Source organism: Thamnophis elegans, chromosome 7 (genome assembly GCF_009769535.1).
Source record: "Thamnophis elegans isolate rThaEle1 chromosome 7, rThaEle1.pri, whole genome shotgun sequence".
Classification (NCBI taxonomy): domain Eukaryota; kingdom Metazoa; phylum Chordata; class Lepidosauria; order Squamata; family Colubridae; genus Thamnophis; species Thamnophis elegans.
The window spans coordinates 16984053-17093747 of record NC_045547.1 but is presented as its reverse complement, the minus strand read 5'-3'; the positions used below and the strand labels follow the sequence as shown (position 1 = coordinate 17093747).

Below are 109695 nucleotides of genomic sequence, written 5' to 3'. Positions count from 1 at the left end.
GAGTTAATAGAAAGCGGAGAATAGGAATAAATGTTTAGCTCTCACAGCAGAGGGATGCAAAACGAAGGGACCCCTCGGGAAATCTGTACTGGTGCTTTTATTAGGGATGAACAATAACACTTTGCAATCAGGAGTGAGCAATATCAAGTTATCCCAAAGCCCGCACACCCTTGTATCTGTAAACTACATGAATAGGTATTCAGTGCCAACCACAGTTCAGTCTAAGAGAGTATAAAGTAATAGACACTGAAGTTAGGAGGTGTCTAACTTTTCATCTATGTAGATGATGTGCTGGAGCAATGATGAAAATACTGACTTATTTTTCTTTACCATCTCTATTGCGAAAGGGAAATTCCATGCGGGCAATGACTCTTTTGTGAAAGGGAAATTTCATCCACATAAGCGTTTGTAAGCACTGTGTGCTTTTAAGAGCCGAGGTGGCGCAGTGGTTAGGGTGCAGTACTGCAGGCCACTTCAGCTGACTGTTATCTGCAGTTCAGTGGTTCTAATCTCACCGGCTTAAGGTTGACTCAGCCTTCCATCCTTCCGAGGTGGGTGAAATGAGGACCCAAACTGTGGGGGCAATATGCTGACTCTGTAAACTGCTTAGAGAGGGTTGAAAGCCCTATGAAGCGGTATATAAGTCTAACTGCTATTGCTAGCTATTGCTATTGCTATTGCTATTGTTAAAAGGCATTGTTAGAGACCCCACACACCCATTTTACAGTCTGTTTCTGTTGCTCCCCTCTGGGAGGAGGTTTCAAAGTATTTCTAGCAGGACTACCAGGTTCTGTAACAGTTTTGTTCCCTATGCCATCCAGCTGGTAAACTTACAAGATTTGATTTGTTTTTGCATGCACCAAACCGGCAGCAACCCATCCCTGGGGAGGACATAATCCTTCTAGCTTTTAAAGATGTAGTGGACCCTCCATCCCCTCCTCAAGAAGCCTTCTTTGATCCAATGATCCAAGTCTGTAACAGTCTTTTTAGGAAGATTGTTGAGGGTCCTAAAAAAAATGAATGCATTATCTTGACCTCTTTCCATTGATGACTGGGTTAATGTATTGAAATTGTACTGATCATCCTCATAGGCAGGAATAATGATACAACATTCATCCAAGATTTCTTTAATAGCAAAAGCACTTAGACTTATATATGTATCACCCCATAGTTTTACAGGACTTTCTGAGCAATTTACACTGTCAGCATATTGTCGCCAACAATCTGGGTCCTCATTTTACTGATCTTGGAAGGCTGAGTCAACTTTGAGCTCATCAGGATTGAGTTTGCCTGCAATACTGCATTCTAATCACTATATCATCAGGGCTTCTTTAAACTCTCAGTATCTTCTGATAATATCGATGATGATATCCTTCTGGACTGGTTTCAGTGTTTGCAAGTGGGAGGCATTGTGCTACAATGGATCTCCTTTTTCCTCCAGGGGCATTTCCAGCGGATACTGGAAGAGCTCTAGGCCAAAACCAATTTTTCAGAATCCATCAGAATTCTATTCTCTTCCTGCTCTTATTTAATATCTTTATGGGTGTTGCCATTTATTGGGAAAGACCAGAAATCATCAATATGCCAGTGGTATCCAAAAACACATCTCCACCCTAAGTCAGTCAAACAAGTTATTTCAAATTGTATCAAGTTCTTTGTTTTTAATACTCTGTGCACCACCCAGGATCACTGTCATGAGATGGACAGTTAAATAAATAAATAAATCAGAATGAATTGTTTTTTTTAATCTATTCTGTTATCTTATTATTCTATTGCGTTCTTTGGCTTTGAGTGTTTCTTGTGTTTTGTTTTTAGCTTTTGCTTTTCACCCTATTATCTAATTGTAAACACCTCCTACTGAGTCATTACCATATTTTTGGAGTATAAGACTCACCGGAATATAAGATGCACCAGAGGCAAATTTTTAAAAAGTAGGTAGGTAGATAGAGGGAGAGAGAGGGAGAGAAAGAGTGAGAAATACAGCATGTACGTAGGGAGAGAGAGTGTGACGGTAGGGAGGTAGGTAGGTGGATAGAGAGAGAAATAGAAAGAGAGAGAGAGAGAGAAATACAGTAGATAGGTAGAGAGAGGGAGAGAGTAGGTAGGTTGGTAGGTAGAGGGAGAAAGAGAGAGGGGGAGAGAGAAATACAGTAGATAGGTAGGGAGAGAGAGAGTAGGTAGGTTGGCAGGTAGAGGGAGAGAGAGAGAGAGAGAAATACAGTAGATAGGTAGGGAGAGGGAGAGAGTAGGTAGGTTGGTAGATGGAGAGAGAGAGAGAGAATTACAGTAGATAGGTAGGGGGAGAGAGAGAGTAGATAGGTAAGTAGGTAGATAGAGGGAGAGGGAGAAATACAGTAGGTAGGTAGGTAGAGGGAGAAAGATAGATGTTTCTAGGTGTATTGATCCATGTGCTGAAGAAAGAAATCACTGACAATCGCAGCACCTAAGACTTTGTTTCTGTTGGCACAGCACTTGATTAATGTAATTCTCATCAATCAGTTAAAGAGCTTTCCAAAAGGGAAAAAAAAGTTTTTGCACTCTGCAAACCTCCCAAAAATGGCCCATTTTTCGCAAAAATGGGCCCATTTTTTTTTCCAAACGAAAAAGGCATGAATAGCCAGGGGGATTGCAGAGTGCTCCTGGGGAATGGGGTGGGGCAAAAACGAGCAAAAATCAGCTCGTTTTTTTGCAAAAACAGGCCTGTTTTTTATCAGATAAATTGCATGCATAAACTTATGGAGGCTTATAGAGTGCTGCTCATTTCTGCCCTCCCCAGCCCCCAGGAGAACTCCGAAAAATATGGTAATAAATAAATATTTGCCTTGTGCTTGAAAAGGGCTTCTTGGTTGCTCCATCTGTTATCTAGTTGATCTGATCAGAACCAGGTGCTAATTTCTTTTCTAGGACAGCACATCTCCCAGCTTGGCTCAGGAGTGGGCTGCTACAGGTTCGCCCAGATTCAGCAGAACCTGTAGCTAACGTATGGCCAGTTTGGAGAATCTCCAGATCCCACCCCTGGATGGGCCTCCTGGATGCTCTGTAAGGCTAGAAATGGGCCCATTTCCGGCCTCCCGAGGGCCTCAGGAGCCCTAGGGAGGAAGTTTACACCCTCCCAAAGGCTTCAGGAAAGCCTCCAGAGCCTGGGAAAGGCAAAAATGCCTCCCCCTCCTGCCATGGTGCAGGAAGCCAACTAAGCCACTTCCACCATGGCCACACCCACCCAGCAACCAGGCAGAAAACCCATTGCTGACATTTTTGAAGCCCATCCCTGGCTTGGCCTATGGTATGATGCAATGTGGCAGACAGCATACTTAGCACAAGGAAGCCGTGACCCGTCAAAACCGTGCTCGACTAAACCGCATTGCTGACGTCATCAACAGGGCGACAACAGCCAGCGCGGAGAAAGAAGGGCGCTTTAAATAGCCCTTTGAAAGCAAGCCGATTCAACTTAAGGTAAGGGTTAGCTTTAGGGTTAGCTTTAGGGTTAGGTTAAGGGTTAGGGTTAGGGTTAGGGTTAGGGTTAGGGTTAGGGTTAGGGTTAGGGTTAGGGTTAGGGTTAGGGTTAGGGTTAGGGTTAGGGTTAGGGTTAGGGTTAGGGTTAGGGTTAGGGTTAGGGTTAGGGTTAGGGTTAGGGTTAGGTTAAGGGTTAGGGTTAGGTTTATGGTTTGGTTAAGGTTTAGGGTTAGGTTAAGGGTTAGGTTTAGGGTTAGGTTTAGGGTTAGGGTTAGAGTTAGGGTTAGGATTAGGTTTAGAGGGGTTAGGTTTAGGGTTTAATTTTAGGTTTAGGGTTTACAGCGTGCTTCTGTCTCCGCGCTGTTGTCGCCCTGTTGATGACATCAGCAACGCGGTTTAGTCGAGTGCAGTTTAGTCAAGCGCGGTTTTGTCAGTGAACCCAAGGAAGCAGCAACAGCAAATTGAAGATGCTCAGTTGCCTGGAGGAGCAACTCCTTCTGCTGAAAGCTACCCTAAACACATTAGGAATCTATGTGCCCTCCCCTCCTGCTGCTCAGCTTGCTTCGCCCATTATCTGCTTGGGAACCAGATGTTGCCTACAGGATTCCATTTTGTCCTTCCTGAAATGAAACCACTGACAGAATTTTAGAGCAGAGGGTCATCAGTATGCTGATGATACTTGGCTCTAGTGCTCCTTAGTATCCAATTTGTAGAAAGTAATCAATAACCTAGAATGTTGCCTACCACGCTTTGAATGAGAGAGAACAATCTGAAATTAAATCAAGACAAGTGAGAAGCGGTTATACAAATAGGAAAGTGCACTCAAAGGTTGAGTTTCACTTTGTTTTGGATGATGTTGCACTACCACAAAAATAGCAGGTTCAGAAGTCCCCGAGATGTTACTAAAATCACAGACCGCAGTTGTATCGAGGAACACTTTTACACGTATAGAGTTCAAGCCAGAATTACTTCTATTAGGCTATGATAAAGGGACAATATACTTAAAACTACACATCCTGACCCCACCAAGAATGGTGTACGCGCAACAGTGGAAGAGTGAAAACATCCCTTTAGAGAAGGAGATAGTAAGGAAGATTTCCGTCTGTGCAGAAATGGATAGACTAATGTTAAAAATAAAAGACAAAGGAGAGACAGAATATTATGACACATGGAACAGATTTTACCAATGGTTAGAAGCACAAGGCAGAAGTTGGAATACAGAAAAAATTAGTTAGGTAGACTTGGAAAGCTATTATTATATACATCAGTGTATTAGAATGAATGAATGAATGAATGAATGAATGAATGAATGAATGAATGAATGAATGAATGAATGAATGAATGAATGAATGAATGATGGTCAAAAATGCCTGTACAGCGCGAGCACTGTGTAAATAGTATATATGCTATTTGTTTTTCACTTTGGTTTTCATGGCAAATGAAATGCCAGGACAATCACATTGTATTCAATATACCAGCCGAGTTCCTTCCTGGGCCATATGGATTTGGCAGTTGTATGTTTGTTGCCTGGGCTTGCATATCACCTTGATTAATGCAACATATTCTACTTGGGGTACCCTTATACAGATTTGAGAAATTGCAGTTGGTCAAAAATTCAGCAGCTAGTCTACCATAGAACATAGAATTCTTTATTGGCCAAATGTGATTGGACACACAAGGGATTTGTCTTGGTGCATATGCTCGGTTCCACCACAAATGCGTGTAAGACAAAAGCGTGTGTGACTAAACCGCGGTGACAAAACCGCGCCATCAAAACCACGGAGACGAATGAGTGCTGAAGCGCGCCGACAACAGCACGCCGACGGAAGCGTGCTGTAACATAACCCTAAACCTAACCCTAAACCTAACCCTAAACCTAACCCTAAACCTAACCCTAAACCTAACCCTAAACCTAACCCTAAACCTAACCCTAAACCTTACCTTAACTTAAATCGCGCTTCTGTCGGCGCGCTGTTGTCGGTGTGCTGTTGTCGGCGCGCTGTTGTCGGCGTGCTTTTGACATCGCGGTTTTAGCACCGTGGTTTTGTCGGCGCGCTTTTGACGTTCGCGGTTATGTCGTGCCATGCATATGCTCTCAGTGTACATAAAAGAAAAGATACATTCGTCAAGAATCATAAAGGACAACACTTAATGATAATCATAGGGTACAAACATGCAATCAAATCATATTAGGAAACAATCAATATAAATTGATACAACCACAAAGTTACAGGGGGGAGAAGGGTGATAGGAACGATGAGAAGATTAATAGTAGTGCAAACTTAGTAAATAGTTTGACAGTGTCAAGGGAATTATTTGTTTAGCAGAGTGATGGCAGTCAGGGAAAATCTATTCTTGTGTCTAGTTGTTCTGGTGTGCATTGCTTTAAAGTGTCGTTTTGAGTGTAGGAGTTGAAAGAGTTTATGTCCAGGATGTGAGGGGTCTGTAAATATTTTTGTAGAACTGTTTTTTGTAGAATTTTGTAGAACTGTATCAGCAGCTCCTTGGGCAGTTTGAGCTTCCTGAATTGGCGTAGAAAGAACATTCTTTGTTGTGCTTTTTTGATGACGTTTTTGATGTTAGGTCTTGAGATATGGTAGAACCTAGAAATATCAATAGATATATGCAAAGAATATGTAGAGTTGATACTAAAATATTTGCACTGGTTGCCAATGACTTGCCCAAAACAATTCATTTTGTTGGCATTGATTCTTAACATTCTAAATAGCTTTGGGCTGGATTCTTGGAGATTGAAACATTATTTGTATAGTTATTAGGGAAGCAGATATTATTATTATTATTATTTGGTTAATCTTTGGTGAGATTCACAGCCTTTGGGGCTGGTTGGCAGCTCAACAGCTCGAGTCCTAACCAAGGACCTAGGAACTGTTATGGTAACATGGGAGGATATAAGCTGTTCCAAGTAGGGTGGTTTTTTGTAGAGTCAGAATGTTCAAGTCTGATAAATTTAGAATTTCCAAATAGCCAGGTAGCCCTTTAGGTCCTGCTCCAAGGGCTCCAATTATAATCTCAACAACACTTGATTTCTTTTTCCACAGTCGCTCAACTTCAATATGCAAGTCCCGGTACTTTGTGATTTTTTTCTTGCTGCTTATCATCAATTCGCGCATCACTAGGTATTGCAATGTCAATGAACCAAACTTTTTTCTTTTCAACTATTGTTATGTCAGGTGTGTTGTAGGCTAAGTGCCTGTCAGCCTGAATTCTGAAATCCCACAAGATCTTGACTTTTTTATTCTCTAGAACCTTCTCAACCTGATGTTCCCAGTGGTTTTTGCTCTACTCAAATCCAAACTCCTGGCACAATTTCCAGTGAATGATATTATTATTATACAATTGTATCACAGCGGCCAGTTGTTTCGCCAGATTTGGCATTGGTTACTAGTTGGGCCCCACCCAGGGGCCTAGGACGTTGTAACGTATTTTCGTAATATGCGTGCAGATCCAAGCAGTGCGGCTTTTTGCATTTGCTTGGATTATTATTATTATTATTATTATTATTATTATTATTATTATTATTGACTTGGTTTTTCAAACTAATAATATTACAAAATGTGTATGAGTGAGAGGGGAGAATCTTGAGAAGATGGAATGACAGTAATGGAATATGCGCAGAACCTCTCAGATTCAATTTTGATACTCCCAGGGAGGGGTGGAAACTGTAACGTCTGAAACCTGGAGATTTTCTGTCAGCCAGGGTAGACTTTGTGCTGCCTCTGAAATACCTTAGGACTCCATTTCCCAGAATTCTTCATAGTGCTGCTATCTGAAAATCCCATATTTGTAATCTGTACACTTCCTGAAGGCACCAGATTGATGGAGACTACATGAATAATAATGTATTAGATGGATTGAATGGGATGAATTCATAAATTTGCTTATATTCCTATTAACTCAGATCACATTTCTGGTAAACACATCAATTGTACGCTGCCAGCACATAAATGAAAGTCTGATGCTTCGTTCAGTTTCCTTTAAAATAGCCACAAATTATATTCACATTTGATATATTAAGTATGGCTTTAGTTACGTATTAGGCGCATACTTAGATACCACAAAATGAGGCCTGCGATATTTAATATTCTGCTACTGCATAGCAGTGTTTTTCAACTTGGCAACGTGTATGGACTTCTACTCCCAAAATTCCTCATTTGCATGTAATTTATTTATTTATTTGTTTATTATTACATTTGTACACTGCCCATCTTCACCTAAGTGCCTCTGTAAACTATGTAAAATGCCTCCAATTTCATTTCTGTCCTTGGCTATTTCTATCAGGCATGTCTATAAGACTAATCTCAGTAAATGGGATTTTTCTACGTTGCGTATTCCCAGGTTCTTTTTCTTTGTCAATAAATGGTAGTTCAAGCAATAGGAACAATAAACTGCTAGCTTAGCAGTTTCTTGATTCCACCTTTCCACTTCTATTCACTTCATGCCAACTGGCAATACTCCCTTTCTAGCTCTTTCTTCTCAAAACAGCCTAATGCGGTTTATTATCCTTCCCACACCTGATTTTGTGGTAATGCCTCTTTCTGAAAGTCCTATTAAGAAATGATCCAGGTAACTTCCTACTTTTGCTAGCGCAGAGGCAAAAAAGGGACGTATTGGGGCTTCCAGCTTTATTGTTATCCACTCAACTATCTTCAACTGATAAAGATTTTGTCAAGTGGTTTATAGTGAGTGAGAATATGTCTAACGAAGTATTGCCCTAATACCAGATACAGCTTTTGAATTCTCATTTGGGAGAATGTGGAGCGTCAGTAAAAGAAGACATTGTACATGTTCTATTCAATTGCCAATTATGTGCCTCAGCTGGGACTCAGTACTTACAGACACTGCTTGAGAGAACCACATAGTGGGACGCTAACCCAAAAAATTTTTTTTCAGGGCGCAAATATATATGTAGTCAATAGAGTTCATATATATGGCTCAGTGATGTGCGATGAGGTTTATGGCTGGTGAGGCACTGACACAGTGGTGGGTTTCAAATTTTTTTAGACTTGTGGACTTCAACTCCCAGAATTCCACAGCCAGGCATGCTCAATTCTGATTTAAAGTGACAGCATTTGTTTTTCTCCTTTGCGAAAAAGTTTCCTTCATTCTTTTTCTTCTCCCCCCGCTCCTTCCTCCCTCTCTTCCTCCCTCCCCTCTCTCTCAAACAGACACATGCACACAGAGAAGTTGGATTGGACTATCTCTCCTACCCCCTTCCCTCTCTCACTCTCTCTCTCTCAAACAAACACAAACACAGAAGTTGGATTGGAGCCAATCCGAGCCTTTGATTGCAGGCGGAGCCACGTTGCCTTTTCAAACTTGTAATCAGTGAAGCTGGGCTTATATAGTTTTATACAGCTGTGTGTGTGTGTGTTTGAAAAGGCAACGTGGTTCTGCCTGCAATCAAACTACACTTGGGGAAGGATCTACACTTGAGGATGAAGTTTGAATTCCTCCCACTCCCTCCGACCCACATGTACCTTTTCCAGCTGTTTCAGAGAGGATTTCGACTCTGCTCTTGCCTGTCATCGTGAAAAGAAAAAAAATGTAAAAGGAAAAAAGCAAGAGCTGAGATCAGGCTGAGTTAGTTGCTGCCAGAGTCACCGTGGATGACTCTGCTTAACTGTTTAAAAAAGCCTCTAAAAAAGCACCCTCTATAGGAAGAGGCAGGAAAACGACGTGCCACACCTACATCAGGAATTTTTAGGCTTTTAACCCTTGCTTAACTCTGCTCGAGTGATCATAAAATGCATAAAGTCAGACTAGATGAGGCACGTCATTCTCCTGCCTCCTCCTGTAGAGGGCGGTTTTTAAGAGGCTTTTTTAAACAGTTAAGCAGAATCATCCATGGTGACTCTGGTAGCAACTAGCTCAGCCTGACCTCAGCTCTTGCCTTTTTCCTTTTACATTTTTTTTTCTTTTCATGATGACAGTGGTGAGGCTCTGCCTCCCCTGCCTCCCCTGACTGCACGTCCCTGATATGGCTTCATATGACAGTAGTCAGGGCTGACCAATATAGAACATGTTTTTCGGACTACATTGGATTTCAAGATGATGAATTAACCTTAACACATACTGTCTTTGAACTTTTTTTATATACATTTTTTTATTTTGTTTTGATTCGAACCTCATCTTCCATTAAACAATATGTCAACTGGGTACAAATATTTTGTGCAAATACTTTATACAATAACAATTACAATTTACAGCCATATTTATTATTTTATCTTAATACTTAATACTAATATATACCATACCTAATGCTATAACAATCTTCTTTTTAACTTATTTAACTTTGTGAAAACATTTTCTCTATTTCACCCATCTGCTTTTTCCACTTTTCATATTTATTCTCTAACCATTGATAAAATAATTCCCATATGTTATAATAATCGGATTGTTCCTTTTCTTTAATTTCAAACTATCTTTGAACTTTAATATTCATTTTATTATCTATCTTTGGATTCTGTTTTATCGTATTCTACTTTATCTTTTTATCTTTACTTTATCTTACCCTACTGTAGTTTATTCTATTTAATCCCATTGTACTCTATCTTATTTCACTGTTATCTTACCTTACCCCCATTTTATTGTATTTTCTCATGGTTCGATATGGTCAATTGACTAATCAATAAAATATAATTGTACTGTCTTTAAAAATTTATTTTCATTTGTATGCATGATATTCTGGTCCATTGGTACATAATTGAGGAGCATCTATCCATTCATCATGTTGTCATGGGTGACAAATATCCAGTTTTGAAGGGCTGGCTGGAGAAAATTTGCTAGAAAAGAGAAAAGCTTTGCTGCTTTGTTCTCTTCTTTAAAAAGCTTCAGTGTTTGCTAGAAAGGAGTAAATTCAAGTATCAGAGGTTACGGTCAAAAAAAAAGTTGCTATGGAGGTTGGGTTTTCCTTGACAGTCAAAGCAGAAATGACCACAGAAAGTTAATCTATGAGGCTGTATTGTATTTTACAGAAAATACTATCTTCTGCAAGATAAACTTGATCCAGTTTCAGCATGGCATAGTGGCAACCTGGGTTCTACCACAAAACCGCGGACGACAAAATCGCGGTCGACGAAAGCGCGTATGTGACGTCATCACAGCGCGACGAAAAAGATCGAAAAAGATCGAAAAATGTAAAAATAAAGCTAAAACCTTCCCCTAACCCCCCCAAACCTAACCCTAATCCTAACCCTAAACCTAACCCTAAACCTAACCCTTAATGTAACGAAAAACCTAATGCTAACCCTTAACCTAACGCTAAACGTAACGCTAATGCTCTAACCCTAACCCTAACCCTTAACCTAACCCTAACCCTAACCCTTAACCTAACCCTTACCTTTATGTGAATCGGCTTGCTGTAATTTAATTTTTATTTCAATTTTTCGATCTTTTTCGTCGCGTTGTGATGACGTCACATACGCGATTTCGTCGACCACGCTTTTGTGGAACGCGCTTTTGACGGGTCACGGGCAACCTGACCCAAGACAGAGGATCCATTGCAGTGGTGGGATACGACTGGTACACCCCGGTACGGGTGTACCAGTGCCTGCTGGGAGCACCAGATACTGTTCCGGTATGGTGCTCCAGAGGGCCCGCCCACTCTCCTTACCACTATTTGAGCCGATCAGGGCTTTCGCGTACGGAGCATACGGTGCCTGCGCGATGCTCCACCAAGCAGCTGGAGCGTTGCGGGCAGTAAGTATGCATCTGCGAGCTGCGCGCATTCACGTGTTGGACACCGGGCCCCGTTGCAGTGTACTGGTTGCAACAGGATCCAGAATCCACCACTGATCCATTGTGAGGACATGTTCTCAAACAAGGGTTAGCAGGCTATCCTGATGGCATGGGGGCAGGGGTGAAATTCAGCAGGCTCAGAAGTGGGTTCCTACTGGTTTGGCTGAACCAGTAGCAACTTGACAGGCTGGGTTGCTGGAACCGGCAGAGACTCAGGCGTGCCATGCCCCCGAACCGGTTTTCTTGCTGCTATCTTGTTTTTGCCTTCTGCACATGCACAGAGCAATTTTTGTCATTAAAAAATGTCATATATCTCCAAATAACACATTTTGTAGCCTTATCTATGGAGATTCTCAGTCATCCAGGTCACAGTTGTCCCAAAATCAATCATGTTTCCAAGAGAGCTAGAGTTTCTTTGTTTTTACTTGAAGATATTTCGCTTCCTTAAATCCTTTCATTCTCCACCCTTCGGTCAGATGCTAAAAATCTTCTTGAATGAGAAGCAAAATGTCTTTAAGGAAAAACAAACTCCAGCTTCCTTTTGAAAAAGCACCGTTGGTAGCCTTCCTCCTACTGTTTTAGAAGGCATGTCTAAGATAACATTTTCTTGTATGTTGGTTTAATTAACGTGCATGTTTTTAGCAATAGCAATAGCAGTTAGACTTATATACCGCTTCATAGGGCTTTCAGCCCTCTCTAAGCGGTTTACAGAGTCAGCATATTGCCCCCAACAACAATCCGGGTCCTCATTTTACCCACCTCAGAAGGATGGAAGGCTGAGTCAACCCTGAGCCGGTGAGATTTGAACAGCCGAACTGCAGAACTGCAGTCAGCTGAAGTAGCCTGCAGTGCTGCATTTAACCACTGCGCCACCTCGGCTTTTGTTTATGATTTTCCACAATGTACATTTTTTCAATGTTTATGGGGTGTTTTTACTTGCACAAGAAATTTTGAAAAATGCAAATCCTGAAGGATACTTACAGTATACTGTATTTTTCGGATGATAAGACGCACCGGAGTATAAGATGCACCATGATTTTGAAGAGGCAATTTTTAAAAAAAAGTTTTTGCACTCTGCAGGATTCCCAAACCCTCTGCATGCCTCGTTTTTTGCAAAACAAAAAGGGGGGGGCATGCAGAGCTTCAGGAAGCTTGTTAGAGTGCTCCTGGGGGCTGGGGGGGGGGCAAAAAAGAGCAAAACAGCCCATTTTACACTCAGTTCTGCCCTCCCAAGCCCCAGGAGCACTCTGGAAGTCTCCTAAAGGCTATGCACGGCCATTTTTGCAAAGGGGGCAGGGTTTCGGGAGGAAAAATAATGCTGTATTCAGTGTATAAGACGCACCCAGATTTTCAGCCTCTTTTTTGAGGGGAAAAGATGTGTCTTATACTCTGTTGCCTTTTGGACTCCAGACGTGCTTCAAGGTGCTAGTCGTTACTTTTAAAGCCCTACATGGTATCGGACCTGGGTACTTGAGAGACCGCCTCCTGCCAATTACCTCCCTACGACCAATTAGATCCCACAGATTAGGCCTCCTCCAAATACCATCAGCTAGCCAATGTCGACTGTCGACCCCTCAGGGGAGGGCCTTCTCTGTGGCTGCTCTGGCCCTCTGGAACGATCTCCCCGTGGAGATTCGGACCCTCACCACCCTTCTGGCTTTCCGCAAAGCCGTCAAGACCTGGCTATTCCGGCAGGCCTGGGGCTGATGAGTTCCCAGCCCCACTTGAATTGCTGTGACTGTTGTGTTGTTTTTAATCTGTTTTGTGTATCTTGTTTTTTGTCTTGTTTGTTTTTTGTATTTCCCCCTTCCCCACTTGTTTGTTAGCCGCCCTGAGTCCCTTGGGAATAGGGCGGCATACAAGTATAATAAACATCTCAAACATCTCAACAAACATCCGAAAAATACGGTAGATCTTTGTTATGTAGAATAGACTGGCTCAAGCCTTAATGGCTCATTCACAAAGGTGGGGGCGGCTGGGTTTCTGCCTCTCTTGAGTTTCTACTTTTCTTTTAATGGAAATATTCTGCCTTTTTAATATTTCCCAAAATATTTCATTTCTCTAGGAGAGAGGTGGGTGCTAACTTCCTTCAATAGGTATGACCACAGTGGGGGTCAAAAAATAAAGATGGTGGCCATCCCTGTCCCTGCAATGCATCTTAAAAAGGAAAGGCTTTACTATCATAAAGGGGGTCATCCAGGGGTGAAATTCAGCAGGTTCTGGAGAACCAGTAGCGGAAATTTTGAGTAGTTCGGAGAACTAGTAAATAGCAATAGCAGTTAGACTTATATACCGCTTCATAGGGCTTTCAGCCCTCTCTAAGCGGTTTACAGAGTCAGCATATTGCCCCCAACAACAATCCGGGTCCTCATTTTACCCACCTCGGAAGGATGGAAGGCTGAGTCAACCCTGAGCCGGTGAGATTTGAACAGCCGAACTGCAGAACTGCAGTCAGCTGAAGTAGCCAGTGCTGCATTTAACCACTGCGCCACCTCGGCTCTAATGCCACCTCTGGCTGGGGTGGGAATGGAGATTTTGCAGTATCCTTCCCCTGCCACGCCCACCAAGCCACGCCCACAGAACCGGTAGTAAACAAAATTTGAATTTCACCACTGGGGTCATCCCCATTACATACTCCCTCCTCCATCTTGGATGCTCCCATTTGATGACTTCACAAGTGTGAAGACAAACACAAGCAAGCTATTTTTTTCCATAACAATTTCGAAGAAATATTGCAAGGGAACCGAAATCCCTTTAACTTGAGGGTAATTTGACACATTATTCAAGAAGCCGCTTCATTTACTACTAAGTACAAACAATAATCAAAGCATCAATTCTCCACGAACCCATTTGCTCAGGCTTAGAATAGACTTATCACAATTTTCTCTGCTTTTCATTTGTTCAATAAGAAACCCCTTTCTAAAAAGGAGGGTGGTGGGGGGGGGAGAAAAAGAATAAGGCTACGCCTGTGCAAAAGGAGATTGTTAAAACATTCACTTTCCCAAATTAAATGGTGTATGCTGAATGATTTGCTGTTGAAAGGCTGAGAGAAGAAAAGGATTCTAGCTGCCTCCAAGCCTCTTGGGCTCCTTATTTTTATTTTGTGTAATATTTTTACCTTGCCCTTTAGACAAAAGAACCCCCAGGATTCGATGAAAGTGCAATAACAAAGGAAAAAGCCCCCACAGACTCCTGGTTATATATATATATATTTTAAAAATGAAATAGGAAAAGAAAAATAGGAATGCAAGCACATTCAAAGAAACGCATGAAATATATTATGCCCTTGTAATGACCAGCTTGAAATGAAGCAGTTTGGGGGAAGGAGGAGGAACAAACTAATGAAGAGTTACTAAGTCGTGCCAAAAAGGCACAGACAGATGCAATAACTATAGACCTGGGCCATGAAACTCCTGGCCCATAGCCAGGACTGTCTTAATGCATGGGTCTGATGCTTGCCCGTGAGCCACTGGTGGGATTCAAATAATTTAACAACCGGTTCTCTGCCCTAATGACCAGCTGGGTGGGCAGGGCTCAGTGATCGTGTGACTGGGTGGGCGTGGCCAACTCAACATCACTCAAGTCAATGGGCACTTTGCCTTAGCTGTTACAATGTCATAAGGGTTAATTGGAGAGGCAGTTTCTGTAAGCAGGGCAATAAACATTAGGCTAGAAACAACACCAGAATGTTTCCTTCCTGCCTTCCTTACAGGATTAGCTTTGTAAAGTGGGAAAAAAGGAGATTTCTTCCAACAACCGGTTCTCTGAACTGCTTAGAAAGTTAACAACCGGTTCTCCCGAAAAGATGCGAACTTTCTGAATCCCACCACTGCCGTGGGTCCCATGAGCATAAGGTAGGAGTAGGTACTGCTGGTTTGTTCGTGGGTGCGCTGGGCATGCATGTGCAATGCAATGCAAATTGTTCTGCGCATGCGCAGAAGTGAAAAGCAAGATGGCAACGCCTATGGCGCCACCCGAAGAACAGTTTGGGAGTGTGGCAGGCCTGGGTCGCTACCAGTTTCAGCGATCCAGGCAGCCAAATCACTACCGATTTGGCTGAACTGGTAGGAACCCACCAGTGGCATAAGGGCCCCATACTAATTTGTGTATGTTCAATGCAACTTGTATCATATAAATACAGCAACATATTTATTGCATATTTATTTGTTGGAAGTGCCAATAAAATAAATAGATATTTAATTTCATCAACCATTTACATTCTTATTCCTGTGAGTACCAGGGGTGAGTTCCTGCCAGTTCTAACCTCTTCTACAGAAGAGGTTCCACAAATCTACAGTACCGTTTAGAACTGGTTCCAGCTCCCTCCCCCTCCCTGTCCGCACATCATCAAGATGAAGAGCGAGAGGAGGAATTCTGGGAGTTGAAGTCCACAAGTCTTAAAGCTGTCAAGTTTGAACACTCCTGGGGTTTTTTTTCTAAAGGGTTAGGAGTGTGAGGGTCTGGTAACTTGACAGCTTTAAGACTTGCGTGCTTCAAATGCCAAAGTTTCTGAGCCAACATTTTGGTTGCTAAGCAAGAGCATTGTTAAGTGAGTTTCACCACATTTTACAAGTTGGCCATGCCCACCCAGTCACATGACTGCCAAGCCACTCCCACAAAGCAGGCCACACCTACAGAAGAGGTTCTAAAAAAAATTGAAACCCACCACTAGTGAGTACTTGTCATAGGGCCCCCAGTATTCTGCTTTGCCCAGGTCCTATAATGCTGTTAAGACGTCTCTGCCATGGGTCTCATGCATCACATGCTGGCCACGCCCACACCCAGTTTAGCAAAGGGCTGGGGAAAGTCCTATTACATCAGGTGATGCTGCCATGATAATGTGAGTTGACATCCACACTATAGACCGTCTTCGACCTACGACCATTCATTTAGTGACTGTTTGAACTTACAACAGCACAGAAAAAAGTGACTCACGACCAGTTTTCACACTTGCAACCTGTGGTCATGTGATCAAAATTTTGGGTGCTTGTTTGGCCCTTGGAATGCACTTACAACGGTTGCAGTATCCCAGGATCATGTGTTCACTATTTGTAAACTTCCCAGTCACCTTGCAACAAGCAAAGTCAACGGAGGAAACCAAATTTGCTTAACAACCACGTGATTCACTTAACAACTGCAGCGATTTGCTTAATGGCTGTGGCCAAAAAAAAAGGTCATGAAATGAGGCAGTACAATTCACATAAGAACTGTCTCGCTTAGACGGGCTCCGTGGTGGTTATAAACAGTGGTGAAATCAACTTACTTTCATTACCGGTTCGCAAATGTGAGCACATGTGCCACCTCCTTGCATGCACAGGACATTCTGTGCATGCGCAGGACCTTCTGCGTATGGGCAGAGCATCAAATACGTGATGTGATGACATCCATGCAGAGTGGGCAGTGCCTCATTCCGCCACCTGAACCGGACAGAACCGGCTGAATTGCACCATTGGTTATAAACTTGTGATAATTCTCCAAACTTTTCTGTACCAGTGGTGGGATTCAGCCAGTTCGCACCTATTCGGGAGAACCGGTTGTTGGTAGAAATCTCCTTTTGTTTGTTTTTTTCACTTTACAGGGCTAATCCTGTAAAGAAGGCAGGAAGGAAACATTCTGGTGTTGTTTCTAGCCTAATCTTTATTACGCTGCTTACAGAAACTGCCTCTCCGGTTAACCCTTGTTACATTGCAACAGCTAAGGCTGTTGACCTGAGTGACGTTGAGTTGGCCACACCCACCCAGTCACATGACCACTAATCCCCGCCTACCCAGCTGGTCATCAGGGCAGAGAACCGGTTGTTAAATTATTTGAATCCCACCATTGTTCTGTACATACGTAAGTTGAAATTATTCTGCCTGGATATTTTTTTTTTCTGCTGCAGAAATAAGCACCAGATGCAAAGATATTGAAGAAACATTGAGTGTTTGCAAGAAGCTGATGCTGGGGCGTGGGGAAACTGCAATTTTCCCAATGTGCTTGCAATATGCATTCATTGTACAACTTCTCCAATAATCCATTTAAGCGTACCCTTGGATTTTTCTTTATTTATTTGTGACACCACTTTTATACTAAGATTTCTATTCAACTTATATTTATATTATATTATATTATATTATATTAAGATTTGAGGAGCCATGGTGGCGCAGTGGTTAGAATGCAGAATTGCAGGCTAATTCAACTCAATGCCAGGAGTTCGATCCTGACGGGCTCAAGGTGGACTCAGCCTTCCATCCTTCCGAGGTGGGTAAAATGAGGAACCACATTGTTGTGGGCAATAGGCTGACTCTGTAAACCGCTTAGAGAGGGCTGCAAAACACTGTGAAGCGGTATATAATTCTGTGCGCTATTGCTATTATAGTAAGATTTGAGCAGTGGTGGTGCAGTGGTTAGAATGTAGAATTGCAAGCTAATTCAGCTCACTGCTGGGAGTTCAAGTCTCACCGGCTCACAGTTGACTCAGTCTTCCGTTCTTCTGAGCTTGGTAAAATGAGGTCCCAGATTGTCAAGGGCAATATGCGAACGCTGCAAACCACTTAAAGAGGGCTGTAAAGCTCTGTGAAGTGATATCGAAGTCTAAGTGCTATTGCTCTGCATGATTTGTCAGAAAAGCATGGGAAAATGCATTGTTATACTTCTCCCTAGTTCATTGTTGTCCACGTTAACTGTCTGCATATCTTCGCTTATTTTTAACTCTCTTTAAACTAGCCAGGGATCTACTTCATGCAAATCATGGTGATGAAAGAAATGTCCTTCTGGGTTCGGCTCCAAGTGGGGAAAAAGACACAGGAGACATGGAGGCTGCTTGGAAAGATGGTTTATTGTTGGACAGGACCACATGGCTTGAGCCCTGAACAGAAAAGGTGATCACATGCTTCATTGTTGGTGGAGAAGAAGTGAAGGGCTGAAGGAGGGGCTTGCTAGGCTTTTTATAACCTGTTTAGTCCCACCTCTCTGTTTCCTGTTCCTGTGTAGGAAATGTATTCTGATTGGTTGTCAGACTCCCATGGGGCCATGCAGGGGCTACTCTCTAGGCTGTGTTTTGAATCCAGATTTGGTTGGGTTCTCAGATGCCATGTGGTCAGTTGGGAAAAGTTCCTTAATCCCTTCCCCCTGCAGCTGCAGTGAAGTCTTTATTATGTAAAATGGACTAGCTTGGCCTTCTTGGTGGCCCATTAACAGTGGGGATGGGCAGGAAGCTACAGGCAACTATTCTGTCTTTTAAAACATGTTTCTTTCTTTTCACAGAGAAATATTCTGCCTTTTCAATATTTCCTAGGATATTTCATTTTTCTGGGAGAGGGCTGGATGATAACTTCCCACAATGGAATATTGTTTAGCACTGTACGTGCATACATTAAAACTCACTCTGATCCTTAATAAATTGTATTGCTACTAAAGTGAACATCATTCCATGCACATGTATATGTGTCTATGGACACACACACACACACCAGGAGATTGGATGGAAAATAATTGTTGGGTGTCCCTATCATATATTCCAATGGTAGTGTTGGAAGAAATGTCCTTCTGGGTTCAGTCCCAGGTGGGGAAAAAGACGCTGAAAACATGGAGGCTGCTTGGAGAGATGGTTTAATGGTGGTCAGGATCACATGGCTTGATCTCCTGAACAGAAAAGGGGGATCACATGCTTCCAGATGTTGGGTGAAGAAGAAAAGAGAAAGAAGGGCTGAAAGTTCCTGGTTTTATGCCCTTTCTGGCCTTTGATCTTGAACTTGTGGTCTGATTGGTTGTCAGACTCCCATGGGGCCATGCAGGGGCAACTCTGTAGGCTGTAAGTCCACATTTGGTTGAGCATTGCTTCTTCCAAAGCGCCCTGTGGTGAGATGGGTAAAGGGTTTAATCCCATCATCCTGGAGCTGAATGGGGAGAGACCTTTGTTATGTAGAATAGACTGACCCAGGCTTTTTGAGTGACCCATTGACAAAGGTGGGGGCTATTAAGAGTGAGTCTGCTTCCTGCCTAAAAAAACATGTTTCTCCATTTCTGATCCATGGAAATATAATATTCTGCCTTTTCAATATTTCCCAGGATATTTCATTTTTTCTAGGAGAGGGATGGGTGCTAACTTCCTACATTAGGAACAAACATGCAGGGCTGGCATAAGTGACAACACCATTTCTTGCAAAATGTGTGTAATACTGATGAACTTTATCTACAGCATAGGTAGAGTAGCTTCTTATAAAGATTAGAAACACAGGAAAAAAATGCCACTTTTTAAGTAACTAAATTAAGATGCTGTACTTCCTGCATTTGTTTCTATCTTTTGATTTACGGGTCAGCACACAGCTGCCCAATTACAGCTTGTATCGCACTCATGGCATTCTGCATTGATTTTAAAGTGGGTAGATCAAGGTCAACTCCTGTCGACTTGATGAACACATCCTTGTAATTTTCTTGGCCACAGTCTGGTAGTTGTTGGCTAATGCTTACTTTTTAAAAAAATTCAGTTTCCCAGTTTTCCCTGCAGCCCTAAAATCAGAGAATCTGGTAGCACCTTTTCAAACACCTCATTTTATTAAAATTGCCAGCTGCAACTCATTTCATCAGATGCAGAGGCTAACCTGACATAGGATGAATGGAACAAATTTTGCACAAAAGAATTAATGGATGCAAGTTTGACATCAGGATATATTTTTTTTATAAAAAGGACTGTGGGAAGTTATCATCCAGCCCTCTCCCAGAAAAATGAAATATCCTAGGAAATATTGAAAAGGCAGAATATTTCTCTGGATCTGAAAAGAAACATGTTTTAAAAGACAGAATAGTTGCCTATAGCTTTCTGCCCATCCCCAGCTAATGGGCCATTAAGATGGCCAGGCTAGCCCACTTTACATAATAAAGACTTCTCCTCACTGCAGCTGTAGGGGGAAGGGATATTACTCAACTGACCACAAGGCATCTGAGAACTCATCACAGCCTAGAGAGTAGCCCCCTGCATGGCACCATGGGAGTCTGATAACCAATCAGAATACATTTCTTACACAGAAACAGGAAACAGAGAGGTGGGACTAAATAGGGTATAAAAAGCCTAGCAAGCGCCTTCCTCAGCCCTTCTCTCCTTCTCCACCAACATTGAAGCATGTGAGAACCTTTTCTGGTCAGGGCTCAAGCCATGTGGCCCTGTCCAACAATAAACCATCTTTCCAAGCAGCCTCCATGTCTCCAGTGTCTTTTTCCCCACTTGGAGTTGAACCCAGAAGGACATTTCTTTCAACAGGACAAAAAAACATTTGAGCAGTACAATCTCCCCTGAACACTCCATGACAGACTGTAACAGCACAATGGAGATCACACACATCACTGTCTCTAAGCCTTAGCAACTTGAAGGGGTGTGGACTTCAACTCCTGGCTGGGGAATTCTGGGAGTTGAAGTCCACACACCTTCAAGTTGCTAAAGTAGAGAAATATGACATAGATCAAAAGGTTTTGAATTATCTCAAGAGATCTCAACAAATGCAGTGCTTTTAAAAATACATTATCATTGTTCATTGTTAAGGTATTTGTAATCTGCCCCTCAAATATCCACACTCTCTTTTACTTCCACCTCATTGTGCGCTATCTAATAAAATGAAATTCAATGGTGAAAAAAGTAAGGGTCTACATTTAGGCAAGAAGAACGAAATGCACAGGTACAGTATAGGTGGTACCTTCCTCAATAGTAGTAACTGAGAGGGATCTTGGAGTCCTAGTGGACAACCATTTAAATAGGAGCCAGCAGTGTGCAGCAGCTGCCAAAAAAGCCAACACAGTTTTAGGCTGCATAAACAGAGGGATAGAATCAAGATCACGTGAAGTGTTAATACCACTTTATAATGCCTTGGTAAGGCCACACTTGGAATACTGCGTTCAGTTTTGGTCGCCACGATGTAGAAAAGATGTGGAGACTCTAGAAAGAATGCAGAGAAGAGCAATAAAAATGATTAGGGGACTGGAGGCTAAAACATATGAAGAGTGGTTGCAGGAACTGGGTATGTCTAGTTTAATGAAAAGAAGGATATGGGGAGATATGAGAGCAGTCTTCCAATATCTCAGGGCTTGCCACAAAGAAGAGGGAGTCAAACTATTCTCCAAAGCACCTGAGGGCAGGACAAGAAGCAATGGGTGGAAACTGGAGAGAAGCAACTTAGAACTAAGGAAAAATTTCCTGACAGTTAGAACAATTAATCAGTGGAACAACTTGCCTCCAGAACTGGATGTTTTTAAGAAGATATTGGATAACCATTTGTCTGAAGCGGTGTAGGGTTTCCTGCCTGAGCAAGGGGTTGGATTAGAAGACCTCCAAGGTCCCTTCCAACTCTGTTATTCTATTCTATTCATCCCAATTTAAAGCTTACCTCAGCTTATCTACTTGATGCATTTAATAAAGTGGGTTGCGGAGCACAAAAACATCTGCAATTTAATAAATGTGCTGGTGGAAAAGATACTACAAGATTCCCCCTGATTTTTATCCACATAGACTAGCACAAATCTCCTCCTACAGCCCTAGAATTTTCCGGAAGGTTTTTACTTGAGAGAAACTCTTTGTATGAAGTAAAACTGATCCCTTGGAGATTATAGTCCTTCCAGGTAGTATATTCCCTCTTTGCAAAGGCCATTTGAGTATGGTAGGTAGAGTACTAATTCCCTGCAGCTATATTTCAAGAAGATAAGAATAGATCAAGAATATTCTTGATCATTTTCTATACTGTGATAAGAAAAGTCTTCAGAATCGAAGCTGGAAAAATAGAAAAAGGAGATAGATACAGATACAGATTAACAGAGTTTGAAGGGACCTTGTAGGTCATCTAGTCCAACCCTCTGCAGGAGACACCACACCATTTCTAACAGATGGCAGTCTAGTCTCTTCTTGAAAGCTTCCACTGATGGAGCTCCCACAACTTCCAAGGGCAAGGGGTTCCATGGGTTGATTGCTCTCATTCTTGGGGGAAAAAATTCCTCTTTATTTCCAGGTTGAATCTTTCCTTGTTCAGTTTCCATCCATTATTTCTAGTCTGGCCTTCATGTGCTTTGGAAAATAGCTTGACCCCTTCCTCTCTGTGGCAGCCCCTCAAATATTGGAAGACTGCTATCATGTCTCCCCTGGTCCTTCTCTTCGCTAGACTAGCCATACCCAGTTCCTGGAACCGTTCATCGTATATTTTAGCCTCCAGTCCCCTAATCATCTTGGTTGCTCTTCTCTGCACTCTTTCTAGAATCTCAACATCTTTTTTTATAATGTGGTGATCAAAACTGATAGAACATATAGAATGGGATATAGGATTTATAGAATCCTATATCTGTAGGATATAGGATATATTCAATAGGTTGTAGGATTCAGTAGGAGGTAGGATTAAGCAATGGAATTAATTCACTTGAGCTCAACAGATACTATGGATTTTGGAGAGGTCATGCAGGCTGACCAGCACACTGAAGAGAAGACCACTGTTGGGAGTTGAACTGCCCCACAAGATTCATTGCTAGCTTCCGTTTCTACAAGTATAGATACTGGCATTGTATAATGCATTTAGAAGAGGTGCTTCACAATATGTGTTAGTGCAACCGAGCACTTCTCCTTAAATCATTACAGCAGATGCATAGCTGTGGGTATGCAAAGTGATACCTCCACTGGGATCCCCAGCAGGGAATGAAGGATGCATTCATACGCACGCACGCTTTCCAAGTAATGCCAGGATCAGTACTTTGTAGAAAGTGGGTTCCATGCGCTAGGACGCTTTGTAAAGCATCTCTCCCTCAACTGCTTTGCGCAGCCCTAATGATTTCTTTGATATCAAGGTGAAATATATCCAAGAAAATAGAAGAATTCGTAATTTTTGTCACCACGAAGCCATATGTCCCTACATACCACCCTTCCATCCGGGGAGTTGATTGACTCTATACGAAACACTCCAAATGAATTCTTATTATGTTAAAATGATGCTTTGAGGTAAGGGTCATAAGAATTATGTTTGCTATTCGGGGGCTATTTTGGACTCCGGGACATAAATCCTGCTGCTATGGAAGACTCTGCATACACAATGACTCCACTCCAAGTTCATCTAAATTGTTTTTGCCTATTGATCACTAGGAGAAACTAATGTACCAGGGACATCTTGTGGTGGAGAGAATCAACTTTCCAAATTCCTCTTCAACTACAAAACCAATTATTCATTTTCTGATGTCATTCTAAGATACTTTCTCTTCTAAGCTCTTTTCTGGCTCCAGAGGGATGTCGGGTTTCCTGTGGGCACTTCATAAGCCTGGATTAATGTTTAGTTGGTATTATTATTTATTCAAATTTGTGATACTCCCCCAACCACAATGGACTCTTGGCAGTGCAAATGCTCCATTCTGATTCTGTCTGATAATCATCTGCAAACGCCTGGTGCTGAATCTCAAAAAAAGCATCTGCTTCCCTGTTCCTCTTTTGGGATGAAGGAGACATGTTTTGGAGGACAGGACTGTTCTCCAAGACAACAGCTTGCTTTGAAAACAGCCAAATGGTTCAGGCTGACTAAGTGGCTGCCTCTTACCTCCTTCCCTTTGCGACTTTAGGGGGTTGCTTCACTCTGCCTTATAATGGCATCGGATCAGCCGTTCTTAATGAATTTGGTATTCTTTAAAGTGTCTCAGGTTGCTCATTCAAACAGATGACACCAGTAAGTAAGCTGAGACTGCAAATTCCTTCGTTTGAATTCAGTTAATTGTACGGGGTGGGGGTGGGGGAAGCAGGCCAATGACTCTGTTTCAAGGCACGCTTGGCAATTTGCGAGGCTCAGTTGCCCGTGCTAATCCCACTGTCCGCTGCATTTAGTGAAGATGAAGGTTCTAGGAGAAAACCAGAGATAGGAATGGATTATTAGCCCACCCCCCATGCCTTCCTTTGAAAAAAAAAACACCCCACAACCATATGCCATATTTTTCAGAGTATAAGATGCACCAAGATTTTGAAGAGGCAAATTTCAAAAAGTTTTTGCACTCTGCAGACCTCCCAAAAATGGGCCATTTTTCACGAAAATGGGTCCATTTTTGTCAAAAAAGGGGGGCATGCATAGCCTTTAGGAGGCTTATAGAGTGCTCCTGGAGGCTAGGGGAGCAAAAACAAGCAAAAACAAGCCAAAAAGGCCCATTTTTGTAAAAAAAAAAAAAAGGGGGGGGGGCATGCATAGCCTTTAGGAGATTTATAGAGTGCTCCTGGGGAGGAGGCAAAAACAAGCAAAAAAATGGCCCATTTCTCTCTCATTTCTGCCCTCCCCAGCCCCCAGGAGCACTCTGGAAGCCTCCTAAAGGCTATGCATGGCCATTTTTGCAAAGGGGGAAGGGTTTCGGGAGGCCAAAAATGCTGCATTCAGTGTATAAATGCACCCAGATTTTCAGCCTCTTTTTTGAGGGGGAAAAAGGTGTGTTTTATACTCTGAAAAGAGTTTAGAGTTTAGAGTTTTATTAGTATTTGTAGGCCGCCCTTTTCCCTGAGGGGACTCAGGGCGGCTCACATAAAACCGGGGAAGGGGGAATACAGACATCAAGATAGAAACATATAATAAAATAGTAGGCAACATACATTCATCATTCGGGAGGGGTAACTATCCTTATCCCCAGGCCTGACGGGCGAGCCAGTTCTTCAAGGCTATGCGGAAGGCCTGGACGGTGGAGAGGGTACGAATCTCCACGGGGAGCTCGTTCCAAAGGGTCGGGGCTACTGCTGTAGGATAGAAGTATGGTAGGATAGAATATTTAGCTTAGGATAGATAACTTGGTGCATACCAGTTGTTTTGGATTTCAGTTCCTATCAGCCTCAGCCAGTATGAATAGCAGCAAGAGATTATGGCCATTGTAGTCCAAGATCACTGAAGGCATTAAGGCTGTGATGGCGAACCCATGTCATACATGCTGGAACTGGCACGCAGAGGCATCTCTTTGGGCACGCCAGCCGTCACCCATTCCTCTTCCAGGTTCTGGAGCGCACATGCACGCTGGCCAGCTGTGTGGGAGCACCAGAAACCAGAAGAGCAACTCCCTGGCATGCAGGTACACATCGGGAAGCTGAGCTTCTGGTTTTTGGTGTGCGCATGCTTGCCAGCCAGCTGGTCTTCATGGAAACTGGAGGACCAGGTGACCGGCACACATGTGCATGCTGGAAACCAGAAGCTTAGCTGAGTGTGCCGGGAACTGCTCCTCCAGCTTCCGGTGCTCCCGCACTCACGTTTCGACACTGGTGGCACAGTGGTTAGAGTGCAGTACTGCAAGCTACTTCTGCTGATTGCCAGCTGCCTGGAATTTGGCAGTTCAAATCTCACCAGGCTCAAGGTTGACTCAGCATCCCATCCTTCCGAGGTGAGTAAAATGAGGATCCAGATTGTTGGGGGCAATAGGCTGACTTTAGCTTAGAGAGGGCTGTAAAGCACTGTGAAGCGGTATATAAGTTTAAGTGCTATTGCTATTGTAGTCTCTACTGCAGCTCTGGTAACTCCTGGTGGACTTTCATCTCAATCCTAATAAGACTGAACCTTGCTTAGCTTTCTTACCTCAGCCAAGGTCAACCAATACATTAAATATGTTAACCCTACATTAAAGCAAATCTAATTCATGCTGCTGTGCGATTGTTTATTTTTTTAAAACTAGGAATTACATAGGAGGAATTCATTGGGATTGGCACAGGAAAGTTTCCCATATTTGGAGAGTTTGGGAATTGGGGAGATCACCATTACATTTCTCCCCTGGTCATCCCTGGACTTCTTAGTGGTGGATTTCCAGAAGATTTGTTAAATAAACAAATATTCATGCTTCAGTTGCACCCTAAATAATAGATGGGGCTGTGATTTAAAATAAATGCCTATTTCCTACAGTTGAAAAGAGGTGATCAGGTCTGTAAAGCTGCATAATTATGGGTCTAAACACGAAGGTTTCACTTGGTCATTTGTAAACTTCTATTGATATGGAAGCATTAAGATGAAGGTAAAAGTTCCCCTCGCACATAAGTGCTAGTCATTGCCGACTCTAGGGGGCAGTGTTCATCTCCGTTTCAAAGCCAAAAAGCCATCATTGTCCAAAGACATCTCTGTGGTCATGTGGCCGGCATAACTAAATGCCGAAGGCGCACGGAACGCTGTTACCTTCCCACCAAAGGTTGTTCCTATTTTTCTACTTGCATTTTTACATACTTTCAAACTGCTAGGTTGGCAGAAGCTGGTGTAAGTAACGGGAGCTTACTCCGTTACATGGCACTAGGGATTCAAAACGCCAAACTGCCGACCTTTTTGATTGACAAGCTCAGCGTCTTAGCCGCTGAGCCACCAAGTCCCTCCTTGCTAATCCTTCCTAATGGAAGCATTACCCAATTGCTGTAGGTATTGTATCCTACAATTCCTCAACGCCTCCTGCTTGATCATATGACTCGGTTTCATCAATTCACATCTTGCCAACCCTCAAAAGAGATTGCTGCATAAGGGTTCCACCACAAAACCGCGTTCGACTAAAGGGCGCTCGACGAAACCGCGTAGCTGACGTCATCACAGCGCGACAACAGCGCGGAGAAAAAAGCACACTGTAAACGCTAAACCTAAAATTAACACCTAAACCTAACCCCCCTAAACCTAATCCTAAACCTAACCCTAAACCTAACCCTTAACCTAACCCTAAACCTAACCCTAAACCTAACCCTTAACCTAACGCTAAATCTAATCCTAACCCTTAACGTAACCCTAAACCTAACCCTAACCCTTAACCTAACCCTAACCCTAACCCTTAACCTAACCCTTAACCTAACCCTAACCCTAACCCTAACCCTAACCCTAACCCTTAACCTAACCCTAAACCTAACCCTAAACCTAACCCTTACCTTAACTTGAATCGGCCTGCTTTCAAAGCGCTATTTAAAGCGCCCTTCTTTCTCCGCGCTCGCTGTTGTCGCCCTGTTGATGACGTCAGCGACGCGGTTTCGTCGAGCGCACTTTAGTCGAGCGCGGTTTTGTCGTGCCACGCTGCATAAGGGCCAAATAATGAAGTCAATGAATAATGAAGTTCTGAATAACAAAAGATACGCATGCCAAGACTATGAAAATAACGATATTTTTTTTTAAACAACAACAAATGGGTTTTTTAAGAACTGTGGTGATTTTTCAGCAGCCCCAATGTTGGCTTTGAATATCTGAACAGGATTCTTTGGATTCTTCCATTCTGCGGAATATCAAGTAACTGCAGCTTATGAAATATTGCAGCATATGTGATGATACTACAGCAACCGTGATTTATGGAAGAGAGCACCACACACCAACTAGTGGATAATGAGATGCTGCACCAGATATAACATGGATTTCGGGAACTGTGCTAGGTAGATATGCAGCTCAGGTATACTTTAATAGTGAAATGAACTCACCGGATAGATTAACAAAGAAGCATGTTTATAGAGTACAGAATAACAGAGTTGGGAAGGGACCTTGGAGGTCTTCTAATCTAATGCCCAGTTTAAGCAGAAGAACCTATGTCATTCTGGACAAATGACTGCCCAATCTCTTCTTAAGAAGCTCCAGTGATGGAGCACCGTTACTGTGTTTCGTACTGATTTCATATGTGTTTTGTGCTTATTTCATGAGAGTTTTGCACTGATTAAAGTATTCTTCCAAAATGCATCAATATTCTCAAACTGAAAAATCATCTCCACTTAATCAGTGGAACAACCTGCCTCCAGACGCTGTGGGTGTTCCAACATGGGGGCTTTTAAGAAGAGATTGGACAACCATTTGTCTGAAATGGTATAGGGTTTCCTGCCTGAGCAGGGGGTTGGACTAGAAGACCTCAAAGGTCCTTTCCAACTCTGTTATTCTGTTATAGTTGTGAAAATATGAGTGTTTGCTCACATTTATCTCATCTTTTCCTCAATGGCTTTAGCCCCATTAAAAAAATGAAATAGTGTAGGACTGAAGCAGGACTGTGCTGTATATGGGAACAGATTTTTTTTAAGTTCTCCTATTCCACCATTGAGCCAGTGAAAATCCATCAGAAGTGGCCAGTGACAAGAGCAAGTTCCATCAGCCTTACGTATCATGTGGCCCTTAAAGAGTAAGAGTATTAATTAGAAATAATGCTGTACCAAGTTTGAAAGGGGCGTAGTGGCTCAGTGGCTAAGGGACTGAGTTTGTCGATCCAAAGGCCAGCAGTTCAGCGGTTTGAATCCCTAGTGTCACGTAATGGAGTGAACTCCCATTACTTGTCCCAGCTTCTGCCAACCTAGCAGTTCGAAAGCATGTAAAAATGCAAGTAGAAAAAATAGGGACCACTTTGGTGGGAAGGTAACACCTTCGGCATTTAGTCATGCCGGCCACATGACCACAGAGATGTCTTCGGACAGCGCTGGCTCTTTGGCTTTGAAACAGAGATGAGCACCACCCCCTAGAGTCGGGAACAACTAGAACATACGTGCGAGGGGAACCTTTACCTTTATACCAAGTTCAAAAACTAATGAAAGCAATAGAAAAATAGTTAGGTCTGGAGTTGAAGCAAGGACCCACTCCCTTTAAAAAAAACACACAGAGACACATAAGCAATAAATCATTGGAAGAAACATGGATTTTATGAATGGGCTGGAACATTCCCTTAACCTTATGCAAGAGGAATTCTGTGCTCCTGTTAAAAAGTTTCCATCACTGTATTCTGTCCTTCCTGTTCCACTCTTAGACGGATCCGTAGGAGTACATTGTGGTTTAAGTTGCCTCCTCTAAATATGCTGCTAAACAGAAGAAGCAGCATTGCACCCCAACTTCTGGGGAGAACCCTCTTTCTCTAGCAGCCTTCCCGGGTTCTTTCAAAGAGAGGGGAACACGGGGTGGCTGATTCCTCTCTTCTTGGTCACAGGCCAAGATTGTCCAACGGAGATTGAGGATTCCACTCCTAACAGCGAGAATCTAATTCTGTCATAGGGAAGAGATGATGGCCTGGACACATTCTCTGAGGCAAGTCTTCATCTGGACAGGCAAGCTGGTGGAACCTCTGGAAAGAGAGAGAGGGAGAGAGAGAGACCATATGAAGGGGTGGATGGAAATGTCTATGGAGATTCTGGTGGGAACATATAACAGTGATGGCGAGCCTTTTGGCACTGAGTGCCTAAACCAGAACACAAGTGCTTGCCGGAGCCCTGGAAACTTGAAGACCAGCCAGCCAGTGTGCATGTGTACATTGGCCACCTGGTTTTCTGGTTTCTGGTGCATGCATGCACACCAGTCAGCTGGTCTTCGAGTGCACCAGAGCACTGGAAACCCAAAGACCAGGTGGCCTGCATGTGTGACCAGGTGGAGAGGGCTCTGTGTGTCACCTTGCACTTGGCAAGAAGCAGCCTGCATTCACAACGGTTTCAGAGTCACGGTGGTGCAATGGTTAGATTGCAGTACTGCAGGCTCCTTCTGCTGACTGCTGGCTACCTGCAGTTCAAATCCCACCGGGCTCAAGGTGGACTCAGCCTTCCATCCTTCCGAGGTGGGTAAAATCAGGACCCAAATGGTTGGGGGCAATAGGCTGACTCTGTAAACTGCTTAGAGAGGGCTGTAAAGCACTATGAAGTTGTATATAAGTCTTAGTGCTAGTGCTATTCAGTGTCCTGGGGTCATTTCGATTGCCATTTACAAACTTCCTAGCTGATTTCTGACAAGTCAACGGGGGAAACTGAATTTGCTTAGCAACCTCATGATTCACTGCAGTCATTCACTGAACAATGATGGCCAAAAAAGGTCATCAAATTGGACCTTGCTTAGCTGCAGAAATTCTCATCCCAATTGTGGTTATAAGTTGAGGACTCAGGGTTTTGAATAGGAAAAGCAGCCACTGTTCCAGTGTCCTTCCCTGGATCATTAAACTGGGTTGAATTCAAACCAAACACTGGAATTCACCAGTTGCTCTTTCAGTTAATTATTTCCAGAAGGAATCCTACACTGAAACAGTGGAACTCCAATATATCACTTGGTGTTCATTTTGAACCAGAATAAATAGAGCTATACCATTTTGGGGGTCACTACTCTGGGACAATTTAATCTTGAATAAGATCACTGAACCTTGTTCTTTGAAAAGCAGCATTGCATTTTTTTTTTTAAAGCAGCATTTAAAAAAAAAACACGCCCTCTCCTGCATACATGTTGCAAATATTTCTTTTACAGTCGTTCTGAACTGGATACTCCTTTGTAATCAAAGGAAACCAGCTGCAAATGTCACAGAGGAAATAAGATATTTGACTGAAAGTCAATAAGCATAGGAGGGAGAAAGAAATGATGGGATACGGAGAAGCTAAGTTCTCAATGGTGATGTTGCTGAAGTATTATACAGCTAATAACAAACACCCACAAAGGCAATTTAGATTGTGCTGCCCTCAAGCCAACTCAAATCCAATAAAGTCGCTAGTTCTTGCCAGTAACAGAGCGATTCTTACAGAGGTGGGATTCACTTAGCTTTCCTAACAGTTTGCAAATGTGAGCGTCCTCGCGTTCTTTCTGCTCACACGCGACTGGTCTGCTCGTGCACACCACCTTCTGCGCATGCAGAGTGCTCCCGCAATAAGTCGGGGTCAGTGGGCAGAATCTCTCGCAGCTGCCACTACCGGTTTGCCCGAACCAGAGTGAACTGGCTCAATGCCACCTCTGGATTCTTAGCAAATTAGTGCAAGGGTCCCATTCATTGTTTTGGAATACGGCAACGCTACCTCTGGGGGCCGAGGCAGACTTGGCCTGGTTAGCCACTTTGCATCCCAGTTGCCGTCTGAGAAAACGCCAGTCTTACCTCTCTCAGGGATCCTTTAATGGTGGAGAGTTTGTAGACGATCCAGAGGGGGATGCAGATCATTGAAGAGAGGGCAAGCAGCCAGCCGACGGTGTCTCCCCACCACGGGTACACGTATTTCTTGTTGTATGTCAACGGGGTGTATTTAATCAAAGAAAAGAGAAAGGTTGCCTGGAAAGATTGAGCGAAGGAGGCGGGATTAGATAAGGCAGCGGTGGGATTTTAATTACTTTCCCTACCGCTTCGCTCACATGCATCACCTTCTGCACACTACGTCAGGGTGGGTGGGCGGAGCCTTCTGCAGCCGCCACAACCAGTTCTCCTGAACCGGAGAGAACCGGCTGAATACCATCTCTGGATCAGGGGTGTCAAACCCGCAGCATCATGTTGTTGTCATCATGTGATGTGTCATTACTGTGCGACACATCCAGCCTGCGGGCCGCAAATTTGTCATCCCTGCATTAGATGCCCCAATGTTTAATGAACCACTTTGATTATTATGTGCTGATCACAATAACGCCATCCCTGATTTCCACCTAGTGAATACAGATAGTCCTCTGCTGACGACAATAACTGGGACCAGGCTTTCTGTGACTGAGCAAGGTGGTTACTATTGAGTCACACTAATTTTGTGACCTTTTTTTGCCAGGGGGCGCAGGGGGCATGGGGGACACAGGGGGCAATGGGGGGGCATGTGCATGCATGGGGAAAAGCCGCATGCATGGGGGTGCATACATGGGAGTGCATACATGGGAGTACACACATGTGCAGGGGCGCATACGTGGGGCATGCATGCAATGCATTTGGGGAGGGGGTCAGGTGCACACTTTGGCCACTCAGTCCAGAAAAGATTAGTTATCACTGCCCTATACCATTTCAGACAGGTGAATTCTGAATGAATGTCCTATTTCTAATCATTATCGCCCATCTATACACAGATATCAGTCTTGATCTGCTGCATCCAGGCAGAAATCAGAATAAGTTTTCAAAGTTGGGAGACCCCTTTGAACATATGCTTCTTCTACTGTTGAAGGACTTAAGCACTTAATTGACTAAGTTAAAAAAAAACTTCGCTGATGGGATTTATACAAATTTTTAGTTTTATCTGTTCTCTTTGGATTGTTTCTATTTCCATTCCCACCATGACTCCCTCCCACTTCTTTGATGCTTGGCAGCAGGCACAAGCAATGGTCAAAGTCTCTTTTGTTCAAGAGTCCTTGGGCACCCTCTGGATTGGTCTCCAGATCGAGATGTCCCACCTACCAGGCAGACGGCTGGTGTTATGAATAACCAACAGTACTTAATAACAGGCCATGGCCGGTAGCCAATCATGTCTTCAATGTTATTGTAGAAACGATCAGCACCTGTGAAAAGGATAAAAGATAGTGAGACAGGCAGAAGAAGTCTGCTCTAACACCTATGGAACAGAGAAGAGAGCCAGGATCAATAAAATAAGAAGCACAGCAGACTAAACAGAAAGGTATGAGCTACGAAAATCCACTGAAGCAAAACAGCGATAAACAGGTTCTCAAGGTCAGTTAAATTAGTAATATAAAACTGTTTATTCCTTTTCCTATATTGGTTTATGATAGGCTCAAAGTACTTAAGGGTAAATTTGATTTTCTTTTCTCTTTGCTTCTGCTCCAGAAACTTTTTCCAAAAATTCCCTCAGGACTTGAAGAGCACGAGGAAAAATGAGGGAGGAATTGCTCCCTTATCATTCTGCTAATGAAAGCAATGGCACCTGTGTGAAACCAATATTGGATTCCATCCAGGGTCCCCCTGCCTACTGGTATCAAATATGAAACATGTATGAAGATAACTCTGGAGATTTCATCCAAACAGGAGGACTACCCTGTCTCCCCAAAAATAAGACCTCCCCAGATAATAAGCCCAATTGGGCTTTGAAGCGCATGTGCTAAAATAAGCCCTCCCCTGAAAATAAGCCCTCCATGAAAATATTTCAACGCAGCAGCCATGAGGTGACCACGCTCACTGCCTTCTGCACCTCAGAAATAATAAGACCTCCCTGAAAATAAGGCCAAGCACTTATTTCTGGGGTCAAAAGAAAATAAGACCCTGTATTATTTTTGGGGAAACACAGTAGCGAGCCACGTTGTTATGGACAAGTTCAGGGATAGTGTTCCAGCTCCAGAGATGTTCTAGACTAGTCTTTGACAGGTATCTTGACATCTCTCTCTCTCTCTCTATCTATGTGATTGCTAAGAGTTTGAGCCCAGCATGATGGCCCATAACCAATAAGATCCATTTCCTGTTGCAATTGTACTTACCATATACCCAGCCAATGCACAGAGTCTCAAAAATGGCAACGAAGAGCAGGCACATCCCACTGGCAGCATAGTAGTCAAAGAGCTGGAAGACATACATCCCACCCTAGAGAGGGGCAGATGCCCACACAGTGGGGATTGGGAAAGAGATGGAGGAGAGAGAGTTTAAAACTGTGATGACCAGATGAAAATATTTTTACACCGCTAAGTCCCCCAGCACTGAATGGAATTTTATATGCAGTATATCACAGAAGTGAGAACACCCACTCACATTTTGTAAATATTTAAGTATATCTTTTCATGTGACAACACTGAAGAAATGACTCTTGGCTACAGTGTAAAGTAGTGAGCATACAGCTTGTATAACAGTGTAAAATGTGCTGTCCCCTCAACATAATGCACAACCATTAATGTCTAAACTGCTGGCAACAAAAGTGAGTACACACTTCTGTGGTATACTGTATAATACTAGACAACACATGAACACTTGGGACATCCTTTCCAAGATACATCCATACCAGATTCCTCGGTGACTTCAACAATGACAGAACTTTTAATGTGCAGCCTTCACTGGAAAAAATGGGATACAGGGATGTGTCTGCCTTGAAAATAGGCTACGCTGACACAGTCAAACATCAGGACAGGAAATGTTTTTTTGACATTTCATACGTCATAAACTAGTGACAACTTTGATGTCACAAAATGCTTTATAAAATTCAGAAAAGTTTATAAAATTTGCCAAATTTCAATTCCATGAGCATCATGGGTCCCAGATGCTGGACACAATCTGTAACTTAGCCCCATTTGAGATACCTTGGATGAAAGGTTTCGCTCTCTGATGCAGCATATTTTATTTGTATTTATTTATTTCGTCAAGCATGTATTAGACAACATATATATGTATAAACATGATTTTAGATACATGAAATGCTTACGAATAAAAATAAACATTAGGACAAGGGCTGTAGGCATGTTGGTGTGCTTATGCACCCCGCTTAAAGACCTCTTAGGAATGGGGTGAAGTCGACAGTAGACAGTCTAAGGTTAAAGTTTTGGGGGTTTGGGGAAGAGACAATTGCTTTCGAGTGCATCTCTTTAGTTGGATACTATAGAAATGATCCCTGAAAGTGTAGTCTTATACTTATTGTCCATATTGCCCATGTCGGAACCAATCTTTCCTTCTCTCCCCCACCTCCTTCCCCACCATCCAGGCAGAACTGATGAAGCTTCTTGGATGAGAAGCAAAATGTTTTTTTTTTCCTTCCTCAAAGAAAAAGGAAAGAAAACAACATAGTCCAGTAGCCTTTTGAAAAAGCACCTTTGAGATAACCATGACCACCTGGATGACTGAGAATCTCTACAGACAAATGTTAATGTCCCAGTTAACGATTATGAGGATAAGAGCTTTAGCAGTATATAGACAACTTTGAGATTTCATTTCCAGAAATATCTATTCAGGAAATTATAATTCTCATTTCTTAATACATGTTCTGGTGCTTTCTAGACAATATTTTCCTAGACATCTTTTTCTCTTAAACTAGAATTACTTGCAGTGACTCAATAAGCTTTCAGTTCCTGCTTAGTTGCTACTGATAGAAAACATCAAGTGGGAGTGAATGAGCAGTCCTCTGTTTATATATATTATGCCAGGATTCTGAATATTTCCTCTCAGTTTAACTGGTATTTGGAGAGCCTGATAAATCAAAATATCTAAAGATAGCATGTTATTCATTTCTGGGATCAATAGAACCATCTGTCTTCCCCACCTCTGGGTGTTCTTCTCCCCTTTGTGATAGAAAGTTTCTGAAAACCAGCTTACACTGAGGCAGATCATTTTTTTTCAACCTCCATATCCTGCAAATGTCATGTGCGCACACACACACATACACACACACACACACACAGAGTACATATACAAGTCAGAGGTTTTATCTTAAACTTTGTCCCCACGTACATTCCAAAGACAAGTTTTCACAAGAATGACATCTTCATGCATTTTTAAGTTTCTTATTACCATAAGAAGAAGTGAAAATGGGATGTGAATGTGGATGGATAGGTGGATGATAGACAGACAGATGATAGATGATATAGATGATAGATAGATAGGTAGATAGGCAGGCAGGCAGATAGAGATAGATAGAGATAGACAGATAGACAGACAGACAGATAGATGATAGATGATATAGATGAGAGATGAGAGATAGATGAGAGATAGATAATAAATAGTCAGACAGACAGACAGACAGACAGAGATATACAGGCAGATAGGTAGGTAGAGATGATAGATAGATAGATAGATAGATAGATAGATAGATAGATAGATAGATAGATAGATAGAAAGATAGATAGATAGATAGATAGATAGATAGATAGATAGATAGATAGATAGATAGATAGATAGATAGATAGATAGATAGATAGATGATAGATAGATAGATGATAGATAGATATGAACGGACAGACAGACGGATGGACGGATGAATGGATGGATGGACAAAGTGAATTCTTGTGAACTGCATCTATAAAGCTACTTTATGTGACTGGCAAAATTGGTTCTGTGCTCCCTCTCACATTTTCATCCAAAGGAGACTAAATTGACTTCAACCATCAATAGGGAATGACATAAAAAGCAATTCCAGCTAAATCACGATGAACTGATATGTGGGATTCAAACTATTTCTCCTCTTTAGTTTTAGATTTCAGTATCGAAATTCTTCGTCTCTCACAGCAGAGCGGAAATGAATGCGCATAAGACTGTCAGATGGCAATTTAAGAATCTCTAGCCTTCCTTGGTACGGAAAAGTGAACAGGGAAGGCATTTTTCCTCCCTCTGCAACACAAGTCACACTGAAAGGTTATCAAATAAAGTTAAACAATGTGAAGTTCAGGACAGAGCAATTTTCATTGAAGCATTCTTAACCTGTGGAATCTCATCTGAGGTTGGGGCAATGACCACTAATAAGGAAGGCTATAAAAAGAAATTAGACAATGGAGACATAAACACTTTTTTTTTTGGAAACAGAGACAAAGTATTTCCGAATGGCAACTGCTACAGCAGTAAAGGCAAACTCGTTATCATGTTCACCCTTGTCTGGACTGCAACCCGGAAGAGAAACTGCCCAGGATGCATGCTTACGCCTGAAAAGTAACTTCCGGTTTCCGGCATGCATGTCCACATGATGATCAGCTGGCCAGCGCGCATGCTCATGCAGGAAACTGGAAGATCACCGTTTTCAGTTTCCGGAACTGGCGCACACACGAAGGCCAGCTGATTGTCATGTGCACCAGAAACACGGAAAAAGAACAGGTGACACTGTGTGCACCAGGCAACATGGCTCCATGTGCCACTTCAGTCCCACAAGCCATAGGTTCTCCAGCACGGTGCTTGAGAATAGGAGGGAGGGGAGAACACAGTTGCTATCACGTTATTTCCTCCCCCTCAAACCTAATTATGGTTTGTTCCAGTAAAGAAGCACAGTGCTGTACAAAAAAAAAGTGTTTACTGGCCAGATGCCCTTCCTGTTGCCAATGCAGAGTTCGCCACAGATCAGTGGTAGGTTCCTACCGGTTCAGACCGGTTCAGCTGAACTGGTAGTGGTTTGGTGGCCAGGGTTGCTGGAACTGGCAGCAACCCAGGCCTCCCATGCCCCCGAACCGGTTCTCCGGGTGGCGTCATAGGCGCCGCCATCTTGTTTTTCACTTCTGTGCATGCGCAGAACAATTTTTATTGCACTGCGCATGCACGCCTAGTGCACATCAAGCACGTGCGCCCAGCGTGCCCAGAAGCAAGCAGTAGTGCTTGCCAGAACCCACCCCTTCTGCAAATATATTCTCATCGTGTCCAGAGAGAGAAATATCTGCCTCTTCCTAGGATTGAACTCACAGCCTCCTGATTGTGAGCTGAGATCTCCTCCTCTAGGCCCCAACAGCACCCTGACCAAACCCTGTAATGCTCACCCTTAAAAAGACAGGCTAACATTGCTTGTCACATCCCTCAAATCTCCAGGAATCCTGCTGCCAATCCAGCAACAAACCATGAAGTTGCAAAGCTATGATTTCCTGCTGTTTGTTCAAAAAATAAACAAAAAGCGATGGGGGAGGAAGTTGTATGAAGAGGGTTAACCACACTTGAAAAGTGTGAAAAAGAAAAAAAAAATAACACTCTCAATCACCAAAGGCATGAAAACCCTGAGCCCACCAGTGGAAGAGCTGGCTGCTTAGAAAAATGGTGGTATTTGTGCTGTTTTCCTCCCTTTCTATTTGAGTCTTTTTTTTCCTCCAGCACAGGAGAGTTGTCTATAAAGAGTTGACTATAAAAGGTGCAACCTTGAAGCAGGTGTGGGAGGAGGTATGCATTTTGGAAGCTGTGCAGGCACCAGCAGAGAAAAAAACTGAATAAAGGAAGGCATTTTCCCTTCAAAGGAAGTAGATGCTCTAGAGGAAAGGAAGGATGGAGGCACAGCATCACAACCTGGAAAGATGCAACTCCTTTATCCACAAAAAAAAAGATCAAAAGAAATCAGAGAGAGAGAGAGAGAGAGAGAGAGGGCAGGAGGGAGGGAGAGGAATTAAGGCAGAAGAGGATTTCTAAGAAGAAAACATAGCTAGTGTAAAAAAGAAAATAAAAGCGTACAATGGTTATACTCAGAAGATGGGTTCCTACCAGTTCAGATCGGTAGTAACTTGGCGGTCTGGGTTGCTGGAAACTCGCAGTGACCCAGGCCTGCCGCACCCCCTGAACCGGTTCTCCTACAGCGGCGCAATCTTGATTTTCAGCTCTGTGCATGCACAGAACAACTTTTTTCCAGAAATTTTATGTGTAAATGCACACACACGTGGAGTGCACGTTTGGTGTGCGCACAAGCAAAGTGAGTGCACATGAGCAAAAAAATTTGCACACCGAACCAGCAGTAATGCTGGCAGCAACCCACCTCTGGTTCTACTGCAGAATAGAGGAAATAGTGTAATGGTGATTGATTGTATTATAATAGAATACAATAATTGTTATAGTAATAATAATTAGCGCAGTAATGTTGAAATAATAGCCATAGAATATAGGATGGAGACCAATGGAAAGTACTTGCATATATTTTTCACTTTAACGGGTATATATACACACACACATACACACACACATGTCTTTCGGAGTCTGGAACTTTTCTGCCTCTTCTGAATCTTGGTCAGTCTATCGGTTTCAAAAGAGAACCTGCCCCTTGCTGTGGCACAGCTATTTTATCATCGTGACAAAGCAACTTGAGCAGGGGTGGGCTTCAAAAACTTTAGCAAGAGTTTCTCTGCCAGGTTGCTTGGTGGGCGTGGCCGTGGCGGACATGGCCTAGTTGGCCTCCCGCACCACGGTGGGGGAGGGGGCCTTTTTTCCCTCCCTGATCTCTGGAAGCTTTCCTCAAGCCTCCGGGAGGACGAAAACACCCTCCCCAGGCTCCGGAGGCCAGAAATGGGTCTGTTTCCAACCTTCACGAAGTCCTAGTAGGTCCGTTTTTCGCCCTTCCTGAGCCTCCGTGCGTGCTCTGCACTTACCTGCATCCAAAACGGCCCATGTGGGGACTCCTAGGAGGGGAGGGGCAGGGAGGGCGGGGCCAGCCAGAAATGGGATTTGGGGGTTCTCCGAACTGCACAGAATTTTAGCTGAACTTGAGGCTGGGCTAGCTGAAGGAAAAGCCCTTTTACTCAATTTATTTTTATTTGATTCATTTATTTCTATCCTGCCTTTATTGTTTTTATAAATAACCGGAGGCTATGGGGTCCAAGCTGCTCTCTGAGCTTGGTGGAATTTTTTGCAGATGTTTGATTACCAATTTGACAATGAAACGTCTGCTGGAAAACAATCCATCTCAGAGAGCACCAAGGTTCAACTCTGAGCTGCAAATATTCCCTTCTATCAATAACTCGAGGCAGTGAACACATGCAATACTCCTTCCTTCTCTTACTTTCCTCATCACATCAGTCCTATGGGGTGGGGTGGGCTGGGCTGGGAGAGAAAGCAGCTGGGCCAAAATTCCCCAACCAGCTTTCATGCATAAGGCAGGACTAAAACTCACAGTCTCCTAGTGACTGGCTCAAAGTCACCCAGCCAGCTTTCATGCCTAGGGAGGGTATAGAACACACAGTCGTCTGTTTCTAGCCTGGCACCTTACGCAATAAACCAAACTTGACAATCAAGGGCCAACTCTTTGTGCTACCTCTGGATGTTCACGGTGGAGAGGTGAGATGGCACTGGTGCCATTTTCCAACATGGTGCTGAGATTTGTTCCCTAGAAAAGCTTGGTTGATTTCCTGAAACATATAAACTGAAGTATAACGATACAGGTTCCCCTCACATATGCGTGCTAGTCGGGGGCGGTGCTCATCTCCATTTCAAAGCTGAAGAGCCAGCGCTGTCCAAAGATGTCTCCATGGTCATGTGGGTGGCATGACTAAACGCCGAAGGCACACAGAACGCTATTACCTTCCCACCAAAGGTGGTCCCTATTTCTCTACTTGCATTTGTTACAGTGGTGGGTTGCAGGCTCTGGTACACCCCGGTACGGGTGTACTGGAGCCTGCCTGGAGCACCGAGTACCGTTCAGATATGGTGCTCCGGAGGGTTCACCCACCTGCCCGAGTTCCTTACCTATCCTTTAAGCCTTTGGCGTTTCCGTGCACGCGCATGGCGCCTGCATGACGCTCCGCCGAGCAGCTGGAGCATCGTGGAGGCTTGTGGAAGAGTCGCAGGCAAGTATGATGCATGCACGCATTGTGCACGTCCATGTGGGTGACGCCAGGGCTGTTCCAACTGTAACAGTTGGAACGGAATCTGGAACCCACCACTGATTTGTTACATGCTTTCAAACTGCTAGGTTGGCAGAAGCTGGGACAAGCAACGGGAGCTCACTTCATTACACGGCACTAGGGATTCAAACCACCAAATTACTGACCTTCTGATTGACAAGCTCAGCGTCTTAGCCACTGAGCCACCGCATCCTGAAACTAAAGTATATAAGTTACTAAAGCAATAGTATATCATTGTAAGTTCTTGCAGGGCCTTTTATGGCTATTCAAGTGAACATCCCACATAAGAAGTTAGACTGGTTTGGCTAATTCTTGATACTAATACTTTTTTCACATTCCTCATTGCAAAATTTAATCTTTACAAAGTATATCCCATGGTCAATGCATTTAAATTGATTGTTTCTTAGTATTTGAGTAAGCCTTGCTTTCCTACCTATCCAACTGTGCATTTATTCATTCAATTTGCATACAGTATTGCTCAACAGATGTAATCTCATCAAATTTTAATCTAGTAAAATATGTTACTTTTTTTTGTAGTGTCATAGGATTGAAAAACGAAAATTCAGCAGTGCTGCTGCTTTTTCTCCTGCGTTAAAAATAAGCAGATCTTGATATTTCCTAAGTTGCAAGGGAGACTATATACATTAGTGTTGGTTGGTGGGTGGCTTTCCTGGTTTTGCACCCATTGTGACTGCCACAGATTCTCTGTTCTTCATTTCCTACAGCAAACAAGAAAAGTGTTAAATGACAGAGAACATAATTAAACATCTGTTTAAATGCCCGAGAGACTCTTGGCCCAATCCAGGCTCCAGATGCTACTACAGTGGCATTTAATGGCATATTTTGTCACTCATTCTTCATATAGAGCTGAAGGAAACACTGAGACATTTACAAATAACACAGTTGAAGCTATCTATCTATCTATCTATCTATCTATCTATCTATCTATCTATCTATCTATCTATCTTTCTATTTCTATTTCTATTTCTATTTCTATTTCTATTTCTATTTCTATTTCTATTTCTATTTCTATCTATCTTTCTATCTATCTATCTATCTATCTCTATCTTTCTATCTCTATCTATCTACCTACCTATCTATCAGGGGTTGGTTCTTGCCAGTTCTAGCCTCTTCTATAGAAGAGGTTCCACAAATCTACAGTGCCGTTTAGAACCGGTTCCAGCTCCCTCCCCCCGCCCGTCCACACATCATCAAGATGAAGAGCGAGGAGAGGAATTCTGGGAGTTGAAGTTCACCAGTCTTAAAGCTGTCAAGTTTGAACACTCCTGGGTTTTTTTTTTCTAAAGGGTTAGGGGTGCAAGGGTCTTGTAACTTGACAGCTTTAAGACTTGCGTGCTTCAAATGCCAGAGTTTCTGAGCCAACATTTTGGTTGCTAAGCAAGAGCGTTGTTAACTGAGTTTCACTACATTTTACAAGTTGACCATGCTCACCCAGTCACATGGCTGGCAAGCTACTCCCACAAAGCAGGCCACACCTACAGAAGAGGTTCTAAAAAAATGTGAAACCCACCACTGCTACATACCTACCTACCTACCTACCTACCTACCTACCTATCACACTATCTATCTATCATACTATCGTATCTCACAAATTAAAGGCACAGAGCATGTAAAAGAAAGGAAATGCAGTTAAATCTTGCTTTGGCCAACATTCACCATAGCAGTCCATACTTTTTACCCGTGCAAATCACTCTTGTTCCCATCATTCCAGTACCTTCTTTCCTACTGTCTGTTGTTCTTTTAAATGTCTGACCTCTTTCTTTTTGAAGATACAGTCTTATCAGCTGCATCCAACCAACAGCTGACTTGGTTTTCTCCTCCTCTTGATCTGTAAATTCTTCTTTCATATCTTTGGTTTTTTTTAAAAAAAAAAAAAACCTCAAACATGATCTGCATTTCTTCTTTTCAGCGTACTTCTTTCAAACCGGTCTCTCACTTTTTGCACTCAATTCACAGCCATTCAACACCCATTGATTTTTTTTTAAAAAAAAACCCTATCTTATCTTGTTTCTCCACAGAAATTCACAAACTATATTCCACTGTCATAGCATTTCACATGCATTTTTGTTTTTCTTACACCTAACTCAACTCTCGCTTGCGTACACAATGGTTGGTAAAAATATAAACAGCCATTTTTGCTTTTGCGTTTTTTTGTGTGTGTGTGTGAAACAAACATTCATTCCTCACAAGACAGCAGAGCATTTGACCCACTTGTTTTCTACTAACGTTTGCACATTCTTCTTTCGATCCACTTAGTAAACATCCCATGCAAGGAACACAAGCCCTTTTCCTTTTTCCGGGTTTTCACCATTTAGGTATAATTTGCAACCATTCGCTCCATTTTCTCTGTCAAACATGATGACCTTGGACTTTTGATACATTAATTTTCAAACCCACTCTTCTCATTGTATCAACAATCTAACATTCACTATAAATCATTCCAGTGCTCAGCTAACAGCAGCGGATCATCTGCATATGAATGAACAGCTACGTTCATGTCTCCAATCCTTTCACCTCTTCAGTCACCACCAGAATCCCTTTTGCATTTATTCATAGATGCATTAAGCACTCGGGGGGGGGGGGGGTTGTTTCTCACTCCCAGCTCGATGCTGAACCATTCATTAAGGACACCATTGATTTTCATCTATGCTTAACTTCCATCATATACTATACCATATACTGTAATTTAGATCTTATACCGTATCACATTCAATCCACAGGTCAAGCAAGCACGCCAACAGATGACAACCCTCAGTGACATCACTGTATAGCAATAGCACTTAGACTTAACATAGAGCTAATATATTTAATGTATTGGTTGATCTTGGCTTGTTCAGAAAGCTAAGCAAGGTTCAGTCTTGTTAGGACTGAGATGAAATTCCACCAGAGCTTCAGTAGCGACTAGAATAGCAATAGCACTTAGACTTATATACTGCTTTACAGTGCTTTACACCCCTCTCTAAGTGGTTTACAGAGTCAGCCTATTGCCTCCAACAATCTGGGTCCTCATTTTATCCACCTTGGAAGGATGGAAGGCTGAGTCAACCTGGAGCCTGGTGAGACTCGAACTGCCAAATCGCACCCTGGAAACAGCAAAGGACCGGCCCATGGAGCCTCTGCCAGCAAAAAATGGAGCTCAAGGGGTCATGGGGAGGCCCTTCTGAACTCCATTTTTGCTGGTAGAGTGCTTGGGCCACCACAGGAACCCTCGACACAAGTAACATCAAGCTGGCCATGCCCACTCTCGCCCCCCTAAGTCAAACACAACCCTGATGCAGCCCTCAATGAAATTGAGTTTGACCCCCTTGGGCTATAGTGTGGGTTCCTTAGTTCATTGTTGATACTATGAAATCACGATTGTCCCATATGCAGTATTTTTTTATCATCTTTGTCTCATTCACTCATTCTCTTAGTTTTTCACTGTAAACAATCAAGCCAAAATTAGCTTCTAATGGAAAAGTCAAAGTACCAAGTCACAATTAGCTTTAATTGCTAACCTTCTCTGCGTACATGCCACAACTACTTCCTCATGACATATATCCTCCTAGAGTTGTAACCTTTGTTACATCAATGAAAGGCCTTTGATTCACAAATAATATATTTCCATTAATTGCAACATTCTCAGGATACTCATAATGGGCATGCTTACAACTCTCCCTATTCAAAATGTGATACAGAGTCCAAACTGTTAGAATAACAGTCACCGCATCTGCCATTCATACTTCTCACATATTATGTTCCTTGAATGACCCAAGGAAACCCAAATTCTTATGTATCCCCATCTGTACTACTTAACAGTTTTAAAATAACTCTTTGTTGATATTCAAATCTGTGCTCTTCTTCAGTCTCTTTACTCTACATAAGAACCTGGTTGCCCACTCTCAGGTGTTCTTCATTCTTAACAGCAAAAGACCATTCCATCTTGCTAATTTCAGATCTCCGTGGCGTTTCTTTCATGAGCTTCTGTTTCCCTGCAAACGATGAAACAGAAGCTCACGAAAGAAAAATACAAATAAATACAATAGCAGAGTTGGATGGGACCTTGGAGGCCTTCTAGTCTAACCCCCCTGCCTAGGCAGGAAACCTTATACCATTTCAGACAAATGGCTATCCAACATCTTCTTAAAGACTTCCAGTGTTGGGGCATTCACAACTTCTGGAGACAATTGTTGGCTTTTCTCCAGTTGGTGTGTTTTTAGATGAGTTTTTCCACCATAAAAGACAAAATTAGTATACTGTGCACATTTTGCATAAGCCCAGGTGAAACTCAGTTTTCTCCAAGCATGACTATGTTATTCCTTCCAAGCTGGGATCTCTAATGAAGAGATGATCTTGCATATGGACATCCTGTTGCTTGCATCCCACACACTCAAAGATTTATGTACCATATTGGCACATACAAATTACTTAGAGCATCCAAACATTCACCATTATACAATACTAGTCACAAGTGAAAACTCAGCCAGGCTTCAAATTTGACTTATTTTTTTTATCACCAATTGACATATGATGATCCTCTTTGTTATTTCTATTCTGTCTTTCTTTCATGGTCTTCAAGTTGGAACCCAGGATTTCTGGATATCCTCTCGTTCAACAATTAGCCAGCTACAGACTTTCTTAGTTTTAGCAAGAATGTGCCTTCAGATCACAGATCTGCTGTTTTCAGCATTAATAAATGGCTACAAACTCCTTTTGACCCCGCCATTAAAGAACGCTCTGCTGACTCCTATATTTGAAATGGGGAAAACCAGGGATGGGATTCAGCTGGTTTGGACCAGTTCGGGCAAATTGGATGCTAATTTTACATCTGGTTCGCTGACCAGTAGTTGCAAGGACTGCCTGTCCCCACCCATTCCTCCCCTCCCCGGAGTCTCTGGATGGAGGCTCTGGGAGGGCAAAAAATGGGCCTCCCGGAAGTCCGGAAACCTGCCCGTTTCCAACCTCCGGAGCCTGTGGGAGGCCGTTTTAGCCCCCCTGGAGGCTCGAGGAAAACCTCTGGAGCCTAGGGAAGGTGAAAAACAGGCCTCCCGGAATTTCCGGAAGTCTGGAAATGGGGCCGTTTCCGGCCTCCAGAGAGTCTCTGGAGTCCAGGGGAGGCCATTTTCACCCTTCCGGAGGCTCAAAAGAAGCCTCCAGAGCCTGGGGAGGGTGAAAATTCCGCCTGCCCCGCTATGGTGCAGGAGGCCGAGTAGGCCACACCCACCAAGCAATTGAGCAGAGAACCGATTGCTAAAATGTTTGAATCCCACACCCTGGGAGAAACCCATGTAATCCGAAGGAACCAGTGGAACTGAAGGGAAATAGAATTTTATTAGTGATTATTTATTATTCCTCCCCCCCTCCCCCACTGTCTTTACCTCTGTGATCATGACCAGACCCACAAAGTAGGAGAGGATGGAGATGAGAAGAATTAATGTTTCTCTGCGGTTCTTTTTCCGGAAGATTCCAGGGTACATGTCAACTATAGCGGTGACCAGGCTTTCCACACAGACAAACTAGGGGAAAAGAGAATTGAAGCGGTCTTCAGTTCTTTTCACCACAGATATTTCCACCTTTTAATCCTTGCATATCCTTCGATTCATTGAAAGATTACAAGATATCAATCTTAATCCCATCATTACCACACACCATCCTGAAAGACACTGACTGGAGACAAACAATAATCTTTTCTTTTCTTTTTTTTTTTCACCAAGAAATTGAAGGTAGTCTTTAAATGGGATCATTGCTCACAATATATACTCTCAACTCATTTTTTCCTCTGGTGAATTCAAGCTTCTGCCAACTTCTGTAACATTTAAAAAAGCTGGAAATCATGTCTTATCACCAGCAATTATAAAGTATTAAGCACAATATATATGCAACGAACTGCCAGCCCTGTGCTGTTATTAGTTCATGGTTCTATATTGAAATAATCTCCTTTACTTTTTACTCACTTTTGTCAATATGAGTCAAAATGTTTGAAAGAGATCAGTCTGCTCCACGTTTGATTTTTAAAAAATGAAATCGCTACCAACTGCTTATTTCTGAAATGTCCACTGAGGATGGTTGTTGAACAATACCAATTCAGAAATTACCTTAATTCTACCCATCTCTATTTTTTTTAAAAAAAATCTCAAATCAGTTTCAGAGTTAATCAGTTCAGTGTCACCAGGAGCATCTCTACATTCCTTTAGAACATTTTTTAAAAGCAGCAAAAGAAATATTAATTTTACTGTAGGGAAAATTGTATGGAATTTACCTGGCCAATCACCATGCACATCTTCCACTAGGTGTAGATTTTGTTTGTGAGCAAAACAACCTTTGGATTTTGTGTGAACTAGTTTGAAATTTACTTGCTTTAAAAACAATCTTTACTAAATCCCACATGTTCTGTTTTCGGTCTGAGTTACCCAACTTTGCCATAATCTCCTTACACAATCCTGGAACGTCCATCTTTGCACCAAAACTTCCATCTGAATACTCCCATCTGAACTGGCAAGCGATCAAAATATCACCAAAAAAATAATGAAATAATATCAGACCTAAGAAAGGCATACTGAATTATCCCCTGCCTCCTCCATTTCAGGTAGGTAGGTAGGTAGGTAGGTAGGTAGGTAGGTAGGTAGATAGATAGATAGATAGATAGATAGATAGATAGATAGATAGATAGATGATAGATAGATAGATAGATAGATAGATAGATAGATAGATAGATAGATAGATAGACAGAGAGATAGAGATAGAGATAGAGATAGAGATAGAGATATGGTCATGCTCACCCAGCAACCTGGCAGAGAACAGGTTGCTAAAATTTTTGAATCCCACCCTTGCTGAAATAGTACAGGATCTCTTGAGCAGGGGGCTGGACTAGAAAACCTCCAAGGTCCCTTCCAGCTCTATTCTGATTATGACACGTGTCTTCAACATCTGTTATCCACAAGCCAGTCAACGTGTGACTTTCATGCTCAGGGTCGATGATGGGAATGATAAACTTAACTCCCTGGGGGCGACAGATCAAGAAGGACAGATTAAGTACAAGACTGAGCCTGCCCATTGTAGCATCTTTACCTGACTGTCCAGTCCCAGGAGAACCACCATAACAAAGAAGAAACAAGCCCATAATGGGGAGAAAGGCAGCATGACGACAGCTCGTGGATAAGCAATGAAAGCCAGACCAGGTCCTATGGGAAGAAAATTGTTAATATGTTGAAGCCATATAACCAGCACGAGATGTCATGATCATTAGCTCCCCAACCAACTACAGGTAGTCCTTGACTTACAACAGTCCATTTAGTGACCATTCGGAGTTACAACAGCACTGAGAACAATGACTTATAACCATTTTCCACATTTATGATCATGGAACCATCCCCATGGACAGGTGATTTACATTTGGATGCTTGACATCTGTTTCATATTTATGTCCATCCTGGGGTCATGTGATCACCTTCTGCGACCTTCTGACAAGCAACATCAATGGGGGAGCCAGATTCACTTAACGGCCATGTTACTAATTTCACAACTGCATGGATTCACTTCAGAAATGGAGCAAGAAAAGTCGTAAAATGGGGCAACGCTCACTCAGCAAATTTCTGACTTAGCAACATAAATTCTGGGCTCCGTTGTGGTCATAAGTCGAGGACTACCTGTATTTTTCACCGCGTCCAAGCTAAGTCCCCATGTGCATGAGCTACTCACCTGACTCAGCTACCTCTGAAATAAGCACTCCCTGTTCCTCTGCCATGAAACCCAGAATGGAAAAAATGGCAAAGCCAGCCACAAAACTTGTGCCACTGTTCAAAAAACACAGAGCGATACAATCCCTAGGAGGAGGAGGAGAGGGAGAAATGACATGAGGAAAGAACAATAGTTTGCAAAGACGTCCAACATCATGGTATATAAGATAAGAATGATATATTTGTATGAAAATGTGCACACAGTGTGTCCCGAAGTTGTTAAAACTAGTTGCATGGATTTTAAATTTAAAAAGCCAACACAGTTCTAGGTGGCATAAACAGAGGGATAGAATCAAGATCACATGAAGTGTTGATACCCCTTTATAATGCCTTGGTAAGGCCACATTTGGAGTACTGCATCTAGTTATGGTTGCCACGATGTAAAAAAGATGTTGGGTGCTTGCTTCGGCAGCACATATACTAAAATTGGAACGATACAGAGAAGATTAGCATGGCCCCTGGATGACACGCAAATTCGTGAAGCGTTCCATATTTTTTAAAAATAAATAAATTAATTAAAAAAAACGAAAAATAGTAAAAAAGATGTTGAGACTCTGGAAAGAGTGCAGAGAAGAACAATTATTCCGTGGAACAACTTGCCTCCAGAAGTTGTGAATGCCCCAACACTGGAAGTTTTAAAGAAGATGTTGGATATCCATTTGTCTGAAATGGTATAGGGTTTCTTGCCTAGGCAAGGGGTTGGACTAGAAGACCTCCAAGCTCCCTTCCAACTCTGTTATTCTATTCTAAATCTGAATGTAAATGTAATGATCCTAGGGGAAAATACAGGATTAATTTTCCATGCACCTTAATAGCCTTCCCTAAGAAGGGAAAAGGAAGAGGAAAAGGGAGGGAGGGAAGATGGAAGGAACTAGAGTCTCTAGTTGAGACTCTAGAAAGAGTGCAGAGGAGAGCAACCAAAATGATTAGGGGACTGGAAACTAAAACATATAAAGAATGCTTATAGCAACTGGGCATGGCTAGTCTAGTGAAGAGAAGGACCAGGGGGAGACATGATAGTAGTGTTCCAATATTTGAGGGGCTTCCACAAAGAGGAGGGGGTCAAGTTATTTCCCAAAGCACCTGAAGATCAGACAAAGAATAATGGATGGAAACTGACCAAGGAGAGATTCAACCTAGAAATAAGGAGGAACTTTCTGACAGTGAGAACAATCAACCAATGGAACAGTTTTTGCCTTTGGAAGTTGTGGGAGCTTCATCACTTGAGACTTTCAAGAAGAGACTGGACTGCCATTTGTCAGAAACAGTGTAGGGTTTCCTGCTTGAGCGGGTGTGGGGGGTTGGAATAGATGACCTATAAGGTCCCTCCCAACTCTGTTAATCAGAGACGGAGGGAGGGAGGAAGGAAGGAAGGACCTGTTGCACATAAATTCAATGGCTGAAAAAATTAACCTGTTTGAAAACCTGCTACCAAGTTGATTGTGGACATTTCCTTAATTAAAAGGTTATTAATCAACTGAAAGATAAACATTGCAGCTCTTGTTTACACTGGGAAACTGATTCTACATGACATTTAATACAGCACAATATTATTTATCCTATTGATTAGAATCCATGATGAACGCTCAGAAGCGCATGTCATTCAGCAAAGCTTTTTGCAAATGTAATTGTTTAGGTATGTCCAGGATTTTGCTGCTTCCATAAAACTAAGAAAAGCAGCATCACAATGTCACCATGCAGCCTTCACCCCTTCGTGTAAACACACAGTGCTATGATGCCTATACAAAACAGGCTAGGTTTGCATGGGGATGCCATGACTCTCTGCACTCTGCCCCCCCCCCCTTTCCCTCCTCTGTGGACACTGCTGGCAATTTGTATCTTCCTTTAATCCTTCTTTTTTATTGTTTTCAATTAGTGTGTGGCTAAAGCATTAGTGACGAATAAGATCTTAAATCTTAATTATTCAGATTTGCACAGGGCGGTGCAGAGTTTTAATTGCCCACGATTGCCTATGATTGCAAATTATTGAAACATCATCAAAGGGTAGTGTTTAATTGTATAATAAATGTTTTATTTTTAAATAATGAAATCCTGCTATCCCTCCACGCCCAGCTTGTACTTAAAGCATGGATAATGTTGTTGCCGCAGAAAACAAGGAAAGAGTCGGCTGCAAGGCGGAAACTAATTTATTTGTTTATTTAATTTTATTTAGAAAATTTATATGGACTCCCACTCACCCACAGTCACTTTGGGCAGCTTACAAGCAATAAAAACCCAAATATAAAAGCATAAAAAATAGTAACACAGACACACACACACACCATTGGTAGGTTTCTTTTTTTTTTTACTACTGGTTTGCTTGTGCGGGCGGGCAGGTGGGGGTACAGATGTGCACCGCTTCTGCAAATGTGCAGAAGCATCTGGCCGGGTGGGCGGAGTCTCCTGCCGCCGCCGGTTTGCCCGATCCGGCCCAAAACCAGGAGCAACTCACCTCTGACACAAACTCTTGGTGACAACACACAATCAAAGAAGCCACTTGATGGACTCCATCCCATTCTGGGCTCTCCAGGCCCCTTGGCAGAACCAAGTCTTCAGGGATGTCTATGGATTCTCATTCATCCAGGTCATGGTTGTCCCAAAGGTGCTTTTTTCAAGAGACAACTTGACTTTTGAAGACATTTCACTTTTCATCCAAGAATCTTCTTCAGCTCTGACTGGATGGTGGGGAATGGAAGGGATTTATATTCATTGCAGATAGCTGGTCATTTGATTCCTTTTAGAGAGTCGTTGAGACCACTTGGAGGTTTCTCTGTGCACGTGCTTTGCATGTGTGCATGTACAGTTCAATTAAAATTGTTGTGCGCACACGCAGAATTTACAAACAAGATGGTGGCACCAGCAACGCCAACCGAAGAACTGGTTCAGGGGTGTGGCAGGCAAGGGTCACTGCTGGTTCCAGTGACCCATGCCGCTATACCACTACCACTTCAGCCAAAACCAGGCCGAACCGGTAGGAACCCACATCTGGTCCTCAATGTCACCTGAGTAAATGGGTGTGGAGCCTTCTTGGAACGGCTAAAATGACTGTGTTGTAGAGCTGTGCAGGATGTTTTCTGCCCTGTGTCCCTTTACTTTTCAACAGTTGCCTCTTGAAAAAGCACCGTTCGGACAAGTCTTCAGGACCATATGAAAGAGGTTCAAAGTGGGGCCAATCTAATGCCTGCAGGGGTGATGTTCCAAAGAGAGGGAACCACCATGGAGAAGGTCCTCCTTCTGGGTCCTGCCAGATGTTCTTCCTTAGGAGGCTTCCTTAGGAGATGGGATCTGCAACTTTTCTTGCTTCCCTGTTCTAGTGGTTCAGATGGATGTAACTAATTTACGTGGGTTTAACTAAGCATTAAATGGCCTCTTGAAACTCAGTTGCACTTTGAAAATTCTTATTGGCCAGATACAATTCTTTATTAAATTTAACTATTATGACAAGCCAGTTCTGAAAAAGAGAAATCCTTTAATTGAGGTTGACATTATCTGGATCATCTTAAAGGTAAATATGCAAAATTATTTGTGGGATTGGGGCTGCCTTAACCAATTAAATGAAATAAATTAAGATAAGGATTGCATATTCAACAAGTACATTTCAAGTGAGCAATATCGGATATGAGGTATGTTTTGGGAGGGATCCTAAAGGTTATAGATCAGAGGTGGCATTCAGCCAGTTCTGACAGGTTCTGGAGAAATGGTAGCAGAAATTTTGAGTAGTTCAGAGAACCAGCAAATAGGCTGGCCCCGCCCGTGCTGCCTCCTAGGCCAGCTGATCTTCTTTTGTTACCCTGAACAGGAGAACAGAGCTGGAAAGCAGGTTAGTGGGATGGGGAGGGAATGGGGATTTTGCAGTATCCTTCCCCTGCCACATCCACAAAGCCACACCTGCAAAGCCACACCATGCCCACAAAGCCACACCCATACAACTGGTAGTAAAAAAATTTGAATCCCACCACTGTTATAGATATATTTATTTGTGGCAATTCCATGTTTTCTGTAGCATGTGGTATATTTTGCGGTTTCAAGGGGAAATAGGAAATAACAATACTCAGTTTGAAGAGATGGGAATTGGAAGATCATGACATTTTGAAAGCAAGTAGGAATTATTCAAACCTGCTTCTGCAATGGAGATGAGTTGTATAAAATTGAACAAACAAGGATCAAGCAACGAGGACAAGGGTTATAAATGTTAGAGGCACATTCAGTTACCTGTAACAGTTGTTATGATACTTATTGTAGCTGCCCAAAGCTGTTAGGCACCCCAGGCAAATGGCGTATGAGAAGAAGATCTGAGTGCCTGCATCCATCCATACCTATAAACAAGAGAAACAACAACAAAAGAATAGAATCCATAAGGGTCCATCAGATTTTAAAGGCCCTTTAACGTATGTAGGGATTCAATGATGTCTGCCATTCTGTCTTGGGTGCTCCTGGATAAGGAGGATTGTGTGTGTGTGTGTGTGTGTGTGTGTGCGCGCGCGCGCGTGCACGCGCGTGCGCACGCATGTGTGTGTGTCATAACACTGATTGGAAGAAAGGGTAAAACAAAGGGGAAGAGGAGGAGGAGGAGGAGGAGGAGGAGGAGGAGGAGGAGAAGAAGAAGAAGAAGAACAAGAACAAGAACAAGAAGAACAAGAAGAACAAGAAGAACAAGAAGAACAAGAAGAACAAGAAGAACAAGAAGAACAAGAAGAAGAATTGAGGGGAGGGGAGAATAGGAGGAGGAAGGAGGAAGAGGAAGAGGAAGAAAAAGGGAGAGGGGAGGAGGAGGAGGAGGAGGAGGAGGAGGAGATGATCAAGATCAAGATGGATTCTAGTTCATGTTCAGTGCTGCAGATTTGCCTGTTTCAAGGAGCTTGGGAAGAGACTCCTGAAATAATTGTGTATGGATCTGGAGAAGGCCGTTGAAGAAAGAAGGTGGATGAAAAGATCATCACTGAAGGGGAATAATAGTTGTAGGTCAAGGGTTGAAATGAAGAGTCCTTTGTGCTCCCTGAGGTTGATTCTTCTCTTGCAGATGCTTCCTTACCCAAACTAGGTAACATCATCAGTGGGAAAAGATCATCTACTATCAGTTTAATGAAGACTCTTTGCTAGATATCGATTATGTGTAATAGTTATATTCTTTTTTTAAAAAACAACAACACAGAATTATCAAACCCTTTCCAATATATTATATTGTCAATACAGCAACAATTTGCACACCAAATGCATCCAATAATTTGATTTTATTTATATCAAGTTTATGTCACTTTTCCAAACCAGAATTCTAAGTAATGTTAATTAATATGATAAAAATATCAATAAATTCTAAATTTAATATTTTTAAATAAAACAGCACTATAGGTTATATTGTAATCAAAGCAATCCTACCAGAAGATAATTAAGAGGAGATTCCTGTGTATGCATGGCTAAGAAATAGAGATAAGGAGGAAGACCATAAGATTACCAATATCATAAGCAAAGTTCAAGAAAAAGAATCTCTAATTCTTTATCTAAATTTCATTGCCCTTGTAATCAGCAGGTTATTAGGTCTAAAATCACATGCTCAAGTTAAACTATACTTTCTAAGGAACTATTAATTCTTGCATACTTCCAGACATTCTTCACTGAGATACATCACCTACTGCAACTGAGACTCTACGGTGGGGGAATCGGACTTCCGGTTGGCTCCAGAATTGAATGTGGGGCTTCCAATTAGGACCTTTGTGGTTTCTTGTGTGTTTAAGGTTGCCGACCCCTGATCCAGACCATCAAAATGGGCAAAGAAGAAGCCAGAGAAGTTTTGGAGGATGTTCTAATACCACTATCGAAAATAAATGCATCTTGATGCCCAAAGGATGTTTCAAAAGATACAAGAGAGCATAAAGGTGCATCAGTATATCCAAAGACATTATATAAGACAGGCTCTATTGGAGATATGGAACAAAAAAAAACTATAGGGAATTACCGAACTGGCTCTCTATCCTAGAAGCGGTGGTATATCCAAACCAGGTTTGGCAAACCTTATAAATTGGGGGAAATTGTAACATATAAAGACATGTTAGATGATCACGGGGGATTAAAACCGAGACTGCAACCAAAAGAACAAGGATTGGAATTAGAATGGTGGTCATATTTACAAATTCAGTCATGTTATATGAAAGATATGAGAACATGGGGCATCAATAGGAATTTAACGCCATTAAATAAACTTCTATCGGGGACAGTGGAGAAAATGATCAAAGCAATCTATATATTTTTATTAGAATACAAAATGGAGGAAGAGCATGCTAAAGAAGCGATTGTGGTATGGGCAAAGAACTTGGGGTACAATATCGAATTCGAAAAATGGGAAAAATTGTGGGATACAGACAGGAAACTAACTTTGGCCACATCATACAAAGATGCTTCTTAGATGAAAAATGAAATGAATTCTTCTTCCTCCTCCTCAAGGGGAAAAAAACAATCCACTTGACTTTTGAAAAAGCACCTTAGAACATGGGAAGTGTTAGGATGTACTCCTGGTAATAAATATTATTGGAGAAATTGAGCAACTTCGCCAGTTTTATTTTTTCATTGCAAAAGTCGTTATGCATGTAAAAATGAGGTGTGATTCACCTCCCCTTTGTCTCTTCCCCTCTTTGAGCCCCTGCAGCAGTAATCGTTGTCTTCTTCATTTGAAAGGCAAATCTTAACGGGAGACAAGAAAATCACCTAAATGTTAAAGTCACGGGCGTGAATCTCCCATCAACGCAAGCAAAGAAATGGCAGCCTGGTTTTGCAAATCTAAACTGCTAGTCAGTGGTGGAATTCAAAAGTTTCCCCTACCTGTTCTGTGGGCGTGGCTTGGTGGGCGTGGCTTGATGGTCATGTGACCAGGTGGGCATGGCTGCACAACTGACTCATGCACAATGCGAAAGCAGCTGGACTTCACACAAAATGGCCCTGCAACAAGCAGGAACCGCACTCAGAGCTCAGAAACCAACTATCATACTTTACACACACACAAAAACACAAAAGCTACACAACTGACTCACATGCAATGCAAAAGCAGCTGGACTTCACACAAAATGGCCCCTGCAACAAGCAGGAACCTCACCCAGAGCTCAAAAACCAACTATCACACTTTACACAAAAAACAACAACACAAAAGCTACACAACTGGCTCACACACAATGCAAAAGCAGCTGGACGTCACACAAAATGGCCCATGCAACAAGCAGGAACCTCACCAAAAGCTCAAAAACCAACTATCACACTTTACACAAAAAGAATAACACAAAAGCTATACAACTGACTCACACACAATGCAAAAGCAGCTGGACTTCACACAAAATGGCCCCTGCAACAAGCAGGAACCTCACAGACAACCTGGAACAACTGATTGTCGCACAGCTGGTTGTCAGAACTTTTTTTTTTAACTTTTTAAAATATTTTTGACTACCGGTTCGGGTGAATCTAGCCGAACCGGTAGCATTTCACCCCTGGTGCTCGTCCAGAGATAAACTAAAATGTACTTTTTAGACTGACATCAGGCCTTGAGGTGAAGAGGGATGTAAAACTACACAGTGGGATAACTCTATGGTTCTGCCAAGGGCTTGCTGGATTTTAGGCTAGCTTGAGAGGAGTTTGAAAAGGTTATGAAGGGTTTGGCTGACCTATTTTTCTCTCCCCAGGCCCACATCCCTTTAATCTCCTTTGGAGACACCGTCTCAGCACAAAAGGCTGGTACAGCAGCTCAGCAGGAACCTGGATTTTGACATGGAGCAACTTGTCCTGAGGAGATTAAAAACACAGTTGGGCAAAGAACTTCTAGGAAGACAAGCTGATCACTGTTCCTTTGAAACACTCGCTTTGTCGTCTGTGGTGGCCTCTCGCGGTATATTCCGTGCCTCTAAGCATTGTGAAATGTCTTTTCGTCAGTATTTTTGGTCCTTATATGTAAATGTCTTCTTCATATGAGGAGAGGCAGGGAGGGGAAAAAATCACAAGGATAAACCTTTGAACTCAGTGCTCCTAAATTCTACAAATTGACATGGAGATTGAATCCAAAAGATCCAACTGGCAAAACCGAAAATAGGGATTATTGTTAATTCAATTCAGTGGTGGGATTCAAAAAATTTTACTACTGGTTCTGTAGGCATTGTTTGGTGGACGTGGCTTGGTGGGCATGGCAGGGGGAGGAGACTGTAAAATCTCCATCCCCTCCCCACTCCAGAGGAAGGATACTGCAAAATCCCAATTCCCTCCCCACTACAGGGGAAGGATACTGTAAAATCTTCATCCCCTCCACACTCCAGGAAAAGAATATTGCAAAATCCCCATTCCCTCCCTACTCTAGGGGAAGGATACTGCAAAATCCCCATTCCTTCCCCACTCCAGGGGAAGGATACTGTAAAATCTCAATTCCCACCCCTCTCTGGCGCCAGCCAATGGTGGCATTTGCCATTTTTCCAAACTACTCAAAATTTCCACTACCGATTCTCCAAAGTACTCAAAAATTCTGCTATGGTTCTGTCAGAACCTGCTGGATTTCACCCTTGGTCACCTTGCTGTCGCCATATTACCATGGCCAACTCGCTGCAGCCATCTTGCAGTGGCCAACCCGGCGTGGCCATCTTACCATGGCCAACTGGTCATGGCCAACTCACTGTGGAGCAACTCGCCAGGGGACAATTCCTGATGGGAAAACGCAATAAATGTTATCCACCACTGTTCCTGCTACATTATTTCTATTGACAAAAATGGAAATAACGTAGAAGAAACAGTGGCAGATAACATTTACTGCATTGAGTTATCTTCCGTGAATTGCCCCAGTTGCCCCAGTTGTTCTATGGTAAGTTGGCTGTAGTCAGTTTCCCTGCAGTGAATTGGCCATGGCTAGATAGTCATGCCAGGTTGGGGAAGGATACTGCAAAATCTCCACTCCCTCCCCACTCCAGGGGACGGATACTGTAAAATCTCCATCCACTCCACACTCCAGGGGAAGAATACTGCAAAAATACTCATTCCCTCCCTACTCTAGGGGAAGGATACTGCAAAATCCCCACTTCCTCCGTACTCCAGGGGAAGGATACTGTAAAATCTCAATTCCCTCCCCACTCCAGGGGAAGGGTACTGTAAAATCCTCATTCCCTCCCTACTCCAGGGGAAGGATTCTGTAAAATCCCCATTCCCTCCCCTCTCCAGGAGAAGGTTACTGCAAAATCCCCATTCCCTCCCCACTCCAGGGGAAGGTTAGTACAAAATCCCCATTCCCTCCCTACTCCAGGGGAAGGATACTGCAAAATCTCCATCCACTCCACACTCCAGGGGAAGAATACTGCAAAATGCTCATTCCCTCCCTACTCCAGGGGAAGTATACTGTAAAATCTCCATCTCCTCCGCACTCCAGAGGAAGAAGACTGCAAAATCCCCATTCCCTCCCTACTCTAGGGGAAGGATACTGTAAAATCTCCATTCCCTCCCTACTCCAGGAGAACATTACTGCAAAATCCCCATTTCCTCCCTATCGGCTGGGACTCAGAATGCAAAGAATAGAGGGCGGCAGGGCCAGTCAGAAGTGGTATTTACCGGTTCTCTGAACTACTCAAAATCTCTGCTACTGGTTCTCCGGAACTGGTAGAACCTGCTGAATGCTACCTCTGATTGAGTTGTATTTTGTTTAAGTAATATTCCCTTTTATCCCTTCCTCCCTTTCATAATGCTCATGATGCTCTTACATTTCGTCATCATGGCATTTAGGAATTTTTTGGGAATCCTGTAAATTGAATCCAGTCTGTATTTTGGAGCAAGGGTATCTTTTGGCTCCAAACACTTAGAGAAATGCAGCTACTGACATAGCATGTAAAGGCCATGGATGGTTCTAATTACCCCCCAAATATGTATATCCATATTATAATAGATAAATTTTGCCTTCTCTAATAGTGATGGCTGGAATTCTGGGAAACGCTTCTGGAGGTCACTGAATAGGGAAAAACTCATTGAGATATTTCTTGGGGGGGGGGGGAATTCCAGAACTCAATTCTGTCTAGGAAGTGTAGTACCCTTCCGGACTAGATATGGTCAGAGAGGCTGGGGTTAGGACTTGGTGGGTGGGTGCAGCGGTGTATTAACCATTGAACACATGCTTAGGGCACCAGACCCAATGCGGGCACCACAAAATTGAGAAAGAAAAAAAACCCAATGAAGATTTGTACAGTTTGTACAAAGGAGGGGGGGCACCAAGATTTGTCAGTGCTTAGGGAACCAGTGAGCCTTAATCCGCCACTGGGTGGGTGGCAGAGGTGGGTTCCTACCAGTTTGCACCTCTTCGGTAGAACCGGTTCGTCAAATCTACCGAATCGGTTAGAAGAGGTTCCACCAGTGGACCCAGAAAGCAGGCCACACCTACAGAAGAGATTCCAAAAATTTTTGAAACCTACCACTGGTCCTTGGATATGATTATTCTATACTATCATGCTCATATTTATAAAACTCAGTGCCTCTGTGAAAGGTAAGGATGACTACTGCGTTTGTGGGGCAATCAGAATATTGCGTGTGTTGAAGTTGTTTTAACGCAAACCAAGGATGCCTTTTAAAAAAGCAAGTTTACATCATATTCTTATGCATGCCAGTGCTGTGTGTGAGGTAATTTAAGGCAGTTCTGACAAGTGTCGTCGGCATATTCATATCCAGTCACATGGGCGGCAAGCCACTCCCATCCGGTCACATGGGCGGCAAGCCACTCCCACAAAGGAGGCTACACCCACAGAGTAGGTTCAAACAACTTTTGAAACCCACCAATGGTGGGTGGGCAGGGGTTCATCATGTTTTCTGCCCAAAATAGGACAAAAAATGGTCCCCTCACTTGACTGAAGTGCTTACTGCCCAAAGCTGACCAAGTTATTTTAGCACCTATGGGAAAAATCCTATGGGAAAATACCATTTCCTTGGGAAACATACATACATTGCGTATAGTAATGTCTGTTCCTGTTAGTATCCTCAAAGCAAAACTAGGCAACGGCTTCCTTCTGTCCAAAGAAGGAGAGTAGTTGACCCATAGGAAAGTCACATTAAACATGTTCTAGAGTCCTCTTTGTTTTAGTTAGACTATCACTGCCTAATGTTTTATTTGGAAAATGAATTTTGAAGCTAAGCAAGAGGTGGCAAACATGGTGTCCACTGATAGCAGAATAGCAAAGCGAAGGCAAAAAAAAAAGGAGGAAAGATCCCTCTGGGATTATAATGTATAAACTCAGCAAAGAAACTGTAAGTAGAAAGCAAAGCAGGAAAGTCAGCAGAATTATTGGGATTCCAAAATACTGCAAAGCAAAAGGTTAAAGGCAGAAAAATCAGGGAACAGACTGGAGATTGACAGGACAGGGAAAGAGATGTCTTTGTAACATCAAGGTTTGATAGTAACTCTAACTGACTTTCCACAGAGTTCCAGGCTGCAGCAAGGTTATGGATGCTGCAGGACTCAGCATTTTTCTCTCACTTTAGAATGATGAGCAGAAAGATATAACCAGGAAGAAGAATCAGTCATAGAGATATCTTTCAAATGAAAAATAAGAATGTTTGCATATTTCTAAGGATCCCTTCCTGAGTCCCTTAAGATCTATCTATCTATCTATCTATCTATCTATCTATCTATCTATCTATCTATCTATCTATCTATCTATCTATCTATCTATCTATCTATCTATCTATCATCTATCTATCTATCTATCTATCTATCATCTATCTATCATCTATCTATCTATCTATCTATCTATCTATCTATCTATCATCTATCTATCTATCTATCTATCTATCTATCATCTATCTATCTATCTATCTATCTATCTATCTATCTATCTATCTATCTATCTATCTATCATCTATCATCTATCTATCATCTATCTATCTATCTATCTATCTATCTATCTATCTATCTATCTATCTATCATCTATCTATCTATCTATCTATCTATCTATCTATCTATCTAATTATCTATCTAATTATCTTATCTATCTATCTATCTATCTATCTATCTATCTATCTATCTATCTATCTATCTATCTATCTCACTGAATAGCTTTGGGCTAATTATATTCTCTTAATCCAATCTAGTATAGGAAAGGTGTAGGAAAGATAGAATGAGATCTGTTCTGCTTCAGAGGACCATTGGCTATTAATGCAATGAAATTTGAAATTAATGAAATGGGTTAAGTTGGGTTAGGTTGGGTTGGGTTGCATTGGGTTGAGTTGGGTTGAATTGGGTTGGATTAGGTTAGGTTGAATTGGGTTGGGTTGAGTTGAATTATGTTGGGTTGGGTAAAAGAGAGAAGGAGAATTTTACAAAAGAGCAGAAAGAGACACTCCTTTTTCTTAACTTACCTGAGGATCACTGAGTCGAGTGAGGTCTGGGTAAAGGTAGAAGAGGATCCCTTTAGATGCTCCAGGCAAGGAGACCCCCCTGATCAGCAGAACAATCAGCATGAGGTATGGGAAGGTGGCAGTGAAGTACACGACCTGGTAAAGACCAAAAGACACTCAGTGTAAGTAAATACTGTGCAGAACAACCAGGTTGTCACGGTCCAATGGTGCTTTTGGCAAGCCTATGATGACTTTCCTTAGCCCAATGTACTCCAGTTTTGGGGCAGCCACTGTACAAAATGTTAAGAGCAATGTTGGCTGGATATTCTTGGAATTGTCATCCCCTCCCAATGGGAGGGGATCAGGTTGCGGAACACTATGCAATACCTCCTTACTCTTTCAACTTTGGCTGAGGGATACAGAAGAGTGAAAAGAAGATGAGAGCTGTTTTAGGTGCGTGTCATTCTTGAAATTGGGGATGTCAGTTATCCAGGTCTTAAGTCTAAGCAGTGAATGGCATATATCCCACTTCTTAATTATTATGCCTTATTGTGTAAGGTACTATGTAGTAGATAGAAGTGAAATCACAGCTGAAAATATGACCAGATAGTATAGGAGGCTCCAGTATGTTCTGGAGAGCTCACATCTTGAAGTGCTCTTGCATATCCTGTGCTTCATAACTGGCTAGTGTTGTGGCCTACCAGCAGCCAGCCCAGATTCGGACAGTGAGGAGGTTGGGCAGGAACATGGGCCAGTCCTGGAGTCTGGGGAAGGCTCTAACGAGGGCTCTGCATCAGAGGCAGAGATGGGGCCAGGGCCGGCTGACAGTTATCAGCTGCCTTCGGAATCAGACATCAGTGAGACAGACGAACAGCTGGAGCCTGTTCCCAGTGTGTGCATGCACAGAGTTGCCAGATGAAGGGAACAGCTAAGGAACAAGGGTCGACTTGGAAGTAAGGCCACAGGTGGATGGTGAATGCTCCCCCCCACGGAATAAAAGAGAAGCAAAAAGGGAGGGGAGTTTGCAGGAGACAATGAGTTCATTCCTGCATTCTTGCCAAGTATTGCAGAGTCTGAAAGATATCGGCCTGGCCACTCTCCAAGCCTGATAAAGGTCGGTAATTGTGAACTATCTTGAAAGACTGTGGGCTAGGACTTCGCTGGAGAGGAATTCACTGTAAATTAAATAAAAGGGGTTTATCGGGATGAAGACTCAGCTTCGTGCTGCTGGGGAAGCCTAGGTCAGAACTGGAGACCATGTCACCATTCTGCAGCGTCCTTCTTTGCCTTACCCCAATATCTACCACAGCAGGACTGCAACAGCAATTATAATCAATGGAAAGCAATGCAGTGAATGTCCATACTGAATTCTACTGTATATATTTCTAATTTCACTAATATTTAATTCTGTTTCTCCATTCCTTCCATATAAAGTTTAAAACCAAAGGAGAAGCAGAAGACACGAAATCTCTTCTCGAGATGGGCCCTAGTAATTTTAAACAGGCACTAGGAAGAGATCATGAGTCAGGGCACAAAGGGAGAAATTCAATCTAAACCACTTTTTAAATTCTACCTGCATTCCCCTCCTCCCCATTCCCATTAACTCCAAAAGAACAGAATCAAAAGCTTTGGGCCCATTTGAAGGAAATACCTGCAGACAAATAGCTCATCACTCTGACATGCGCCCAGATTCGGCCTCAAAAATTGGCATGCGATCTTTAGCAGACTTTCCTGCTGGCATATTTGAGCAGCTACTAGCAGCATGCAGTTTCCCCGTTCCAAATATTTTTTTTTTCCCTCTTGTCAATCTCTGCCACATTCAAAAGATCTTGGGCATTTCTCTCCAGCACCGTAGGTGTTCTCTTAATTACAAGCAGCAATTTATTTTCACCAATAACAAATCACATAGGACAAATAGGAACAACGTTAAGGGCACCGACATCTTGAACAGAGCAATGACACTAGTGATCTATGACAGTGATGGCTAACCTTTTTCTAAAGGTGTGCCAAAATTGTGCGTGTGCGTATTATTGAGCGTGTACGGGTGCCAGGGGTGGGTTCCTGCCAGTTCTAACCTCTTCTATAGAAGAGGTTCCACAAATCTACAGTGCCGTTTAGAACTGGTTCCATCTCCCTTCCCCCGCCCGTCCACACATCATCAAGATAAAGAGCAAGAGGAGGAATTCTGGGAGTTGAAGTCCACAAGTCTTAAAGCTGTCAAGTTTGAACATTCCTGGGTTTTTTTTTTCTAAAGGGTTAGGGGTGCGAGGGTCTTGTAACTTGATAGCTTTAAGACGCTTCAAATGCCAGAGTTTCTGAGTTTTTGGTTGCTAAGTAAGAGCATTGTTAAGTGAGTTTCACCACATTTTACATATTGGCCATGTCCACCCAGTCACATGGCTGGCAAGCCACTCCCACCCGGTCACATGGTCAGCAAGCCATTCCCACAAAGCAGGCCACACCTACAGAAGAGGTTCTAAAAAATGTTGAAACCCACCACTGATGGGTGCCCACCCTCCTGCGTATGTGTGCATGATACCCCCATGCCCGCCCATGGAGGGGGGAGTTTTCACCCTCCCCAGACTTCAAGAAAGCCTCCAGAGCCTGGGGAGGGCAAAAAACAGGCCCCAATGGGTCAACCGGAAGTTTGAACTTCTGGTTGACCCATTGGGCCTGTTTTTTGCCCTCCCCAGGGCTCCGGAAGATTTCCTCTAGCCTGGGAAGGACGAAAACAGCCTCCCCCGGCCCTCCAGAAGGCCAAAAACTAGGTGGCCAGCATGTGCATGACGGAGTTGAGGGCTGCTGTGCCAGCAAAAATGGTTCCACCTGCCACCTATAGCACATGTGCCACAGGTTCGCCATCACGGGTCTATGATCTTACTAAAGACTGATTTGATCTGATCTGATCTGATTTGATATGGTGGAGGGCTAGCTGACCACCATCTTATTCTCACATGCAGCCTTTTTTAGGAAGACAGCCAAGCTATTGTAGGAAGTTAGCACCCACCCCTCTCTCCGAAGAATGAAATATCCTAGGAAATATTACAAAGGCAGAATATTATAATTCCCAGGATGAGAAATAGAGAAACATGTTTTTTTTTAGGCATGAGACCTACCCTTAATTGCCCCCCCCCCTTTGTCAATGGGTCATCAAGGCCTGAGCCATCTATTCTACATAACAAAGATCTACCACCTTTAGGCAGAGCCATTTCATTGCCCTTCATTGCACCACCCATTAAGTTTCAACCAAACGTAGCACACAGACAACCTACAGAGCTAGCTCTGACCTCTGACAGCAGCCAATCAGGATACCCTTCCTGTGCCCCAGGAAGTTCAAAGCCTAGAGAGGGCATAAAAACCAGGGACTCTCAGCATTTCTTCCCTTTTCACCCAGGAGCTCCAAGGCATGTGCTCCTGTCCATCATTAAACCACCTTTCCAAACAGCTTCCATGATTCCAGTGTCTTTTTTCCCCACTTGGAACTGAACCCAGATAGACATTTCTTCCAACACTGGTCTGTGGAAGAAAAATTCAGGAGTCTGAGAGCACCATTTCTGTCTAACAAATTTTATTAAAAGACATAAGTTGGAACTTGTCAGCTGGAAAAAGGTGTTACCAGACTCCTCCTGAGCTTCTGATTTCTGGCTAACTCCACAAGGTCTCTGCAAAAATCGATTCAGAACATCAGTTGGAATCGTCTGTTCTTTCCCTCCTGCTTGAGAGAAAATGTGAAAAATGTGAAACAAAAGTGTAAAAGGGGGAGGGGGGAGTGAGAAAAAGGGAAAAGAATGTGAAAAGGAGACTGTGAGAAGCAAAAACATCTCCCAGAAAACTCTTCCCAGAATGGGCAGAGCAGGACTCCCCAAAATGGTCACCAACGAAATGCTCGCTCAAGGGTCAATGAGACTATCCAAAGGGTCAGTGTTGGTCTTTTTATTGTTCATAGTACTATTGGTTCAAGTAGCATTTATTCAATTATTCTCATGGAATCAAAGTTTGGAGGCCTGAAGGGGCCTAAAGGGGTCGATGAACTGAAGACTTTGGAGACCTCTGAATTAAAGTTGTGTCCACCTGCTATGATATACATTTTCAGATTGTGGATGATTGTGCTTTAGTAGTGATGGCTAACCTTTTTTGGGAGGGAGTGCATGGGGGTCATCGTGCACATGCCCATAGCCATAATTCTATGCGCCCTCCCACTTTTGGCATCCACACATGACCACCCCCTGCTTTTGGCACACAATGGCATGGTAGACCCATTTTTCGCCCTCCCCAAGCTATAGACCCTTTCTAAGAGTCTAGGGAGGACGAAAAAGGCCTTCCCCACCCCACTGGAGGCCCTCTGGAGGCCAAAAACGGCCTGTTTGCCAACTTCCAGTCGGACCAGAAGGTCCGTTTTTCGCTCTCCCCAGGCTCCAGAGCCTAGGGAGGGCGAAAATGGCCTTCCCCACCCCCCTGGAGGCCCACCGGAGGCTGAAAAGAGCCTGTTTCCTGACTTCTGGTGGGCCCAGAAGGCCCGAAAAGATTTTGGCCTGGTAGCTCTCCAAGCCTGATAAAGATCTGTGGTTGTGAAATCTCTTGAAAGACTGTTGGCCGGGACTTTGCTGCAGAGGAATTCACTTTAAACGAAATAAAAGGGATTTTATCGGGACGAGGAGTCAGCTTCGTGCTTTTGGGAAGCCTAGGTCAGAACAGTGAAAGAGGAAATCTTTACCGTTACCTTTTAGCTCTCTTCTAGTTCTTTAATTTTTATATTTTATATGAACAACAAAGACTTAACTAGGAGACTTCAGTGTCTCTTCCAGCCCTAGGATTCCATGATTCTATTAATTCTTAATCAATCAGTGATGTTCATTCCCAGCCTTTAGATCATACTCTCCTGCTTGATTGGTGACTAAGGAATAAGCAGAACTGTCATTGGTCCCTCCTGAGTAAATTGGCAAAGAAGGACTTCCTTGAAATAAAGTCTTTGGTGCAGAGGTGGGTTGCTCCTGGTTTGGCCCAGTTCGGCCGAACCAGTAGTGGTGATTTGGCCTGGGTCACAGAACTGGCAGTGACTTAGGCTGGCCACGCCCCCAAACTGGTTCCCCAATCTCTTCTGCCATTGCCGGCATGTTTCTGTGCAGTTGATTTTCAGTCAACTGAGCATGTGCGAGCAACAAGCGAAGCGAACCAGTACCAACCGGTACTGAAACCCACCCCTGCTTTGGTGGCAGCACTACCCATCCGGATGCATCCTGGGGGTTTTATGCAGTTGTCCCTGAGAAGATACAGTGGCATTGTGGGTAAGGAATTACATCCACTATATCCTGTTGAAAAGAACAATCCTGTTTTTACAAACAGCAAGCATCGATCCAAAATAAGTGAGACATGTGGCTCTCTGAAAAATAACATTTTAACAAGGAATGCAAAACTAAGCAAGCTTACCCTGAAAAACATGGTTTTAGTTTGTTTATTTCCAATGTCAGTATTTTATTTTATAAAGTTTCAAGCTTCTGTTACCATTTTGATTCATAGATTAAACATATATTATGAAAAATGATATATTTCTTCCCAAACTGCAACAAAAGTGATAACTTATATTCACTGGGCAAATTACACAAATTTGCAGAGTTTTAGGATGTTAGGGTAGACAGAAAAACAACATTTAAGAATCCTGATTTATTTTAACCGGTGGAATATCCTTCTTATGCAGAAAAATTATTCCCAAACTAACTCATGAATTCTTTTTCATTGAGAATTGCTGGAGATTGAACTCAAAACTGTTTACATACAAGATTTGATGATGGAAATGACTATTGATCATTAAGCAACAGAAAGTCACGGCTGAGCTAATACATTACATAAAGCCAGAAAATGTCTTGATTTACATTTAGCACAATTTGTAAATCCAGCAATTGTGTTTTATAACCAAGACTTGTACTTTGGTGTTATGCCTGAATGAGGCTCGCTCAACAGACTGAAACCAAAGTAAACATTACTCTGATTTGTGAAATCCATTCATTACATTTAGCCTCCAACTGACAATGAATCATTGAAGCTTCAAAATCTCTGACTGAACGTGTCTTCATTCACTATTTTTCCATTTAAAAAATAAAAGTTATAGTTCAGTTGGAAAAATACTTATTAATGGGAGTTCCAAAACAAAAACCTTTTTTAATTCCTTGATCCATTTGGCTTAGAATATATTCACAAAGAGGGTCTTCTCTCACTTATTTTTGGATTGAAATTATAAATCGAAAAAAGAGTTTGTAAGTCATGCATGTCCACTTCACTGACTCAACACTTAACCTTTTCGCAGTATGGAAATTACTATATTATTTGAAATATAGCCAAACCAAAACACTGAAAGGAAATTTTGTTCTCACCTCTTGTCCACAATCAATTCCCCACTAAAAGATGAAGTACCATACCCTTCTACAAATACTTGGTGAGATACTGATTTCAGAAATGAATGAAACTTCCAAAAAGTAGGGCTACTAGGTTAATATAAGATGTTAGTTGAACCAAGTGTCTTCTGAACTTCAACAGAAGTTCAAAACAATCAAGCTTTTATACAAATTTGGATTTTTAGTTTGTAAGCTAGAAACAGCATAAATCAAATCCCTTTAAGCCAAATCTCCTTCCCAAGGACTTATTAACCTTTTCACTCACTGGAATAAAAACAAATGATTCTGAGTATTTTCACTGTCCAAACCCTCCAAACATTTTTTGTTCTTACCAAGTTCTACCACCTATGTTTATGAAGTGACAACACACCCATCCGCTGATCAACAATGGAACTCAAAAACTGTCATTAAATCAAGATCCCATGCCAGTGGTGGGGTTCAAATAATTTAACAACCGGTTCTCTGCCCTAATGATTTTTTCCAACAACCAGTTCACCAAACTGCTCAGAAAGTTAACAACCGGTTCTCCCGAAGTGGTTCAAACTGGCTGAATCCCATCACTGCCCCATGCCCATCTCTCACTCATTATTTTTGTCATGGAGAAAAGGAGAAACCCACTCAAGCTGAAGAGAAATGATAAAGCTGCCTCTCTGTTCAACCAAAAGAGGTACTGCAATCACAGTATTACAGACCTAGATATGCAGACAGTTTTGGTAGGCAAATATGATATGTATTGAAATAAATAAAGACAGAAAGGGGGACAACTACACATAGTGTGTAAATGGTATGTGGGAATGACCTTGAGAGACTGGGCAAAGAGTTACTGCCTAGGGAGCAGTCAATAAGAGGGAGCATAGCCCACAGGACCAAGAAACTCAGCTGGTCTCCCGTGCTAGGCTGTTGGGTTGCAGTACTGGAATGGGACAACTCTCTGCAGCTAACTCGCCACAGTCACCTTTAGTGGTGAAATTCAATTTTTTTAATACCAGTTCTGTGGGTGTGGCTTGGTGGGCGTGGCAGGGGAAGGATACTGCAAAATCTCCATTCCCAGCCCACTCCAGGGGAAGGATACTGCAAAACTTCCATTCCCATCCCATTCCAGGGGAAGGATACTGCAAAATCTCCATTCCCACTCCACTCCAGGGGAAGGATACTGCAAAATCTCCATTCCCATCCCACTCCAGGGGAAGGATACTGCAAAATCCCCATTCCCACCCCTCTCTGAGGCCAGCCAATGGTGGCATTTGCCATTTTTCCAAACTACTCAAAATTTCCGCTATGGTTCTGTCAGAACCTGCTGGATTTCACCCCTGGTCACCTTGCTGTCGCCATATTACCATGGCCAACTCGCTGCAGCCATCTCTCAGTGGCCAACCCGGCATGGCCATCTCACCATGGCCAACTTAGTCATGGCCAACTCACTGTGGAACAACTCGCCAGGGGACAATTCCTGATGGGAAAACGCAATAAATGTTATCCATCACTGTTCCTGCTACATTATTTCTATTGACAAAAATGGAAATAACGTAGAAGAAACAGTGGCAGATAACATTTACTGCATTGAGTTATCTTCCGTGAATTGCCCCAGTTGCCCCAGTTGTTCTATGGTAAGTTGGCTGTAGTCAGTTTCCCTGCAGTGAATTGGCCATGGCTAGATAGTCATGCCAGGTTGACAATGGTGAGATGGACAGGACAAGTTGACCATGGCGAGATGGCCACAGAGAGTTGTCCAAGACCCATAGGTCACAGTAGGAGAACCGTCCTTTTAGACTTGCAAGATTCTGTTAACATAGCCTTACAATAAAGCAGAATTAGTTCCCCTGATTGTGGTTTCTGTCAGTCTACTTGGGAAGATTGACAAGTATTCTTCAGGTGGAAAACCTTTGAAACACTTTCCTTCCAATACAATACAAAACACTTGTCAGAGAGACTGGCACTTAACCAAGGGGAAACATAGTCAGAAAAGCACTAGATGATGGTTTGCATGGAATGCTACAGCTTACCTTGCGCACCAGATGCCTACAACAAAGGGCAAAATCTGCATTATGTTCTTAAATAATGCTTATACTTCTTTTCTTTTCTGGAGCCCTGGGAATTATTTGGGCACAATGAGCCCCAAAAACTTTGATGCATCAGCATTTCTTGGATTTTATAGGGGGAAGCCAGGAGAGTTATAGTTGATTTAAAAAGTAATCTATGATTTATATGTAGACATTCCTAGTATCTTTCCACCCATCTCCGGTTTAGTTTCCTTCCTTATCAATTTTCTTATTATTCATTTGTTAGATTTACATCCCACCTTGGGTTTCAGAGCTCAAGGCAGCAAATCTCCTAAGAAACTGATTGGATTCTTCAATATTGTCTTCTGATGGATGTGCATAGCTTTATGCATCTTTCAGCACCTGGGGCTTTCAATAGTGATCGACCTATGCAGCTGTGGAGACTATACAGCTGCATCTGAAGTTCTCCCATCTGTACTTCAGTAGACTCGAGCCGTCCTCTGAAGATTATAAGATAAAGATAAAGGTTCCCCCCGTGCATATGTGCTAGTAGTTCCTGACTCTAGGGGGCGGTGCTCATCTCCGTTTCAAAGCCAAAGAGCCAGTGCTGTCTGAAGACGTCTCTGTGATCATGTGGCCGGCATAACTAAATGCCAAAGGCACATAGAACACTGTTACCTTCCCATCAAAGGTGCTTCCTATTTTTTCTACTTGCAGTTTTACGTGCTTTCGAATTGCTAGGCTGGCAGAAGCTGGGACAAGTAACGGGAGTATCAAGCTTTTCTTCTGATGAAAGGCCGCCCTGCAGCCATCTTTTCTTTTGGGTCTTTGCCCTGCCACAATTTCTATTATTCTGCTATGCATTTTCTATTGTGGGAAAATGGGAGGGGGGATTATAAGGAGTCACATACTATGCAGCCACAACCAAATTCTTTCTAGAAATCCAAGGTCATCCTTTGTCTCTGCACCTCTGCCCCTGACCGGAATTGAATGGGTGGATCTGCCAGCATGGCAGTGGGAGATTGGACCATGGGATGGACGTGTGGGTGTGAGGTAGTGGTGGGTTTCAAAAAATTTTGGAACCTACTCTGTGGGTGTGGCCTCCTTTGTGGGAGTGGCTTGCCAGCCATGTGACCTGGTGGGAGTGGCTTGCCGGCCATGTGTTTTCTTTCCCCCTCTCTCTCTCTCTCTCTCTCTCTCTCTCTTTCCTTCCTTTTGTCTCTCTGTCCCTTTTTTCTTTTTTTCTTTCATCTCTCTCTCACTTTTTTCTTTCTTTTTTCTTTCTTTCTTTATTTATTTCTTCCTTTCTTTCTCTTTCTCTCTCTCTCTGTGTCAGTCTGTCTGACTGTCTCTGTGTGTGGGGGGGCAGTGGTGGGTTTCAAAAAATTTTGGAACCTCTTCTGTAGGTGTGCCCTACTTTCCAGGTCCACTGGTGGAACCTCTTCTAACCAGTTCAGTAGATTTGACAAACCGGTTCTACCGAATAGGTGCGAACTGGTAGGAACCCACCTCTGGTGTGAGGGCAAGATCTTGAACTTTCAACTGGGTGGGGAAAACCAGGAAGGTTTCAGATTCGGGTTTTCCCAGATGTGCCAACATGGCTCTGTTAATAGATTGGAACTTTGAGCAATACTTTGCCGTTGACTCTGATTTACTTTTGGATGCTATTTGGAACCCTGACAGGGAGCTCACTCTGTTATACGGCGCTAGGGTTTCGAACCGCCAAAGTGCCGGCCTTTCTGATTGACAAGCTCAGCATCTTAGTCACTGAGCCACCGCGTCCTATCTCTGAATGTTATAACACTTTGCATTTTAAGGCTTTGGGCCATAGAGTTTCAAGAACCTACCAATGAATCTAATGACATGGAATGGGCTTCCTGAAACCAGCAAAATATTTGCTTTGTTGTAATGCCTGGCAAAAACCCAACACTGCTGATTCATGTTGATTCAAAGAAGCAATAACAGATGTTTGGCTTAGATGTGACCTTTTATTCCCCCTGTTTCTAAAACAGTGTTTTGGAGGGACTTCGCTTCTAGAAAGCCTACTGTGATCAAAATATTGTTCACTGCTTCATGGTGTTGTATAATAAAATTAATTTTGTTCAGTCCAGTTCACATGGTTTCTTTCCAAGTGACTTACTCCATGTCATTCATCTGAAGGGGACTTGAATTCTCCCTCCAGTGTTTTCTTCTTTGATATTGAAATACCTTGACAAGTTTCTTAGATGTGTGAAGCGACTGCTGTGATGGAATGGAGAATGTTTGATAACACTTCGCAGTTTTTTTTTTACCACTATCATGCCCTCGTTCCCTTAAAACCCATATTGTCCATCTGAGAAGAAGCAAAGTGGAATATTTCCAAGCTGTTGGGCAGGGTGCAATTAGTTTGGAATTGCACAGTTAAAGGAGTCGAACTAAATTTCTCCTTCGCTTCATTTGTCCAGTTCAATTGTTTCTACTGCCCAGAAAGTGGGGAGGGGGAGTTAGCAATAGCAATAGCAGTTAGACTTATATACCGCTTCATAGGACTTTCAGCCCTCTCTAAGCAGTTTACAGAGTCAGCATATCGCCCCCACAGTCTGGGTCCTCATTTCACCCACCTCGGAAGGATGGAAGGCTGAGTCAACCTTGAGCCGGTGAGATTAGAACCGCTGAACTGCAGATAACAGTCAGCTAAAGTGGCCTGCAGTACTGCACCCTAACCACAGCGCCACCTCAGTTTAGTGCCATCGAATATCCTTGAATCTCTAATATTCACGAGAGATCTGGAGGATGATTGAAATGGAAAAATCCATGAAATGTATTAAGCCTCCTCCAACTTCACCAGCCAACTTCCTTCCTTCACAATAGTTACTTTTACACCCTTTCTCTTTTAAAATAATCAGAACATAATACTGTATCATAGATAAGAAAGTAAAACGGTATGACTCTTGTTGGGTCACACGTTGAAGTCTAGTATTTTGTTGCTTACGGATGTCATCAGATGTTTGTTACGGTGAGACTCAAAGCCAATCTTATTATCAGGCCTAGAAGCCATCTTTTGCATTGGGCCTTCAGGCCTGCCACATTTAATGTCATGGGAAATTGGGAGGGGGGATTATATGGAGTGTGAGAGATATAGTAAAAAAAACAACATTCTTTTCTCAGAGCATCAAGGACGTATTACCCTGCACCTGTAGTGAAGTGACTGGGAGGCATCTCTAACTGGACAATGTGATGGACATGTAGGTGCTGGGCAGGGAATTGTATTTTCATTGAGGTGGGGAAAACCTGGAAGCTTTCAGATTCAGCTTTTCCCAGATGTGCCAATATGACATCTCAAATAAACATGGGCAACCTCACAAATATAAACATCAAAGGTAGATTTTGCCTGAAAATAAAAGTAGATAATCTAGGAATGCCTATGCCACAAAACATTGCTATTGTGAAATGTATAACTGATCCTTAGAGCTGCAGATTGTAGCTAGAGTAGGGTAGGGGAGAGTAGGGTAGAGTAGGGTAGGGTAGGGTAGGATTGGGTAGGGTAGGGAAGAATAGAATAGAATAGAATAGAATAGAATGCTTTATTTCTCCAAGAGTGATTAGACACACAAGGAATTTGTCTCTGGTGCAGAAGCTCTCAGTCTACATTCAAAGCAACATAATAATAAGAAAAGAAATTGTGTGTTGTCCCGATTGCAATTGGAGCCCTTGGAGCAAGATCTAAAGGGCTACCTCACTATTTGGAAATTCTAAATTTATCGGACTTGAACATTCTGACTCTACAAAAAAACCACCCTACTTGGAACAGCTTATATCCTCCAACGTTACCATAACAGTTCCTAGGTCCTTGATTAGGGCTTGAGCTGTTGAGCTACCAACCAGCCCCAAAGGCTGGGAATCTCACCAAAGATTAAAATAATAATAATAATAATAATAATAATAATAATAATAATAACAACAACAACAACAACAACAACAACAATATGGTCAAGATCTTGTGGGATTTCCGTATACAAACGGACAAAATACTGGCGCATAATACACCAGACATCACACTGGTTAAGAAAAATAAGGTCACAATCATAGACATCGCAATACCAGGTGATAGCAGGGTCGCCGAGAAGGAACATGAAAAAATCGCAAAATACCAGGACTTAAAAATCGAAATTCAACGACTATGGCACAAACCAGCAGTGGTAATTCCAGTGGTAATTGGCACACTGGAATTACAAAAGCCCTGGAATTACATTTAAAACTGTTAAAAATTGACAAAATCACCATCAGTCAAATGCAAAAAGCCGCACTGCTTAGATCTACATGCATATTACAAAAATACGTTACGACGTCCTAGCTCCTGGGTGGAGCCCGACTAGTAACCAATGCCAAATCCGGCGAAACAACTGGCCGCTGTGATACAATTGTATAATAATAACAATAATAATACCAATCAGAAGAGAAAGTAGATAGTAAGAAGGATAATAATTGCCTAGATATTAGGCAATACTGCGAGTATTAGGTGTTCAACAGAATGGTGGCATCTGGGGAAAAACCGTCAGTGTCTAGTTATTTTGGCATGCAATGCCCTATAAACAGCGTCCCAGGGTTTACAACAATTCACCACAGCCAAATCATCATGCCCAACCTGCTGCAGCCAACTTGCTGTGGCCAACTCACTGTGGCCAATTCGCCACAGGAAAATTCACCATGGCCAATTCATCACAGGACAACTCATTGTGAGACAAGAGTTACACTAATATCAAAGAAATAGAGGAACAGAATCATTAAAGAAAGGAAGCCAAAGCAGGGATAACATGTGAATGATAATAGCAATAGCAATAGCAGTTAGACTTATATACCGCTTCATAGGGCTTTCAGCCCTCTCTAAGCAGTTTACAGAGTCAGCATATCGCCCCCAACAACAATCCGGGTCCTCATTTTACCCACCTCGGAAGGATGGAAGGCTGAGTCAACCCTGAGCCGGTGAGATTTGAACAGCCAAACTGCAGAACTGCAGTCAGCTGAAGTAGAATGCAGTGCTGCATTTAACCACTGCGCCACCTCGGCTCTTAAAAATTAAAAATATTTAAATATTAATTAAAATATTTTTAATTATTTTAAATAATGAATTTGAATTGTTGAATTGTCCAGCAACAAATTGTCCTGTGGCGAGTTGTCCTATTTTGGCGTCCCGAGTTGAAACATTTTATATCCCGGATGTGAGGGATCCGTAAGATATTTTCCCAGACCTCTTTCTATGGAAGGCAGTCTAGTTGCAATGGTTCTTTCCTCAGTCCTAAGTACCTGTTGGGAGTCTGTATCTGTCCTGTCTGGTTTCTGTACAGACCCAGTAATTCCTCCATAAAACTATATCAACAGCTCCTGGGAATTTCCTGAGTTGATGCAGGAAGAACATTCTTTGTTGTGCCCTTTTAATGATGGTTCCTATGTTGTTTTTCCAGCAGAGAGAAGTCTGAAAAATGCAATTAGATGATTTTTTTTTTTTGCCTAAAAATATGGGCTAAATGAAATATCACTCCCCTCCTACATCATCCATTGCAGATTGGAGCGTCCAGAATTTATTTTTATTTTTTTTAATTTTTCAGGCTTCTCTCCTTTTTCATCCAGAAGCTCCTCCATATTTCCCCAACAACAAATATGTAAGGCAGTGGTGAAATTCAATTTTTTTTTACTAGCAGTTTTGTGGGCAATGGCTTGGTGGGCATGGCAGGGGAAGGATACTGCAAAATCCCCATTCCCTTCCCACTCTGGGGCCAGCCAGAGGTGGTACTTGCCGGTTCTCCGAACTACTCAAAATTTCTGCTACCGGTTCTCCAGAACCTGTCAGAACCTGCTGGATTTCACTCCTGATGTAAGGGACTTTTGTGTTGAGAGAATGTGACTGGCCCCAAATCATGCAGTGAGCATCTATTGCTGAAAACAAACTTAAAACTGGCCTTTTCGAACTCCTAAACTAAGTCCTCAGCCAGATGTTACACAGCACCAGTTACATAAATAAGCAAAAATTAACCTTAATGTTCCTTCCCAACGTGGGATATCAGGATGATGAAACAAGTCTTGTGAACTTTAGAAAAAGCGTTTTTCGCCTCTACTACCTTCATCCTTTTTTCCCTCTGTTGGGGCTTCAGAACTGTAAGAAAAGCTTTCATCATGTGCCATTTCCTTACACAGCGAGATCCCAGCATGTGTTAGGAAAAGCATCCAAGGAAGGATTGTTTTGAGTCAGCTGATGCTGAATGTAGACATAGCTTTTCTCTTAATTAATCTGATTTTAGAAGGCATTTAAAAATTATTCAGGTTACCTTAGATGGCGACCCTTTTAGACACTGAGTGCCCAAACTGCGCTCGCGCATGCCCAAACTGAAGGGTGCTTGAACACGCACACATGCACACATGCACGGATATGCACAAACATGCAGACATGCATGAATGTGTGCATGCGCAGACATATGAAAACACACAGACATGCACAAATGCACACATGCACAGTCATGTATGAATGTGCACATATGCAGACATGCACATGCATGCATGGGCATGCACGCATGCGCAATAGAGACCTTAAGATCAGCTGGCCGGGGCATCCCAACAACGGCAGCGTGGCAAGATTTAAGATCTTTTTTCTTTCGTGAGCTTCTGTTTCGGCATTTGCATGGAGACAGAAGCGCATGAAAGAAACGCCACGGAGATCTGACCTGGGGCGATGGCCCATGTGCCAGCAGAGAGGGCTCTGCGTGCCACCTCTGGCACATGTGGCATGGGTTCACTATCACGGCCTTAGAGTTTATCGCTATAAAATGATATTCACGAAGATATACTATCTGACAAGGAAGAAACAAACTTCCATACATTAAAGGGAAACTGAAAAATAAAAGTAAGGAAAAGTGGGAAAATAAATCTCAGATAAAAGGAGTTTATGGACTAATTATGGAACTTTTAAAGGATATCTTTGCGTTCTCCCAAATGTGAAATACATGCTTTGCATGCTGATAGCCTCGTTTCAGGCTCTTATTCAGCCAATAAAAAAGGCTGAATAATTTTTGCATGTGGAGCTCACATTTTTCTTTCAAATCAGCCTGCAGGAACCTCAGGTAGAAAGCCGTGATCAGAGTTGGGTAACTGGCAGTGGTGGGTTTCACTTATTTTTACCACCCGTCCATCATGTGCACCTTCCGGGCATGCTCCCAGCCTTCCATGCATGCACTTTGCTCAACATGTGTGCCTTCCGCGTCTGCGCCCGGCCTCAAAAACATGTGGCTAAATGCATCGGGGACCCCCCTCACCCGCAATCTCCCTACCGGTTCGCCTGAACCAGTCTGAACCGGTTGAATACCACCTCTGGTAACCGGGTTTGGAGGTTTAAAGCAAAACTTTGAATCAAGGATAGAGGCTGCATGAAGCGTTGAGCTATGAGTTGCTGATCTCTGAGTACAAACAAATCCCTTACTAACCTCTTAGAAAGCAAATGGAGTGGAGGAAGTCTTTGCCAAATCCTGGGTTGTCGCTGCTGCTCTCAAAATACAATATTAGGACTTTTGGTCTCTTAGCATTACCCAACTGAGGTTGTAGCAGATTAATTTGTCTAAATGGAGGGTGGTGAATTGCTGCTCAGCATGGCAAATTAACTTCATGAAGGTAGGAAATGAAGCTAAGGATTTGCAAAGCTGTGGGGAAAGTCTGAGGATTGGAGAAAGCATGAACTCATTAGTCTTCATCTAAGAGGAAGACTGCACCCCAGCACTGAGGTATAGCAAATAGATCCACGAAATGAGAGGAACATTCATCATGGTTCTGGGGTTACAAATTCAAATTTGGTGTAAAAATGGAACTTTTATACGCCATTCTAGAGCTATGGTAGCAGTGGTGCAATTCCGCCGGTTCTATCCATTTCGGGCGAATTGGTAGCGGCAGCAGATGGCTCCACCCACCCGCCCACATGTGATCACGTCCGTTTTTGACGCATTGCGCATGCACGGAAGGTCCTGTGCATGTGTGGAGGTGGCACGTGTGAGCGCGCACGCTCATTTGCAAACCAGTAGCGAAGGTAAGATGATTTCACCCCTGCATGGTAGACTACATCTGCAGGAAGGCTCTGGCTATATAACCAGAAGTGATCTAAGGCAGCTTTCCAAGATGCTAATATTTAATGCAGAAGATAGAGGCCTCTTATGCAGACCCTTTAGGGCAGGGGTGTCAGACTCACGGCCCGCGGGCCGGATGCATCACATGCTGACCATGCCCACCCCTGATTTACTGAAGGGGGGAAAGTCACGATACATCACGTGATGACAATGTGACACTTTGAGTTTGACACCCCTGCTTTAGAGAAATATCCTATACAACAGTGATGGCTAACCTTTTTGCCACTGCGTTCCAAAAGTGGGGGGAGTGCGGGGGGCGTGCATGCATGTGCCCTCCCCCCGGGCATGTGCACACGACCCCCCCCTTCCCTTGCTTTGGGCATGCAATGGCATGGTTGACCTGTTTTTCTCCCTCCTCAGGCTCCAGAGGCTTTCTAGGAGCCTGGGGTGGGTGAAAATGGCCTCCCTCGCAGGTTCTCTGGAGGCCAGAAATCGTCCATTTTCCAACTTCCGGGTTGCCCGTAGGGCCATTTTTTGCCCTCCAGAGGGCAAAAAACAGTCCTACGGGCAACCCAGAAGTCCATTCCCAAACTTCCAGTTTGCACATTGTTTTTCACCCTCCGGAGGCTTCAGAAGCCTCTGGAGGTTGAAAAACGGCCAAAAATGAAGGCCGAAATCAGCTGGCCAGTGCGTGAATGCATGTTGGAGCTGAAGGGAAACGCCTCGCATGCCCTAAGAAATGGCTCCGCGTGCCACCTGTGACATGCGTGCCCTAGGTTCGCCATCACGGCTATACAATGTAATGTTAACATAAATCAGGGTTTTTCAGTATAATTATAAACCATGATCTGATTTACTTTTAACAGAAGTGATATCCACTCCACATCCCATAAATCAAGAACTCCTTAAGCAAACATCTAGCTGGAAAAAAAAATCAGCTTGTGGGATGTTTGGGGTAGAAATGACCAACTGAAGATACAATACAATACAATACAATACAATACAATACAATACAATACAATACAATACAATACAATACAATACAATACAATACAATACAATACAATACAATAGCAGAGTTGGAAGGGACCTTGGGGGTCTTCTAGTCCAACCCCCACCTAGGCAGGAAACCCTATACCATTTCAGACAAATGGCTATCCAACATCTTAAAGACTTCCAGTGTTGGAGCATTTACAACTTCTGGAGGCAAGCTGTTCCACTGATTAATTGTTCTGTCAGGAAATTTCTCCTCAGTTCTAAGTTGCTTCTCTCCTTGATTAGTTTCCACCCATTGCTTCTTGTTCTACCCTCAGGTGCCTTGGATAATAGTTTGACTCCCTCTTCTTTGTGGCAACCCCTGAGATATTGGAACACTGCTATCATGTCTTCCTTAGTCCTTCTTTTCATTAAACTAGACATACCCAGTTCCTGTACCCGTTCTTTATATGTTTTAGTCTCCAGTCCCCTAATCATCTTCAATTTACATTGAACAGCGTGAACACATGTGTTGCACACGGGTTGCAAACCAGTAGTAAAACCGGCAGCAACCCACCCCTGATGGTTTCTGCTGGAAGATTAAAAAAAAATAGAACAATCTAGGAAGCCCTCTACCAAAAACACATGTTGTATTGCAAAAAGTGTCTGGAATAGTGAGCTTAGTAGTACATAAAGTAGAAAGGGAAGAAACTAAGTGCTTCCTGCTCTGCACTGTGGACTTCAACTTCCAGAATTCCTCAGCCAACATGGCTGGAGAATTCTGGGAGTTGAAGTCTAGTCATCTTAAGGTTGTCAGGTTTGAAAAGTTGCCATATTTGAAAAGTTGCCAAGTTTGAAAATCATTGCATAACATCCAATCAGCTGTGTTCCAACTGCCCCTCACTTCTCAACATAACGCGTTCCCCCCCCCCCCTCTGAAACTTTTCACACTCTATTCAGGAAATAGTGGCCAAAGACAGTAAAACGGGTTACCGTTTCTGTTTTTCAAGCTTTTATTTCATTATCCCTCTGGCAGATGGCAGATTGGCTTCCAGATGTCAACCAAGTTACACCTGTCAAAATGTCAACCTCTGCACATTTGTTTTTTAAAGGGCAAGGGCAACCTGTTCAGTTTTGCCATATTCACACGTTAACACTCTATGTACCGAAGCCAAGAGAGGAGTTGAATGTTTACTAATGGAATCAAGGCATCAAGTTCCATCCAGCTGACTGGGGGAGTTTCAAGGCACATCGCATCCCAAAGTCCTCTCTAAGTGTGATGACATTGACACAGCTTAGTCACCAATCTATCTTGGCAACTAGTCACTGTAGGAAGTTAGCATTCACCCCTCTCAAAGAAAACCAGATATTTTAGGAAATATTAAAAGGGCAGAATATTTCCCTTAAAAGGGAGGTAGAATTTCTCTCTCTCTCCCTCCCTCCCTCCCTTTCTCTCTCTCTCCCTCCTTCTCTCTCTCTTTCTCTCTCTCTCTCTCCCTCCCTCTCTCCCTCTTTCTCTCTTTCTCTCTCTTTCTCTCCTCTCTCTCTCCCTCTCTCTCCCTCCCTCCCTCCATCCATCCCTCTCCCTCCCTCTCTCTCCCTCCCTCCTTCTCTCTCTCTTTCTCTCTCTCTCTCCCACCCTCTCTCCCTCTCTCTCTTTCTCTCCTCTCTCCCTCTCTCTCTCCCTCCCTCCCTCCATCCATCCCTCTCCCTCCCTCTCTCTCTTTCTCTCTCTCTTCTCTCCTCTCTCTCTCTTCTCTCCTCTCTCCCTCCCTCTCTCTCTCTCCCTCCCTCTCTCTCTCCCTCCCTCCATCCCTCCCTCCATCCATCCATCCCTCTCCCTCCCTCTCTCTCCCTCTTCTCTCCTCCTCCTCTCTCTCTCTCTCTCTCTCTCTCTCTCACACACACACACACACACACACACACACACACACACACCTTTGTCAATGGGCCATTAAGGCCTGGGTCAGTCTCTTCTACATAACAAAGTTCTACCTCCTTCAAGCAGAGCCATGATAGGAATTGGCCAAAGCCCCTTCATTACATCATCACCAGCAAGGCTCAACCAAACGTGGGACTCAGGACTGCCTAGAGAGTTTCCCCTGCATGGCCCCATGGGAGTCTGACAACCAATCAGAATACAAGCTCCAATTCCTAACAAATCTATATCTATCTCTCACTCATGTGCCTTTTTCCACCCAGGATCTCAAACCATGTGGTCCTGCCCACAACCATTAAACCATCTTTTCAAGCAGCCTCCATGTTTCCAGTGTTCTTTCTCCCCACTTGGAACTGAACCCAGATGGGCATTTCTTCCAACACTACTATCTTCTCAGAAAAATATATGCTGAAATACATCAGCTTTGCCTGCATGAATCACATAGACAGAGTAATGCGTTCCCTGGATGGACTCTAAGATCATGCTAAAAACCTTGTTTTCTTAATCATGGCTCGTTCAAATGACCAAAGTGTGCTAGTTCAAGTGCGAGTTCAAGTGCGAGTTGTGCAAACTGTTCCATCATGGAATATTCCAGCCTTGAAATAGCTCTGCCAACCTTTTCAAAAATGGCCCTGATGAACTGTCCTGGATCAGAAAACTTTGGAAACCCTTTCAGAACACTCCGAAGAGTCAAAATGTTCTATGACGAACATTTCGCGCAGCCCTCTTCCTTCATCAATCAGGGTTTGACTTTAACGGTTATGGCTTTAGCTTGGCCAGATTCTATCCATTCGGTGTAAGCAAATAAAGGATTGGACTCAATTTGGCCTTGGACCTGACAGGCATCTAGCGTTTGAGACAGAGATACTTTATGGCATGCTGGCTGGGAAATCCTGAGAATTAATAATCCACATTTCTTAAATGTTGTCTAGGTTGAGAAATACTTTTGGTATTTTTCTATTTTAAGGTAGATCAAGTCGTCTGTGTGTGTTTGTGTGTGTGTGTGTGTGTGTGTGTGTGTGTGTCCAGGGTGTCTATACACATGAGGTACCAAAATTTAAGCTTCGTGGAACAATTGCAATATGTTTTATCAATCAATATTTTCACTGAGAAAACGTTGCTGTACTTACTTAAGAATGTTCAAAGGACATGTATCCAATGAGTAAGAAAGGGTTTAAAAGGAAATGGCAGGCAATTCAAATATTTAATGTTATTTATATAATATGTTGTATATTAGCAATAGCAATAGCAGTTAGACTTATATACCGCTTCATAGGGCTTTCAGCCCTCTCTAAGCGGTTTACAGAGTCAGCATATTGCCCCCACAGTCTGTGTCCTCATTTCACCCACCTCGGAAGGATGGAAGGCTGAGTCAACCTTGAGCCGGTGAGATTAGAACCGCTGAACTGCAGATAACAGTCAGCTGAAGTGGCCTGCAGTACTGCAGCCTAACCACTGTGCCACCTCGGCTCTTTGTCAGGATCCCAAAATAAAAAATGTGGCAGGGCTGAAGGCCCAAATATAAAAGATGGCTTCCAGGTCTGATATATATGGGGCTTCATTTCTGATACTCCTTCCTCCTATATATGGCCATCTTAATGCCCACGGAATATATTTTTTTACATATTTTGGGGCTTAGTATAAACCTAATCACCTGAGTTGCTTAGCAAACTTCCATCATTGTGGACAAATCTGTCCTGGACTATCTTTTCTTTTCTAGTAAAGGAAAACCATACAATCACCTTAGTGGTAGGATATGACCGGTATGTCCAGGTAGGGGTGTAATGGTGCCTGCTGGGAACACCAGGTACCATTCGGGTACGGTGCTCCAGAGGGCCCACCCGCTCACGCTCCTTACCTGTATTTGAGATATTCGGGGCTTCCGCGCACGCACACAGAGCATACTGCGCCTGCGTGATGCTTCGCCGAGCAGCTGGAGTATCACAGAGGCGTCGCGGAGGCATCACAGAGCATCACAGGCGGTAAGTATGCATGTGCGCGCTGCGCACATGCTGCACACATTCATGTGGTGGATGCCCAGCCCCGTTGCACTGTATCAGTTGCAACGGGATCCGGAACCCGCCACTGAATCATCTCCTATGCATTTATTTCATTTGATCTAATAAAGCACATTTTGGCTTCCACTTTATCAGGAGAAGACTGTTTTCTAATTACTTTCTATTCCCAGATGCTCCAAGCAGAATGTTGCTTGGAAATGGCGCAGAAAATGTATGAAAAATACATTTAAAAGCCCAAACAGCCACAGTATTTTGTACAAAGTAAGGGGTGGGGGTGAGGAGGTGAAAACGGTCTCGATATGAAGCAGAGTTACATGCACTGAGTACACACACGAGAAGAGTACTCCACTCCTCTGCTCACAATAGAATCCCTTATGCCACCAGGCTCAAAATTTTGGGCTTGGACAAACTGGAATTACACCACCTATGGTGTGACCTAAGTTTAGTACCCAAAATTATCTGCTACAACGTCCTACCTGTCAATGACTACTTCAGCTTCAACCGCAACAATACATGAGCACACAATCGATACAAACTCAAGGTAAACTGCTCCAAACTTGATTGCAGAAAATACAACTTCAACAACAGAGTGGTCAATGCCTGGAATGCACTACCTGACTCCATTGTTACATCTTCTAACCATCACAGCTTCAACCTTAAACTGTCTACTGTTGACCTCACCCCATTCCTAAGAGGTCAGTAGGGGTGTGCATAAGTGCAACAGCATACCTAACGTTCCTGTCCTACTGTCCCCATTTATTTGTACCCATTTCCTGTATTCTTATTCATGTTTACTCTTATTCATGTTATCTTGTACATGAGTGATGAACTTAAATAAATAAATAATAATAAATAAAATAAACAAACAAATAAGCAAATAACCTCCAAGCACTATGATTTGGCCCTCCTCACTTTTCTTTCTATTTACATCTCACTCTGTCCCTCCCTTCATTTTTTTTTAAATCTCCTTTTAATCATATGTGACAGTGATGGACCATACCTGCGATGTTCCATTTGCAAAAAAAATAAAAATAAAATGTTAAGCACAATAGCATTAGAGTCACTTTTTCCTATTGGTTTTGCAACAATTATATCCCAGAGCACGATCGTCGTGGTTGTTCCCTTCTATTTGGCTCCAAGATGAACTAATCTAAGGAATCGTCATTCAAGTGTAGAAGGAAAAAAAGGCAGAGTTGGGGGGCAGAGTTAAATGCATCATCAGCTTAGAGTAGTTGCATTCCCACAAACTCTCCAACCCCTCCTGAATTCCATTGAGCCTTATACAGCGCCAATTTGGTGCTAAACTCAAGTTGACCAGATTCTTGTAAATAAACAATAAGATCTTATATTATTCAATATAAGATTTATGTGGAATAAATCTTGACTTAAATATTCTACGCTGCAACCTAACCGATGTTCCTGAATCTCTGTGACTGACATTAAGATATCTGGAAATTGGAAAAGAAGTGAAGTGGCTTACCTTGCCTGTAGACTTAACCCCTTTCCAAATGCAGAAATAACAGATGATCCAGGCCAGAAGAAGGCAGAGTGACAGTTCCCAACGCACTGTGCCCAAATGTTCTATGCCATCAGAAATGTTTAACACTCTTCGCCTGTGAATGAAAATATTGAATACGTTTTGCTTCATTTGTAGTCTTGGAAAAAAACAGTTTTCTGCTTTCTCCCTAATCTATTTTATATGGTGCCTTGCAACAGCTTTTTTTTGTCTGGCACTTTCCAAATATTTGAGACATGTATTTAGTAGGTAACTACTTGGGAAAATCACATTAGGGGAGCATCCATCTTGAGATACGTATTTGTTCTGACCCAGCATTAGCCAAAGCAAGAAACAGACTCCTTGTCATGAAAACCCCCTCTTTATTTATCCCTTGTGAATTAATTGCATTCACCCACCGAAGAAAAGTCCAGGCAATAATCCTTCAAGGAGTTAACTGCAGTACAGACCTTATCAGTTCCTTGTGATAATTGCAAGGCCAGTGAACTCCCAGCCAAAAGGCTGCAAATTAAGTTCTGGTAAGCAGTCTCTGTGGCACAAAATACAATGAGCAAAATCTTCAGAAATACAAACTGTTGTCTCCTACGACAACCACTCCCCTTTCCTTCTAATTATTCCCCAGCCATGGAGGGGGCCATTCAGCATCCATGTGTGCTTTGCTTCCCAAGTCAACTCCTTGTTCTCCATTGTTCACCTCTCCTAACTGCTCTGCACATACGTGCATCTGGAACAAGCCCAACTGTTCTTCCTCCTCACTCATATCAGCCTCCAAAAGCAGCTGCCTCTCCGATGACTGGGAAATGTCAGACAGCCCTGGCTCTATCTCTGAGTCCGATGCAGCACATCCATCACTATTGACAGGATCTTTCTCTGTCTTGTTAGGTGCCATCCTCGAAGATAGCCAACCTAATATTTAGCTTCTCTAAAGTGAAATAGAGTCATCTTATCATTTTATCTTTATCTTCAGCTCACAGTCTGGTACATCCTACATCTGAAGGTAGGGTAATAATAATTATTATTACCTGAAATGCTTTTCATTCCTCTAAAAATAAGGTGATGTTCTGAAGGATTTATAGTCTTTATTACATTATTGTATAGGGTTCTTGTTAGAAGATGTTCCAATAAAGCACCTTTGTTTGATTTTGGTAAGAAAATAGTGAAGGGACATTTGGTAATATTTATGCTAGTTGAACATATAAATGATTATCGTATCAATACTAGTGCACTCAATGGAAAAAGCACATGAATTGCTGATGGCCACTATTGGAGAACGAGACACTCCTTGTAAGGAAGGCTAAGATTTTTACTTACTCCCAAAATTCAATGACAGGAGAGGTGCCATTTTCCACTGTCACATTTAGAGAAGCATTCTTCTGGAATTCCACACAGTTCTCTGTAAAGTCAGCCACACACACTTTTAATGCATCCAATAAAATATGCTATGGGGTACAATCATCATCTTTAGGAAAAGGAAGCAATAGAATTTAAGTTGGGGTAGGAACACTTTTTATGTGAAGGGCCTTAGGCCAATGGAAGGTAGGACCAGAACCAAAAGAAGGGGGGAGCTGTTCCTCTCACACTTCCTTTTCCCAAGTGAGGAAAAGAACATTGTTAAAAACAGTTACCGTATTTTTCAGAGTATAAGATGCACTTTTTGGGTGTGTCTTATATACCAAATATAGCCCCGCCCGCACACCAGACCTCACCCTTTGGCTTCTGCCTCCCAACAATTTGCCTCCTTACAGCAAACAGAAAACAGCCTGTTTCAGTTTCAGCTTCAGCACAGCCTGATTAGAACAAGCAGCTGATTGTCGGTTGGATCAGCCTCCTGACCATCAGCTGTTTCAGGCTGCAGGGATTGCCATAGCCTATTGCCACCTCTGCACGCCCCATTTTTGTCCTCATCATCCCATTTTTGGCTTCTACGTGCCCCGTTTTCCACCCCCAGGCAGTGGGTATCAGAATGGGCACAAAATGGGGTCATGGAGGTGACAATAGGCTATGGCAATTTCAGTCATAGCTATATTCCTATCTAAGAATACAGTTCTCTTCATCTATGGAAAGAATAAGTTGCGTTTAATAACACTTTTTAAAGCCAGCACCTGGATTGTTTTTGTCCTTGGGTTTCAGAAACATATGTCCTATTTCTTTCACATCTTTCAGAAAGAGGTGCATTTTATTTTATTTTATTTTATTTACCACAGAAAGTTGCCAGAGAAACCGATCCTGTGGCTGTTTTAATTTGGATTCTTGCATGGAGCAAACAGGAAGATATGATTTCAGCCCCTTCAAACTCTGTTCTATGGACAGATGATAGCTATTCTGTGCAACTTTCTGAGTAGCAACAATACAAAGGTGTATTTTATAAACAGATTTCTTTCACATTTCTCATAAACATTGATATTTTTTTTATAACGGGGATTATACAAAGAGGTGAGGTGGGAGATTAAGGAAATCAATAATGAGTGAGTCTGGAAGCATGAAAGGCAAATGCAACAGAACATGAAATAATGTCAATGGCCATTGATTTAAGGAGAAAAAAATATTCTGTTCAGAGAAAGAATAGCTAATGCCCCGTAGAAGGACATAAACCAGAGGTGGTATTATGCCGGTTTGCCCCAGTTCGGGTGAACTGGTAATGGTAGCGGTGGGAGGCTCCGCCCACCCGCCCAGACATCATCATGGAAGCTCTGTGCATGTGCACTCCCAGTTCCAAACCAGCAGCGAAGGTAAGAGGATTTCATGCCTGACATTAACCTTACCTGTATTCCATTCATGATCACAGCTGCCCCACGGAAGGTCTATGGTGAATGAACTGAAGAGGTAAAACAAGGCCCAAGCCAGGACAATAATATAATAGAAATTAAGGAGTACCACAATCACTTGAGAAGCATACCCGATCCCTACAGAAAGAAAGAAAAAATAAACCAGGAACCAAAATGACATGTTAAAAACAAATTAACAAGACCTTCTTGAATAAAGATCTACAAAGCATATAGCAAGATCCCATCCTAACCTCCAGCGGGCTTAACAGTTGGAAGGAAAAAAGAATGGCCAAAATGAAGATACCAAGATAACCTTTGATTATCCGATGCTTTCACATGTAAACAAAGTTCAGAGAGGAACAAATTTGGAGGCAATATTCATTTAATGGGTTTAGGAAAGGTCAGCTGTTCCATCTTGTGTATTGCTAGACCAGGCCAACATTTATTTATTTAGTGACTGTTCGAAGGTACAATGATACTGAAAAAAGTACCCTATTTTCCGGAGTATAAAAAGCACCAAGGTTTTGAAGAGGCAAATTAAAAAAAAAAAAAGTTTTTGCACTCTGCAAACCTCCCCAAAACGGCCCGTTTTTCACGAAAACGGGCTCATTTTTCACAAAAACGGGCCCATTTTTCATGAAAAAAGGACCATTTTTTTTAAAAAAAATAGCCTTTAGGAGGCTTGTAGAGTGTTCCTGGGGGGGTGGGGGACCAAAAATGAGCAAACAAATGGCCCGTTTTTCATGAAAAAGGACCCACTTTTGTCAAAAAAAGGGCATGGATAGCTTTATGGAGGCTTATAGAGTGCTCCTGGGGGAGCACAGCCCTTTTTTTGCTCATTTCTGCCCTCCCCAGCCCCCAGGAGCTCTCTGAAAGCCTCCTAAAAGCTATGCACGGCCATTTTGGTGAAGGGGGCAGGGTTTCGGGAGGCAAAAAATGCTGTATTCGGTGTATAAGACGCACCCAGATTTTCAGCCCCTTTTTTTGAGGGAAAAAGATGCATTTTATACTCTGAAAAATACGGTAACTTACAATCGGTCCTCACACTTATGACCATCACAGCATCTCCATGGTCACATATCAAATTTCAGGCAGTTGGCAACCAACATGACATTTGCTGCATCCTGGAGTCATGTGATGTCTATTTGTAACCTTCTCAACTGGCTTTGGACAAGCAGAGTCAATGGGGGAAGCCTGATTCACTTAACAATCGTAAGAGTCACTTAGCAACTGCAGTGATTCGCTTAAGAACCATGGCAAAAAATCTGGGGAAATTGGGTATGACTCATTTAACAACCGCCTTATTTAGTAACAGAAATCCTGCTCTCAATTGTGGTCATAAGACGAAAATTAGCTGTATATTGGTTTCTACAGACAGTTCTTGTCGTGTTTCAGAAGTAACTGCAGTCATTTCCCTTTCTTTGTTTGCATTAGGTGACAAAAACAAGACCCAGCAATTTGAACTAAAATTGCTAGAGCTTTTCGTGTAAGCATTTTAAATTATCTCTACCAGATTTCACTCCATTCTGTATATTCAGCTTCCCCCCCCCCCCCAGATTAAGGCGTTTGGGTTATTTTAATCAAACAGCAAGAGTAGCAATTCCTGGGATAATAAACAGCATCCAATTGGTAATCTTTGCGTTCCAATTAGAAGCAGAGTTTGCAACAATGCTACTACACCTTTGGGATACAAATGACATTCTGGAATTTGGGGGAGGGTAGTAATCCTTCCCCCCCAATACTGAAGTTACATATTTTGAAGTTACCAAAAAAAAAGAGTATTTGTTCGTAAGAGCCTGTTGATTTGTTTACTTAATCCCCCAGGTGGATTTTTCTCCTGAGAATATATGGGATATTCCCACAGAGTCTATCCCAATTATTATTTTTAAGACACTCTCAAAAGTTCTAACTTGCTTTATGCGAGGGTTTCCCAATCCTCAGTCCGTGGACTGGCATCAGTCTGTGGCATGCCAGTAATTGGCCCCCTCCACAGTATCCAGGCAACATGAAAAACCACATCCCCTCTGGTCCACGGAGAAACTTTTCTCCACAGAATCGGTCCCTGGTGCCCAAAAGATTAAGGGTCACTGCTTTATACCACTTCATTGGAGAGCAACCATTTAACTCATGAGGAGGGCTCAGTCAAGGAATTAGTCTGGCCTTGCTAGTTAACCACCAGGGCAAATTCTGACCCCTCCCATCCCAAAATGTTTTTGAGCCTTATTTAGTCTTTCCCAAGTAAGTCAGTCTGGGAAGATTCCTGTGAAATAGTCATAAAGCAATGAAGTAGTTACAGTAGTTTGATCTCTACACATATGGGCCTGGTTGTTTGTGCCTGATACACCCTGTTATCAATATCCTCCGGAAGAGTGGATAGAAAAACAAACCCCTATCCAATCAAGCCAATATACTGTTCTAATATTAGACACACATAGAAACCTCTCAGAATATGCTCACAGAGTTCACATATTGTACTTAACCCTGATTTACTTAATAAGTTCAGTTTATCTAAGATCACACTATATGATAGACCTGAATTACAGGTCTATTATATAGTGAATTATAAACTATAATGGGTTTGCAGCACAGCTTAGACAAACAAACATTCAAGTAGCCATGATTATGACAAGAAGATGTCATAATGCAGACTTTCTCAAGGCATACAAAAGGGTTGAATTTTACATTACAACATGGCCAACCACTTGTCTCCCTTATCACTTTGGGCCAAGGTACCAAGTAACAGGTGCTGGTGCGTTTAATAGGGTGAGCCTGAGGGAGGGGTCAAATGTGTCATCTGTCATGAGTCCAGTGGTGGGTTCCCATTTTTTTTTACTACCGGTTGGCTTGTGCGTGCAAGAATGCACAGAAGCATCCGGGCAGGTGGACGGAGCGTCTTGCTACCACCGCCACCGCCACCGCCACTACCGGGCCGATCTGGGAGCAACCCACCTCTGCACGAGTCCCTTTGCACCCACAAGAGATAGTAGTCCAGCCCACCTTGAATTCCTTTGACTGTTATCTACCACCAATTTGCTTTGGCCATTAGTAGTTCAGATTCTTGTAGAAAACTTAAGCTTGCAATAGATCTTTTGAACTTCCTGGATCTTCTGATTCTTCTGGCACTTGACAATAAGATTTGACATACCTTCAAAAAGAGGGCATAGCCTCCGCCAGGAAGTGACCCCTCCCTGACTGGTATATTGTCCCAGGGCTGTCTCCAGGAAAAACACTGGAATTCCACAGGTGAAAAGGAAGATGAGGTAGGGAATGAAGAAGGCACCTACAGATTCAGAAAAAGAAATACATGGCCAGACATTAAAGAGGTGTTCCACAACAATCTTTCTCAACCTTTAACAACTTTAAGATGTGTGGACTTCAACTCCCAGAATTCCTCAACCAGCATGGCTTCTTAAAACATCTTAAAGTTGCTAAGGCTGAGGCACACTTTTCTGTAAGTTGCAATGCTGCCGCAATGTAATAAGCCTTCCTGAAATCCCACTGAGTATGGCTTCCTTCCATCTAATTAAATATTGGATAGTAACCTTTGGGGGGGGAGAAGTGTTATGATAGCAATAGGTTCTACATAATAGTGGGAGAAGTTTCATGAGAGATGATGACTTGTGCAGCAATACAAAGCAATTGTGCTGAATTACACTGCTTGCTTCTGCTAATAGTAATACCTGACACCCTGAGAGCCCTCTGGTGTGTTCAAAATGCTTTGCAAATATAGTCATGCTTAGAGCAGCCCCCAGAGGCTAACTCTAAGGTAGAGTTTGAAATATTCGACTCTATTTTATTCCTGCTACAAAGGGAAACTCTATTTGAAACTCTCGTGAATCAATCTCCAAAGCACTGACTGCAGCATTTCACAAAAAGATGACTAATCCATAAGCAAAAATAGAACACCTCTTTACGAACAATATGAAAGCTATAGTCTTAATGCAGCATTTTATATCTTGGCTAAAAAGGTAAAGGTTCCCCTTGCATCTATGTGCTAGAAATTCCCAACTCTAGGGGGCGGTGCTCATCTGCATTTCAAAGAGCCAGCGCTGTCCAAAGACAAATCTCTGTGGTCATGTGGCTGGCATGAATAAATGTCGAAGGCGCACGGAACGCTGTTACCTTCCCACCAAAGGTGCTTCTATCTTTTCTACTTGCATTTTTATGTGCTTTCAAACTGCTAGGTTGGCAAAAGCTGGGGCAAGAGCCAGTGAAGATGCTTCAATAGCTGACATGACTATATGCTGAGGCACAAAGAATGATGTTACCTTCCCATCGAAATGGTACCTATTTATCTACTCACATTTGCATGCTTTCAAACTGCTAGGTGGGCAGGAGCTGGGGCAAGAACAGGAGCTCATCCAGTTACGCCCAAGTACTTGGGTCTCAAACAGCCAGCCTTCCAGTCAAGAAGCCTAGCATATCAACCGCTAGACAGTTGGGCCACCCCCCTGCTCTTGCTTCACAACTTTTGTGTAAAATCACTCTGGAAGGGAAATATGGTATTTTTCAGAGTATAAGATGCACCTTTTTCCCATAAAAAAGAAGGTAAAATCTGAGTGCCTTCAGAAACCCCGCCCCCTTTACAAAAATGGCCATGCATAGCTGTTTTTGTGCTCATTTGTGCCCCCCTAGGGGCACTCTATAAGCCCCCTAAAGGCTATGCATGCCGTTTTTGCAAAAAACAGGCTGGTTTTGGGCTCATTTTTCCCTTCCCAGTCCCCAGGAGCACTCTATAAGCCTCCTAAAGGCTATGCATGCTTTTTTTTTTTTTTTTTACAAAAAAAGGGCCAGTTTTCACAAAAAATGGGCCGTTTTTCAGGGTCTACAGAGTGCAAAAACTTTTTTAAAAAAAAATTGCCTCTTCAAAATCTTGGTGCGTCTTATACTTCGGTGCATCTTACACTCCGAAAAATACGGTAAATGAAACTAAAAATAACATGATCATAAAATCTTGGAACTTCATGCCATTTGATTGTCACTCACCCTGTCAGCCTTTCACAGGGCCTAAAACTTGGTTTCTAGGTGTCAGGATAAAGATTTGTGGCAGTAGTTAATAATGTACCAATGACAAGTATAATATTAATAAACAATAAATAGGAAAATAAAATAAAAGTATAGTTATCTAATGAGCTGTTGTACATTTCAAATTTGTCTTTGAAAGGTTTTCTGCATCACATGTCAGAACCCCAGATTTTTGTGTATTATACAACTTGGCGTGAATGATGGTGGGGATGGGAGGGGAATATGTGCTGATCTCCCTCAGTCTCCAAATATCGGATATCTTTCTTCAAGCAAGTTGTCAAGCCTGAATTTGATTGGGTTGTGGCATTGTTTGTCCTCTGGGTTATGCTAACATGAATTCAGTTTGTGCCGATACTAAAATATTTGAATCTGACTCAATGAAGATTTGGTTCGCTCAAATCACTGATTACTTGGATCAACTGGATAAATCAAATCATGAAAATGCACCCATTATTGAATCAAATGTGCTCAAATGAATTCAGTTTGATAAATCTAATCAGCAAAAGGGGACCCACTTATTGAATCAAACGTGCTCGAGTGAATTTGGTCCAAATCAGACCCATGCAGATATTTTCTGTACACAGACATTATGTGAGCATGAATCAAATCCAACTGAATTGTTTGGGTTTGGTAATCTGGTATAATTTGGTTTTATATTGTTTATTTGCTTATGCTTATTAAAGCCTTGGTGCAAGATGGCTCAGTGGTTAAAGACTTTGAGCTTGTCAGCTGGAGAGCTGACATCCCGGGTTTGAAACCCAAGCTCTTCATAGCTGGGTGAGCTATTACTTGCCACAGCTCCTGCCCATCTAGCACTTCAAAAGCATGCAAATGCAAGTAGATTAATAGGTACTACTTTGGTGGGAAGTTAATAGCTCTCTGTGCACTTTTGGCATATAACCATGCTGGCCACATGACCTCAGAAATTGTCTTCTGAAAATGCTAGTCCCTTTGGCAAGAAACTGAGATGAGCACTTTGTCCTAGTGTCAGACAAGGCTGACAGGGAAATCTTTACCTTTAGCAATAGCAATAGCACTTAGACTTATATACCGCTTCACAGTGCTTTTACAGCCCTCTCCAAGCGGTTTTACAGAGTCCGCCTATTGCCCCCAACAATCTGGGTTCTCATTTTACCCACCTCGGAAGGATGAAAGGCTGAGTCAGTCTTGAGCCTAGTGAGATTTGAACTGCCAAATTGCAGGCAGCTGGCAGGTAGCAGAAGTAGCCTGCAGTACCGCATTCTAACCACTGCGCCACCACCGCTCTTACTTATTTACTTATTAAAGATCTAGCCTGCTTTTCTTTGAGAAGCTCAAGGCTTACCCCCACATCCTTATCTGCATCAAAATGCTATTTGAACTTCAAATTGGACTTGATTCACTCACCTCTAATACAGTGTGTACCAGTGGTGGGATTCAAAAAATTTTTACTACCGGTTCTGAGGGCTTGGCTTTGTGGGTGTGGCATGGCTTGGTGAGCATGACTTGGTGGGTGTGGCAGGGCAAGGATACTGGAGTGGGGAAGGTTACTGCAAAATCTCCATTCCCTCCCGATGAGCTGGGACTCGGAAGGCAGAGAATAGATGGGGATGGAGGCAGTCAGAGGTGGTATTTACCGGTTCTCCGAACTACTCAAAATCTCTGCTACCGGTTTTCCAGAACTGGTTAGAACCTGCTGAATACCACCTCTGTTTATACCCTTTTGCGTTCAGTAATCTGCTGTAATAAAAAAAGAAAGCTATATTTCTCTCCCTTTCTTCCACTGCAGATGGTGCAACTGGATTTTCTGATTCTGAATCTGGGCCTGAAGTCTGTGAGAAACTGTTAGGAGATTGGTGCACACTTATTAGTAAGAAAAACTGTTCAGTAGACTCTAACCTAAGAGAGAAGGGGGAGGGAGAGAGGGGGGGAGGGGGAGAGGGAGAGGGAGGGAGAGAGGGGGGAGGGGAGGGAGAGAGGGAGGGGGGAAGGAGGGAGGGAGGGGGAGGGAGGGAGGGAGGGAGGGAGGGAGAGAGAGAGAGAGAGAGAGAGAGAGAGAGAGAGAGAGAGAGAGAGAGAGAGAGAGAGACTTCCTTTATGGAAGCTGTGAGGAAAGCAAACCCAAAGCTAGGAACATTCCAAGCTCATAAAAACAAAACTAAAAAAAGAACCCACTTTTTAAATTCCACCTGAAAGCATGAGAGAAAGAGCAAACAAAAAAACAAAAACAGGGGGCCGTGTGAAACTAGCTAATCCTCTTCATGCTGTTAGGATGGGAAAGCGGTTTAGGTAGGTCTGTGAAGCAAATCCAAGCAAATTCGGGCCAGAGATCAAAATCTCCTCTGTGAAAACTCCATCTGTACAGTCCTCTTGTTCCCTCCAAGCTTCCAGAAAGTCAGATTAAAGGCAGACTTGTAAAAAAAGAAAACAGGGAAAATAATTCCCTAGTCATTCCCGGAATTCTAAACCACCATCTCTCTCTCTCTCTCTCTGTGTCTCTGCCTCTCTTTCTCTGTCTCTGTCTCTGTCTCTCTGTCTCTGTCTCTGTCTCCCTCTCTCTCTCTCTTTGTTTCTCCCTCTCTCTCTCTCTCTGTCTCTCTCTGTCTCTGTCTCTCTCATGATTCCTGTACTACAGCAGATTGCTACCCTTACTAACACTACACACACCAGTGGTGGCTTCCAGATCCCAGTGCAACCGGTACGGTGCAACGGGGCCTGGCGTCCACCACATGAACGTGCGTGCAATACAATACAATACAAATACAATAGCAGAGTTGGAAGGGACCTTGGAGGTCTTCTAGTCCAACCCCCTGACTAGGCAGGAAACCCTATACCGTTTCAGACAAATGGCTATCCAACCTCTTCTTAAAGACTTCCAGTCTTGGGGCTTTCACAACTTCTGGAGGCAAGCTGTTCCACTGATTAATTGTTCTAACTGTCAGGAAATTCCTCCTTAGTTCTAAGTTGCTTCTCTCCTTCATTAGTTTCCACCCATTGCTTCTTGTTCCACCCTCAGGTGCTTTGGGGAATAGTTTGACTCCCTCTTCTTTGTGGCAGCCCCTGAGATATTGGAACTCTGCTATCATGTCTCCCCTAGTTCTTCTTTTCATCAAACTAGACATACCCAGTTCCTACAACCGCACATGCGTTCTTACTTCCTGCGACACTCCTCGATGCCTCCATGATGCTCCAGCTGCTTGGCGGAGCATCACGTAGGCACCGTACACTCCGTGCACATGTGCGGAAGCGCCGAAGAGCTCAGATACAAGGAGGGCGGGCAGGCCCTCCGGAGAATCGTACCGGAACAGTATCTGGTGCTCCTAGCAGGCACCGGTGTGCCCGTACTGGGGCTTACTGCCTGCAATCCCCCACTGATACACACACATCACTCACACACACACACACACACACACACACACACACACACACACATCCATCCATCCGAGAAGGAGTTTAAACATGCATTTGTTTCAAAACTGTAACAGATTTCTTAACAGTAGAAAAGAAAATAGTTCATTATTCTTCTTACTGAAAATCCCACTCAAAACAGCTGCTGCAGCAATTACATCATCAGAACTGGTGGAGATGAACATCTCTGCTTTTCAGCTGCAAATAATTTCACCTTTCAGGATTGAAAACATTTCCTTGGCTTCATTCTTTTATGCCACAAATAGAACCACAGACAGGCCCTTTCTTTAAAAAAGAAAAGTGTTGATTATTGATCCCAGGGTGTTGGGAAAAAGAAGACACGCTCATGTCAGATGTACCCAGAATAAGCACTTTATTAGGAGAGAAAATGCTGTTTCCCAAGTTGCAAACTCCCAAAATACATAGTTGTTCAAAAATTAATAGTATTCTTCCAGCATCTTTTGCTAGACAATAGCAATAGCAGTTAGACTTATATACCACTTCATAGGGCTTTCAGCCCTCTCTAAGCGGTTTACAGAGTCAGCATATCGCCCCCACAGTCTGGGTCCTCATTTCACCCACCTCGGAAGGATGGAAGGCTGAGTCAACCCTGAGCCGGTGAGATTTGAACAGCCGAACTGCAGAACTGCAATCAGCTGAAGTAGCCTGCAGTGCTGCATTTAACCACTGCGCCACCTCGGCTCTCTAGACAGGTGGATGAACTACCATCTGCACTGGTTAGCTGGGATCGGTGTTGCCTTTTTGGTGCCAATTGACACCATTGGAATGCTCCTTTCCAAATCTGGTACCTTTTAGATGTATGGACTGTGAAAGTTGACACATCTAGAAGTCCCAACACATCTAGAAGTCAGAAGATAAGAAGGGACAATTGAATTGGGTAAACAATATTGGGCCAATTGCAATTTGTTATAGGCCTCATTCCATTCAAATCAGTGGTGGGATTCAGCTGGTTCGCACCAGTTCAGGTGAACCGGTTGTTCAATTACCCACCCTCCGCTATCAAAGTCGATCCTGGGTGCTGCACTGCACTGCACTGCACTGCAATGGAAAAATGGGCAAAGGAGTGGCCAATTCGAGGGAAAGAGAAGGTCACTTTCCCTTCCACTTCCCTTGTGCCAGCTAGTCTGTTGCCCATTTCTTCATTGCAGCACAGCACCGTGACCCGACAAATGCGCGCATGACAAATGCGTGCCAACAAAACCGTGGCGAGAAAACCGCGACATCAAAATCGCGCCCACAACAGCGCACCCACAACAGCACGCCGACAAAAGCGCGATTAGGGTTAAGGTAAGGGTTAAGGTTAGGGTTAGATTCAGGGTTAGGGTTAGGGTTAGGGTTAGGGTTAGGGTTAGGTTATTATGTTGTTTTCGCGTTGTTTGCTGATGGCACGCTTTTGTCGGCGCACTGTTGTGGGCGCGATGGAAGTAATTTAACAACTGGTTTGCCCCAAGTTGGCCATCGCGGAAGGCTCATCCTGCATGTGCAGTGGAGCTGGAGAATGGGGATGGACCATGTGTCCCATGACAGCCAACCTGACCCTGGGTGAACTGGTTGCTAAATTATGTCAGGCTTGCAGCCATCTTTTCTTTTGCATCTTTGGTCTGCCTCACTTTCTATTATTCTACTATGCATTTTCTATTGTGGGAAAATGGAAGAGGGATTGTAGGAGTGAGATGCATTGTAGCCATAACAAAATTCCTTTCTAGAAAGCCAAGGTCATCCTTTGTCCCTGCACCTCTGCACCTGACCGGAACTGGATGGGTGAAACTGCCAGCATGGCAGTGGAAGATTGGACCATGTGATGGACTTGTGGGTGTGGGGGCAGGATCTTGAACTTTCAACTGGGTGGGGGAAACCAGGAAGGTTTCAGATTTGGGTTTTCCCAGATGTGCCAACATGGCTCTCTTAATAAATTGGAACTTTGAGCAATACTTTGCCTTGGACTCTGATTTACTTTTGGATGCTATTTGACAAATTATTTGAATCCCACCACTTATCCCGTAGAGATCCGGACCCTCACCACTCTCCCGGCCTTCCATAAAGCCATCAAGACCTGGCTGTTCCGGCAGGCCTGGGGCTGTTGATTGATATCCAGTCCCACTTAGATGGTATGGATGATGTGGAATTTTAATTGTATTTTCTATTCTTAAATTTTAAATGTTCTTTGTCTTGCTGTGAGCCACCCAGAGTCCCAATGGGAGTGGGCGGCATACAAATTTTATTAAACTCGAAACTTATTCAAATAGTAGGTAGGCTGAAGCATGTGTGAATGCAGCCAATCAACAGATGTTTCCTTCTCTTCCCATTATTAATTTTTTTATGTTTTATTTATTTGTATCCTGCCCTTATTATTTTTTACAAACAATTCAAGGCAGCGAAGGCAGATATTCACACCTTCCTTCTCCTATTTGCCCCACAACAACCGACCTTTGAAATGGATTGGGGTGAGAGTCACTGGCCCAAAGTCACCCAGCTGGCTTTCATGGCTAAGGCACAACTAGAAATCATAGTCTCCCAGTTTCTATCCTGGTGTCTTAACCACAAGACCCAATTTGCTCTATTATAACTTATTGATATTGATATAAACCATAACATTCATCAAGGATTGATTGTAGTGCCTGTTTTTTATTTTTCATTAATTTGTATTTCTTTTCTAAACTAGCAGATGTAAAGGCCTTATTAATTTTCAACTCAGTTCTTATATATTCTAGAATTTTCCAAGGTTGCATAATTTTTGACTTGGCTGTTAAGATTAAATAATGAATACTTTATTTTTAAGCTTATTATTTGGTCTTGTAAATAAATACAGTAAGCCTAGCTCTAGGGATTGTATACCCCCTTTTTGACAACCTCTTCAACTTGGATGTTAGATATAAATGATCTATAAAAGCATGTTATTTATATAAGAAGGCAGAAATATTTTTCTATGGCTTGATTGATTTGATTGTTAAGGTTGTCCGTTGGCTAAAGTTTCCCATAGGCAATCACTTTTTCCATGCCAGCTCCCCAGTGGTGGGTTTCAAATTTTTTAGAACCTCTTCTGTAGGTGTGGCCTGCTTTGTGGGAGTGGCTTGCCGGTCATGTGACCAGGTGGGAGTGGCTTGCCAGCCATGTGACTGGGTGGGCATGGCCAACTTGTAAAATGTGGTGAAACTCACTTAACAATGCTCTTGCTTAGCAACCAAAATGTTGGCTCAGAAACTCTGGCATTTGAAGCACGCAAGTCTTAAAGCTGTCAAGTTACAAGACCCTTGCACCCCTAACCCTTTAGAAAAAAACCCCAGGGGTGTTCAAACTTGACAGCTTTAAGACTTGTGAACTTCAACTCCCAGAATTCCTCCTCTTGCTCTTCATCTTGATGATGTGCGGACGGGTGAGGGGAGGGAGCTGGAACTTGTTCTAAACGACATTGTAGATTTGTGGAACCTCTTCTATAGAAGAGGTTAGAACTAGCAGGAACCCATCCCTGCAGCTCCCCATAACCATACATTGAAGACATCTGCTTAATGTCCAGAATTTAAAGGACAGACAGATAATCAGATATTTAAAATGTTTAGTTCATGGTTAGAAATAGGGAAGGAAGCTATATGTAATGTAGATAAGAAAACTCCAGTCAAATCCGTTTGTAAGAAAATATGCTTACAAACACTTTCTTTGACAGCATCATTAAAGGGGTGGGAGGCCGATCTGGATTAATTTTGCACAACCAAAGGAGCTTCGGAACAAGGCAAGTTATATAATGTATTATTTGTGTGTCAATATTTTACTGAAATATACTAGCTTTTTTTTTTAATGAGCCATGCTGGAACAATGGTTAGAATGCAGTATTGAAGGCTGACTCTGCTTGCTGCAAGGAGCTTGATCCTGACTAGCTCAAGGTTGACTCAGCCTCCCATTCTTCTGAGATCGGTAAAATGAGAACCCAGATTGTTGGGGGACAATAGACTGACTCTGTAAACCGCTTAGAGCAGTGTTTCTCAACCTTGGCAACTTGAAGATGTCTGGACTTCAACTCCTAGAATTCCCCAGCCAGCATTCGCTGGCTGGGGAATTCTGGGAGTTGAAGTCCAGACATCTTCAAGTTGCCAAGGTTGAGAAACACTGGCTTAGAGAATGCTGTAAAGCAGGGGTGTCAAACTTGATTTCATTGAGAGCCGCATCAGGGTTGTGTTTGACCTCCGGGGGGGGGGGCAGGATAGAGGAGTCAGAGTGACCATGGTCAGTTCAACTTCACTCCTATTGGAGGTTCCTGTGGTGGCCCAAATGTTCTGCCATCAAAAACGGACTCCTGAGATCTGTTTTCAGCTGCCACAGCCTCCTGCACCCCCCTGAGTTTTGGAGGCCTCCTGAGCTCCATTTTCATTGGCAGAGGATTACAGGAGACCATAGCAGCCAAAAACGGAGCTTGGGAGCCCATTTTTGCTAGCAGCAGCACCACAGGCCAGTTCTTCGCTGTTTACAGGGTGTCCCCTGGGCCATATCTAAGTACCCTGGGGCTCCAGGCCTTGAGTTTGATACCCCTGCTGTAAAGCACTGCGTAGCAGTATATAAGTCTAAGTGCTATTGCTAAAAAAAAAATCTAGTATACTATGCTAATTTACTAACATCAGATTACTAGAATTAACAGATAGTATTTGGAATTGATGTCATTAAATTTAATAGGTTTTAAGTTAGCCATCACTGATTCTAATTGTACTACTTATGAGTCACTTAACTTGAATGATTCTATAACATAATAATATTAAAGTACAACATTAAAATCAGGGATGTCCATAAATTTGGTCGAAACATCCAGACGATCGTCACAAGCAAACAATCAAAGGCCCACTAGTTTTTATGTATATTGTGGCAAGCTTCAATCACACTGTTGAGGCTCCCATTTTGATCACATTCTGCAGCCCCTTCCCTGATTAAAATAAATAAATAAATAAATACCCTTGATTAGAAAAAAAAACAGTAAAGCTGGATAGTGATAAGTTATCTAACAATTCTAAAAGTTCAAATGCAAGTTTCTTTGTATTTGGAGTGCATTTCTATCAAAAGAACCACCGCATTCTTTATTAACTTTTTTTAAAAAAATGAACACTATCCCTTGATCCTAATTAAGAAACTATTCCTTTGAAACAAAATGGCAGCCAGCCTAATCTGCATCAACTATGATGGGAAGGGAGGGGATCTTACTCGTTTTTCATTGAAAACCCCCTCCAAATCTGTGTTTTGCTCCAAAGCTGCTAATACTTAAGAAGTGGGGAGGGGGGAGCAGCAGGCATGAATTTCCAGCAGAACAAAAAAAATGGTATTAAGCTGCCTGTGAACCATTTTCAGGTTGTGTATGTGAGATTGGATAGAATGGCTGCTTTTGAAATAATAGTCTGCAGACAGTTTTAGAATAGGTGTAAAAACATGCTTGTATTCAGAAGGAGACTTGAAGGAAAAACAAGTGTTGGAATACATGTTAGAATGTATTTTGTATTGCAGTAACTACAGAATTATTCAGCCAGTAGGTGGCAGTATTCAGGTTGCATCTATGGTTTTAATCTATGGTTCTGTTTGTTCTGAGAATTTCCTATTTCAGTTATATAGTTGAGCAGTAAAGCACATGGTGACTGTATTCTTTGTTTGCTGTGTGGTGCTTTATATAAACAGCAAGAACAACATATGTGCACAAATACCTGACCAATTTAGACAGGATCTAAAGCAGAGGTGGGTTGTTCCAGGCTCGGCCTGGATCAGGTGAACCCATAGTAGCCAGGCAGTGGGAGGCTCCGCTCACCCGCCTGGATGCTTCTGTGCATGCGCAAAAGCGTCATGCACACAAGAGCACAAGAGTGAACCAGTAATAAAAAATTTGGAAACCCACCACTGATCTAAAGAAATGCCTTCCTAAATTGAAGAGCTTCTCCTTGGGGTTTACCTGAAAGACCTTACAAAATAGAAAACCACCAAGCTCTGATAGCATCAAGGATCCATCCTGCAATTCAATCCTGAGCTACAAATGTTCTCATTTATCTGCATTAAAGCTACATTGTTAGATTTCCTGAGATGCCCAACACAACATCTCTGTGGGCATTATGGGAAATTTGAATGGTATCTGAATGCTGTCCATCCTCTGTGATGGGTCTCTATTCTATTGGGTGTTGTTGGGAGCTCTATAACTATATAACTCTAATTTGTGGTAACTAAATCAAGAAATAAAAATGAAACAAATGTACAGGAGTAGCTCAAAGATAATTCGTTATAGTACCCATGGAGGAAGTTAATTTTTTTTACCGCAATGTAATTTTCTTAATCTGAAAGAAAATGTTTTCTTCCTGTGCTCTCGTGTTGAAGCAGAGGTCTTTATAGTTGTGTTAAGTGTCTGTGGAGGTTCTCAATTATCCAGGTCATGGCTATCCCAATGGTGGTTTTTCCAAAAGGCAATTGGATTTTCTTGTCTTTTTTTTTCCTTTCAAAATGTTCCACTTCTCACCTAAGAAGCTCCTTCAGTTCTCAGTTCTGATGAAGCTTCCTGCATGAGAAGTGAAACATTTTCAAAGGAAAAAAAAACAAGTAAGTCCAGTTGCGTTTTAGAAAAGCACCTTTGGGACAGAGGCGGGATTCAGCCAGTTCTGACAGGTTTTGGAGAACCGGTAGCGGAAATTTTGAGTAGTTCGGAGAACCGACAAATAGGCTGGCCCCGCCCCTGCTGCCTCCCTGCCTCCCAGCTCATCTTCTTCGTAGCCTTGAACAGGAGAACGGAGCTGGAAAGCAGATTAGTGGGGTGGGGAGGGAATGGGGATTTTGCAGTATCCTTCCCTTGCCACGCCCATAAACGCCCACAAAGCAATGCCCACAGAACCAGTAGTAAAAAAAATTGAATCCACTGCTTTGGGACAGTTGTGTTAAGGTTTTTTTGTTTATGTATATGAAGTTGGAAGACTTCCCAAGTTTTGTGTGCATCAATTCTTAAATAGAGCCCTGTGGTGTAAGTGTTGACAATGGGAAAATTCTGATTCAATTCACTAGTCCACATTGTCTCAGTTACTGTTACTTAATCAAACCTACTTTATAGAGATCATGTTATGAGGATACATGAAAGAAGACAACAGGTATACTCTGAAAAGAAAGATGGTGGGTTATATTTATGCTGATGGATGATGCTTAGATGGAATGATTGCAATTATGGCTTTATGACTATATAATTGTTTTTGTAGTATTGCTTACTATGAATATGATATTTTCCTATGTCTTTTATTACTATAAACTGCCGATCATTTTGGGATTCTCAATAGAATTGCAATCAATCCATGTGGTACAATCAAGTCATATTTTTCGTTAGCAAATTATATTTGGGGATTAATTTTAAAGGAACAGAGAGCCTTTCCTCACATTGATATCTTCAGACAGGTGGGTTTTAATTCCCCAGCAAGCTTTGCCATAGAACTGCACAGATAGAGCAGCCCTAGATTTGGAAAGGAGTAGTAGATTGCGGTGGTTAAGACACCAAGTGGTACCAGAGATCAGGTTTTACTCCACAGATGCTCCCAGGGTAAATGTTGACTAGTTAGAATGTACTTCAGTTATTGTTCCAGCAATTAAAGAAAGGAATCTTATGCCCAACAGAAAAATGAATAATAAATAGGGCAGTGGATTTGGATAGGAAACTATGAGTAGGCTTATAGAAGTCCCTCTTTTTCACCCAAACGTACCTTATGAGCAGGAATGGTTTTAACATTAATTGTTGGTGTGTTTGATATTGCTAGCATTAAATCATTTCTCTGCATTTAGATGGGATTGTAGAGTATAAATCCAAATTTAAGAGCTGAAGACTTCAGTTTCAAGCAGACATCATGGCTATAACATCTTATCTAATATTAGGATTTGCTTCCGTCTCACCCTTTCCTTGCTTTTTGTAAGTATTCGCTCAGTGAAGTGTTCAAGAGAATTCAAAATCCTTCATACTCTTATGCATCATTCTGATTGGTCCTAATCAGGGGTGGGATTCTACCACTTCAGACTGGTTCGGGTGAACCTGTAGCTCCGACGATCAGCTGGGAGTGAACCGGTTCGCTCCGACGATGAAGTGGGCCCACCGGCCTGCCCCTGCCAGTGGTGGGTTTCAAAAAATTTTAGAACCTCTTCTGTAGGTGTGGCCTGCTTTGTGGGAGTGGCTTGCTAGCCATGTGACCAGGTGGGAGTGGCTTGCCAGCCATGTGATTGGGTGGGCATGGCCAACTTATAAAATGTGGTGAAACTCACTTAACAACTCTCTTGCTTAGCAACCAAAATGTTGGCACAGAAACTCTGGCATTTGAAGCATGCAAGTCTTAAAGTTGTCAAGTTACAAGATCCTTGCACCCCTAACCCTTTACAAAAAAACCCCATGGGTGTTCAAACTTGACAGCTTTAAGACTTGTGGACTTCAACTCTCAGAATTCCTCCTCTCGCTCTTCATCTTGATGTTGTGTGGATGGGTGGGGGAGGGAGCTGGAACCGGTTCTAAACGGCACTGTAGATTTGTGGAACCACTTCTATAGAAGAAGTTAGAACCGACAGGAACCCACCCCTGCCCCCTGCCCTTTACTTACCTATATCTTCTCAGCTGAGTCACGCGGCAGAGCGGATTGCCGCACTTCAGCTGTTTTCCTCCCCAGCAGTGAAGCGCGCAATCACCGAACCGGTTGTTAAACTGGTAGGATCCCAAAACTGGTCCTAATAAAAGTTTTGCTGAACTGCGTCTTCTATGTTTGAATCACTAAGAGGCATACAGTCAAGAAATTTATCACACGCCAATGTGAATAAAACAAAAGTTGAACTTACCACCACCATTTTTGTAACACAGATAAGGGAACCGCCAAACATTCCCCAAACCAATGATTTCTCCTGCCACAGACAGCACGTATTCCAGTTTGTTGTTCCAGTGGTCTCGATCTAGTGTCTGATTCCCTGCTTCTTTTTTCTTTGTTTCTTTAGTGAGTTGTGCATGTATTTCTCCATTGATCACTGCCCCGGGGACTCTGTAATCCATTCCACCTTCAAAAGACCAGCGCTGTTTTTCGCCCTCCCACTGTTTATGCTTACAACAATCAAATTCAAGCTGGAAAAAAAAAGTGAGAAACAAACTGAGGGATTTGTTCAAGAGTTCACAGCCCAGCTGACTTGCTGACAACAGCTGGAAATGTTGACGTTCCTTGTGCACAAGATGTACCCACAGACTTCACCGAGGTAGGAGGTGTTTACTTTGGATTCAGGGAACACGGACAGCTTCATTTTTAAGAGACTTCTTTCAAAATGTTCTGGTTCCTCACAGCGCATCTTTTCATCCGACGTGTCCTGATATTTTGTCCACCACTGGTGTTTTATTTACCCTCTTAATTTATTTCACGTGAACCAACAATCCAGTGAAAACACTGCAAACACTGTTTACTTTAGGTCAGCCATCCCAAAATTGATAAGTTCAAATGCATTTTTGGATCATAATGTGTCACTCAATGTTGGACCATCCTTACTTTCTCAGATCCATTTTGTCGTCCTCAATTGCCCTCACTTGGCGTTACCCTAATGTTCGTTATAATACGATTCAAGGTTAAACCTTTTCGGCCGATTAACCCTTATTCACCTGTGTTTTTATTAAAGCCCAGCTGCTTTAAAAGGAGTTAAATAAGGAGAGGTATTTTCAGTGGTGGCACCCTAGCCATGAGTCAAATGCCTTCTTCAATGGTTTCTCTGCACTCATTTTTGTTTTTTCCCCCAGGAAATTCCTACATTTCCTGATCTTGGTGGGAAACCCTTCCAGTTTTGGTTTTCAAAAGCTTTTCAATAATGTTTTAATAGTATTTTTGATACTTTTTGCTTTCTGTATACCAATAGTATATATTTTTTTTTGTTTCAGTATGTTGGAAAGTATTCTGGGGACTTAAAATGAATGAAAGTTAACATTGCTGTTTCAACATGTATGAGCCTGTGAAAGGAACTGACCATCACGAGAACTACCTAGGACAGTGATGATTAACCTTTCTGGCACTGAGTCCAAAACTGGAGCACTTGTGCACACACATGCACCGGAGCACTGGAACCTGGAAGAGAACAGCTGGCCAGTGCGTATGTGCACAGTGCCAGCTGCTCTTCTTGGTTTCATCATACGTATTACGCATGCCAGACAGCTGGTGTGTCACACATGCGTACCTACAACTCGGAAGAGGAGCTGGCGACCATGTGTGTGCCCACAGAGAGGGCTCTGCATGCCACCTCTAACACACATGCCATAAGTTCACCATCTCCAACCTAGGAGTTCTTATGTGTTCATTTACAAAGCAGAGTCCATTTTGACCCTGCTTAAGATGTTTTATTTTAAAATTAAAATAATTCCATCTATAGACAATATGCCATCCCAATCCTCCATCCAATTAAAATGATACACATGCCAAGTTTGCTTTCTTTTGAGTATAGATAACTAAGGAGGACGAATATATGTACCTAATTTTCCTGGAAAGCTGAATCCCTGATTACAGAAGAGTGCATCATTTTCATTTCATTTATGGTCCCAGACCAATAAAGATGCATGAAGTTTCTTTGACTCAGATATGCACATTCAGCAAATGGATTTTATGACCAGGATGCTGCATCTTCCAATTGCACTTTTAATATATTTTTTAAAAAAATTAAAATTTTAAATTAATTTTGTTAATTTTAATTTTTTAGAGATTAGGTACAGCTTGATTAGAATCAGTTTATCAAAAAGATTTGGGGGACATCCCATTGTTTACATAGTATTTTGCACTATCACCTTATTTTTAAAAGGCCATTTATAATAGTCCTAAACTAGGGGTGTCAAACTCGATTTCATTAAGGGCCGGTGTCATCAGGGTTGTGTTTGACCTTGGGGGGAAGGGGGCGTGGCCAGGGGCATGGCCAGCTTAACATCACTTGTGTTGGGGGTGCCTGTGGTGGCCCAAACGCTCTGCCAGTGAAAATGGACTCCCGAGCTCCATTTTCAGCTGTGATAGCCTTCTGCAGCTCTCTGCCAGCATAAATGGAGCTTGGGAGGGCTGCCCGTGGCCCTTGTGAGCTCCATTTTTGGCTGTGACATTGTCCTGCAACACTCTACCAGTGAAAACAGAGCTCGGGAGGGCAGCCTGTGGCCCCCAGGAGCTCCATTTTCACCTGCAACAGCCTCCTGCAACCCTCTGCCAGTGAAAGCAGAGCTTGGGCAGGTCGCACGCAGCCCCCATGAGCTCAGTTTTCACTGGCAGAGGCATTGTGGGCCAGTCCTTAGCTGTTTCCAGGGCGGCCCGTGGGCCAGATCTGGCTCCCGGGCCTTGAGATTGTCCTAAACCATAGTCAAGATTTTTATTTCACAGTACTATTATTTCTGGTTGAATATTCAACTGGCACATACATTAAAAGCAGTCATATGTTAGTTGAAAAACTCTGGATAACCACTGCATGGCACCAAAGAATTAGTTCTTTAGAAATCTTTGCTACAGATTTATGTTGGGGATTTGTGTTTGTTTTGGAGCCCAAAGAGGAAAGAAGCAGGGATTGTTCAAAACCCTCAAAGGAGGTTTTTGAAATCATATTGCTTCAATATGTCGGATCCGTTAGCGTCTATATAGTAAATTCTAGCAAATAGGCTTGTTTTACATATATTGATGCACTGATATTGTCTCTTCTTGCAGACAGTGAGAGAAATTGTGCATTTTTGTAGAAGCCAGGAAGGCAGTGATATGTGAATGTTATAGGTCCTGAGAGCCCAATGAAAATCATCAAGTACCTAATAAGATCTGAGGGAGGGGGGGGGGAGTTCAGACTGATTGGTTTTAATAAATATAACTAATAAGTGATGGGAGCTGCAAATTAGTCTAAAGTACTGGGACTGTGTACCAGGTTTTATAAACTATACAAATCAGGCAGAAGTCCATTGTAGGTGCTACTCAGCTACTCAAACTGATGTACACAAATACAGATTATATTCATTTTGCATGACATTCTTGTGCTGTCAAAAGCTGAAGACCCAGAAAGGATAGGATTGGATAAAGGTATAGGTAAAGGTTCCCCTCACACATATGTGCTCATCTCCATTTCAGACGAAGAGCCAGCGCTGTACAAAGACGTCTCCCTGGTCATGTGGCCGGCATGACTAAATGCCGAAGGCGCACCTAATGCTGTTACTTTCCCACCAAAATGGTCCCTATTTTTCTACTTGCATTTTTACATGCTTTTCAAACTGCTAGGTTGGCAGAAGCTGGGACAAGTAACGGGAGCTCACTTCATTACGCAACGCTAGGGATTCAAACCACCAAACTGACAACCTTTCTGATAGACAAGTTCACCTTCTTAGCCACTGAGCCACTGCATTCTGTGAGGATTGGATTATTTACTGTCAAACAGGATTGAGCTGCATGTACCTACTTTTCCCATACCTAACCTTCACGTGCATGCCAGAATTGAGCAGAATATACATGCCTATTTGCTGCCTTTCCAGTGGTGGCTTCAGAAGGTTTTGTGTGGTTCATTAAGGCTAAGTAGAAGCTTCCAAGATGATTATGTGCCGCGTTTGGAGGAAGAGGGTAATAGTAAAAATCAGCAAGTTGACCAATGGTCAATTTGCCTTTTTTACTAAGACAATGTGATTTCTTGATTTTGATACAGCATGGTGCATGGACCTAGCAACTTAAGTTCACTAGAAACCTCAGTGTCAAGCTTCCATTCTGCTATTTCTGAAATGTAATGTAACACCAATGTACTTATTTTTTTTTTCATCTCTTTTGAAATTTTCTCATCAATTTACTAAAAAAAAAAAATAGTTCTGAGGTTCTCAGAACCTGTTTTGGCTCATAGATGCATTGTTCTTTTATGAAAAGCAGCATCTTATAAACTCACCAAGAGAGAGGAAGGTAAAAGCGACGGGAATCTCTTCTACAATGCTCCCAACTTGGTGACCTTCTATAAGATAAAGGTTCCCCTCACACACATATGCAAGTCATTCCCGACTCTAGGGGGCGGTGCTCATCTCCGTTTCAAAGCCAAAGAGCCAGAGCTGTCCGAAGACGTCTCTGTGGTCATGTGGCCGGCATGACTAAACACCGAAGGCACACGGAACGCTGTTACCTTCCCACCAAAGATGGTTCCTATTTTTCTACTTGCATTCTTACATGCTTTTGATCTGCTGGGTTGGCAGAAGCTGGGACAAATAACAGGAGCTCACTCTGTTACACAGCGGTAAGGATTCGAACCGCCAAACTGCCACCCTTCAGCGTGTTAGCTACTGAGCCACTGACCTTCTACAGTAGACCACAATTTCTATCTTCCCACCTGGCACTGCTGATTTATAAGGCTCCATAGGGATATTGGAAATTGTGTTTCAGCAACAGGACTGTTTTAGCATAATATACCTTGGCAGTTGTATCAGATTAGGGGAACATCATTTAAACATTACTTGTAATCTCCTCGGAAATTTGTAGAGGATGACCTCTACTTTGGAACCATATTCCAAGGCTTAAATATAAATATTTTGAAAATGTTAATTAAGTTCTCCCCAAAGTCTTAAATCTTCCTACATCATATTGTCTGTCTTTCTATATAGGCAGGTAACTTTAGAAGTACATCAAAGTCTAGTTTGCATCCATGCCTTGACAGATTCATCAGATGCCAAGCAATAAATTGTGGGTAAGGAGATCCATTAATCTATCCCTTCTGGAAATCTGGTTAAGAATCAAGATATCCATCTAAAAAGAAATTAAAAAGCATGCCATTGGCTGAGCCCCCCCCCCAAACTCCATCAGGACCAAAACCCTTTCAATTAATTTATTCTGCCAGACCAACAATCTTTGTGTTCTTTGTGAAGAAAATATGCCTACTTCTTAAACAGATACCACAGTTCAAACAGCTGCAAAAGTTGAGAAATGCTTAGCTGAAGGAGGCATATAGAAATACACTTACTTTACCAAGTGAACAAAGTTCAGCAACATGCACAAACACACCTGTCACTTCATGATTACATACATGTATGCCACAAAAGGAAAAAGTATGGAATTCTTTTGTTACCTTAAAAATGAGCTTCAGGAATCTGGCTGACTGGGGAAATGTGAAAGCAATCATAAAAAAAAGGTGCTGGCTATTTAAAGCATTGAAGGGGGGGGAATCAATTCTGCAATGGTGTAATTCTAGACTCTGACCAACCCACATTCCTTCCTCCAAACACCCCCACCCCACCCCCCACAAAAGGGCTGTTCACTAAACTACACAGGACTTTGGATGCTCCTTAATAGAAAAGTCGCTCCCATCTTGTGGCTGCAACGTGTTTTTTTTAAAACCCCTATGCAGGAATGCAGGAATGTCCATCCTAATTTCTCTACAGCTCTTCAGCCCTGGATGTAACATTCTTATGTCCCTGATTTCTAATCACCCAATTCTGTATTAAGCATCGATCATAACATATTTTGGAGGGACAAAATATCTTGGTGGCTCAGTGGCTAAGACGCTGAGCTTGTCAATCAGAAAGGTCAGCAGTTCGGCAATTTGAATCCCTAGCGCCATGAAATGGAGTGAGCTCCCGTTACTTGTCCCAGTTTCTGCCAACCTAGCAGTTCGAAAGCTTGTAGAAATGCAAGTAGAAAAATAGGAACCGTCTTTGGTGGGAAGGTGACAGCGTTATGGGCGTCTTTAGTGTTTCATCATAACAGCCACATGACCATGGAGAGATCTTGGGACAGCGTTTGCTCTTTGGCTTTGAAACGGAGATGAGCACCGCCCTCTAGAGTCGGAATGACTAGCATTGATCATAACATATTTTAGAGGGACATGGTGGCTCAGTGGCTAAAACGCTGTGCTTGTCAATCAGAAAGGTCGGCAGTTCGGCTGTTCGAATCCCTAGTGCTGCATAATGGAGTGAGCCCGCATTCCTGGTCCAAGATTCTGCCCACCTAGCTGTTCGAAAGCATGTAAAAATGCAAGTAGAAAAATAGGAACCACCTTTGGTGTGAAGGTAACAGTGCTCTGTGCACCTTCGGTGTTTGTCATGCCAGCCACATGACCACTGACATGTTTTGGGTTTTGAAATGGAGATGAGCACCGCCCCCTAGATTCAGGAACGACTAGCACATACTGTATGTATAAGGGGAACCTTTACTTTTACCTTATAAAATATTTAATGCGGGATCAAATTGAGAAAGCAAATGTAGAAAGCTCAGGGTCACCTAAGAGAAATCAAAGAAGATTCAAGAGGAGACGAGCCATTTGTTCCTGGTATTTTAAGGATTTCTATAATAGTTTTAGCCTTCATTCTCAAGGTTGGCATGTACAGGTAGTCCTCGATTTATGACAATTGAGCCCAACGTTTCTGTTATAAGGAAAACATGTCTTAAGTGAGTTTTGCCCCATTTTATGACCTTTCTTGCCACAATTGTTAAACGAATCACTGCAGTTGTTAAGTTACGAACATGATTGTTAAGTGAATCTGGCTTGCCCATTGACTTTGCTTGTCAGGAGGTCACAA

General features: G+C 42.7%; 1 protein-coding gene, 1 non-coding gene and 1 pseudogene across 2 annotated transcripts; 1 reads left to right on the top strand and 2 right to left on the bottom strand.

Annotated features, from left to right (window-relative positions):
* Positions 1 to 29091: 29091 nt before the first annotated feature.
* Positions 29092 to 103227, bottom strand: SLC6A13 (solute carrier family 6 member 13). Its single transcript, XM_032221377.1, has 14 exons — positions 103020 to 103227; positions 88933 to 89067; positions 85785 to 85925; positions 84334 to 84415; positions 82987 to 83119; positions 60126 to 60260; positions 51992 to 52095; positions 47742 to 47866; positions 47112 to 47224; positions 45422 to 45559; positions 33258 to 33360; positions 32230 to 32330; positions 30967 to 31137; positions 29092 to 29193 (listed from the first exon to the last, which is right to left on the bottom strand). The coding sequence occupies exons 1-14, from the start codon at positions 103225 to 103227 to the stop codon at positions 29095 to 29097; spliced, it is 1788 nt and encodes a 595-aa protein (XP_032077268.1). The 3' UTR covers positions 29092 to 29094.
* Positions 34243 to 34391, bottom strand: LOC116511931. Its single transcript, XR_004255799.1, has one exon. It is a non-coding gene; the product is annotated as a small nucleolar RNA U3 (small nucleolar RNA).
* On the top strand, positions 48176 to 48276 carry LOC116511923 (annotated as a pseudogene).
* Positions 103228 to 109695: the final 6468 nt, after the last annotated feature.

Excerpts from the sequence above, each read along its gene's own strand:
- SLC6A13 (XM_032221377.1), bottom strand. The coding sequence starts at position 103,227 with ATGGATTACAGAGTCCCCGGGGCAGTGATCAATGGAGAAATACATGCA. Across the intron at positions 83,120-84,333 it reads CCTGTCATTGAATTTTGGGA|GCGAAGAGTGTTAAACATTT; the intron begins GTAAGTAAAAAT and ends TTTCATTCACAG. Across the intron at positions 33,361-45,421 it reads GTCTGGTCATGATCACAGAG|GGTGGGATGTATGTCTTCCA; the intron begins GTAAAGACAGTG and ends GCCCCTCTCTAG.